At 39.3% G+C, this 144,179-nt stretch overlaps 2 protein-coding genes across 7 annotated transcripts; one reads left to right on the top strand and one right to left on the bottom strand.

The window, feature by feature from the left end:
• The first annotated feature begins 69,626 nt into the window (after window positions 1–69,626).
• Window positions 69,627–79,280, top strand: S1PR3 (sphingosine-1-phosphate receptor 3). 6 transcript variants are annotated; one of them, XM_066181667.1, is made up of 2 exons: window positions 69,627–69,723; window positions 74,892–79,280. In XM_066181667.1, the coding sequence occupies exon 2, from the start codon at window positions 75,073–75,075 to the stop codon at window positions 76,216–76,218; it is 1,146 nt and encodes a 381-aa protein (XP_066037764.1). In that variant the 5' UTR covers window positions 69,627–69,723; window positions 74,892–75,072; the 3' UTR covers window positions 76,219–79,280. The 6 variants fall into 6 exon arrangements, with proteins under 6 accessions (XP_066037764.1, XP_066037763.1, XP_066037760.1 ...); XM_066181666.1 differs by lacking the exon at window positions 69,627–69,723 and adding an exon at window positions 69,805–70,126; XM_066181663.1 differs by lacking the exon at window positions 69,627–69,723 and adding an exon at window positions 69,805–70,126 and having other exon boundaries at window positions 74,633–79,280.
• A 3,447-nt stretch (window positions 79,281–82,727) lies between these two features.
• On the bottom strand, window positions 82,728–140,421 carry SHC3 (SHC adaptor protein 3). Its single transcript, XM_066181661.1, has 12 exons — window positions 139,439–140,421; window positions 123,963–124,033; window positions 111,821–111,884; window positions 109,051–109,170; window positions 105,896–105,949; window positions 101,632–101,683; window positions 97,597–97,723; window positions 96,408–96,561; window positions 95,332–95,428; window positions 94,253–94,447; window positions 91,767–92,062; window positions 82,728–88,636 (listed from the first exon to the last, which is right to left on the bottom strand). Exons 1-12 carry the CDS (start codon window positions 139,976–139,978, stop codon window positions 88,508–88,510), a joined length of 1,899 nt encoding a protein of 632 aa, XP_066037758.1. The 5' UTR covers window positions 139,979–140,421; the 3' UTR covers window positions 82,728–88,507.
• Window positions 140,422–144,179: the final 3,758 nt, after the last annotated feature.

Here is a 144,179-nt window from a genome sequence, read left to right as displayed (position 1 = left end):
GTAATTTAGCTGACCAAATGAATACCTAGACCTCAGCATAACTGGTGCCACCCTTAGTACCAGTTGCAGTCCTGCTACTTGAAGAAGAGTAGCTGTTACCTCTTCCCCTAGAAGAGTAGATTGTGCAAAAGGGATCCAAGGCAGCGGCTGGCAGCTGATGATATATAAAAAAGAACACACAGATTTTTTATTAATTTTTGAACTTCACTTCAAACCTGGAAATGAAAATTACAAACAAGAACATTACTCTTAATATTTAAAGTGGTCACCGTGCTAAAGTACTCTGCAATTTCAGGTGTTCTAGACTGGGTTATCACTTCATTCAGGAGAGTTTCTGTTACAGGAAAAACCGTGGTTAGTTTTTCCTAACATGCTATGACTGTTTAATTCAAGATTTTTATTCTGCTAAGCTCTTTGTTTCAGTATAACTTTTTTAAGTGAAATGCATGGATTCAGTTTGTCTTGTGAGTGTTAAAACCTTTCTCATGATTTTTCAGTTTGTTCAATTATGTTTATAAAGTAACTACCCTGCCTGCCCACATTGATATAACATGAAAACATGATGAGAACTTCTTTCTATGTCTTTATTAAGCTAGTCATTATTTCCTGTACTTGTATCTCTTTTCTCCTTCCCTAGCATTCCTCAAAAGCTGTTGTGTTTTGTCTCAGCTGACTTCATGAGAAACTGTGAGATTCTCATGGTGTTATTTGGAAATGTATATTGCAGAAGCTCATTTGAGTGATTTATGCAATTAGGAAAATGTGCAAGCAATGGCTCCAGGTCATGCTTCTAATGAAATCTAAATGCAGGTAATGAAGTTGTACTTGAAAATAAGGATTTTGCATAGCCACCAACATAACCTGAAGCAATTCCAAACTTGCTTGGGAAAAATACTATTAAAATTAAAGGCAGAGGAAATGTCAGAGGGATGCAGCTGCCTGTGCAGTTCCACAAAACTGTAACAGTTATCTCTAATCTGTCTCACCTGTCTCCATGAAGTGTTGTGTCACAAGCTTGGATCACCTACAGCCTAGTTGTTCCAGAACTGTCAGAGTAAAGTGATGAAGCAGAAAGCAGAGCCTATGTGTGTGTGTGTGTGCGTTTAAAAATCCCAGCTTGAGAACACTTATCAAAAAGTTTCTACTCAAACACAAAACCACAGATTATTTTCCCACAACACAAGATAAAAACATTCTGAGAAGCAACCAGTCAGAGTTTACTCAGGAGTTTATAAAGGTTGCAGGGGTTTTTTTTCTGACTGAGTGAAAGAGAGAGTATTAAAAAATAAATGAAAACTAATCATTGTTGAATTATTTCTTCATTCAGGACTCAGCTCTGCTCTCTACAGATGTGGTTTAGACCTAGGCAATTGTCTGGGGGGGGTGGTTTATGCAATTAGTCTGTTGGACTGAATAAGTGCGTTCACATTAAAGATTCCTGAACCAGAAAATTTTACTGTCATTGGCAAAGTATTGCTGTCAGAAAAGAAAGATTAGCAGTAGCATGCCCAAGCTTGTCAATAAATACTGCCGATTTAGAAAGAAGGTAAAAGCTTGAGCAAAAACTTTGGCCATAGGAACCTTACACATAGATGAATACTGAAAGAGCAACAATATTAACAGCAGTCTAACAGCATGTTCAAATGCAGTAAGATAATAGAGAAAAATGTGAAGTAAAAGGAGTAAAAGAGAAAAAAAAATAACCATTGTTGCTGACAAGTTTTCAGGGAGAATCTCCATTATAAAATGCTGTAGTCTGTAGAGGGAGCTGAGTCGGTCATGTACTACTGACTGCAAAGGTAGCTGAAGCAGACTTGGTAGTATTTTAAGAAAACTAGCATCTTTTAATATTGTGCTCCATTACAGATTTCCAGGCCACCAGGAACCATTGGGCTCCTACTCTTTTTATCACAAGCTGTGATATTTCGTCCATTTTAAGATTCAGTTTGCATTCAATTAAATCTTGTATTTTGAATTCACTTTTGACTGTGAGTTTTCAGAAATTAAGAATGCATCACATCTCATAGTGTTTTGTTCCCATTATAAATCACCTTATTTGTCTAAAAGGTCTCCCTCTTACTTAAATTTTTGATATGCATGGCTGTTATGCAATTTGGTCTAACACCTTTCTAACTGGTGAAAGATGCATTTTTAAACAAGTATTTTGTCAGTTCCAAAAGCAGATCTTAGGTTGATTGTTTTGGTTGTTGGGTTTTAAGGGTTTTTTAAATGAGAGCATTATGCATTAAAAAAAAAAAATTAGACTCACATCTCACCAATGCCTGAATATATTTGAGCTAATTTTCTATTACTAGTATTTTGTCATCATTTCACTGTCAAACTCTTGGAAGACACAAGCATACTCTAAAGACTTGTAAGTCTTATCACCCAGGAAAAGATTCAGAAGGGTCCACATTGACATGGCATAATATCTAAGTGCTAAGATGAGTGAAAAGTCCCTAACAAAGAATCACCCCTAGGCAAAATCAGCAGAATGTATCTCCCAGTCTGTAAAGCTGCTGAACGACTGATGATTATATTCCCCTGAGGAAATTCAACCCAAGCAGAGAAAAGACCCATCTCTGCAGACCTAACAGGATAGTGCTCAATCCACCTCAAGACACTTACTGTTTCACACAGGGTTTGTGCATGAGAGAGATTAGGTTCAAGGTTAGTTTAGCCACCACTATTTAGAAGCAAGGAAATTGCTCTGGTTTACTCCAGCTCTGACCTTTTTAATTGATAGCAGACACATATCATTTGCAGAACTATTATTCATCACATAATCAAATGATTGTCTCTAACCCCTACCTTGTCTTCTGTTAGAATCTGTTTACCCCACTGTCAGTGTCAATACATTCTTTCTGTTTTCCTGTAATCTGTATGTCAGGAAAGCACAAAGTTTTTGGAAGAGAAGACAAGGCAGAGGAAGGAGTTTTTCATAAATTGTTTTGCCTTCCGTTGACCCAAGCATGGCCATGGCCTTTGCCTTACATGGCTGGTCTGCTGTTCCTTGATGCATCAGGAGCAGAGGGGCTGCAGGCTGCAGTCAGGAACTATAGCAAGGCAAAAGAAACCTCAGAAGAAACCAGGTCAGTGTCCCTGATACTTACCTTCACACCCCAGAGTCCAAACACAGCCTCATCTCCATCTCAGTTGTATAACATTTTCTTCACAACCTGCCACTGCCTCAATAGAACTCATTGTGACACTAAGTCAGCAGAGTCAAGCCATTAAACTTCTCTAGGGTTGACTGAGGAGCACAATCATTTCACTACATGCCAGATGGAAGACAGCAGCTTGTTTCTTTTTTAGACATCCCCAGCTGAAGATTCATTTCCTGTTTAAAATACAGAATTTTTTACTAACTTGCTCATTTCTTGAGGGCTGTGGCAGTGATGGGGTTGTGGAGCAGGTGACTACTTATAAGTGACTCACCCATTTCTCTGGGAATAGATGGCTAACAATTCCAGAAGATTTGAAGTCTGGAATGTCCCTATTTTTCCCAGTTTCTGTTTTTCTGACACTTTGCAGAAACTAAGCTTTTAGAAATTTGCAACTTTTGGAAATCAGTCCACTTGGCACTCTTTGGTTTTAACGGTGTGTCATTTTAGTCAGTGATTCAGTCGTAATTAACCCACTAATTCCTTGATTATCTGTGCTATAGCTGCTAAGTGGTGCTGCACAGAGACTCTTCATGTCACACTCCCATGACTTCCAGATTTTAGCTTATCAGTTCCCTTATCACTCTCTACCAGTAGCCAAGAGAATGTTGTAGGGGGGTGGAAGCTGGCCTCTTTCCCCAGGTAGCAAGAGATAGGACAACAAGAAATTACTTCAAGGAATTCACAATGGATATGGAGAAAACTGAGGCACTAAATTCTTTGCCTCAGTATTCACTGGCAATCAGGCTTCCTATGTCTCTTGAGTCCCTTATCCTTTGGGTGAGTGCAGGAGCATTGAAGTCCCACCCAACATAAGCAAAGAGTGGGTTCAGGACCACTGGATGAAGCTGAATAGCCCCAAGTCTATGGGACCTGATGAGATACATTCCAGAGTCCTGAGGAAACTGACTGATGCTGTTGCCAAGACAATCTCCATCATATTTGGAAAGCCAGGGCAAAGTCACTGGTAGTTGGAAAAGAAGAAACACCACTCCCATTTTTAAAAAGAGAAGAAAGGAAGATCTGAGAAACCACAGACCAGGGGAGCCCCATCTCTGTGGCTGGGAAGATTATGGATCCGATCCTACTAGAAGCTGTGCTATGGCACATAAAAGACAAGGAGGTGACTTGAGGCAGCCACTGTGGCAGCACTGGCTTTCTAAATGCAAATCATCCTTGACCAGCCTGGAGTCCTTCCAGGACAGAGTGACAGCAACAGTGACAGGAAAAGACCAAAAGACATCATCTATCTAGATTACTGCAAGACTTTTGATACAGTCCCATGTGATTTGGTGGATGGACTATTCAGGGAATAAGGAATTGGCTGGATGGACACAGCCAAAGATTTGTGGTAAATGACTCTGTCCACAGAACTCAGAGCTCTGTCTTGGGATAGTTGCTCTTCAATACATTTTTTTGGTGACACAGACAGTGGGATCAAGTACATTCTCAGCAAGTTTGGAGATGACATGAAGCTGAGTGGTGAAGTTAACAGGAGAGGATACCATCCAGAGGGACCTGGACAAGCTTGAGAAGTGGGCCCACAAGTACCTCATTTAGTTTAATAAGTCCAAGTAAAGGACTGCACCTCAGTCAGGGCAATCTTGGACAAGAGCACAAATTGGAAGAACTCATGGAGAACATCACTGCTGGAGAGAACTTGGGGGTTCTTGTCACTGAAAAGCTGTGCACAAGCCAACAGTGTGATCTCCCAGCCCAGCAGGCCAGTTGTGTCCTGGGTTACATCCAAAGCAGCATGGCAAACAGAACAAGTGGGGTGATTCTGCCCCACTACTCTGTCCTTGTGAGACCCCACCTGGAGTGCTGCATCCCTCCCTGGGGCTCTTAGCACAACAAAAGCATGGACCTGCTACAGTGGGTCCAGAGGAGGGCATGAAGATGAGGGATGGAACACTTCTGTTAGAGAAAGACAGGCTGGGAGAGCTAGAGTTGTTCAGCCTGGAGAAGAGAAGGCATCAGGGAGACTACATGAGTTCTGGGTACCTCAAGGGGAGACTTATAAAAAGGAGGGAGAGGGAATTTTTGTGTGGGTAGATAGTAACAGGACAAAGGCCAATAGTTTTAAACTAAAAGAGAGGAGTTTTAGGTTAGAAAAATGGAAGAAATTTTTACTCAGAGAGTGATGAAGCACTAGACAAGTTGCCCAGATATGCTGTGAATACCCTACCTGGAAGTGTTCAAAGACAGGTTGGATGGGGCCCTGAACAACATGATCTAGTGAATGATCATGATCCAAGGCAGGGGTATTGGAACTACATGATCTTCAATGTCCGTTCCAATCATAACCATTTATCATTCGGTAATTCACCAAGGAGATTTATATTGGCTATTAGGAAAATCCTTCACCAAAAATATTTTCAAGCACTGGAAAAGTCTGCCCAGTAAAGTGGTCAGAAGTACATATCACCATTGCTGTAGAAATTTAAAAGATGTTTAGATGTGGCTTTTAGGGACATGGTTTTGTAGTGGACATGATTGTGCTCAGTTAGTGGCTGGACTCAATGACCTTTAAGGTCTTTTTGAACCTGAATAATTCTATGATTCTGCAATTTTCTCCTAGAAAAAAAACCCTGCCTGCCTAGAGTTTTCAGCTGTCTGCTCTGTGCCAGCTTTGGGCATGACTGAAATATTTCTCTCAAGGCAAATGACATTCCATGATTCTTCCATGGCTGAGGTGATCAACAGGCCTGAGTGAATTGAGATTTCCTTAGTGTGGGACTCCTCTTAGCTCTGCTGTAGCAATGAACACACTTCTCCAAAGTGCAGAATACTTCAGTTGCTTTGAGTTTATGGAAAGACCTGATGGCAGTAAGTATCTTGTTAGGCTGCGCTTCTTCTGAGCATTGAAATTTGTGGACTTGAATTCATCAGCCTTAATAAAAAGGGAGGAAGATGAGAAAGCAATGGCGGGGAGAGTGGTCCAAAAATTCAACCAGTGATATTTTGGATAATCAGGATAAAAGTTTAAATATGACAAAGTTTTCAGAGAGATTTGCAGCTTTTTTTTTCATCCCTGTCCTTTGAAATGACAGTTTTAGGAAGCACACACTTGATTTACAGCCTAAATAGCTGATGTTTAAAAACCAAACCTTACAAACGCCCCTAGCCTGACACCCTCCCAGCTCTCTTGTGCTACAAATGCATTTACAATGGAACTTCAGTATTGCTATTTAAAATGGAACTTCGGTATTGCTATTACCCTCTAAGAAATTCTAAGTTTTTTATACACAAAGGAACCTGAAAAAAGAACAAAATTGTAAATAATCAGACCCAGTCCCTCCTCCTGTTTTTTTCTGTTTGGGTTCAAAATTGAAGTACTATATTTCTCTTTATTCAGAGAAAGTCAATTTTTTTTCTTCAAACCCTGAAAACACTGAACTAACATATAAGTAAATTTTCATTTTCTGCTCTGGAAGAGGTGAAAAAGGAAAATCTCTATGTTTTTACCATACCACATTTTAATCTCATTCCTTAGAATGAACTTCAAAACCACTTTCTGTAGCACAAGTTAGTCTGCATTTGTACAATGAAAGACATTAAATATCTGGACAGCAGAAACAAATAATTTTAATACTACTGAATTTAAAAATATATGGAGAAAATTATTTATTTGGAAAAGTAATACTTTCTTGTACAAACTGTAAGAACAGCCTATGTCAATCAGCCAATATATTCCTTTCATTTTTTCCCCCACATTTTACTTCCATCACTTTTGTCCTTAAATGAAGCAATCTCATTTTTAATTTTTTTCCCAATGAATTTGATTTCAAAACTATTTTTATGCTGAAATTAAATTCTGGGTAATTTTTCAGTCAATTTTATGACCTATGGAAAATAAACAGGGCTATGTGCTAAGTTTAAATACAATAATAGGCATGCAATTTCATGTAGTTGTTACCAAAATCATGAACAGTCTGGGAATGCAGGAGTTTAGTTTCTCAGCAACCTACTGCAATGCAGAAATAAGCCTGTGCTCATCAGGGAAATATTAGTGGGCAATTGGCTTGTGGGCTGTTAGTCTGTAAAATAAGCAAACCATTAATCACTGCTCCAGTGCTGAATCAGCTGAAAGGTTCAAACAAACTGGCAAGCCTGCATGGAAATATTTTAAAATTATATACCAGGCTTGAGGCCTTTAGCGACTGCTGCTGCAAAGTGCCAGCTGTTGGACAGGGGTCTGGACAACTTTCTATAGACAGATATCTCTAATAATAGGTGTGTATGCGTAAGAAAAGGTGACAGACTCAGTCAGGCTAGACAATGATCTTAAAGAGTAAGTCCCAAAGTCTCCTGGCTGTAATGAGAACATCTATAGTGTTATTTTCTCATATTCCTTCTTTTACAGCAAAGGGAGCCTGCACAAAGGCCAGCCTGTCATTTATATTCACTTGCTCAACACTCAGAGGGCAAAGAGATTGATGATGACTACAGGGAAATGTCATATCAAAGTGGGACCTAGAAGACAGGAAGAAAGGAAAGAAAAAGCAAAATGGAATTTGGAGGAAGTTCTAGTGAGTAAAGAAGGCAGCTGAATGTTTCTCTGGAGTATAGAAGGCAAACAGAGTATGCACAGTCCCGTTCATAGAGTAAGAGGGGATCCAGCAGCCCCTGGTGCACTCCACAGGCTCAAGCAGCATCTCAAGGAGTGCTCTTGGCCTAGAAACCTCTGACTGATGCTCATCAAGATGCATGTCCCCATATAAAAAATCCACAGTGAGCTCAAGGGGCTTGTATCCCTGTGTGGTAGCTCAATTTTCTTGTGTAGAAACGAATCATTACAGTCTAGCCAAAAAGAATTATGAACTTATGAGCATCTCTTTCTGTGATCAAATCTATAGATCATCAATAATTAATAAAGAACAAACTTTACATGACCATCTGGAAAAACAAAATGCTTCTCATTCCTAGTAGGTCCTGGGGGATCCCTGGAGAATTTAGTGTACTTTACAAACCAGAGCATAAAGAAAAATAGGTAAGTTTTTTGCTGAACATTATTACGATCTCCAAGATAAAAATCAGAACTTGCACGTACACAAAGAAATTGATATAAGAATTCCTGTGTCAGAATTTCCTGCCTGGAGAGCAGACATTAATAAAAATGAAGTTTTATTTTAGTATAGCTGCACTTATTAAGTGGGCTGCTATATAATACTAAACTGAACTTTTTTACACTCTACATATGTACACACAGATAAAAGTAACAGGAAATTCTTTCCCCCACATCATTTTGTGGTGTATTAAGACCCTGGACATAGGGATTGAGTAATATGTCTCTAGGAGTTTTTCCAAGTCTATACATAAAATGAGATTTTCTTCTTTTTTCTCTTTTTTAAGATGTAGTGTTATCATTTCTTCTTGAGATGGTACTTTAAGTTACTTACAAGTGGTCCAGAATTAGGCTTCATAGACGGACATGCAAAATTCTCATCATCAATGACACTTCTCAGTGAGAATTTTGCTCAGTCTGGTATTACATTTGGGAGAGAATGTTTTAACTCAGTGAACTCTAATGTGTCAGTCATTTTATTCCCCAAAGCTATCATGAAGGTGTAAGTCTTGAGGTCTGGTGTCAGAAGTCAGTGAAGTATGTCACTGGCTTGAGTCCTAGAAAGAAGTCAGGGGTGATATTTGCTGCTTGCCAGTGCCAATTATTCCCTGTGAAAACTTGCAGTCTGGTAAAAGTAATTAAATAACTTGTCTTAATATTTTCTTGGATAGGTAGGAGTTAATTGGGACTTCTTGTAACTTGTAGTACATAAGTCATATTAGAGACTTGTACTAGTTTGAAATCAAACCAGTGGGAGATCATAAGTCAGAATTACAATTTTATAGGGAAAAAATTAAAAGAAATAAATAAATGCAGTAGTACAAGAACACTGACAAAGACAGAATACAACCTGACACCCTATGGTGGTAGCAGTCCAAGCAGAGTGGTTCTGTTGAAGTGGTGATCCTGTAGAAATAATGGGTCTGAAGATCCAGCAGTAGCTCTTGTTCTCTGGGAGTCCAGTAAGTAAACACTGCTCTGGTGTTCAGAGTCTCAGCTTCTATCCAGGCTGGAATGCTTGGTTCCTCCCTCTGGGTGGAGCATCTCACAATGGGACGGTGAGTCATGTGATAAGGCCTGATGGGCCCATTAACAGGAGATAGTCCAGGAGAGAGTTATTTGTGAGTCAAGTGGCAAAGGTGTTGATGGTCCCATTAACAGAAGATAATCCAGACTGGGGGAGGCAGGGAGCACTGCCTCACCTGGTTTCAACAGTTCATGAAGATGGTGATAGAATATACTTCAACCCAGGACAAGACTCTTTGAAAGGTATGTGCATTGTAGTGCATTGTCAGCTATTCTTTCTACATTTAATGGACCACATTTTCTATTAGTTTATATGGTCATGGAAACTTTACATTTTAAGTGAAGATGCCTTAGTTTATATCAGATAGAATCTGAAGTCTGACAGGCTCACCAGCAGTGTTTCCTAATGCAGAAGTACCTAAGAAATCCACAATGAAAAATATGTTAATGATGTGTTAAAAACCAAAATAATCCTGAAATTTAGGAGTATATAATTTATTAGGGTTTTTTTTAAAATGCATTTTTGGTCCATGCATTTGCTTAAAAATCACTGTGCACATTCCAGCTTTTGACCAGGGAGGTCACAGGCAGCTGTGGATCTGCCAGCCTCAGACTCCACAGGCAGGGAACTGTTGGGGTAGTTGTATGCAGAGTCAGGGTTTTGACTCAGTGATCCTGGTGGGTCTTTTCCAATTCAGCTGTGATTCCATGGTTTCTCTGTGGGCTATGAACCTGTGGCTGGGTGTCTGTCACCCCACAGAGGGTCAGAGAGCAGCCCCACAGCAACGGGATGCAAAGCCCAGAGAATCCTCGGCTTTGCATGGACAGAGTTCAGACATGGAAGTGTCTTCTTCCAAACAGCAGTAGTGGAATTAGAGCTGTCTGCAAACTCATGCTTTGAGATTGTGTAGCTCAATCACCAGTATATGTGTGTCCCAAGAAATAGTTACTTGCATTTTTTTTTCCTACAGTTATTTCTATTTACTGATCATTTATTCTCTCTTCAGATGAGGAAGATGTCTCCGTAAAGCTAACCATTTTGAAGTACAGTTGACAGAGAGGTATAAAGCTGCAGATCATTCTGATCTCACTTCCACATTCCTGTGTTTTCAGATCATATATAAAGAGCCATATGGAAATAGTCATTGCTACAGAGCAGAACTGAAGCAATTCAAAATTCCTTTTCTAAAGACCCACACACTTACAGCCTCACACGGGTTAACCCTGTGCTTTATTTAATTTTGTTATTTAGAAATTCAGATGCTAAGCAGATGTACTCACAAAAAAACAAAACAAACACACAAAACAAAACCCAGCAATTTCCTATGAGAGCTGAGAAACTCGCATAACAAACATTATCTTCCTGAAGAATAACTGAAAGACTATTTTTGTACTATGTCCTATACTTCTCTCCCCATGACACATACTGTGACCTATGTCATGAAAACAGAGGCAGGCTGCTGTCAGATGTCTATGAGAACAATGAGAAGGAGGTGAATGTACTAAGACAAACTCAAGCTCACTGAACAATTTTGAGAAGAAGCTTGCATTGATCTTTAACTTAGTACATGCAGTGCCACCGTGGGAACAAAATGACAGTCCTTAGACTTCTGCATCCATTGTAAGCCTGTGAGACAGATCATCTGCCTAACCACCCCTCAGCACCACGTGCTTATCTGTCTCTGGAGTCCCCACCAGCTCCTGTGGGGAGAACATAGGCAAAGGATCTGCAATACCAGCTCTTCCCACCACTCCACCCACGATGCCCTTGGGGATGAGAAAATAACCACATGCTTTTGTAGTGAGGCTCTACCCCACAACTGCTTGCCCACAGACACCTCTGAGGGAATATTTGAACACTTATGGCAATCTGTGTTTGCTTACCATGTCAAGTCCTCACTCAAGTACACACCCTGAGCAAGCACCACTGAATATGGGCTGTGTACTTTGGGATTTCAGTAGTTTGGTATCCAGTTCTTCGTCAAAGACATAGATCTCCCATCCTCACATTGAGTGCTTCACTCTCCAAGTACATAAGTTTATCCACACAGGAGATGGAATGCAAGCACCAGAACAATGCAAAAGGAAACACTATGTAAAAAAATGGTTTGTGACTGCCATCATGGCTTCACTGACAGAAAATCATGTCTGGCCAAATTTGGTGGTCTTCAACAACAGGATTACAGCACTAATAGATGAGAGGAGGCCAACTGACTTGCAAATCATTTGGTACAGTCCCGCACAGCATCTTTAAACTGGAGAGTCATGGGTTTGATGGACACTTGGTGGATAAGATGATGTCTGGATGAATGCATTCAAAGAGCTGAACTCAGCAGCTTGATGTTGAAACGGAGACTATTGACCTGTGATATTTCTTGGGGGGTCAGTCCTGGGACCAATGCTTTACAGCTCTTTAACATCTTTGTTAGTGATGGGGACAAACTTCCGCAATGAAGACAGGCTGAGAGAACTGGGTTTGCTCAACTTAGAAAAGAGAAGTCTCCATGAAGACCTGGCAGTGACATTCCAGCACCTAAAGCGAGCCTACAGGAAAGCTGGAAAAGAACATTTTACACAGGCATGGAGTGATAGGAGAGGGTGTAATGGCCGGAAAATGAAAGTCAGTAGGTTAAATTAGATAATAGGAAGAAGTTCTTTACTGTGAGCCGGTGAGACACTGGAGCAGTTTTCCTGGAACAGTTGTGGATGCCTCATCCCTGGAAGTGTTTCAGGTCAGGTTGGATGGGGTTTTGAGCAACCTGATCTAGTGGAAGGTGACCCCAGCCATGGTGGGAGGTGTGGATTATCTTTCTTCCAACTTTAGCCAGTCTCTGATATGAATCTATGATGAAAAGTACTGCATAATGATGAATAAATATCTGACATCATCTTGAAATCCAGTCCTTGTCATTTCATTAGGCAACATAATTATAACTGTAAGTGTTCCAAGGGCACAAGGTTGCAAAATTAAGTCACTACTTTTGAAATATCATAGCCCTAAGCACAATGAGGATAAGCTGAGGAAAGTGTTGCTGGCATCAATTTCACATGGTAATCTCATACTATATAATTGGACTAAAAGTCAAAATCAGTATTTGGAAGTGTAGACAGAGACATTTGTAGCTAGCCAAATATTTGGTTATCTAAATTTTAAAATTAAAAATCCTAGTACATCATATTCACATCATATACATCATATTGGAAATTACTACATAATTTCAATTTATTTTTTGTCATTTTAGGGCAATAACCCTATGGAATTATGTCAATCAAATAGTAGTTAATCATATTCAGGTGTGTGATATTTTAGGAGAATGTGATGGTGTTCATGCATTCCATCATCCCCAAACAATTTTTTGACCTAAGGCATATTTTTGATGCCACTTCTTGACTCGAAGCAGCTGAAACTGCACATGCTTGGCCCTGAATAACAGAATTATTGATAACTAAGATGTCACTGATTGCTCTGATTGGCATGATGATAGATGTGCTATCTGAAGAAGCCAACATCTATCTAGAACTGTACATGCCACAATGGCGTGTGAGGGTGGCTGAAGAAGGCAGAGACGTTCTTCTCTAAACCCAGCCACCTTCAGATAACCTTTCTTTGACAAGAGGTTTTGCATTTTGTGTTGCTGCAGCGGCTGACAATCAGTTAAGCCCCCAAATAGATCTTGTCTAAATCTCTACATCCTTTTTCTGGTAAGATTATTTTCTAGTGCCGCTTTACACAAGAAAACACTCTCTGAAGAGGCATGGCATCAGTATTTTCAAGAGAGAGTAGGAGAGGACAAAGACATACTCTGAGCTTCAAAAATGTCTCATTTTCATAGAAATCAAGTTCCCAAAGAAAGAAAACCCATTGCATTTATTTGGAAGATTATGCAGTATAGTTATACTTCCAAACTAAATAGATTACATTTACAGCATAATAAAATACATTTAGAAAAAAACTGTGTCAAGTACCACATAGCTCTGAACTCAGAAGGTTTCCCAGGAGGAGCTCTCAGCCACATTGAATTAATGCCAAATTACTGCATTACTCTTCTGCCTCCATCTGATAGAGAGAGATGAGGTTTTTAGTCCTAGACCTCGAATTCCTGCAGCTACCCTCTATCCCTCTCATCCCTGTCTTCTGTCGGCACTTTCAGAGACAGCCCAACAAATTCCTGTGATGTTTCTGGACCAGCAGGCAAAAAAAGCACAGGTTCCAGTAGGTTATTGATGGCATTTAAGAGGAAGGTCTTCAGAAATAAATGGGAAAAGAACAGGAGGAGCAGCAAAATGACTTCTTTTTCCAACAAAATTGTAAACATTTTTTTTTGTTGTTTAGAAAATCTTGGAGACCAGCTGTTTGGTGCAACTCTCTTCTACAGCAAGTTTGGATCATCTTGTTCTCCAGACACACTCCAAGGGTCAAAGCCACAGAAGGCAATTATAAAACACTCATTTGTTTCAACAGTAACCAACTGTTTTACAGAACAAAATAGAAATTGTAAGAGCAGCTTAAATTTCTTAACTGTGAAACAGGAGTTACTGTCCCACTGAGTGTGCACAGAGCTTCTCTTCTGGCAGTGAGATAGGCCAGGAACTTTGTCTCTCAAGAAGTGCTGGGAAAAAAATCAGCCTCTTTCTTGATGCACACATATAGAATTCTAGACAGTAATGCTTCTGCTGAAGGTAGATACTATAGAAAATGTTTTAGAGTTTTCCTGGAGAGTCCACACTGTAATAACCCAGAATGATAACCGCAGTCATTTCACAGCCTCATATGTGCAGATGCAGCTTTGTTAAAAAAACCAAAAAAACCCCAACAAACCAAAACAACTTCAAGAAGGCCTGAGAACCAAATTTGTTGGGTTTTAAAATTTTAATCGGAAGGTGGCTAGACAGTGAAATGCATGTTTGAGAGAGGAAACCTTAGATTTCTGTCCTACCTGAATTTGAATGCAACCACTTCTGACTTAATGGATTAGCAGAATATTTAATTTTTAAATACTTGAAGTTTGTTTGCTATGTTACACAAATGAGGTTCTTCTTTTTGCGTTTGTTCTTCTAACACATTTTGTACATTTATTATTTATTTTTTCTCCCCCCTTTATCTTCTCCCATACTTTTTTTTCCCACAAATCAGTCTTTCGCCCCTCTCTTGCAGCTATAGATTTCTCTCAACATTTTTATCTGTATTATGTAGTCATATGTAGTCAAAAGTCATACTTCTTTCACTTTTTATTATTTTGTTAGCCATGATTTCTTTTGCTCCTCTTTTTATTCTTTCTCCATAACCTCGTTTTATCCCCTGTCCATTTTTTTTATAATCAGAAGGTGAAAGATAAGCATTATAGTCAGATATTTAAGACCTTAGCTCCTGGCACTTTAGATCAAACTTCTACTTTACATTCTTAAACTTTTACCACTGTCATTGTCAAAAATCTTGAATTGTTAACTATTGCTGCAATTAGTACAATAGTTTTAATGGATGCAACCAGCCTAATTTGTGTTACAATATTTGCCGGAACTTGTGGAAAGTCTGAAATACTGGTCTGGAAGATTTTCTTTTTTTTCCTTGTCTTGCCTCGCCATTGCCCTGCAGGAAGACGAGGAGAAATAATGCTGCTTTTTCTCATAGAGAATTTTGGAAAATGTTTGCTTTTACGTTAGTCTGTCTTGGTGAGAGATCAATACCATTGTCCTTGTATATGTGGGGCTGTTGTGTCTGATCAGACACCTATTGTGTTTAATGGAAGGTTGCCTCACTTCAGTCCTGTCCAGCTTCATTCCCTGCTGATCAAACAAATGCAGCTTGTCTCTTCCTTGCTTTCTCCGTGTCCTCTGTCAGAGGCACACATATATGTGCCTGATCTAAGAAGATGGCCATCCTTCCTACCAGAGACAAGACCTAGGAGGCAGGCAGAAAAGTCAGATCAGAGGAAGGTGGTCAGAGAGAGGTTTTGGTGTGAATGCAAAACAGGAGCTTAAACACATGTGTTAATTGATATTTACTAGACAGTAGATGGTGTTCCAGTATTAACTGCCACTGTTACTACATTTTGTAGAGGCAGCTTTTCTAGACCGTTACCTTTTATCTCTCAGTACAGGCCTTACACACGTCTATGAAAGAATAAAACAAGCAGTGAAACCATCTCTTTGGAGGCCACAGGCTGGGAGAGGATGGAAGTTTAGGTTTGGCTTGGAGATATAGCCACAGCAGCCACAGTCAAGATCAATGGGGACCATTTTCTCTGGTTTTCGCTTTTGCATATGGGAGAGACAATTGATGCCCTGTACTCCTTTACTCAGCAGTGGACTCTTGTGTCTCCTTACTCCTAGCTGCCTCAGTTCAGCAGATGATTATAAGGCTGGAGCTCAGGGACATCTCTGTGTATTGTAAGAGTAATTGGTGCTTCTGTAATTTACTTTATTCTAATGAATTAGGGAATTAGCAGATACATTTTTTCATAGTTGTGCTCTGTGTACTAATGGCAGTGTGGTGACATGTCAGGGAGGATGCTTCATCATGATGTAATTAGTGCAGACACTAGCCCTTCAGACCAGCAGCCAGCTGTGGCTCATTAGGATTTTGGCTAAAAGTTGCATTTCATTTATGGTCAACCCTTCATATCTGATCAGCTCATCCTCGTGAAAATAAACCTCAGTGGCCTGTCCAGGTAAAACATATGGGGTTTCTGGACCAGCCAGTAACAGCAGACAAATGTCCCTATATGGGTGCACAGTGCCTAATATCTGTGATGTGAGTTATCCCCTTAAACAGAAGCTTTCCACTGATGCTCCTGTAAGGGTTGCTGGGCTGTGTCTCCCACAGTTATTTTCAGTGAGGAGGAGAGCATAGACCCTTTTGTCCTAATATTTTTTCTGTGCCGGTGGCTGTTCTGGTGGATCTGGAAAATCTATGACCTGCTCTTTGCTCTCATCTGCTGAGGCAGCTACAGAGAGACAAAGTGCAGTTTACAATGATCACCTGCAGGCATCAAGACCCCAAAGAAGGCCAAGGAAAGGGCAAACCCCTGCTTTCTGGCTTTCTTATGTGCATGCTTACTCTGTGAGAGGTTGTGTGGGAATTGGAGGCTATGTGATCTTACACTCTGCCCTAAACTAAACTCTCTGATGAACAGCCACAGGCACAATCACTGGCAACCCTCAGACATGGGGCAAAGACTTCCCTAGGAAAGGGTATGCAAAAAAGTTCATTCCAAAACCACTCCAACTGCTGGGTGCCAGGTGTTTTCAGTGGGATCTGCATGCAAGGGGATTTCCTGCACAGTTGTGGCTTTGTAACTGGACTCTGAGGATTTGATTTTTTGCTGGAATTTCTCCAGCTGAGTTCAGTACTTGAGATATTCTTTTGGCTGCAGTGGGGCCCACTGTAGAGTATCATTAGTTTTATTCTTGAGTTGGAAATCTAGGAAAATGAGCTGTTTAGGCAAACAGCCAATGTAAAAAAATATCAGCATATGCAGCAGATAAAGCCAGACAATCGAATTACTACCTTCCAGGGAAATAGAAGACATATGTAGGAAACTACTCATATCCCTTTAACAGACTTTTAAAAATTATTCCCTCAAGCTGCATATGGACAACTTGGAATCCATTGTTAACATCTTTAGAGTGTATTTGGTTCCCTGGTACAGGAAGTAATAACCATAAAGCAAACAAACGCCTTAATTAAACCAGCACAAGAGAAGAGGCAAGGGTGATGTCATAATATTGCATTCAAGGGCACTAGAAATATTTATCAAGCAATAGTCACTAACAAGTAGTTTTAAGATGTGGCAAATACACACATGTAATCAGCCACTGTTCCTACTAAAAAAAAAACACATTAAAAGATAACACTGAAAAGTTCCCCAGGGTAAACAGTGTGCCAGATGTCTTAGTTGAATAGTATTGTGGCTAAGGGACAAGGTCATAAAAGGGACATGAAAGAAATTCTTGCTCTGCATGAGAAAGTGTAAAAGAAAAGGCATGAGGCATTTCCGGAGAAGTGAATTCCTGACTGCTGCACATAGCTGTGCTGCACTACTCCCTGTCCATAGGAGCATGAACAGGGGACCAGAGGATAACATATCTATTTGAGTGTGTTATATTGTATGCCATACCTTAATGCATACTGCATGGATAGTTTCAGATATACAGATCCTCTGACGTCAGCCCAAGGTAAGTGAGAAATATGTCCTTCTGATTCAACATATCCCAAGTCGTAGGCTGCCCACCAGTTTATGGCCACAGCTAAGAAACTGTCTGGGAAAAATCAAGAAAAATGAGAAGAAAAACAGGTTATGGAAGGAAGAGTCTGCCATGGCCTACAAGGCATTTGCTCAGGCTATGACATTTGGCAGACCATCTGGGTCCTGTGCTGGTCACGTTTCACAGGCTAACTCTGCTGTTGATGGACCTGTTTCTACGCAAGTGACTGAAACAACTTAAGACCACATTTCTTTTCCCCACACTGTGTGGAGATAAGGCACTTACTATGGTTATTCCACAGCTAATTGTGAGGGGGTTAAGAAAAACTGTGATTTGTTGGAACATAAACTGGAAGTACCTCAGTGGCTGGCATGTCCTCTCCCTCCCTTCGCATGTGGGAGGACATGAAGCCTCACTTCCTTGGGCAGCAACAGCTGTGGTTGCCTCACAGCCACCCTTCACCTTGCCCTGTTTCAAGGTTTCAAATCTGCATTAGCCTGAAAACATCACAAGGAAAACCTGGAGTTTTTATTGGCTAGGATGCTTGCTTCATTGTGCAAGAGCAGCAGAATTGTTTTAGTGAAGTCAAACTCTTCCTCTGTTATGAAGGGAAGTAGAAAATAATGCAAAAAAAGAGGATATTTTTAAAGGTGTGATGAATCTCTCTGTGGTTTTTGTATCAATGAGAAGCCTAACAAAAATGTTGAAGGAAAAGTTAGCACTCTATTTCTTCTTTTGGATACTGTTTTCTATTGCAACTAAGCTTCATGTGTCAAAAAGAAAGAATATTTATTGGTTTTTTTATTTTGCCTTTAGTGGAAACTGGGCCTGGAGAACCATGTCAGTAAATGAAAATTGTATCACACTATATTTACACATACAGTCTGTGTTTCTCCTATTGCAATCTGGGAAGTTCACAATTTTTTTTATTGTTGTCCATGCCTGTTGAAAGATCAAAAAGGTCTGATAATATGCATATGCAAGCAATTTCTTTTCAATTCAGACCACATCAGCCACTATCACACAGCAGATAACTATTTGGAAACGTATGATTTGTAAGCAGCTTTAGAGCTGCATATACCAGACTTTAGAGACAACATATACCAGACTGTAGTATATGACTGGCCATTTTCTTCTTGCTAAATGATACAGTTCTGAACTCATCCTCTCTACTTAAACTGGGAATTACAGTGTATACTTGAACTGTCTCTGTGGCTGGTGTAGTGTTGGAGGAAAAAGACCTGATCATTTGAATTACCCATTTAATTCTCTGTCTTCAATAGAGGTTTGCTCTAACTTTTTGTTGTCTGATTTGCTTTAAAATAATTTTGGTTTTACATAATATATTCCTCCTAAAAAGATAGTTGCAAATACTGAAGGAAAAAAAAAATCAGATTATGCAGGAAGTCTTATTTCAAAATATGAAATAAAAGCTTCAAGATTTTTACATACTCAGAGGTCTTACTATCACAAAAGTGTTCTCATCAAGAAAATCACAGTTCTGGGAAATGCCATAACTGTCGCCACTTCCAGTTTGATTTTTTCCTAAAAGAAGATCAGTCAGTGTTTTGATAACATTACTTTTTTATTTTGAAAGAAAATTTAGGCCATATTTTCAGAAGCAGCATAGAGCTTTTCAAGCCCTCATATAGGTCAGAAGTACCATCACAGGAATTTACTCCCTGCATATGTGTGTCCTTGTGCATAGGTGTGTCCTTTTGCATATGTGAATTGCTGGGAGATGTGTTGTACATCTTATCCTTGACTTCAGGGCTGTAATGCAAGGCTTTAATTTCTTCTGTGCTGAATAAATTGACTATCAAGCAGTACTCCATTGGACTAAATCGGAGCCAGTTACTGCTCCAAAGCAGTACTATATCATTTCGATCAGAGAAAACACTGTAGGATGTCTTTTGTGTTTCTGCATGCAGATGATACAGAAATTCAATAATAACTGTTAGAATATGATTTTGGGGGAAAAAAGCTGAAAAACAGACATCATGTCACAAGTAAGTTTTATTTTGATCAGCAGTCCAAGAGCTTCCCAGAGATGTCATATAGATATGAAAGAAAAGAAAACTGGAAGGGGAAATTCCTGGTCACATTTATACCATCCCAGACTTACCTTGACATCCATTTAAAAAAAATAGAGATACGTGTCTCTGTGTAGATAGGCAAGGCAAAACATTCCTGCTACAGCATTTGCTAGAGTGTAAGGTTTTTCATGTCATTGTAGAGGAAGAAATAAAAGGTCTTAAATATGAAGGTCCCTAGCAATGGTTCCTCATTCTCACCTCTAATTAGAGATCATTTAAAGTAATTTTCAGAAAAGAAGTAGATGCCAAAATGGCTTAAGGTTACCATACAGTGATGTGACAAACCAGATAACCACTTAGGACACTGGATACTAAGGTTGCTCTCCAGCTTATTGCTCTGTGTGTCTATCCCACATGATGTAGAAACTTTGAGATCATGTGATATGTCTTTACAACACAGTACAAGGTCTCATAGGAATGCACACACATCATCACAGGAAATAAGGAAGGATCTTGGTATCTGGTGGTATGCTGCAATCATTTGGATAGCTGGCATCACTGTGAGGAGTAGGAAACAAACTCTTGTGAAGAGCACAGCAAAGCTGAGACTGCTGGACTGACTGGGGTAAAGGATGAGGGCCTGCTCTGCATCATTTCTGTCCCCAAACCAAGACTGTTAGTCTCCTTCCCAGGAATATTCTGTCACTAGCCAGCCCCTACCCATGTGCTCAAATCCAATCCATACCTATGCCTAAAAGTTTGCGCTCAAACTGCTCTACTACAAAGGTCTGGCGGAACCCTCTGTGCTGAGGAGAGGCATGAAATGGGTTCTTGGGGTGCAACATCAGGCATTGTCATTGTTTCAAAAGAAGCTCTGCTTTAATTTTGACTGAAGCAAGATCTACCACAGAACAAATGATCTTTTCTTTACAGTTCCAGCAGAGCAAGACTGTGTGTGTTGTCTGGTGGGAAGTGTTAAGGAGCAGGGCGATTTTTGCTGTCTTGCAAGGCTGGTGTGTGTCCTTCTCCTTGGCACCCCCTCCATCTCGGATCACCCTTGCAGGAAGGCTGTATGAACTCCACCAACACAGGATGGGGGCTGCCAAAAAAAAAAGCCATGAACTTCTCACTTTGGGACAGAAACAGCATCTGCTGAGTATTTTCTTGATTCTGAGCACTGCAAGATCTGCAATTTTTCAACAACTGTTTTAGTAGAGGAGGGGAAAAGTCTTCAAATCTTTTGGGAAATCTCCGGACAACAATTTCCATTAATATTTTTTGAGGAAGTCTTGAACCTCTCATTGACTAGGATAACATTCCCATAGAGTGTTCCAACTTCTGCAAAAGCCATTAACACAGATTTCTTTGAGCAGCATAGCTCTATCAGCTAGAATAAAACATTTGCCATGCAGAGTATCTAATTGGCTCCATATAAATAGAATGTGTCACAGAAGAGTTGGAAGGGCACAGAAGTCTTTTGCCATACTTCACTTTACCTTTGACATAAATGTGGGATTTGTCAAAATATAAAATGCTGGATTTTTATCTCACCTTTCAGCAAGTACTTCATATACTTGGATCAATCTTTGTACAACTTTGAGCAAACAAAACTAAAACTCAGGAGAATATGTTGCATGTTCTACATTCCCTACAGCAAAAGGACACTAGTTAATTGAAGCTTCATCACAGGGCAGTAGGGGAGCTTTCAAGCACTGCAGCCAGGTATTCCAGAATGAGCTGTAATTTGGTGGTAAAGATTCTCAAAGTATCACAGATACCTGTGAAAAATGATGTAGGCACTGAGGTATCCAAAATGAAGGGCTACTTTTGGAAAGACTGAGTGTCCTTGTTTTATTTTTTGAGTTATAAAGCTCTCCAAAGTGAAAAATGAAAGGGATGACAGAGACTCTCTTATCACCTCCACGCCGTCACATATTAGTGAGACAGAAAAAAAGCAGTAGAGTGATACAAAAGGGAGCTTTGGCGAACTGCTATCTTTGGGCCTGACAGATGGAAGAGCATAAAAAAATTACATATCTCTATTTATATTATATGCTATGAATGCTGCAATTGTTAAGAACTTTTCCTTCTGACAACAAATCACAGCCTTTGTAAATACCTTGTGTTACCTTCAGTTACATCAGTTACACAACTTCAGAATAAATCAGTTTTTCCTGAAATTTATTGGATTCCTCAAAGCCTCTAACAAGAAGTAAGCCCAATATAAACCCACCAAGGAGTATTACAGAGATGTGTGCTCTGAAGCTTGTTGATGGCAGTGACCTTCACCTGTGATTCACTGTAGAGAGCTTAATGCTGCAATACACATTCTCAAGGTTCACCGTTGCAGTTCACCAAAAGACATCACTTAGCTGACCCCACTAGAACCTACTCATTATACCTTAGCTATTGAATCTATTATAGAGAGGCAACAACATATCCTTCAGTTTCCAGATATGGAGGTTGCTCACTATCTTTTTATGGAGATACAGTACCTCATAGGTACTAGTGCTTTTAATATTGTTCTTATATGTGTTAAAATCAGCAAACTGATGCTGAATGTGCTGTGGAATGCATGCAGCTACCTATGTTACTCCATTCCTTTCACTTGTGTATACCTATAATTGGGTATGTTCTACTTAAATCAATTAGTTTGATGAATCTCATTAAAAATAAATCAGACTGTTGTCACCTAGCTTGCTTATTAATACAAACATAATATGAGAAAAATTCAAATCAGAGAGTTTTGAAGGGATTACAGGCAAGATTTAAGACCAAAAGAAAATAAAAATATAAACAATAATGGCAAGTGTTAATTTTACTTGTTTCTTAATTATGAGGTCTGATTCAATATAGGTTTCACATGTTTAAATCCAGAGAAGCTTTATTAAAATCAAAATACCAGAAGCTTTTTAAAGTTCCTCTCTCAGTTACTTTGGAGTTGAGCTGTTTTCTTTATGCACAAGACAGCTTTCACTTTAGCAGTAAGTGCCTGCTTTGGTAAAGCAATTAGGATAACATCTAGAGGTGCTCTTGAAGGCCATGCTCATCTCTTGAAGAAATTAATTTGGTTTAATTAATTTAGTTTATTAATTTCAATGTGTTGAAATCCGCGAAACAATGAGCTGTATATCCCGTATTCTCCAGCAGTCTGCAAACAGATTGCATTCCCATTAAAGTATTGCCTGTGGCAATCAAAATTTCTACAAATTACACTTTCAGAAGAAGTAATTTTTCAATTTCAGAGTAATGTAGTATGTGACCAGCAGAGTATTCTCTTCACACAGCCTGATTGTTTCTATTGCCTGTCTCTGGTTAGTTTCCAGACAGGACTGCTGACAGTGTAATGACACATGCCCCCCCTACATTACCATTATGCTTGTGAAATCGCTTCTGCTCTCTGGGGACAGGGAGGTGCAAGCAGCAAACTACGAAATCTTCCAACCGTTTCATGGAACATTCCTCTGAAAGGCTGTAAAACCAGAAAACTGCCAGTCCCTGTGAAGAATATGGGTCTATGCAAATACAGTCTGATTAGTCAGTCACAATTTTAATTAAATCTTACTGTCTCTTCTTTGAACTGTTTCTCTGATAGGTGATTTCTAAACTTCTACAAATGAGCTTTGTCAGTCTTGCCACAGACACGTGGTAACACAAGACCAAGGGACACAAGCGGGTGTGAGACCACCTGAGTATATGAGCAACTCACCAAGAAAGAAACAGATAGGAGGTAAAACTGTGGCAAAGTTCCCCCAAGAATACAGTTAAGAACATTGATTTGCCCTGTGAGCCATCATTTATGAGTTCTAAGAGATATTTTGTGAACTGTTCACACTGCTCTTTTCTCTGGCCTTTCTTTCTTTTCCTATTTTGATAAGGGCAAAATACAGGATTTCAACACCTACATCCTCATTGCCTCTTGGAGTAGCCTCTCTCTACATTCTAGGCTCTGATATCAATGAAGGCATACCCAAAAAACCCCCCAAACCTGTAATGTTTCCTGCAAAGATAACTTTGTTGCTGTACTTACAGAGAAAACAAATTAAAAGTACGGGATGAAAGAATGCGGAATGATAGGGCTCTGGTTGAGACTTACAGGTCTACTGTCTAAAAGGCAAGATGAGAACTTTAAAAATAAATATGGACAAAAGCAGTTTAGATATGAATGATCAGGGAGATAAAATGATCCACAGGTCCAGCATTAGGAAAATTATCTTAATATCAAATCTCATAATCCGTGGGAGGAAGCAAAACCTCAGGGAAATATCTGTTTTAACCAAACCATTCAAAGTACAATCTGATATTTGTGTATCATGTCAGACAGAGACACCAAATGCAGGAATGATGTCAAGGGCTACAAACTAAGGAAAAAGAGAACACTTGGGAACCTCTTGTGATTGATACTTACTAGTTAATTATAAAAGTGGACCAACCGATTCAAAGAAAAAGGAAAAGGGAAAGGCATGGGTGTCAATGGGGAAAATATTGAAGGACAGTCTAGAACACAGAAACAGGGATCCCTTATATTTAATTTACAGCAGAACTAAGAAGAGCCAGAAGAATATGTGTGCTTTGAGTGAAAATTGTGTTGAAAGTTGTCCCATCACACCAGACAGATCATATTAAAAATTCTACAAAAAACCCACAAATCTTCCTGCCTCATTTCTCTTATGATTTTCCCCCCAAAATAATGGAGGTTTTGTTTACTGGCACCCTTAAAGTGTTTGGCAGAAGTAGATATTTTCAACATACTGGCTGGTAGCTGAAAACTCCGGGGATTTGCTTTTATCTGTGTAAAAAATTCTTTTTAATGGAGTGAGGACAAACTTATGTATTGATAGGCTGGAGGAGTGTCCAAGTCCCAGCTCATGCATGTCTGTCTCATTATCAGAGAAACACCAAACTGAAATATATTAGTGAATTTTTAAAATTGATCTGGCATAAAGAATGCAAAGCAATAAAACTCTACTGTCGTAGCTTGACTAAGAGAATCATAAAGTTTCTTAGTGTGAGGTTTTCAGTGATAAATGATACATTTATGTGGCTGGTGGGTCTTTGTATGCTCCTAACACAGACCCATGGTCTCAAGAAGAATCATTCAAAGCCTGCAGAAATCAAGATGAGTGTTTTTACTGTCTCAAACTCTGGCCTTGTTTTTGTTGATATAAATGCAGCAGCTGGAAAGCATATGTAAACTGCTGTAAATTGTCAAGATTTGCAAGCTAACTCAGAAAACCAGGGGATTTATATTTTACATTGAAATACCCTGTGCAGATTGGTAAACACTAATCAATCATGCTGCATACATGCCATTGCTTACCAGGGAAATAATTAAAAACAGGTTCCATCATTTTCTGGACTCTGTTATCAAAGAGTTTTTGCTTGAGTTCTCAGCACTTCCTGCATTCATGGGAAGAAGTTATTCAAAACAGGAAAGTATTCTTTCTCACTTAATTATGGTGGCAGTGAAGTACATTTGTTTAGTTTCCTTCTGAAAGTAGTTCTACATACTTTTATATCAATGTTCTAAATATTGCCATTTCCCAGCCTTGCAAAGGTGTTAGTAAAACATGCATTCCTAAGTCACAAGTCATATCAGCTGATACCTAAATCTTGACAAATTAGTTTTCAGCTCAAGCCGTACAAGAAACTGTATGTTCCAGTTCTTGCCAATACAGAAATAAACTGTGTGGTTAGTAGAGGACAAAAAGTCCTCTGCCTCTTAGGCAATTCTCTTCTTCATAATGGTGAACTCTCCAATGTGTTGCCTTCTGGGAAAATTTTTGTTTGTCACACAATATATATATTTTGTACTTGCAGTGACATCTGACTAAAAAATTAAATATTGCCTCAATGGACCTACAGGGCTTCAAACACTGTGCTTTTGTTATGTTGATCTTATGTTGATCTTTGTTTCAGTGGTGATGCATTTCCCATAGAAAATAAAGGCCTTTATTGGGTCTGAATGGCCTTGGATACACACAGTTTCTGGAAAATCAAGGTAATGAGAAGTGAGCAGCCTTCATAACCTACATGCACAATACCAACCAGTATCAGGTAGTCCCTAGTGGTTTGCACAGGATGTGTATTTTTGTGCTGAAATATCCCTGCAACACTTGCAAGATCCATTGTCCTGAGAAGCTCTTACCAAAAAGTGCCATTGCAAAAGGTTGTTGTCAAAGTGTGGAGCCTTTCTTCACCTCAGCAGAAATACATTTGAAGCATAAGTGATTTAACTGGTCCTTACCCCAACTCCTCCTGGTACTTAACCCAACTGTACTCTGATATTCTTCAGACTTCCAGATGCTTTCTCTTAGTCTTCCTTAAGCCACCATATCAACTTCTTAGTGCTCATTCCTTTTCCTGGACCTTAACATTGAAAACCTTTTTCTCATAGCCCTTCCCTGCCAAGCCCCTTCCTTTCCTTTCATTATCTAAAGCACTTCAGAATGCCTTCAGGTTCTGGCACCTATAAGGATAACTTGACAGAAAACAGAATTTTCATTTCACTTCAAGCTCATTCCTCCAAAATAATAAGGAAGTAAAGCAAAGTACAAAATGAGTTAAATGTTGATTTTTGATTAACAGACTCACAGTGGCAAGATACTGAATGATCAGAGCTGCAAAAGTAAAATTGAATCTTAAATTGTAAGGTATTAACAATTTCCAAAATATTTAGACAAGGTGCTTTTTGTCCTTTTGAGAACTGACAACTGATGACTGAAAAAACCGAAATATTTTTGCTGGGAAGTAGGACACTGAGACTCTATTTCTAAATGCTAGGTAATTATACTTCACCTAGAATACAATTATATCTTATAATGAGCTTGCTTAAAACAAAATAATCACCATTTCATGAAATAGAAGACAGGAACCCAAGCCCATGGTTTTCCTGTGATTTTCAGAGTCTTGTATTTGTGCTGATTATCTGAAAACATGGAAGTTATCTGTTCAAATGTTTTGAAGAAGGTGCACAGTCTACACACACATTACAGAGGATCAAGACCAGTTGTCAGTATTAATACTCCAACTTAATAACTAAGCTAGCTTTGTACTAAACACTTAAAATGTGTTTTCAATGATTGCAAAAATCTTTCCAGAATAAGATCAATTTTTGGACATCTAGAGTCAGTTTATATTTATATTTAAGTTTATATAGTGTAGCACAAATGTATATTCATGCAAGGATTCTGATAAATAATTAGAAGCAGTTCTTAAATTTTATACTACATCTACTGTTTAAATCTCATATATCTTCTTAACAGCTAGCATTACAGAATCTACATTCTTAATCACTGTTCAAAATGCAATCTACTAATCACTGGATGTCAAATATACCTTCTGACAGTGTACAGTGTCTTTCAAATTCTGCTTGACATGAGAGACTTACTCATCAGCTTCAGCTTAAATCTTGCAAAGATCCCCCAAAGAGTCTGATTCTGTCCTCAATGAAGGTAGCAAAAATGCCACAAACACAAAAAAACCAGAAGAAACAGCTGGCCTTGCATTAAAAGACTGCTTAGCTAGAAGGGATGCCATCTTGGATCAAAACATTTGAGGCATAACAACATGATTTATTTAGAAAAAATCCAAGAGGAAAAAAATAGGAAGTCCTATGATAGGGGAGTTTGCCATCCCAACTCCTGTCAAATTCAAAACATTATTTCGTAGTTGCCCATTCATCCACTTTGCTGGTTTTGAAAACACAAAATTATATTGCAAATTATTATTTACTGTATTTCCTTAAATTTCAAAAAAATGTGAAAATCCTTCTAGCCATTCTACTTAATGGGTGATCTGCAAGACTCGTGATATAAGCATGCTTTTCTACAAAACCTCAAAAGTGTGCTGCAAACATGAGGCATAGGCAGTTATTTAGAATGATAAAACTCCTTCCTACACCCCAAAATATGCCAGAAGGCTCTGGAGTCATTCTCTGGCTGATGAGCTGTGGGGGAAAACCTCTCATGATACTGCATCTCAGTATGTGTGAATGGTGCCAGAGATTTTCTGGCTTCCTTGGCCGTTTCTGGTCCCTCCTTTCTGTGAAGGAGGCATGGTCAGCAACAGCTTTGGTAGTGCTGAGGCTGCTTTCCTGTATCCACCACTCAGTGTAAACCTTAAATCTTAGTTAAACCACCTTTGTAAAGCTGCCAACTTCATTAGAGAGGGAAATATTGCACCAAACATCTCCCATCTCCAGATGCCCTTACAGGAAGAAGAGGAAACAGCTCCACTGTAGGGAAAATCAGACTGTTGCTCAAGTGCCCTGGATAGACCATCCACCTCTCAGGGGACTTGATAGCCATGGTCTTGCAGTTCTTCTCACACATACACAACATCAGTTTTCTAATTAATCTACAGCAATTGTAACAATAAGTTCTCTGTGCTTCAGTATTCATTGTGCCAGTTTTTCATCCCAAAATCTCTCTCTTTGAGGGCTGCACAGTTTTTCTGCTTATGCTTGCCTGTTTGATTTGATGGAATTTTCTCTCCATCTTGGGAAACGACAGGAACTAATTTTACCAAGTACCTCACACAAATCTTCTGTCTTGCTTTGAAAGTCTGCAAATATATTTTTTCTCAGACAGAAAAAAAAGAGTAGTGGGTGGTTTCTGCAAACAAAAGCTGTTAATTTTCCAAAGTCATATTAAACACTGTGTCTGAAATTTCAATTATATATGTTATATAGTATATAAAAGTAAAGAAAAAAATGCAGTCATCTAGGCTTTTGGAAAGAACATTTTATTTTGTTTGATGCAATCAGATATCTTTTAAAGTTAGGCTGTGATTATAGGTTATGCATGGACAGAAAGAAACCCAGCTGCCCAGAGCAGCACAGGCTACAGAGATTGTGGATCTACACACAAGTAAGTAATCAGGTCTAACCACTGGCTTTATTCCTGCTTCTTCCATAGATGCTTAGAAAACAAACAGGGAACAAGAGCTACCTTTTTCTAAAGGTTTAAAGCTGGAAAAAACATAAAACTTCAAGAAGAAACAGTGGAAAATGTTCTTTTTAGAATCTACTGCTGCAATCGAAGCATAACTTCAGTGCCCTATCTGAGAGATGTGCAAGTATGCATACAATGTGAAAAATTATACTCTGTAAAAGAAAAATATAATTCCTTTCCCTATCTTTTCTGTAGCTTCTCCTAGAGAAGTCATACTTCTTTAAGGTGAAAAAGAAGATTATTTCACCTTTTTCACAGGAGGATTATTTCCAGCTCTATAGAGAAATCAGAGAGAAGATACAGAAACACAGACATTTTAAAGATTGCAAAGACAGACTTCTAAAACAGATGTTAAAATTGTGTAAGAACCAATTCTGTTGCAAAAGTTTTACAAACTTCATGAAGCTGAGTGTTTTCCTGAAGATTTAGTGACACCCATCAGTAAGTTATACTATTTAAGGCCAAATCATTGCAGTAGATAAGTAGACTAGTTGCTATCAACAGCAGCTGTTACAAAGGTTGGTTAAATTCAGTGCTTATTTGGGCATTTATCTACATGGTGTACTGTATCTATAAATCCTTGTAAATTTTTGATCTGAAATTATGCTTACATAGACTTACAATACGTGCCTGGATCTGAGATCTTGTGAGACACATTTGTGAGACACATTTGTGTTAGAGACACAAATTCAATAGCGTGGAAATGGCTGAATAGTTTCACCTTTACTGTGTGGAAAAAAAAGCCCTGGGAAGCTGGGCTCTTTCAGTAAATTTTAGTAGCTCATCTCACCACTGTCCTACCAGTCAGCAATCATTGATTGCCATTATGATGGCAACCATATATCCCTTGCTTTAAACCAGCACTTAAGGAAATCTTCAAGAATCTTTATGGAAGAAACTGTCTCTTTAGGCTAATGATTTTTTTTTTTCTAAATGACGTGATAAGACTGATAAAGAGCTCACCATAAGAAGTTGTGGAGCTTTTATATAGCAGATGGTCCCACATGATTTGTTATTGACTAAGTGCACCCATGAATTCTAAAATACATATAAAAGCACATCGCCCTTTGGTTAAAGTACAAATATAACCCATGAACTTATCTCACTGCTCAAGCAGCATTTAATGTCTACTAAACAACAGATGTTGAAACATATGGAGATATGGCTAAAGGCCATGAAAATATAAATAATCCTCATACTTTTCTGTTATTCTTTAACTATGTTGGTTCCATCTGACACCCTGAAAATGTCTGCTTGGGCATCGTAGGGAAACCTGACTCCCTACTAAGTGTCAGCTGTGTGAAGAGATCACAGTACAAGTTGTCGACACCACGAAGAAGTAAAGCAAGGACTTAGGAAAGAAAAGAGAATAGGAATCACTTGTTTGGGAAGAAAAGATATGGCTTGGTTCTTGAGAGCAATGAAGAAACAGACTGAATGGAAAAACTGATCTAAAAAGGATTAGTGAGTGCACAGATTTAAAGACATAGACTGTCCTTCGAGCACCACACTTGCAAGGAGAAATCTAGAGCAAAGCATCTGTTCTGTGTGTCTCTGCTTCCAGCTAAATTTGTTTATTTGCTGCTGTTGCTGGGGAATGGAAAGGGAATAGGGCTTTGTTGCTGCAAATATTTCAGTTTAACTTGGTTCAATTTCACTTATTTTTTGGCTTGGGATCTTCTCTTTCTAGATGTCCTCTCTCTTTCCCCAGTCAGCAGGAGAGAGCTTGTTTCTCAGTTACCACACTTCTCCTCCTTCCCTTTTGCTGGCTGCACTCTATTCCTTACAAAGACAGAAAAGGTGATTTAGCCCAGGTCTGCACATGTGACTGACTACTTTGTAACTTCTGCACCATGACAGTTAGTGGTTGGCTGCAGGGTACTGGGTTCCTCAAAGTATTTGGCTGCTTTTGACTCCCTGAAGGAAGACTAAGATGTGAGGTAGGATCACAGCACTATCTGCATATGTGAAATTACTTCATTTACATTAAATAGCGGGAGCTGAGACAATCCCAGAAAGGTCTGGGCACCATCTGACTGCTGTTTTTGATGTTTCAGCCTTGCCCATACAAGTTCTTGCTGGTTAGTGTTTTTTATAGCACGTGTATTCTTTATGGGCCACAGACACAAAAATTAAAGACTATTTTCTTGCATTGAATTTTGGTGCCATATGCTGCACTAGTCCACAGAATGAACTAGTGCAGTGACAGCTAAAAAACAAGACTAGTTTTGGATTGGCAAAGAGCACTTATGAGAAAACACTAAAAATAAACTACCAAAAAAATTACCCACTCTCAATTTAAAGAAATAGGCCCTCGTTTTAAAATAAAGTGAAGAATTATTCATAATTCAGGAAATTTTTGCAGAAATTAATACATGCTTTTCTCCCCTTTGCAGCCACACACAGAAAAGTGGGAAAGTAATGCATAGCACAGGGGTCACCCTTCTGTCTGTCTGCATATCTAAAGCATATTCAGAGCCTTGTTCCATTAAAATCAACAGCATGGCTATGCAGAACAGTAGAGCAAAATAACGCTGTCCCATAGCTGGATTTTTTTTCAGGGATTTTCTGGTTAGTATGTGTTCTCAGAAGGTTTTGGTTTTTTTAGGAGGCATGATCCAGCAACATCTATTTTTACTGTGGTCCACAGTTTTCTGCTCCATCTGAGTACTATGAGCACCCACATACATTTTTCATTTACGGAAACTGAAACTGCTTACTGCTTCTCTTTCTCCTACAGCTCCCTGTGTCTTCATACCACTAGTATTAAATCTATGTGTATTCATTAATTAAGAACTAGAAAAATCACAGATGCACAGGGAGTAGAAGTTTCTCACAGAGATCTAATGGTTGAAATGTAAATCTGTCTACTGCTGAGATGTAAATTCAGACCCAAGTGCAGCCAGATCCCTGGAAGGCATCTGGAGTCACTGAGGCTAATCTTATTTTTCCTCCTCTTTGCTGGTTGGTAGTGTCAGCACTGCAACTCTGCCAAACACTGGAAAGAATAACTGAGTTTTTCAGTTTGTCTTCATGTTTGAAGTTTGGTATGAACATGGATTCATGAGGAAAGACCAGAGATACATATATCTCAAAATCTATTATGGGACTCAATATTCATAAAGACACAATATTTACAGTATGAGAATAAAAGGAGATAACTGAATTACAGGCTATGGTGTGAACAACAGGAGCTATTACTTAGCTTGTGTTATTGAGTCATTACAAAAAATATTAAATGTTGAAGGCAAGCTGGAGAAAGTCCAGTCAAAACAGTGGAAGTGATAAGAAATGAAGAAAGATGTCCTGCAAGGAAATGTGGAGGAGAAAAAACCCATTTATTTCATGTAGAAGACACAGGGACATGACAACAGTTTCTGGTACATAAAGCTTTGCTGTTGAGAATCTGGTGACCTACTGCTCTCTTATGGCCATTGGGGAAGGCAAGAAGTAAGTTTGAATAGTTATAGTAGAGATTTATATTAGATGTTACATTTCTTTTTGGTGTCAGGAAAACAGAATGGGCTAACTACTTCAGCAGAGAAACCTGGGGGTATCTGGAGCATAATTCATGTAATATGGGTTTGAATAACTTCTTTAGAATAAGGCAAATCACGCCCTTGGAAGTACCCATTTCTCCCTGTGGTCTGTGAAGCAAGTCTGGGATGACTAACTCTGATGTAGTCATCCTCATTCCATCAGATGAATCCCCACACCAGATGTTCAGCTTGGCTTGATAGTCCCAGAGTACAGGGGCCATCTTGGCACTGTGACAAAAAATCAGGATGTTATTTTTTTCCTAAAGTTTTGTAAGGATACCAGATTTTCCCTTTCTCTTCCTGTCAAGCTGCAACCCTGAGAACAAATTCATTCCCAGCACCACAGCAAAAGAGATGTCAGGACCTCTCCCATTCATGTTCTTGACCCCGCCACACAGGCCATTACAGGATGGGAGTGTTACCACCCACCTTACGCCCCTTAAAAAATAAAAAGAAACAGCACTGAGTATTTTTCAGAGATGATCAGAGAAGCATTACTTGGTATGATTCATCCTACTTCTGTGCTGGAACTAAAACTAAGCTCATCAATGGAGATCCCACTTTTTCTGCTGTTGTAGTTAGTAAGATGAATTTAATGGAAAAGATGAGAGAATACTGAGTTTCAAAATCACAAAAGGGTTACCAATAGTAAGAGCTGATCAGACTGGAGCAGAAAATGATCCCATGGATCAAGGAGAAACATCAACAAAATGGATTGAAATCATCATGAAATAAAAACTGCAAGTAATAATCTCAGGAGGACCTTGAGAGCCGGGACCAGAAGTGATTTTCTGACATTTAGAATCAACAAGTTTTGGATTACACGGATATAAAATATATTTTCTTCACAGATCAGTAAGAGGAAAAAGACCCCCTTTAAAATGATAGTTTTCAGCTGAGTAAAATTCCTGTTCATAAGAGAGTGTTACTGTCTCTTTGGTAGTTAATATGACAAATTCTCATTGTCTGACTTGGTGTAATGTTACAGAATACTATGACTCACCTGCAGATATATATACTCCCCACAGGTACCAGCTTTTTATTTAAAGCAGTTTTCCTCAGCATTTTAAAAGCTGTTTTCCAAGACACAGGTTTTTCTTTTCCAGTTTTTCAGAGCTCCAGGTAAAAACTGAATTGCTTTTGTTCTACAGCCTTCCAGAATATGGCTAAGCACTTGAAGACTAAATCATTTCAAGTCAAGGGGGGCTCTGATTATCTTCCTGGGTTTCCACACTTCCTTCGCCCTCATTTGCTGCCCATTCTCCAGAGACTGTTGCTTACATGGAAACACTTAGGTGGAGCTCCTTCCCAAAACTAATTTTGATAAATGGTCCTTGTTAGCACAGGTGCTCTAGGAACAAGACAGAGCCATGAGTGGTTACAGGGACGTTGGAGGTGGCAGCTTTTTGATGCTGCTCAGTCGAAGCCAGGACACAATTAATTCAGCATAACAAAATGCACATTTGTTAACCGAGCATGGAGGAAATGGGACTGAGCAAAAAGAAGAAGAGTATGACAGTGTTCTTCCCCTCCTCATGGCAGAGCCCTTGCTACACCTACCAAGAGCTTGCTCCTGAGCTTCACACTCCCTGTGGAGAAAGCTAGCCTCAGACTCATGGCAGTTTTGTTTGAATGAGGGTTTTGGGATAAGGTACACTACAGACAGTGATGCTGGTTGATGGGGCTTTTTCTCCGAGGCAGAGCCCAATGCAGCTGGCTCAAGGAGCTGTGATGGTCCTTTCGGTGTAGGGTGTATTTGTGACCATTTACACTGACACCAACAGCTTCCACTCAGTAATGAACATTTAATTCCTTCCCATTCCTAACTGTTTGGGGTGCTGGGCTGCCCTGGAACAACTTCCTGAAATCCTGCTGGCTTCAGCAGGAGCTAATGAGATAAGTTCTTCAGTACTGAGTATTGAAGTAACAAGGCAAAACATTACTTTTAATTGTTTTTCCAGAACTGGTCCTGTGTTCACCTCTTGAGGGTTTCAGGACTGGTGGTTCCAAAGAGCAACGCTCCCTTGTTATTCAGCTGTCTCAGTGGAAAGATTCACGTGTCCCAAAATGAGCATGACCTTAAGTGGTTTGGTGGATGAAAGCCAGTTTGCTCAGCAGCAAAACCTTATCCCTCTTGGATAAGGTGCCCACAAAATAGACAGAGAAGGTAGGTTAAAAATCCATCCATCACACAGAGCACATTTTACCTATCCAGGATCCTGCTCAGATGCATTAAGGATATATTTTAATTTCTCAGATGCAGAGTCATTCTGCTCTTAGTAATTTCAAGTTCACAGAGGAAGATATGCTTTCAGGGAAACTCTTAGTGGGCACAAGAAAGCAATCGGTGCTCATAAAGGTATACATCAGGAAGAGATATAGAAGTATTAAGCACATTGGGCTTGAGTCAGAACTCACAGAAGGGTTGTAAAGAGGCATAAGGCTTTGGTCCGGCCTCACAGAAATTAATGTTAGATGAGAACTGCAGTGTTTGTATTTGGAGTACAAAGAGGCAGCTAATTTAGTCATGACAATGAAACAAAAAGGCCACAAAGGAAACATTAGCAGCACTTTGTACTAAGATGGATGCACTTCTACTCATCACTAAAGTCCTGGGTTAAACTTTGCGTTGGTTTTCCCTTGTGTTGACCTTGGATTTTTAATCCCTTTTTTGCAACCTTTTTTAGATGTCCTAATTACAGCTGTGTTCACATATGGGGGGTATTTGTAAAGAGGCATTCATTATCAGGATTTTCATAGCATTTCCATGCAACAGGAAAAGTGTAGGTCTGATTGAAAAAATTATTTCATTGGGATTCTGCTTCCATGGTCTCATGCTTATTTAAATAGTCACTTGAGTGACTTCATTAAAAAGTCAATCTTTCAAAATGTGATGCCATGAGTTTTGGAGATATTTCACAAATATTCATGAATTAAGTTGTGTAAGTCATGTAAGTTACAGTTAGATAAACATAACTGTGCTTCTTTTGGAGCAGGTTTTTGCATCAGGGGAAGTGGAAGTAGAAATGTATGCAATACAAAAACAAAACAATTCTGGAGTAAATTAAATAACACTGATTGAAAAGCACCAAATTGAACCAAGGTGAATTTCTTTAATTTCACGAAAGACAACTGAACTGAAAACCTGGGAAACTGCATCCCATTCTTTAACCACTAAATAAAATCCTTCAAATCATTTTTAACTGGGATATTTTTATTAAAGTTAGTCTATGGAAACTATAGACCCCCACAAGCAAATGGGAACCGCCAGTCCCTGAAAATTTGTCAGAATAAAGGCAAATGAAAAAGTAGTAGCAAGCATTTAAAGCCTGGGGCGGGGGGGGGGGGGGGGGATGACACCATAAGAAGATTAAAAGAATTAGACTTTTATTTTTTGCCTAATGGTGGGCAATGAAAAGATTAAGTGGACAGTGGACTAGTCAAGAGGCATTGTTTCCTATGTACCTAGTAGTGGGCCACAGAAAAAGGCAGAGCAGGGGCCTGTGATATATCCCTAATACACAGGTCACACAGGAGAAATAATTTGATGAGACATTTGGTGTAAGAGTGTACAGAAACAGCAGTATATTATTCCCTTGTCCTATTTCTCATGTATCACTTTGAGCTGGAGGAGGTGCTGGGATGGGTAAGTAACTGAGAAAGCAAACAGGCATAAAACAGAGTGTTTCCATGGATGGATAGGAATGCTTGGGGGTTCCCCTTTCTTTAAGAGGGATAATAAACTTTTGTTCTACTTTCTTTCTTTTATAAATGAAGCTATTATCCCTAAACCCATGAAAACTGGATCCCAGACTTTTGCAGCACCTAAATTTTAAAAAACAGCTGCACAATCAGAGATGAGATAAAAAGGATGGTGTAGTTGTAAGCATTTACAGTCTCCTTACAGCTGGTGATCATCCCTGATGACAGCTAAGGACTTAATCTTCTTAGGCAATCTGAGTTGCAGCAATCCCAGATTTCTAGGAATCTCTTCTAAAATTTCCTAGAACTGCCAAATATGAACTATGAACTGGTATCGGATCACCACACCTTTAAGCAAGCCCCAGATCCTGTGGGGCTGTTCTGCTAAGTATATTAAATTTGAGGGAAAGGGTGGCATTCAAATATGTATGCACATAGGGATTTTTGTGCCTAAAAATAGAACAGAAAATCATAGTCCTTACTTGTTCTGGACCAATATGACCAGTGATGCTGTACAGTATAAATCAAATACCAACCTTCATTATGTGAATATTTCACAGTCCATAAGTAGGGCCTTATCAAGAAAATAATGTTGTTATACATCTCCCTTTTCAGCCTTGCAGAAACAGTGATGCTGATTGGAAACATAATTTATAGAGACTCCAAACTTCAGTGTCTGCACATGGAAGTGCTAACTTATATATGTTGTAAAAACAGTTACTGCTCTTTTATGGAATGATAAGATTCGGAACCTCCCGAATCCAACAAAGAGCCTCATAAAGTTAATGATGATAATGATGATAATGATGACAGATAAAACCTAAGTTATCTCATTAACAGCCAGATTTTTTTTTTTTTAAATCAGCTATAAGAAGACAAAAATCCTTGCAAAAGCAGCTGTGACTGGTTACAGCCACTCAGGACATGGGGCGGGTCTGGCCATGCAATGGCCACTGAGGGAGGGGAATATCCCTTCCAGCTACACCTGCATCTGATGAGCTGCAAGTCTCAGCCTCTTCCCACAAAGATGGAAGCCACAAAGCAGGGATTTGGACCAGTCACTTATCACCATAATGTCAAGATTTTAAAACATGGGACAGAAAATTGTGATGCTGGAGGTGGTGGGAGAGAAGAGTATCGGACTGAAGTACACTGAGTGATAAGGATATGGGGTCAATTGTTTTTGGAGGGAAACAGTAGGACACAAGTATACAGAATGGAGAATTTCATACACATCTACCCATAAAGGAGCCCCAAGAATACCTCTCTGCAGGAGACCAGAACAAAGCATGTCATGTTAACAGCTAAAATCATGATGTATTTATTGACTGAGACAAAGGCAGGGTATTTTCAGCCACTGAATATCTGCATGAAAGCATTGTGTGCAAAGGTCCAGCTGTCTCCAGATTGACCAGATCAGGAGAAACAAAGAACTTCATCCCCACTATTTAGAGTAAAAGAGCAACACAAAGGAGGAAAAAAAAAAAAGGCAGAAGGGGAATTAGCATTCTTCATGTATTAAGGATGAATGATAGAAATGCTTTTATATGCATAGCAGAGGTGCCAGTTACAAGTATGCCAGTCCTACAGAAGGAGCTAGAGGCCTTTGAGTAGATAAATAATATCTTTGAAAAAAGGAGAATAAGATGGTAAGAAAATGGGGAATCTGCCAAAATTGTGTTTGAAGAAAAAATTCTCTTAGTAAGGTTAAATTTAACAAGATATTTGGAGTCATCATCACTCATTAGCTACAAAAACAATGATGAATGTTAAACTAATTATACAGAACATTTCACACATCTCAAAGTAATGCTCCCACTCCATGTATATTCCAGCCTGAGAATGTTTGTGTCTCCAGTGCTACTCAATTATTGGACAAAATATTGAAGAATGCCCTTTCCCTTTTAATTTCAAAGAGTCTGTTTATGTCTACCACTCAAACAAGTAATTTGCACAGAATTTACTTATGGGTTTTATAGAAATTTTCCAAGCAGCAGCTTGTAAAAAAACCTTACAATCATTAAGTTAGATCAAGTACTACTCTGCACTGTTTACTTCTTTAAATGGCATTGATGATTCCAAAGGTTTATATCACTGGTTTTTGCATCTGAACTTTCAGGTCATAAGTAAAATTGGTTTGTCCCATTTTATATTGGAAGTTCATCTCATATTGCTTTGTCAGTGTTAAAAATACGAGCTTTGTTAAAAACATGAGCTTTTCTCATGTTCAGCAAGTAAATGAAAGTAAACTCAGCATCATCACAGAGTACTTTTACTGCTTCAGATCCCTGTGTGTATAAACCAGAGGAAAAGGATAAAGTCCAGAGAACTTGCTTGTGAATACTGTCTCTGCCTCCTAGACTGAGGAAACATATTCATTTACCCTTCAGTGCTTTTCATTTTCTGGTGATACTCTGGGATGCAAAAATATCTTTAGACATCCATGTTACAACAAAGATCAGAGTGGGTGGGTTTCAATCTCTGTCAGACTGGGAAACTTTGATGGCTACACATGACCCATGCCTCAGTTTGAGACTTCTTTACTGCTCTACAACCTGAATTAGCCTAGCCACGAAATCAGCTAGGAAACTTCAGCTTTTATACAATACAAAAATCTGTTGGGTTTTTTTCTATTTTAATGGGATTTATCAATCTATTGTGAGTTAGCTCTCTGGATTCTTTCACCTTATAAGAGCAACAAAACAGTTGCAGGTTTGACTTGATGTTTATCTGAAGAACTGAAAATCCATTCTGGACACTTTGGGAACCCTCAAATGTGTATAACAATTTGGATCGGATATTTGTTGCAGATTTAATGCAATAGAGGCCTTTTAACTGTGATGTTAAAATATTGATTTACATTATGGAGTGCAGCAGTTTCAGAAACCATACTCCCTGAGGCCAATTAGACTGACTGACCCTAACATCAGCAATAAACCAGACCTTTATTGTTTGGCAAACTCTCACCTGGTTTTCTTTTTCTTGTTCCTCTGTCTGCATTCAAAAAGTGGTCTTATACTTAGCACTACAGCTTTCTGGGTTTTCCAGAGCAATCTGCTAATAGGATGAAGTTCCTTGCAATGAGACACTTAGTCCTTGGTTCAAGAGCAATCATTATCCTAAACCCTGCAAAAATTTTTTAGGCCACAGTAATTTTTCAGACAGAAAACAGAGCGAGCAGAAGCTTTTGCTAAAATTCTACTAAATGCTCATCATCAAAGAGCTGCAATTTGGCAGGAACACAGAGAGACAAAGTCTGTGATGTGGTAGCCACAGCTCCTCATCCTACAGCATATCCAAGACATCAGTCTCAGGAAAATCCTGGGACAGTCATACTCCTCTCTTCTTCATATAGCATTTACTAGGAAAGTCTGAGAAACAACATTCTGTAGCCTAGCAGATAGGATGCTTTCGCTAAAAGAGAGTTTCCGGCTTTTTGTGAATGAATAAAATTACTGACTATAAAATTATTTGGTTTTAAACACACACAGGTCTTCTGACTCTTACACACAAAAGAAACATTATTTGCTAGGGCTGACAATAGGCAGGTATTCTACAAGCTCCCTGAAGCAGAAGCTCTTTTCTTAGGGGTGAGAAATAAAGAGATAGGTGTGCCAAAGAAAAATCCAGAAGGTTTCTTAGGCTCTTGGCCACCCCTCTTCCACCGGTGTGATGCTGCTTATCAGCTGTATGTGGCACAGCTGACAGGCTTTGTGACTAAGGCTGATTTAACCTTGCAACTACTTGGTATAGCTGGCAGCAACCATATTACAAGCAGATGCTATCAGAAGTATGTGAGCCACCAGCAGCAGTGCCCATGTGGGTGTTATACTGACATCTGAAAGAAAATACAGGAAAAAACCAACCCAAACCAACCAACAATAATTTCTGTGTACGTTCCTCTTCTCTCTTCACATGAGCAGTAAACAACAGCATTTTCCTCAACTATTTAGCAGTGGTTTTCCACTTGGAGAGTCACACATAGGGCTGTTCTGTGGTGTCAGGGAACCTACAATAGCCATAGTAGAGAGTCCAGTGTTTAATTGCTCTGTGTTAGAAACAGAGGATATTGCCTTGCTCCTTCTGCCTTGAGACAAGGCAGGGGCACAGTTAACGCCTACATGGTGGCAAGAAGGCATAACAAAAGTTGCGTTCAACTAGGTCAAGCCCAATAAAAGCCAGATTCAAGTACCTAGCAGAAGTATGAATTTATACCTTGGAACATGTTTTGTGAAACTCTGACCCACTGAATTAAGTCTTACCTAGAAGCAGCATTTTATTTACGTGATAGGAAGCCAGTGCACAACCTTTTTTTTTTTTTTTTTTTCCTTTTCTTTTTTTTTTTTTTTTTTAAACATTATTACTACAAGGCTATGGTTTAGTCCATCATTTTTTATCTGCCAGGTTGGCTCCTGAGCAGGGAAACAAGCATCTCAAAAACCCTAAACCATACCATCAGGGCAAAGCAGGCAGTCAACATATGGGAATCTAATGCAAGACTCTATTTTATGGGGTATTGATGTTGAAGTAAAACTCTTTGATCCCTTACTTCCACAGCACATGAGCTGCAATGGACTAAGCAGACAGCAGATGTGCTTACTAATTACTGCTAATTGCTGCTGTCTAGACACCATGTGAAGACTAAACTACCAGCCTTGTTTACAAACCAGCAAATACCTGCATACTCCTCTCATATTACTCTGGATGACTGCATGCTAAGTTCACCAGTGCTGAGCTTGCATACTTCAGTGCCAGTAAGAACAACGGTACATCATTTCTGCAGCAGTCTGGACAACTGCAGAAAGTGAAGAGAACTGGAGAGTCAAGCCCACTGTTGCTAAAAACATACATTTTCATTTGTCAAGTCCTTACTGTGTATTTAGTAGTGTGTATCATAGGAGGAAGCAATTTTCTGCATTAAACTCTCTGTCAAAGATCCAAGATTGAGAAATTATCACAAAGGCTTCCAGCAGGGAAAAACCTCACATGGATTTTGCAGCACAAAACATTCAACATCTTTAAAAAGTGAATCATTCACTTTTGTTTGGTTTCTTTTAAACTAATGCCAGTTTAAGTAGTAGATATCAGTACCTGCCATCACAGGTACTGATAGGATGATCACCATCATCCTGTTGCAAAAACACCTCCTTTTGATGACTTTCACAAAAAATACAGTGTAGCACAGGCTTCCACAGACTTCCACAAGCTGACATTTTTTGCTATGCCTTTCTGAAAAAAGTTTGCAATTGTTTCAAAGTCATAAGACTGTATTTCTTCTACCTTTCCCCATCCTTCCTACAGAGACCAATACACAGGCTCAAGCATTAAGAATCAGCAATATCAAACACTTTATGTATCTTATCTCTGCTATGTGTTAGTGCATCTACCATTGTTCTGCCTCATGATGTTTTCTTCCTTCCTGTCATGAAAACTAAATGCAGTATTTCATGCTTCAGATGGAGAAAATTTTAAAATATACATTAATGGAACCTGAACAAGAATTTTCTACCTGCATCACACCAGTCTTGCACAAGAAAACTCCCAAATGAGACTGCATGACAGAGAAAGTCAAAGTGAGTAAAGGAAATAGCAAATGAAATAGAATGACATGGAGGTACGTGGATATGAAGGAAGTAGAGTTCTGGAATTTATCCACAGGGGCCAAGTTAATGCATTGTTCTTTATGTGGAACTAGAGAGTTTTTACAAAATATCACTTACCTAAAAGAGAGAAGAACTGCCATCAAGAAATGGCACCAGATGCTAAAGTGAGCCTGAATTTAAAATGAAATAATTAAAATTGAAGTCTTTCTTAAAGTGTTAGATTGTTGAGGCTAACAGGGAAATAATAAGGTCTGGAAAAAGGTATGTAACATTACTGTTTGAACATGGTTATGAACTGATTTGCCTGACCCAAGGCGAGAATTATCTAAGCCAGCAATGATTGAGGCAAACCATTGCCAGCAGCCAGCCAGGCATGCACAGATAAACCCTGCCTTTGGAAATAGTGCAATTTGAGCAGTAAGGGTTCTGGTAGCTGCTTTTCAAACTTTTCAGGAGAACAGGGAGAAGTGGCAAACTGGTGGAACCAGTGACTGCCTCGTCTGTCACTATCACTCTGCCAAAATAACCCCACTGACGTTGATGTTAACCGTGCCTTGTCACAGCAAAACTGGCAGCCTGGCTCAAGACATGGCTGGAGGCAGGATCTGCACCCCACATTGGCACAGGGCATCTGAATCCAAATATGCAGAGAAGGAGAGGAGGTGCCCAAGGCATCACTTGACCTACACATGCTTTTTTCCCCTACTGTCATCCATTCAATAATTTTTGGGGTTTTTTCCCTCTTAACTGCAGTATGAAAACTGTGAAACATCAATGCTACTTTTCTTGACTTTTCTGACTAGCTCAGCATTTGGAGGTTTGGAACTTACTTGAATTAGAAAGAATAATTGGTGAAAGGACACGGGATTTTTTGGGCAGTAAAAAAAATCCCTCTATTTACATCAATAAACAAAGTCATGTTTTCCAGGACACACAGGGGACCTAACATCCAGGAACAACTTTCTGGTGGATGGCTTTCTGCCCCCTTCAGAGAAATATGACCCGAAAGCCTTTTGTTATTTAGTACCAAACTTACGTTTTTCCAGAAGCCTTGAAAAATTGCCTGTCTTTGAAACTTTGTACATTTTTCACTCCTTCTCTCTTCTTCAAAATGCCTTGTTCAATCCTTTCTGCCCAGACCATCTGAATTTGTGAACAACTTTTCATTCAGCTTTTGTTTTAGTTGAAATTACATATTTTGTTCTTTCTTATAGCTCCCTGAAATACAGTAAACAAAAAGAAGCTTAGCACTTCATAATATATTCAACCTACTCAGTTGTTCTCAAGACCCTTCTACTTCAGAACAAAGTGCATCTTCTGTTGTAGTTTGAAGCCTCAGCCATACTTCCTTAAAAATAACCAAAGAAAGAAAAGAAATAAAATGAGAATGTGGCTTGATGTTCAAGTTCACATAGTTGTTCTGTCCACAACTGGCTTCTCTCCAGCTCTCACAAGTCCCTAGACACATCTTACTTTTATTCTTGATATTTCCACTGATGCCAGGTGGCTGATCTTCTGTGTGTCTTCTTGGGACAACTGGGCTTTGAAATACACAATTACATGCCTCCAAAGCAAAAACTTTCCTCAGCAGGAATCATAAGGAACATTAGAGAAAAAAACCCACCTAGTCATAATCTGTATTCAGAGTCAGAAAATAAAAAGTGATTCTTTATGAAGGACAGAAAGACGACATTGAATGCTGAGGGACTTGTAGAAGGTAAATTAAACATACCTTGTTAATGTCTGTACTAGACTGAGTCAGTCAGTAACCTGCCTGGAGCAGAAAATGCTGGGTGCTGAAGACACTGGGGCTCTGTCACCAACTATTTTGTTGAACCCACCCAGAGGCTGCTGTTGCAGGCACGAGGGAACCCGTTCTCTCCTCACTCAGCCTTGATTCAAAGGGGTGACAGCTCTTCATATCTCCTCTTGATCTTAACATATACTAGAGGTCTTCAGAGCTCTATGCCTCTCTCCATTGCCTGTCTTGTGAAATTACAGCTTTATTTCAGAAGCCCCCACCAAAGCATCCCCAAATCACATGACTATCTGTTAAAGTACTCAATCATCAAGAGAAACCTTTCTCTTTAATAACTGGCTAGAGTTGAACCTAGCCTTTCAATACTTTATTTCAAGAGAACTTTTTTTGTTTAATTATTAGCTAGAGGTGAACCTAGCCTTTCAATACTTTATTGACACACCTACATAGTACTCTCATTCCCTCTAAAAAAAACACAGTTTGCAGCGCTAAGCTATTTTCTTCTCCAGTCCCAGAAAGCCACAGACATTTTGCCCTGCTGTGGCTTCTATACCTGGGTCTGGTGTCACCCAAAGATCCAGGAGCTACCTCTGCTTTTATCAGTGTTACATAGCCCAAGGCCATGCCCACTCCATGTTTTCACAGCCAGAAGGAGCAGAAGCCAAGGCAGGCTGCTGCGTGAAACATGGGACAGGGCATGGAGCTATATTTTTGCCTTGCTTCCTCTTGGAACATCAGGCATTTCAATGGAAGAGCCCATCCCCAGCGCAGTGTGGGACAGTGTGGTGTGCTCCTCACACCCAGGTGCTGGGGGCTCATCCCTCTGTTCTTGGGATTGTGGGCAGTATCTACTCTTAGGATGGACCTGACTCCTGGGATCACCAGATGCTAGTGTTTATATAGGAACTTCTTTTGTTTTCCAGAAACAAGCTTCCAGGAGACTACAGCTAATGTATAAGCAGTGACTTTTTACCCAGGGAAAACCAAAATGCTTTCAGTCTACATAGGAGAAGAATAGAGTAGCACCACAACAATGTGCCGGCAGGACAAAGTTAGTGCTTGATTCCCATCTTCAGCTGCCTTCCTGAAGCAGCTGCCCCAGAAGGAGTGACTGTGTTTTTACAGACATGCTAGCTACCCAAATGTCAGCCAAGTTTACCTGCCTCATGAACTACTGTGGAGCGGAGGAGAAAGCCACCAGAGAGGCAGAGCTCTAGCCCCAAGAAAGATATTTGAGCCTGGGTCAGCACAGACCAGGGGAGAATACTGACAGGCAAGGAAATTAGAGTATCCCTGATGCCATGCAGATTTTGAAAAAATGGCTCCTGGGCTGCACAAGTGCAACAACGTGCACACAAATCCATTCTATCTCAGATGCTCACTGCAAGAGAATGAATTAATGGGAAGTATCTTAGTCCTTATTTTTATTTTGGCCCTTGGGAGGTGCTCTGGATGTCCGTGCAAAATGCTGAGCTCGTAGAGTCTAGGGGGCACACTGAGGAACACAGCACAGACCCACAAAATTATATAGCCGTGGGCTCTTTTCCCACCATGATGTTAGCCAGATGGCCTAGATGCAGCCTAGTGCAGATACACAGATTAGAAAAAGCAGTAAATCAAGATGTCCTATAGCTAACCAGACATACAAAAATCATGAGTCATGCCAGGAATAACCCAGAGATCAACTTTAAAACTGTGGGGTTGGAAAGGCATTCGACTGCTTTTATTTTCCTGCCATTTTTTAACATTTCACATGGACTTTGATTGAATTCCAAAAACTGATTTTTTTATAAAAAGCTAGATCTGCAAAGACCCTATTAGAGACTTACAGATTGGACTAAGACTTTTACCAAAAAAAGCAATATTTGCAGGGGAAACATCAGTACAATTGCAGAGGCTGGTAGCATTGAAATGCCCTCAAGCTCATATTTAATGGAGACTACAACAGTAACAGCCTCACTGACTTGAAGTCAGACTAAATATCCATGGAGGATATTTAGTCTGTCCCAATTCTCTTGATAGTTTCAGTGACATAAATAAATCACATGCTTTTAACTCATGACTGTACTGCTTGGGGGTTTTTTGGGTTTTTTTTTTTTGTGTATGTGTGTGTCAGTTCTACAGCTAAGCTATTGCTAAGAAAGCTAAAACTTAAATAAATATCTATATAGTCACTTTTTATCACTTTATTACCTATTGCTGCTCCACAGATGAAATCTGAATACAAGGAAAGTTCGATAGCCCTCGATCTGTTGTGGCACCACTATACTTAGCATAGATAGAGCAAAGTTAGATACAGCAACTGATTTGCCTCGGGCAGCCATAAAATAACTGGCATCCCAGCCATTTGTGGTCTAGCATAATGGGGCTTCAGGTTTAGCCACTCTAACCAAAAAAACTCGTTTTTTAAATTTCATGATTTTAAACAAAGTCCAGCTCTCCCAGGCTCTGTGAAAAATAGCAATCCTAGAGGTCTTGATTTTCTGTTTTCTTTTAAAAGTGGGGACATGCCTCTGTATTTCTACCCCTACCACCTCTGCATTCCTTGCACTTACTTTGCAGTAATGCCTCGTCTGTTGGTCCCAGGGAAACTTCCTCTGCTAATGCTCCCGGGAATATAAGAGATTTGTAGCCAAACTGGTAGTAAGGCTGCGGTTGCATGCATGTTTGCAAAGTTTGTTTTGTAAAGATTTAATCAGAGGCAAAGCAACTGGATAGAAGTTTCTGCTACTCTAGGCTGTGCACAGATGCTTTGAGGTCTCCTTATCTTTGTCTGAAAATCCCAGCTCACATGACTTTGCATTCTGAACTAACATGATATACATAAGCTGAATGATCAAAAAAAAAAAAAGGAAGAGTTAAAAAATTTCCGCACTTCTAAAGTACTTCAGACTCTGTAAATATCTGTAAATGTGCAGCCAAAAAAAGACCTGTGCGGGGCTAAAACAGAAAAGAGCTCATTCTCTCACACCCTCCTCCTCTCCCCACCAGCTCTCCCTGTAGGAGAGGACCTCTGCCCACATCTGGCAGAGAGAAAGACACAGCTGAAAGGAACCAAAAGCCAGACCCAAAGCTTGTTTATTTTTCAGAAGCTGCTGAACTGGGCCAGGATACACTTCTAAGAAAGAAAAAGCATGGAGGTACATCAGGAGCAGTGGCAAGTTTACAGCAGCTACAGCTAGAAACCAGGGTCACCAGCAGTTGTGCACATGTGCCCTGCATTAGTTGTTCCCTGTCTGGGGAAAAGCTCCTTGCCCTGAGGCCTGAAAAGAAAAAGAAAACCAGCCAAACAAAATACATTTAGAAGTCTTCAGAGGACTTAATAGAGAAAAGGATTTGTTGCTGTAGGAAGTTTTAAGAAAGAAATTAAATAGTTGGAGAAAAAAGACACTGCTAAAGTAACTGAGAAGTTTGTAAATGGGTAAAATTAATTACCTAGGCAGAAAGTAGTTTAGTTTAATTTTCTTAAACCTCTGGGTGAGAGTTTGAGCTAATCCTTTATTAGTGATACCTCAAATTTGATCCTCTTTCAAATCTGGCATCTGAGTCACGACACAGGATTATTATATCTGTGAAGGTACAGCTAGTGTGCATGAACTGCAAATAGAGTTTCCAGCTGAGCACTGTTTTGTTCTCTAGCATGTCTTTCTCTATTTTTATACATTTTGATATGTAACAATATGTGATAAACTTTGGATTACTGTAACCAGTAATAAAACCCTTGGGTTTTTCACACTCAAATCTTTTTCTCGCTTGTTTAAGTAAGTCTTCCTCTGCCATCTTGCAATATCTATTAAAGGGAGTTCTGCTGCTTTCCAACAAGCTGTAAGCTGAAGGAAGCTATCAATTTCTGGTTTGGGTCAGGGTCCACTCAAAAAATAACTTCCTCTCATCTTTAATTTGATACATTATGATGGTGCTTTCCACTGGTGCAGCTGCAAGGCTGTTTTAACCTCTCATGTAGCAGCACTGGTTATGTGTAAACATCCATTTGTATGCTTCTTAAGGACTGAGATGGCATGGCCATTACCATCAGTTAAAGTGAGACTAAGATCATGGTGATTTTCAGACATAGCTCATCTTTCTCACGTAGTACTCCATTTACAGAGATTTCTTCCTTTGCCTGTCAACCACATCCTGCTGTTTTGGAACAGCACAATTCCTTTGACTTCAGCCTTATTGTAAAATAGAGTCCAATTTCACAGTTTTCATGGAAAAAAACCCCTGAACAATAACATGCATTTAAATACCTCTCTCATTTTATCTCTCCTTCTAGGTATGTGCTCATTACATACCTATTACAATATCTGAGCACCTATATTGGCCATAGATCTTTAGGAAGTTCTAGTTATACTTGTATTCTGGCCTTCCTTGACTGTCCCATGGCTGAGGCACAATGCACCTCTGTGCACAAACCATCTGCCCTGCTGTATTTGTCATGTGAGTTCCCAAACCCCTATTTTTCTATAAGATGGAAAAATCTGGTTCACCAATCTTTCAGGCCAAAGGCTGGGTCCCTTTTTTTTTCCTGTTGCAATGCCATCCTCAGTTTGCATGGAGAGTATGGGCATTACTGCACGATAAACATAAGCATCAAGTGATGATAAGGATACAATGGAGAATAGAAAACCAATCACACATACTAAGTTCATCCCTCCACAACAAATATTTTTGAAACACTGTGAGAAAGACATTTTCCCACTGAAAGATTCCACAGGAAATAAGAAAACGATCAGCAGTTTGACATGATGGTCTAACTGAACTCTTTTCTTTTTGTATGGGAGTTTAACGAGTATTTAAACAATTTGGTTTGTTAGTCTGCAACAGATGACCAAGGACCTTCATGACCAGCCCTCAGAGCAAACACTTGCAAATATTAAGGCAGCACAAATGGTGTTACTTAAATGAAGGCACTCTAAATAATCTCTTAAACCTAGTTTTAACCACCCAACTTTCCAAACCCACAATCCAGTGATTCATCACACATGTTTTTATTTTCTTTCTTGCAGGGATTTCTGTGAACACTGCGGTCTCACATTCATTCCCACTAACTCTAAACTCTGATTGGCCCTGTGCTCACTGGCAATCAGACACAATACTGCAGATTTGCTCTCAGTCCATGAAATCTTAGGAGAGCAGACAGAGAGAGTAGAGTTTTATTATCAGAACTGTGGAGCCCTTAGTCTTTGGCCACACTGCCCAGTATCCTGTTGTAGGTCATGGTACTTCCAGATAACAGTAGTTACCTTAAAAAGCTTGCAGCACAGACATCAGTACATTGACAGCTTCTGTATAGCTAATGAAGAAATGCTGTAGTTCGTTTTAGGGGCAAATAGAGAAATATAGGAGCACTGGAAAGCAGACAGGTTGCCATGTCACTTAGAAGCCAGCATTAACATAGATGAAGTGAAAAATACACAGTCACTATATAGACAACAGTTACAAAAGTGTTAAAGATCAGGAAGAAGCAATAAAACCATAATTATATGTATCTACAGTTCATATCAGCTTCAGGAGATTTCAACTGTCCGCCTATGAAGCACTTACCTGAATTCAGAACTTTTTTTTGCACACTCTTTTTCTCTGTGCTTTTAAAGAGACAAATCAGATACAGCGAACATTTAACTGTTATGCTAACTGGTCTTCTATTCTTCTTCAAATCTGTCCTGCCTATCCCTCAATGATACATATTTCAGTAAAGGTATTAATTTTAACTTTTTGCTTCTGGCTGAAAACCTTTCTTTATCCATGACGTTTATTCAAAAACCTTGGACACGTCTGGGGAAAGCAACCTCCTGCCCAAATGATGGCCTTCTGATTCAGAGGGAAACTGTGAAGCACAAAGGAGGTCTCTGGGCACAGTTTCTGAAAAACATTTGCATTAAAAATAACTCTTTGTCACCTTTTTTTTTTTTTGTTACTCAGCTGATTTCCACAGTGGTGTTAATGCCCTCAGCCACCCAAACACCAGTTGGGAGCTGCTTGATACAGCCCTGCGGCCTGAGAAAAGACCACAGGTGTGGCCTTTGGATACAAATGATTGAAACAGCACCACTCAAAGGATCAAGCTTTGCAAATCACTGTTGCTCTTGACAGGGAGCCCACAACAGTGCTCTGACATTCTGAGTTACTTTTCTTTGTGTCCCCTGCTCCTAGCAATGAGGGCACTGGGACATTATGCTTCTCCCCAGCAGAGACCTCAATGCCATGGGTGGTGTGCATGGAGCTCAGTCCTGCAGTGAAACTGCAGAACGGCCTCTTGCAGAGGCCTTTACATGGCCTCTTCATACTGACATAGTATGATGTGTCAGTATTTATTCATCAAAGTATCGATATTCAAGGCAAGACGTTGATAGAAGTAGTTTTGGTTAAAGGTAGAGGATGTCTTTAGCAAAGCTATTTATCATTTTAGAGTCCCACTGCTTCATCAATAAGGTTTTATTAACAGAACAAACTTTCAGCAATTACTGAAGACAAAAGCCAGCTCACATCCAAGTACCACACCCAAATATCCCACCAGCAGTACAGTTACAAGCTCCTACATATGTATAATAATTTATGGCTATATACAAAATAGTTAGCAAGAAAAGTATTATATTGAAAGCAAAGAGATGGATAGATGTAAGGAAAGATGAAAGTGTGGAGCCAGCAGTTAGTTGAGCTGTTCCCTGACCCTTCTCATGCAGCAGAATAACCACACTTACACAGAAATAGTGTGAGTAGCATTGCACTGGCTTGGATGCACAGATTTTTGTGGCTGACTTACTTCACTGTCACCCAGTTACAGCTTCAGTAAAGCATTAAATGAATTGCATTTTGAAAATAAGCATAAACATTGTCGCAAACTGAAACCTCAGAAAATACTGCCAGAAAGGATGTGGTAAACATCTGTCAGCCTGCATCCTTTTAAAAAAATACCCAGGGGAAGTACATTACTGACTATGCATAATTACTGCAAGCTTAACCTTTTCATTGAAATATTGATTATCCTTCATGTTCTGAACCAGATGAATGTGAGAGCTGTTAGGGAGATTAGACTGCTTGTAAATAACCCTCACATCCATCTATTCTATTCTCCTCTCCAGAAAAAAGAACTCCATCAATGAAGGAAAATCACTCCAGAGGGACCAGTTTCAGAGCAGTGGTTTATGTAGTCACAGTTCTTCTGGGGAGGTTGAATCACTCAAGAAAAAGATAAGTTGCTAATGACTAAGACAGATGCCTTAAATTTATTCCAGAATATTTTGGAGTAACCTTGCCTTTTCTCTCTTCCAATAGGACTCAGTGCACTTAAAAAAAAAACAAATCTGAAAACTTCCTGTTTATACAGTACATTATTATTTGAACGGCAACATTTCCATAATATACTTTACCTGAAATGATATATGTGTATTCTCTCCATCTTGACACAATTTTAACTTTGTCTTTGAAAACTGAATGAGGCTATATGCCAAGAGGACAGAGGTACATGTAACTATATGTTTGTAAATGTCAGAAGTATAGCTGTGTCCAGGCAACCTGTATTTGCTTTGCAACCAACCTATTTCTAAAAATCTCCTGCTCTATTGCCAGATGAAAGAGTCATTAGTGAGAAGCAGGAGAGGAAGACATTGCCCAGCACCTCAACTAGAGATTGTATTTTGTGTAATTTAGGTTAGGATTTTCAATACCTCAGAAAAACACATTTTGCAGTTTTTAGACCAAAGGAAAAAAAGAAGAGGTATTCTGATCCACCTAACTTTTTTTGCAGTTAACTGAGGTACCTAAGGTAGATGCATCTTCAACTGAGATTGGCCTACCATAACTGATATAGAAAAAAGCCCTACAGGGAAGCTTGCGGACCAGGTCTTGGGACAGGCGTGTGTGCATACATCTGTATGTGTGCATGTGTCCCTTCAAAAGGCTGCCCTCCCAGAACAAACACCTCAGCTAAGTGCCTATTGTGGCAGGGCACAAATTCCCCGATGAGTTATGAGGGTCTTTCCTGACACAAGGGCTAAGAATTACATGAAGAGAAGTACTGGATTTATGTTTATGTACTTGGCAGTCCATTGGAGTCTGCAGAAGGATGCAGACGTAATTTACAGATGTATATTGATCCCTCTACAAGACAAAAATGTTGGGACCTCTTTTCATACCAGATGACTCTTCACAGCCCTGACATATGGTTGCAAATTGCATGAGCTCAAAGAGTCTTGACATGAAAATTCGCCCAAATGACTGGATGTGTATTGCAAGTAGCCGAAGTCTTATACTTCAGTCTTGCTCTTAGAAACAGCAGCACAACAAAAAATGAGCCTCGTTTCTCTAATCAGACATTCCGGCCTAACCTGTTTAGCATTTCTGTGAAATTATGGCCAGATGTACATGATTTGATTCTTCACAAAATCAGCAATAAAAATCTAATCATTAGTTTACATCTGTGTGTGCTATTCCCCATAAGCATTTGACTAACACAGTAGCTCAAGGAGAATTAGAAGTGACTGGATGCTGTGCCCAACCAGTTAGACAAAATACAACAACTAGAAGTAGGAGCTAGATTAGATATGGTAGTGTTAGATACAGCTTCTATAGTTTTGCTTCTGCAAGATGCTGCTAGAATGTGCTAGATAACTCCACTCTATCAAGTGTACTACCTCCATGTCAAGTGACCATGAACAGTTGTTTGCAACAGGACAATTGCTGTTTTATTACCTATTCATTGTATTTTCTTAAAACATCCTTCTACTTTCTACAAAATAAGTAGGAGAATAACAGATGTCCTATGCTAACAATTGAATTATTCTGTTTGGAGGTTTTGTTTGGTTGGTCGGTTGGTTTGTTTGGTTTGGTTTTTGTTCCACAAGAGCAATATACCTCTATCTTTCTAAGTCTCAAAAGCTGCCCTTCTTCCTGGAAAACTGTCCACTAGAGACCAGTGCAGAAACTTTCCTGGATAGAAACCCATTTGTTGATGTTTTTCCCTGCAATTCCTGTACCTGTGCATCTAGGATCAAGGTCAGTTCTCCATCCGACTTCCTCACATCCTCTCTGTGGTGCCACAGGTAAAGCTGCAGGGTACCCTGTGGTGTCCCCCTTCTATAGCCACTCTCTTTAGCAAAAGGACACTGTCAGTTGTTGAAATATTGGCCTGTAGAGATGGGGAGCAGGACATATTCTCTCTGAACTGCTGGAACTCATGAGTCAGTTTATCTGTCAGTTTATCTATCAGTTTCTCCACAGCTGCAATGATGGAGGAAGAAATAATGTCTTCATATTCTCAGTAACCAAATCACATCACCAACTGTTGGTGGTGCATCATCTTTCCAAAAAATTGTTGCCAAGAGGTCAGCATATATTTTTGGCACTCTGTATTAATTTCCTGCACTAAGTTCTGTCACAGTTTGTTCCTCTGAGAAGAAAATAACTAAGATATGATTATTGATCATTCACAGTAGATGACTCCCAAAATATAGAGTTGCCTGCAATACTGAATACAGACACCTGATTGGTTTCCTGAGGAGAGACATTGTCACAGAATAAGCCCATCCTATGAGATGCCTCAGAGAATACAAACTGCAAGTCAGGTATCACTGGTATAAGAGAGATTAAACAAATATGAGAGAAAATACGTCTGCATTGTAACTACCAACTGCTAAACCAATATGATGAATGTTTGTAACAATTTTCTTTTAATATGCTCTGGTCAGATCTGTTGTTACCTCAACATTTTGTGTTTAACATTGGGCATCCAAAATGGTTGTTGTGGTTTAATCCCAAATGGAAAAGAAAGCACTACACAGCCACCCACTCAAACCCCCTCTCTATTCACCCCCCACCACAGCTGAAGGGAAGGAGAATCAAAGTAAAACTTACAGGTTGAGATAAGAAAAGATTAATGACAAAAAATAAAGTAAAACACAATACCAATGGTAAAGTATGACAATAGTGACAATAAAAAGGAAACAAGTGGTGCAAAATACAATTTCTCATCAGCATATTACCAATGCCAAGCCCCCCCACCCTGAACCCAGACAGATATCCCCTTTGCCCATAAGTCCCCCCAGTTTATATATTGGCATGACTTTCTGTGATGTAGAACATCTCTTTGGTCAGTTCAGGTCACCTGTCCCAGCTGTGCTCCCTCAAAGGTTTCTTTGCATCCCGACTCACTGGCAGAGCATAAGAGAGAAGAAAAAAGTCCTTGATTCAGGATAAACAACACTTGGCAAAACCAAAACATCAGTGTGTTATCAACACTATTCCCATTCTGAATACAAAACACAGCAGTGTAACAGCTGCTGAGAGAAATTAACTCTATCCTAGCTGAAAACAGGACAATGAAATAGGAGTGACTTTGGAATGGCATGGCCTCGTGCTAGTGCAAACATATCCCAGAGATGTGCCTGGACATCACAGCTCCACTGCACTCCCAGGGCTGGAAGGCTTCACTTGCTTGTATGGCTGCTTTAGATCACATTAATTGCAATTTTTCCCAGTGGAAATCCCAAAACAGAAGGAAGGAAGCCTCCTGGGGGCTTCATTTATGTGTGAGCTAGGCCAGCGTACAAGAATATGAAAGGAAATTCCTCTTGCCATGACACCATGAACAGAGCTATTAGGGTTTCCTGAGACCTTTTGAGAGCTACTCCAACCTATCTGTGTCAGGTGTTGAGTATAGGACAACAGGTGAGTCTGTAACAACTGTGGTTCATGCTGAAATCAAATCCCTTAAATATTCATTTCAAGAAGCTTACCAGGAATCAAGAGACTCAGTTTTAATTGCATTCTGCCTGAAATTTATTATCAGCCGGCACCTCAGACTCTTTTAAAAGTCTGGCTTCTAAGTAAACATATTCTGAACACCAACTGCAAGATAAAAATTTATTTCTCAAAAATATAACAAAGGTATTTCACAACCTGAAAACTTGCATGTCAAAGAAACTGCCAAAATCTGTTGTACTTTTTCCTCACAGCCTCATGACTGCTGTTTTTTATCTTCTTTTTTGCTTTAAGCTGTTTAAAATTGCTGATCAAACAGCTCCCGATAAAGAAAAACGAACATAAATTCTTTTTCAGACAACATTCCTTCCTGTGCCAATGATCACAGCAACGAGCAACATAGTAATATTGCATGCCCACACAGGCTTCTTTGACAGGCTGCCTTTGGTCTTCGCCAGTTGTAGTCAGAATTAAAGAGAGATTAGTACAAAGCAGAGAACCTGAAAGTGAGCCTTAACACAGATTTGCTTGGCTGATTGCTTTTTGCCTATCACACCCTTAACATGGGGCTATGCTGTCACATTTGATACCTGTTGGACAGTGTCTGAAGATGCCTCTGGCTCTCCCAGCACAAGGAGGCATGGAGGGCTGGGCTGCCAGTCCCTTCAGGGCCAGTCCTGACTATATCCTTACAAGGTGGCCAAGAAAGGTGCCCCAGCAACATTGCTGGTATGTTATTCCACACCAGAAATCTCAGGGTTACCCTTTAGCACTTCCCTCCCACAATCCCAACAGGATGCAATGAACCCAAGAATCAAAAATCTTCCCTCTCCCAGAGGAGTATGCACGGATCCCTGCAAGGGCACTATGCCAGGCCACCAATTGTGCTGTGCTTAATCCTGGTTATTTTTACAGCATTTCTTGTAATTGTCAAGAATGTATTAGATGTTTAACCTTGATTGTGGAAGTTTGATGTTGTTTGTTCAAAAACTATGGTATGAGAGCTGAGGTAAATCAATTTTTTGCATCACATTGTAATGAAAACTTCTGCCATACCACCTCAGTCAACTTGCACACTAACACATTCGTAATTTTTTTAAATAAAACTAAACAGGCTCCGTGGAATTGCCTGTGCTTTTATTTTAGACACAATAGGAACCTAACCTTCATGTAGGAAATCACAAAAAGAAAATAAAATATGTTGCAAATACAAACACCTTGGCACCTTTCCATTGTTCAACACAATTTACAAAATACTTGGAGTGAATAAAGCATTAGTTTGTAAAACATCAGCTAATTTTGTTCTCATATTAACAATTAAACAGGAACCAGCTCTGATTCTCTGTAGACAAGTAGTAATTTAAACAAACTTTATAGTTAATACTTATTTAGATTTTGTTGCCCGGTCAGCCTGAGATGTACTGCACAAAAATGTGTTTTGCAGACTATGGCAAGCAGCAATCTCAGTAGGCAGATATTTCTGAACAGCACAGAACCCAAGCAGGGTCATCTGTCCATCTTCTAAAATCACATTTGTTTCTGGATTACTCAGATCAGAATTACTAGCTCCTTTCCCTCACTTGAGTGCTCAGTAAAATAACTCATAAGCTGCAGAGAGAAAATACAAGTCCACTGCCCTAGAAGGAATGAAAGAATTTCAATGCCATAGAAGTTTCTGGGCACAAGTCTTCTACTTGCAACCAAAAATGCAGTTCAGACCTTTCAAAGTTCCTGGTGTCATAGACCATTTAGGATGTCCTAACACTAGTACATAAACACAACATAAACATAACCATAACATAAACATTAGGACATTTTTCAAGGCAATAAAACACACCTGAAAATAGGAAGAGGTAATAATCTTCTTGGTATATAAAGAAGTGTTTCCCAGCCAAGAGTATCCATAGGTTTTGTATCAATATGCTGGGATGCACTACTCAGTAATTCCCACTGTAAAAATATCTCTTAAGGCCCTGGAGTTTCTATTACACATAAAAGGAGCAACACATACGCCAAGTCCCAGAGAACTATGGTGCTGACTACTCACACCAATCTAGTTCATAACTGATTTTAAACAGAGATGTTGAATTTCCAGACAATGGGCTCCTGTGAAGGTGTCTGTTGTGGCAATGCTGGAAGAAGTTCTGCGCATCACCAGTACATGGCCTTTGACACCCAGAACTCAACCTGTTCCTGCTCACTGTCTTTGGCCTCATTCTGCCACAGATGCTATTTCTTTTCAGTCAAGCACAGAAGCATTTCTTCAGAATGTGCAACAACTGTGAAAAGCCTGGGATAATTTTCTCTTTGGTTTCAAGCTCCTTTATCAGGCAACTCATGTCAGACTAGTACTGAAGGAGCCTAAAGAATCCATTTGCCTTTGTGCTGCTTTCTTAATGGAAAACACAAAAGATTAATGAATGACAGTGATAAAGAAGATACTCCACAGATAGTGGAAAAGGTAAGCAAGGCGCAAGTCAAGGAAAAGCAGAACACAAGAGTTAAGAATATATGCTACAGAAAAAGTGGCAAAAACCCCAACACCCTTCAAGAGACATTTTCTGCCAATAAGTCCTTCTGAATTTATCTCTGAGACAATACGCTCATGCAAACTCTTGTTGCTTTGCCACACGCACGTCCCTCTCCTGCAATTCTCCAGTTCATCTATTAAAGAAGCCACTCTCACTCGTCATCCGCCCCCTGTATATTTATAGCACTTCTGCTATTAATTCACTCCTTTTGTGGGTGATCTCTTGAGAAATGCTTCCCCCTGCATCCTGTGATTATTCATGACAGCTAAAAATAGTCAGCTGAGTGGGTCAGCACATCCCTTCCCCTTCTCTGAAACACAAATACTCTGGTCCTCATTTTCTGACTGGGGACATATTCACTGCTGTAAGACACTTGAAGGGGATATTGCTGAGACTATGGTATTTGGTGAAATAAAATTAGTGAGGTATTTCTCCAGCTCTCTTGGGCAAGACAAAGAGAAGGAATAGAGTCTTGTATAAATACAGGCAGATGCTTTATCTTTGCAGCCTCATGTGACCCAGAGAACAGAATTTGGGAGAAAAGCTTCTCAACCCTGTTATCTCTAACAAATGGCCACATGGTCATACCTGGAATCGTGTCACATTCCACAACAACTATTAAGACATTGTGTAATTTTTTTTCCTTCTGTGCCAGGGAATCATGCCCAATTCTCCAATCTTGTAACAGGAAGAATTCATATCAAACAAACTATTTTAAGCCACACTATTTTTATGCTGGCCATATAATAAAGGACCTTAACTGATAGGACAATAACCAATGTTCAACAGAAATATCACCAAACAAGCCTGGAAAAACATCAGCCATTGTCAGCGCAACCATTCGTTAGTGCAGGACAGCAAATACAGATCACAGAAATTCTCAAAAATTAAATCACGGGTGTCTTCAGAGCTTATAGTGATAGGTAGCTGTCTCACCTCATACACCTCTGGTATCTGTTATTATAGTCCACATTCTTATCACATGCATATCTCTTGAAGACTGCAAAAATACGCTCAAAAACTTCTTAGTGCAAGAGACGTAAGATCCATCACATTCAGTTCCAAAACAAGCAACATATTTTTTCATTTCTTTCTCTTTAAATGGCTGAGGAAAATAAATTCAGCAAAACCCCCCACACAAATAATTTCAAGTGGACAAATTTATACAAAGATCCAGTTCTGTCTGGAACCTTAAAAGAAGAATTACAAATTGCTCACAAAGAAAACTTCTGCTTACGGAGATCTTAAAAAACTATGCTAAGGGGACATGTAAACTACTTTCTAGTGACACAACAGTTCATGTTTTCAGATTCATCTGAAGGCAACTTACTGAAAAAACACAGTGAAAGGAAATCAAGAGAAGAATGCAAAAGGTATGAGATGTACACACAGAAATTCTGTAACATTTCACTAAGGCTACAAAATCAACATTTGCAAACACATAAATACAAAGCAGATTTTGAAATCACCCAACAGTACTCAAAATAATGCAAATTTTGTTTCCAAAGCTCTTCTATAAACTGTTGTATACATACATTTTGGATGAGATTTCTTAGGACAAAATACCCTTCCAATGGTTTTTCTACTTGCCTAGAGTTCTTGGAAATTTGATATATGTTGAAGGAAGATATCACAAAAGTGTAATATCGTTCTCAGTTTTCCCTACATCTTTCTCTGCCCCTCAAAATCCCAATTCATAGGACATCCAGGTAATGCCACTAACAAAATATAATTTCTGCATAAGTAGGTTTCAAAGCATTAGCTGCTGAAGACAGTTATTGTGGGCCTCAGTCAAAAGGAAAATGTCTATCAGTTTCAGTGTCTTCAGGCTGAAGTTTTGACCAGAAATTCAGAGCTGGAAGGCACAATTTCTGGCCCATAATCAAATTAATAGTTGAGAATAAGAATATTTCATTTGCTGTTTCATAAAGTGACTGAGGAAATTACATGAAAATTGTACATTGTTTTAAAAGTGCAAACCCCACAGAATTAATTTTTATACAAATCTCCGAAGTCTGAAAATAAGCAGGAATGCTGCAAATTATTTTGCGCCACAGCCACTATCCTGTGTTACTTCTTTGTCTTCCAGCACAAAGATAGCTCTGTCTGGAGGCAGCATGAGATAATGACCTATAAGAAATGGATAAAACCCAGCATATACAAAGAAAAGGTGATTGATATAGACACGGGGATTAGCCACACAGCCACTGTCCCCTATGCACAGCGTAAGTGAGCATGGGCACGTACAGGTTCCATCAGAATTAATAGTGGTAAGGTGCTTTAAATGAGAACAGAATAGAGTCATTCACTTACTGATCTCTCTCTTAGTGCCTGGCACAGAGAGTCTGTGCCAATGTAGGCCAAAAGACCATGTTGCTGCCAGATAAAATATCATGTCGCAGATCTCCTGATATGTGGCTAGTAGAACAACATTTTTGATGTGCCCACAGGCCAAATTACAACTCTGCATGTTGACACCCACTCATAGACACACCTGTCTTTGACTGAAAATTTGCACTGGTCCAGGCCCCACAGGCCTTGGGAGTACTGTAACATCAAACTCCCCATTTTTTTGTAATGACAGCTTAGCTATTAGCTATTGAAAATTAATACTAAAACATAAAGATACACAGAAAAGTGATATAGTAGTAGTAACTCAGTGCAGAAACTGATTTTTGTCATTGAAATAGTAACATAAGAGCTTCTTAAAAGTGTTTATTGTACTTTTTAAAAAATGAATACCACAAACATCAAACAGTGCACAAAATAGGATGAAAATAGCTTCTTACATCTTTAAAATTTATACAAAATTTTCTCCTACGTACAACTTACTCAATTTTCTTTAGAAGGCTACTCTTTGTAGGAAAAGAAAGCATCAGCAAGATTTACAGACCTTTAAATAATTCCAGGGAAAACAAAAAGAGCATTGAAGAAAATACAGAGAAATATGACAGATTTTGAACTTAATTTCATGTTTAGCTATGGATTCTGCTTTCTGGTCTTCCCTGCCTAACCTGAGCTCCTGAGGCTTTCAGCTGCTTGGGGCTGAGGTATAAATTGTGCAAGCAGTCCTGTACCTTGGTCTCATTCTGTTTCCTATGTCATTCTGCTTCCTGTGTTGCCTAACCCAGCGGGGTAGGTGGGGAAGGTGTCTAAACAAGGAAGAGACCTGAAACTGCATGCAGTCAAAAGCCATGAATGCTGAGACATACACTTGCCTCTTTTGCATTAACGTATTACAGCAACTTACAGCAATGATCCTGCTGCAGTGAGGGTGTTTAGCTCTCCTTTTCATTGCCCTCCCCAGTGCTGCACAGTTACCCAGTAACAACTGGAATGGTGCCACTGGTAACTATTCTGTGTGTATACATGCTACATGACCATCAGCACAGATGCAAATGAAGGATTTGTGTTCCAGAACCAGAGAGCTCTGTATTTAAGCTAAATAAGGCTTTGATTATGCCTTTTCTTCCCAGGCTTGCCAATGGGTAGGACATAAATAACACTATTCCAAAAACATCCCAGAAAATAACATGCCCTGGAGACACACATTCCTACTCTTCTCTGGAGGTGGGAAAAATTCTTATGAGCAGTGTTTCTCCTCCGGTGATAGATCCACCACCTCAGATATCAGGTGACCCATGAACTTCGTCTAGTTCCACATCTATTTACTTTCAGTTCTGCCAAAGACTCCAGAGACAAGGTTTGATAGACACCATCACACAAACTGTTCCTGCTCCAGCAGACACCTGGGAGCATGTGAGCTGTGGCACTAAACCAAGAAGAAGCTAATTTTTGGTACCACTGATGTTTTAAATACTGCTGTCTTTAGAGGACTTTTAAAAGAGTAGCAATGAGCAAAAAGGACATGAAAGAAGCAGGCAGAAGGCACGGAGAGTTTGAATATTGGCAAAAGAAGATTGGTGTCAGAGCTTTCAAGCGTAAGAGAAGAAATTATAGAAATATGTAGGAATATAGGAAAACTTAGTATGGGAAATTGAATAGTAAAAAAAACATTCAGTAACTGGAGAACCTGACTTTCTGAAAAATGTAAGGCATATAAAAAGGTAAAGTGTAAGAAAGAACACAAATCAGAAGATATGGATAAAGAGAAGTCTTTAGAAATAGTAGGACCTTTAATATCAGTGGGGATCTTTGTGTTGTGTTGGCATAAAAAGGCCAATATTTCATCTTATTTGTACACTGCCATGCAGAAAATGGCTTAGTGTAAAAAAAGTTAATAAAGTAAGTAAGTGTATAGCACACAGCAAGGACAAGAACCTGAGTTACAACCCTGAGAATACCACAGACAGGATTAGGTGGTTGGTATGGTACTAGTATCAGGTATTACAGAGGTAGTAGGGTGTCACCAATAATGTCATCAAGAATATGCATTACTTAGCAGAGCCAGTGACAGAGCAGTGTCCCCTGCCAGAGGAGCAATAAAGCTGCCAGTATCTGAGTGACAGTGTGGGTGGGTGTTACCACACAGCACTACCTCACATCACACAGACACTCTCAAGAGGAACAGTGAAAAACACATTCCAAACTTCAAAACAACTTGCCACTATATTATGTGCAGGTATGGATGGCACCATGTGGATATGTGTGAAAGGCTCATTCGCCTCCAGGTCTCATTCCACCAGCAGTCCTACTCCACTCAGAGACACAATCCTCAGTCTCACCTGCAGTCCATATTGCCATGGGGGCACTATTTACACAGACCCTTACTGGGACGCTTCAGCCATCCTGTTCCATGAAACAGCTGCAAACACGCCACCCATCAGCTACTAAAGAGCTCTTAAAGTCTGACTGACAGCAGTGGCACGAAGTGCTTCTGGGGAACTACTTGTTTCAGCAAGTAATAACACTTCTTAAGGAATGCAGTGTGGTATGTGAGGAATTTATCTCCTGTGTAAAGGGAAACAGATGTCAAAGAGAGCAGGACATAAGAACATTAAGGGGCTGCTGTGTCTGGTCTAGGGTTCTTTTCTGAACAGTGCTTGTTTTCTACTTTTCTAATAATATTGAGTCATTATTGTGAAGTCAATACATATGCCGGATTTTTAACATTTCTGAGTACTCTCAGCCCCTCTTAGCCCTAGTAATTTCTCAGAATTTCTCAATGGCTTTCAAAATCAGGTCTATTACCTCTTGTTAAATGTTAATTCTTTTCCTATCCACCTCCACTTCTCTTTTCTTTCCTCATAATCATTCTCAGCATATCAATTTCTCATGGTAGAGACAGCTAGAATTCCAGTGCCAAGAATGAAATGCCTTTACACTCAGAGTAGCTACAGATTTTAGCCTAGTCTGCTACTAATACAAACTGTGTCTTCTGTTTGCAGTGTTTTCCTGCTATGGCTGTGTCGCATGGCCACCGTGGAAAAGGTAAACTGGCTTCTGAGGGAACACATGTTTCCTAGGAGTTTCTGGTCGTCCCAAGCAAGTTTTAGGGGTGGTGTAAGTAGCCTTAACCCAGGCTGCCCAGATATGCTACAATGTTCTGCAGACATAGAGACACTTAAAGGTCTCTTTCTTTCCATCCCTCTATAGCCTGGATAATTTAGGTCTAGTCTAGGTATCTATTTACTTGCACCGTTAAAGGAATATGCATTAGGTTTCCACAACTTACTTCCATATGTCCCACTATGAGTCTCCTCCTTGGCTCTTGATGTGTCTTGTCAGCAGTGAGTCGTCCAACCTGGTGGTAGCCAAGATGTAATTTGCCATACAGTCCCTGCACACTGCTAGTGAGCCTCAAACACAACTTAAATTGCATTTTCCAGAATAGGCTTTGAGGGAATTTGGAGACAGTGAAAAGAAAGGAAACTCAGTAACTGAATAAACTTGATATGGGCACAGCCACACCATTTTAAAGCACGGCACATCTCAGAATTCTGACTCACAACCCCCCATGGATGCAGCAGAGATGCTTCATTTTCAGGGACCTGGGGCCACTACTCACTGTAGGGGCATATCTCCAGCCCCATCTCCTGCTGTTCCCAGGTCTGTACCAAGGGCGACCATGACCCCACAACCAGCTCCTGTATTGCCCCTTTCTCATACTCATAGGTGAGGGCCAGGCCATGTGAGGTGTCCCCTCTCCAGACTCCAAGACACTAAAGATCTTATAATCACAGCCTACCATACCTGTCTGACGTAAGGCGTGCCTTTCCATGGAGACAGCAAGGCTGATGTTAAACCCACTTGAACCCACAGCACTTTGCAGCCTGGAGTACAACATGGTGGCCAGTGGTTTAAAGAAACAAGACCAAGCTATAGACTGTCTTTACAGAGATGGTAACAGCTTACAGCAATATGGTTGATAAGATAATGGTTGATAAGGGCAGCAAGTAAGTTCAATTTATCTCAGCAGGGCAAGAAAATCATGCCTCATTGTTACAAGACTTAAATGCAGCACATCAAGCATCACAATGAAAAGTGCAATCTTCCAGCATTACAAAGCCATTGTGTAGTACACACTCAGGGGGAAACCTTCTTGTTTTGTGCTTTTTTTGCTGTCCCAAAAGAGGTCCATCTTCAGCAAGATGTCCCAAGAACTCAGCTGCTGTAATTTTTTTTTCTGGCTTTTTTCTTTTTTCTCTGTCCCAGGCCTTCAAGACTCCTAAACAATTGCATTCTTCCAAGAAGGACTTGAGTGTGTAGGTGAAAAAGAAGCTCAATATTCCTCAGCACTGCATGCTTGCATCCCAGAAAGCCAAACGTGTTCTGGGCTGCATCCAAAGCACCGTGGGCAGCAGGGGAGGGAGGGGATTCTGCCCCTCTGCTCTGCTCTGGTGAGACCCCAGCTGGAGCCTTGCATCCAGCACTGGGGTCTCCAACAAAAGAAAGATGTAGACCTGTTGGACAGATTCCAGAAGAGGGCCACAAAGATGATCTGAGGCCTGAATCAAGCCCTTTCCTACAAGGGCAGGCTGCAACGTTTGGGATTGTTCAGCTTGGAAAAAACTTCAGGGTGACCTAATTGTGGCCTTCCATTACTTGCAGGGGATCAACAGAAAAGCTGTAGAGGGACTTTTTACAAGGGTATGAAGTGATAGGACAAGGGGGAATGACTTTAAACTGAAAGACAGTAGATTTACAGTGCATATCTGGAAGAAATTCTTTACTTGGAGGTGAGGGACTGGCATAAGTTGCCCAGAGAAGTTGTGGATGCCCCATCTCCAGAAGTGCTCAAGGCCAGGCTGGATGCAGCTTTGAGTAACCTGTCTCCTGGAAGATGTGCCTACCTATGGCAGTGGAGGTGTAACTAGGTGATATTTAGAAGGTCCCTTCTAACCCAAACCATCACATGATTCTATCTCCATCTTTCTTTGATATGGGTAGCCTCTACTTACTTAACTTTTCTATTAACTAAAATTTGCTTCTTTACTGTAAATTCTATTCAAAACCCTCAAATTTATTTTGAGATTTAGTCATACTGCAGTTCTTGGCTAGTTTAGAAGGAGTTCAATCAGATTACCTATGGTTTGTTATTTTTCCCTTCACACTTTTCTGCCCCTTTTTTGAGTTTACCATTCTTTCATCCCATCCTTTTGCTTTCACTAAGAGATTAAAAAAAAAAAAAAAAAGAAAAAAAAAGAAAAAAAAAAAAGGGTCATTGTGCTTCAAAGGGCATGTGCACATTCCCATCATGTGATACTGTGTTAGGAAAGGGTAGCACTCCTCCAGGGATTGTGTGAGTACAGCTATGCCCATGGATTTGGCAGCAGCCACCATGCCTCAGCCATGCTCTGCCTACCCTTTGCAGGAGTGCAGGAATGCCCATCACCACAACTGGATCTCTCGGAGGCAGCCTAGGCAGCAGGGGCTCTGCAGGACCTCTGTGTGATGGGTGATGCTGCAGCAGTGGCATTCACATGAACTGGTCCAGGTCACTCTGGACATCTCCCTCTGGTACCCTGAGGCTCAGTGCACAGGAGGAGATGGCAATTACTGGGGAAGGATGGACTGAAACTGCTGGGGAAAGATGGGAATAATGTGCAGAAAAGAAAGAAGGGACAAGCCTTCAGACAGTGGTGTAGGCATCTACATGTCTTCATGACTGAAGTGCTGAGCTGCAGAAGACAGATGGGGAAATCCAAGGAACTGTTTGACTGAACTCATTTCCCCTTCTCCTTTTTATGCATTTCACTTTTTACATCATGTCTGGCTGGAAGTGCTATGATAACAGCTATCTTTCCTTTAACATGTGCAGTCTGCACAGTGCTGGACGTGGCGCTGAGTCAGCCTCAAAGTTAACAATACCAATAAATATCTGGCCATGCTCTGAGCATCTGACCCTTTATCCCTAGAGGAAGGTGTCAGTTGCAGAGGCAGGGAGAGTGCATCTTAGCTAAGTGCGTGATCCCAGTAGTTAATATAAAACTTGCAACTGACGTATGTTCTATGAGCATATATTTATTTATGCATGTGCCATGGTATACAAGGGCAAGGGGAGATGAGAAAAGTTATAGTTTTTGAAGTTCCCAAAATATCTTCTCCTTATACTTTATAATTATTGACAGATTTCTTCTTTGATGTAGTACCCAAATGTATTTCAATCACTGCAGATTATGATTTAAAAGCACTCCAAATAAATGCTCTCCCATTTTGGTTTCCTTTTTCATATTGAATTAATTGAAACACTAATTAATATTACTTATCTTTAAATGGTTTCTAATTTAAACAGTACTACATTAAATATTGACTTAACACTGAGTTGGAGTCACAGAAATAAGAATAAAAATGGTGTTACACAAAAAAAATGTTGCACCATTTCATCTTCTAGATAGAATAATGCATAATACCTCTGTTAATAGAAAGATGATACTTCAGCAGCAATGGAAAAGTAAAGAGCTAAAATTTGCTATCACAGAATCAGACAAATATCATACTGCTTTGAATTGTAATTTTAAAATTGCCTTGCTGCTGTTTAGCTTTCATACTAAACCAGTCAAAATAAGTTATTGATTTTCCAAATGACAAAGCATTATTGCAAGACCTCCAGGCAAGTAAATCAGTGACAGACCTGTAAAGCGTTGGATGAATGTCAGTATGAAGAAATTACACCTAATGCATTAATAAAGCATTGCATGATTTGACAAACAGATATTACAAAGATTTTATCATGCCCTAAAAAGAAAAAGGAGATTCTTAAGGACTTGATTGTAACTACCACATGAGAAAGACAATATTAATCTTGAAACACTATCTGTTTCATCTGTAGAGAAACCACAATCTTTTTCATCTGAGAGTAACTTCAGCTCTTATTGCATGTTTATACATTTTATCTATCTGCAAGTAGAAGTGACTTTAACCACTTTTCTGACTTTAAATCGTGTACTGAAAAACTGTCCATATCAATGGCACTCATCATGCACTGCATTTTCATTGGACAAAATGGTGCATTTGGAAAAAAAAAATAGCCCTTTTAAAATCAGTTATTCTCCATGTAAAACACACAACAGAAAAGCAAATCCATTGGCTGTCGCAGGGTGCTGGGAGGCCCAGGACCATTCAGATAATTTCACTAGGACATTTGCTGAGCCCATGGCATTAGCTGAGCCTGCTCTCTCTGATCCCTCTGCTGACTCCTCTGCTATGCTACAGAAACATCTTTTTCCAATACTTGCTAAAGTGGGCAACAGATACGCTTTTAAATGTGCTGTGGCTTGCCCCTTAGTCAAGACCACACTTAATTGCAACATAGAATGTTATAAATCATAAGCCGAATCCCTGGATTAAAAATATTAATAACAAAATTTATTGAAACAAACCAAAAATCAAGAATTTTAGAAATAGAAAAACCCCAATAAAACCACAACCAAAGAGCAGTTCCGATCCCGGAAATCGGCACTGGGTGAACCGCAGATCCTGCCCCCTGTGGCACAGAATTCCCTCTGGTACACCAATTCAGAGTGTGCAGCACCCATTTTTATACAGTTCCCGGGCTTGTCCGACCGATTACTTCATCAGTTCTTTTGTTTGTATGATCTTGGATTCATATTCATCTGGTTTCTTTTCTAGATGTGATTTTGGTGAATAGTTTTTCGGGGAGACATAAATCCATGTCTGGGTTTGCAGGAGCCAGGTATTGAGATGTATGTTCTTGATGAGATTGGGATGATGGGCATTGGGTGCTGAGCACTGGGCCGATGGCCGGTGATGGCAGTGCTCAGCCCCATCTCCCATGGGTGGCACCCTCCTTTCTTTCAGTGATGGGTGATTCTCTGTTTCTTGGGCAGAGGAATGTCTTCCCGGAACCCTGAATTCCTTACGCTTAAGAACATTATACAGTAACATACAAACTAACTCTCAGACTACAGTAATATAGGTTTTCTAAAATGTTATAAAAAAGAAAACACGAATTAATCCTACAATATTTATCATACAGAACAAAAGAGCACAGACAGGCTTCAGGCCATGCCAACTTTGGAGCTAGAATAGTGCAGGGTAAATACCACCCCTGCTTGTGACTCCTAGCCATTGTGCCCTGCACTGCCTTTTCATTGTACTGAACAGCTACTGGCAGCCCTTTATTCCAAGTGGTTTCATCAGTTTGTTCAACCACTTTTTCTCTCACATTCATTGGTTTCCACAGCTCAACAGTACTTTGTTAGAAATTTGTGTTCTTGTCTTTTAAAGTATTCCATCTTTTGTTTTTCCATTTATTTTTTTTTACCATTGATTAGTCCTAGCCAACCTGAATTTTCCCTGCAGAAATAACTTCTCTAACTACTCCATTGCTTTTCTTGCTTTTTTTCATCTTCTAAAACAGAAGATGAAGTAACCACAGACACTTGTGGTACTTAAGGTGCCAAGCTCACAGAAGAGCTCAACCATGTTTTCCATTTTGTTATTCTTTCCTTTCCTACTCATTCCTAGAATTCAGTTTCCCTTTGACAGTTAATGAATGTCAGTTGTTTTTTAAGGACTATCCGCAAAGACCTCTCTTCTGAGTATTAACACCCCACGCAAATTTATGTGTCTATTACTACATTTGGTTTTCTATGTTTCACATAGCAGCATGGAAATTAACATTTCATTTTATCAGCAGGTCACTCAGGACCTCCAGATCTTGGAAATGTCTTGTTCTCAGTTTTAGTTTCACTGTCAAATAACTCCAATAACACCAGCAAATAGTGCTTTTCCATTATTCCTCCTGTTTGCCCAATCACTCAGGAATTTCCAGGGCAGAAAGGGCTTCTCATCCTCAGAAAACTGAGCTGTTAACCTCATATTGCTATGAAAATTCATCACTGCTCCTGGCCCTCTCTTCCTATGTCTTTCTTAGTCATTAATCTCTCTACCCCACAAAAATGTAATTTCTTTTAAGGTTGAGATCTTTGTGGAAAGCTCTCCATAGGTGCCTCGCTGGCTGTTGCATGACATTTGGAATTGAACCAGTGCGTTGTATCAGCTATTTCCAAAGAGGCTGAGCTCTCGGGAGGTTTCTGCCAACAGTTGCTTTGGCCACACCAGGCAAATCCCCTGCAGCCTCTGAACAAGGACTTGCTACCGCCCTTTTTTTCTAGGTTGCTTCTCTTGCTTGCCCTTCAGTATCCTGCCACCTACCTCCTTCAATGACATCAGCAGCCACTGCAGCCACAGGGGTCAAGAGGCATCTGCAAGAAACCACTGCCTCCTGATGAACCAGACACCCCTGCAGCACAGCTGTGTGTGAAGTCAGTTTCCCATGATGGATAGGAAAGCTGAGGCATGAGATCACTGTGCTCACTTGGTGGGACTGCGTTGCTCACAGTGCTCTGCAGCCAAGGTGCTTTCAGACACCACCATGTCAGACAACATCAGAAGTCTCACTCAGAAATAACATCTGATCCTCCTGATAAACCACTTCCCCTGTACTGTAGTGAGGCCTTGTTGTTAGCTGCTCCTGTGGGTTGCTGATGGTGGTAAGCCCAACTGAAGGGAATTTAAAACCATTACAGGCAACAGGACACAGTTTGCCACCTCTTGGAACGATTACCAAAAAATCTTTGTAGTGGCAGTATCTTGTCCCCTTATCCATGACAGGTTGGTAAGAGTGCCTACTTCTGGCTCTCCTCTTCAAGTAAACAAAAGGTAGTAAAGGAGAAACATGGAGAAAGGGAAAAATAAGGAATAACAGCAGAACACAGAGCCAGGATAGGTGCTACTTACATCTACTATACATGAACTGCATCTTGTGGTGTGTAGCAAGTGGCTGCCAAGAGGACCACAGAGCTTCCTGGGGTGGTTTTCAGGAAATCTGTAGAACAAGGACTTTCTGAGCAATGGGAGAGTAGTAATTCACTGGCCTGAGCCTCCCTTTGACAAAAAGTGGTGTGTACTTGTATGTGACGTGGAAGGAGTTTTCCACTCCTGTTCTGCAGAAGACAGCAGCTTTCACTCAGCACACAAATCGGGAGGACAGGACATAAGGCTAAGACCACTAGAGATTGTAGTATTGTCCTATCCATAGCTAAGTGGGCCATATCCATTGGGTCCATCAGCTTGGAAGCAATTTTACCACCATTTTGCCCAGTGTAGTCCTTATTTCCTACCAAAGTCCTAAACCAGAAAAGTTCTATTACTCCTCTTCAGGAGATAAAAAGCAGTCACAGAAACAACCGTTTCCTCTGCTACACCAGTTTAAACTTCTGGCTACAAAATGCCTAGTTCTGCTTTCCTCCAGGACTTTTCATCCCTGCAGAACAACAGTGCAGGCAACCTGACAGCCAGGCCCTTGGCATGACTCCAAGTGTGATGATGCTCAGGTCCAGACAGGAGGCTCCTAAGAAAAACACTGATTGCTGTGAGACAATAGCCAACCCTACACGTCTGCCCGTGCTTAACAAGGTTGCTGTAGTGCTTCTGTTTGCCAGCTTATCATATGCACTTGATAGAAAGATTTGCTGTACCCACAAGACCTTACAAGTGCATTTAAATAAGACACTTGTGGGATCCATGTTCCAACTTCATTTTCAAAGTGCTGCTCCCATCACTGGCACAATCCACGCACCTATCGCCGTCCTTGGGTTGCTATCATGCGCTCAATAACTCTGTCAAGAGGTACCTTTCCAGGAGCATGCTGTAATCAGCAGTTCTGGGTCAAACCAGAAGTACTTTTACCAAGAATTTCTGAATGTTTTACCCTGTACCTCTCGATTCAAGCCCTCTGAAGGTTGCATTACTGGACACAGTGAAACACAGGAGCAGAGGTAGCACACGTACAACCTCACTTGAACATTCTAATCACTCGACCCGAGTAACCCTCCACCTCGCATTCTTCTGGACGTTATAAATACTCGGCGGTGGGCTCTGCCGTCTCACATTTTCGCGCCGGCTGGCCAAAATGCCGTTTAAGCATTAAAGCCACCGGTACCCCCACGGCCTTGCCCTGCCGGCAGCATCCAGCCCCGGGCGCCGCTCCCCCCGGGCATGGGGCACGGTGAGCAGCCAAGGGGCGGGGTGAGGCGCGGTGGGACGGGACGGGGGCAGGCAGGGGCCGCCGGAGCGGGGAGCGGAGCCTGTCCGGCGGCGACGGCGGCGCGGGAGCAGCGTGCGGGAGGCAGGAACCGAGGGCAGGCGGACGCGGGGACCGAGAAGAGGCCGGAGGGGCGGTGGGGACGGAGAGCGAGGGGTATCCGGGCGAGGCGACTACGGGCAGCGACGAGGAGCGCGGAGCCGCGGGGATTGGCGGCGGCGGCGGGGCAGGGCCGGGGCCATCCCGGCCCCGCCCGGCCCGGCCCGGTCCTGCCCAGCGCAGCCCCGGGGCCCGGCGGCGTCGCGCAGGCGGCGAGGTCGGATGCGGCGGCCCCGGAGCGCCGTGGGACGCGGCACGGACGCAGCAGGTACCCGAGCTCCCGGCCCTGCCCGCCCGGGCCCCTCTCCCGCCGCCCGGGACGCGCCGGCCGCTGCCCGCCCGGCCGCCCGTCGGCGCGATGCCGGTCGGGCTGTCGGAGCGGGAAGGCACTGCTCGGGGTGTGGCGCATAGTGGTGGCTGGCACGGAGCGGCTTCGAGCCGCGTGGGAACCCCGGGTCTAGACGTCTTCACGCCCCGTGGGTAGAACGGTGTTCTCTCTGTGAGACCCAGCACGGCGCGGACACGTCGGGTAACTTAAACAAGATGTTTGTCCCTCCAGAAGGCTCGGGCGCTAATGGAAATTTGAGAACAGTTACTGAAGTTTGAAGTGGGGGGAAAAGGAGCGCTGGGAGAGGGGGAAGAAGTCGAAATGCCTTCCCTTTAACGACCACGAATTAAACCATGCGGGAGCTCCCCTGTGAGGTGTACATGTGTACTACTCAGTATTACAAAATTCAAACCGATGTCTAAAAGATGCCAAGAAAAGTAGGTATTTGTTTTCCCGAGGCTGTAAACTGCCACTACATTCACTTAAGAAAAAATCTTTTTCAAGTTTATTTGAGTTCTCTAAGACATTTTTCTGCAGCAGATGTTCATTGTCTAAACTTCATTTGCGTCTAGCAAATTAATTTCAGTGGGAATGTGTATTGAAATGCGCAGCTCTTCTCAAAAGCCCTTTCTGTTAATGAGACTACCAGGGTGTGCCTGATAATTTCATATGTTTACCTTTCGTTTGGAGAGGCTTTGCAGATACATAAAATATAAAAAGGTTTTGCTTCAGATTTGCATTCTTGTCTTTCCCTTTGTTTTGAAAAGTCTTTTTTTTTTTTTTTTTTTTTTTTTTTTTTGCCAAAGTGTATTGTTGTATGTGGAAGGAGAGGGAGAACGGCAGTGCATGTGGTGATGGTGGTGGTGGAGAAGGGGCATCAGGTTTCTTTGGTCAAGTCTGTTTGTGGCTATTTAAAAAACTGGAAAATACAGTTCCATATTATAAGTGTACTGAATGTGTGGTATGTTCTGCAGGCAAAAGTACGTAGCGGAAGGCCAAGTCCTATGCTCACTTTACTCTCGTTGCTTTCACTTCAGGAAAATTGAGAGCACATTGGCTTGCTTTTTGAATACAGAGATTTCCTATTTCTTTTAGATATAAAGTGCCAGTGACTCGTGAGAGGGTAAAAGCCCTCAGTTCCCTGTGGGACTCATAACCAGAGAGCCCACTGGGAACAGAGAGTCGATATGTACGGGAGGGAGATGGCTGCTGAAGGGGTTTTGCATCCCCATTATCAGAGGTTCCCTAGTGCCTCCTGGCACTGGGAAGTACGTGTTACCAGAGCAAAGTTGCAGGCCAGGGGAGCCATTGAGAGCTATGACCCTGAGTTTCTACCTGTACCTCTTTGTGGTTCAGCTGGAGAAGACAGAGGAGCTGTGCCTTGCCAAAGAGCAGGTCAAGGGGCTGTGGCCTTCCACACAGCATTGCTTCTTTAATGGTGTGTGTGGCAGAGGGACCATACAGATAGTGGTGGACCCTCTCCACCAGTGATGTGACCCTGCCATCATCCTTGACCTCTGTAGGAGACCACATTAACCTCTATCCAGTGGTTAAACCCCAAAGCATGCTGGTGGGTGAGGAAGGTGCTCACAGCTGACCCCAGCTGCTCTCTCCATCCTTGGAGCTGGGACAACAAAAGTCAGCAAAATAGCTGGAGAAGGCAACTGAATTGTTCTGAATATGGCTGTGGTTCTTGACATTGTACCACTGCCTTAATTTGGTAGTTTAGCAATCACTGTTTTAGCCAGCACATCCATGAGGAAGTGCCACCAGATTTCCCCTCCTCTGCAAAGAAGTTTAACCTTCTAATGGTACATGATGCTGCAGAAGTAGGGGTCCTCTGCTTTGCTTTAGAGGAAATAAAAATAATTTCCAGTGGTTTCAAGAGTCTGGCATGCTGAGGTACCTAACCATGGCAGTGCTGGGCAAGCAACATGCCACAGACAGGTTCTTCAGGTTGTTTTTTAAATATTTTGAAACGACATCCATAATTTGCAGCTAGTGTGTGACTGGGGCAAACTTGTTTTGAGGAGTAAATAATTGAGCTGTCACAAAGCAGTGACACATTGTCCTGAACCTGACTTGTTGCTTTCTCGTTATTATAATGCATAACCAACATTAATTTTTCTAATTGTTAAAGAAAAAAAAATGTGCTTTCTGAAATACTGGCTCCAAATCAGGAGATAAACAAAAGACTATGGCTGAACGATATTACTTGGAAATAGATTCCAATTTATTGCATTATTTATATTAACTTTCAAATGCCTTGTGTGTGATACTCAGTCAGTGAGAATCCTGGTAAATAATAATGTTACAACTTTCATTGTCTTCTTACTAGCTTGGCAGAGGCAAAGATTTACTTTTGTGATACCAAGTTTGCTATAACAATTTTAAGAGAGGTAATTACTAACAGTGGCAGAGGCTGTAGGATTTCTGCTGATTGAGTGCATCATGCCTGCTTTCAGCCGGGGGAACTGGTATAGTACCATTACCTTTAGCAGAGTCATGACACTTTACATCTGCTGAGTTGTGGCTGATAAACTCCTGTGTCTGGCATAAAATTTTCTTCACAGAAAGAAATGTATTTGCCCTTTGATAGACAAGGGTGATAACTCACTTGAAAATGACTTAAAGAAATATTTATTTCATTGCATGTGGTGCTCTTAAATGATAGGAATATTATTCTCTCAGACAGTCATCAGCCAGTCTGGTGGGTATTGCTGGTTGAACTATTATTAACAAATACTTTTCTAGTCAAATGTAATTGTTTATTTTACAGTGGAAAGCACTTGCAATTCATATGGACACAGTGGGATTTTGTTATAAGCCAATACAATGAAAGACTGTGACAGTTAATGTGATAACAGTGCGCAGATTGTAACTGAACCTTAGCTGAGGTGAAGTTTTTCTGTTGAGAGCTTCACTGTTACCATGCTTCACAAAAGAATTTTAACAGCTCAAGGGCCCAGTTCAGCACCTGGGAAAGGAACGAGGTGTTTGCTGTCATCTTCTGAATAAAAAAGGACCAAGAACACCAAGCAGCAACTGTGTTTCTTGTCTGTCTTTCCCAGTGGCCCTCTTCAGCCATAGTAATTTGGACCTATGAACTAGACTGGGGAAAGAACAGTGGGCAAACAGCAAATTATTTTCTCAGAAAGTAATTACAGAACATCCTGAATGTACTAAAGAATTCAAGTCAGTTCACTGTAAGGTTTTATCAGATAACTTTTTTTCTGGAGGGAATCAAGGAAGAGGAAGAGTGGGAAAATAGGGTGTGGGTCACCATTTAAATCCCTTTACTTTCATCTGGGATGTGGTTTGCTCCTCCCCTCATCCTGCAAAGGCACTTGAAAATGCATCTCTGACTTCTCAAGTGTCCAAAACAGTCTGTTGTGTCAGCGGTGACTCACACATTTTTCTGATCTTAAGAAACCTGTATACAGAACCATAAAATCAGGGAATGGATTGTGTTGGAAGAGACCTTAAGGATCATCTTGTTCCATCCCTTCTTACCTTGATGCCTTTCCTTTGAAACTGTCTTTAATGTGTTTGGAAAATGTTTATGACCCTTGAGTAAATAAATGCTATGGTTAATCTCCATCCTTGTTTTCTTAGAAAAGTGAAAAATTGGCCATTTGCTCATCCTCAGTGCATACATTTGGGGCATGAGCACTGATTGTCATTAGAGTATGCAACAACTAAACTGCAACATTTTTGATAAAACAGTAAGTGCTTCTGACATCTTCTGATATTTTTACTGTACAAATCTCTTCTGATATTTTGAAAAAAAAAATATGTATTGAAACATCTGTGAAAATGGAACCTCAAAGTCCATGGGAAGATGTTGCAATAAATCTAAGTTGTAACTTAAAGAAAATCAGAATTTCTGAGAAAGACAAATTTGATGTAAATATTTTTTATTTTTACAAAAACCTAAGAACATTAAATATATGTCTTGTATACTTACATGAAGAGGAGGGAAAAGTAAAGTTCACTATAAAGAAAAATAATACTTATTAAAATATGACTTGCCATATTTAGTTTACAAAAGGTAACAGAAATCCAACTAATTTGAGTGGGAGGTAGGATTGACTTTATGATGACTGGCTTTCAGTGCAGCTTCTCAATTGTAAATAGCAGAAATCTATACCATTAACTGGGGGAAGTTATTTTAGGTACTGGCAACATGCATACTGGCATCAAGACTTGACACCAACTTTCTCAGGATCTTTTCTACCTTGAGTCTGCATGACAAACTAGAACAAGCTTAGAAAGCATAGAGTTTGCCCTACTGCTGAGGAGGCAGTGATGGTTTGATGGTGCTTTGGTAATGAAGTGTACACTAAGGTCCTTTTGAGAGGAAGTAAAGCTGCTTGCTGTGCACACACTATGGCTTGCTGGGTCTGTTTGCCAGCCCTTCTTATGGCTCTTCTGTGTGTTTTTCAGCATGGAAGTTTTGCACGGGGGAAACACCTTGGAGCAGTTGCCTTTGAAACACCAGGAGCATTGCCCTTGTATTTCTGCATCCAGGCTGTGTCTGAGCTTACCTACAGCTACCGTGAGAGGCATGCAGCAGTGCTGGACCTCAGTGCTCCATCAGTCACAGTCCCTCACCCCTGGCTCCTGGGTGTATGTTGCAGATTAAGCACTGGGTGATGTGGGAAGACAGTGATATTTATGTTGCATTTGTCAATTTTATTTCCAGAGCCTGGTTTGAGAGCCACTCTCCCGAATTAATATGCAAGGCTTGCTGGAGGTGGGGATATACAACGCCTACCCAGAGGAGCATTGGGAAGAACGTGGCTTGATCTCCCTCTTGTGGAAAATTATTGGAACTATATTCTTGAGATACTGAAGAAAAGAATCCAGCATCCATCAGGAAACAAATGATGGCAGCAGTTACCATGCCACCTGATGCTCTTGTGAGCCCTCAAGGAAATGAAGAGGTGGACTCTCTGATTGTACTGCATTATAATTACACAGGAAAGCTTATTTTAAGGGAAAAGGCAACTGATAAAATAGACCTGCCCACTATTTCATTTCTGATCCTATGTAGTTTCATAGTCCTGGAAAACTTGATGGTGTTGATTGCCATATGGAAAAACAATAAATTTCACAACCGCATGTACTTTTTTATTGGCAATCTAGCTCTCTGTGATCTTTTAGCTGGGATTGTTTACAAGGTAAACATTCTTATGTCTGGGAAGAAAACTCTGAGTTTGTCCTCCACAATCTGGTTCATTAGGGAAGGTAGCATGTTTGTTGCCCTGGGAGCTTCCACTTTCAGCTTGCTAGCGATAGCTATTGAGCGGCACTTGACCATGATTAAAATGAGGCCTTATGATGCAAATAAAAAATACAGAGTGTTCCTTCTCATTGGTACATGCTGGCTTATTTCAATTTCCTTGGGTGCCCTCCCCATCCTCGGCTGGAACTGCATAAACAACTTACCAGATTGCTCAACAATTTTGCCTCTGTACTCCAAAAAGTATGTTGTGTTCTGCATTAGCATCTTCATAGCCATTTTGGTTGCCATTGTCATCCTTTATGCCCGTATCTACATACTGGTTAAGTCCAGCAGTCGTAATGTCACCAACCACAATAACTCAGAGCGGTCCATGGCACTCCTTAGGACTGTTGTGATCGTTGTCAGTGTCTTCATTGCATGCTGGTCTCCACTGTTCATCCTGTTCCTCATCGATGTGGCCTGCAGAGTCAAGGAGTGCTCTATCTTGTACAAAGCCCACTGGTTTATTGCTCTGGCAGTCATCAATTCTGCCATGAACCCCATCATCTACACCCTGGCCAGTAAGGAAATGCGTCGGGCTTTCTTTCGTCTTGTTTGTGGCTGCCTGGTGAAATCCAAGGTGGCCAGATCTTTGCCTATTCAACCCACTCCAGATCACAGTCGAAGTAAATCCAGCAGCAGCAATACCCAGAAGCCAAAGGAAGATTTTCCACCAATAAATGTTCCCTCATGTATTGCTGAGAAAAATGAATCTTCATTTCACAATGGAAACTTCTGTAAGTAAAGGACTCCTCGAGATAAGTACTTTTCTCTTGATTTTAGGTTTAAGCTACAAGTATAGTTTAAATATTCATGCACTTCAGTCACAGGGGAAAACACTAACCTTTTATTTAACTTCGAGAACTTACTTATCAACAATCATTTGCTTGGGGTGTTCATTCAGTAACACACCTGATTGAGAAAAAGCCTTTCATGCTACCCAGCGGCCAGGATGGAGTCCCTGCACAGCTAAGGACATAGTGTGCCACAATGGCGTTGCATGCTAAGGCTTCATCTGGCACCTCCTGATCTTGCAAGACATCACTAAAACCTGATAGAAATTCAGCATTCATTAAAGACTGCTGGCGATTGTAAGATGAACCCAGTTATTGCCAACTGGGAGAAGAATTCATTGCATAAGTTGGTGATTATAGTTCTCTACATGTATCTTGCTGTTGTGCTAATAGCCTTATAAGTATGTGGTATAAATAGCTGTATATTTGTACAATTTCTCATTAAAAAGTCATCTATTGGTAGAAGTTTACAACGTGCTAAACATTGTATTGTAGTATACAGTGTGACTAATTGTACAAATAGATGTGTTTCAATGGGGATATTTAAAATGAAGTAGTAGCTTTTAACTTTCAGAAACTTTTACAAGTCATATCAATGCAGTATTTTTATTTTTTCCATTGTTATTCAAACTTTTCGTGTTTAGTGAAAGACAACATGACAGTTGTCACTGTGGCATTTCACAACATATTTTAAGTAAGCAGTAGTAAACCGTTGAGAGAGGATATATATTTGCTATTTAAAGTAGTTAAAATGTGACCCCTCAATACATGTGTAACAAGTGTATGTGCTGTTTCAATGAATATATTTTTGCTTACTATTTTCGATATATTTAAAACTGTATGTCCAGCCTATGTAAACCTGTGTACATTGTGAATGCACTACCTAAGCTGAGATCCTTCAGTTCTGAAAGAGTGACGTATCATTTCAGAAAGCAGTGAACCACAGTGGGTTCCTGTGAAGCTCCTTCTTTCCTCTCCAGGCCCTACCACAGTGTGGGATTGTGTTAGAAATTCTCCCTGGGAAGTTCAGTGAGTGGCACAATGTCCCATTTTCTGTCAGTGAGATCCTGTCTTCTACCATTTCTGGACACTTCTGCAGATACAGGAGGGAAGATGCGGTACAACAGGGTCATGCTGAAGGGCAAATCTCCAAATATACCCGGCCCTGCCTTGGATCTGGAAGGAAGGTTTGTTTAATTTGGAAGACCTGGAACCCCAGCCATGACCTTTTGAGAGTCTGTTCCAGAGAAGCCTGAAAACAACTTTATAGTTCATCACTGCCTTATCAGCCTAAGTACAGGTTGGTGTTGTGTGTCAAAGTGGTTCCCTGAGTCCTGGAGCAGTAAAGATTTCACAGGCATCTGGTTTCAGGTCCCCATGGAAGTGGCCTGTGGTACTTCCATCAATTGTACTTTATGGCTGGAGGCTTCAGTGGAGATTAAAGGAAAATTCCAGGACAAGTTTCCATTGTCTCAGTAAGAATGTGTACATCTAACTTAAATGGGCTCTTTCAAAGATCTATGTTTAATGTCTCAAGATACACTTTGCCTTATGCACAATCAGAAGTAGTTGAGAACTTTTTAAATACACAGCCTGAAAGAGCTCATCTTTAGCTTTACTCTGGTCTTAATCATTTAAAGCAGCAGCATTAGACTCTTCTCAAGTATGTATAATATATAAGTTGTGTATTGTATGTAGCAAAAACCTTTAAAATGTAGATGTTTGCATTGTGGTGGTCTTTTACAAATTAACAGTCTGTAAATGTTTTGTGCTGTTAGAAAAGTGTATAAGAACAAAGAACTCTATATGAATGAAATAACTGTGAAAGAGACTAGTAAATATGAAATAGTTTCTACCAAAAAGTTGAAAAGCAGGGCACTTAGAGAAGAAGAAAAAGCTAAACCAAGCTAAGCATGATGTAACTATATGGTTTGTAGGCAGGGGCTGCAGGCTATGTAGCTTTGTGAGAAATAGACTTGGTGGCATTGCCTTGCCATGGCTTGATTAGGTTTTAGATTTTACATTGCTATTGGGCTGTATTGTGGAATTTCTCCCCTGAAGTTGTGGCTTTTAAAACTGCAAACTAAAATATTTGTATATTTGTGTTAGTTCCCAAAGTGGTGGCACATGGCAGCTTCCTTGCTATTGTAGAGCAGATAGGCCTTAGGAACACAATGGTTTGAGAAAGCATGGTGGCTGTACCCACACCAACCCTCATTTCAAGGATGTTACATGATTCTTGCTATATAGGTGAAAAATAAAATTTTTGACGGCCGAAGTCCAAGAAAACGTACATAAAAGTGACTTTCAACATCTGTGTTCTAGTCTTAGCTCTTGTCAGTACTGGTGCAAGGTGCAAGTGATGCAAAGAACTCTACTGCCAAAGGTCATGTGATTGCTTGTTGGTACAAAACCCTTTCATTCTTTGATTTCCTTCTCTTATTTTGGAGCTGTGGGGATACTTCGTTAGTTCACTACCCTGCTGTATTTGAAGCAGGTTTCTAAGATTCATGGCTTCACATGTAACACTGCTAATACAATATACAAAGCACTTATGACTGGAGAAAAAAAACTGTTGTCAATACAATCTTCAGTGAGTCCATCCCATTGGAAACTATTAGGTGAGGCATAGATTGTGGAAGATTTCAGAGCAGAATTTTAAATTGGAACAAATCAAGGGTTTAACACCAGTAGACCTTAAAAGGCCAGGAAGATGACATACCATTGAAGCTGGAAAAAGATGGAGAATATCTTCTTTCACCCTCAAATAATAGAAAGTTCCTCCAAACACATCCCAGAATCTAAACCTTTTGTCATCTAGGCTGATTTGAGCATACAGGAAACCAAATTAGGTTTTCCTTTCCAATTGATTTTACATGGAGCAAAGGCTACAAAGGAGACTAACATTTCATTCATCTTATTTCATGAAATCGAATATTTGTTTTGATTATGGATTATGAAATAAATGCAAATCCAGCCACCTATGGAGAAAATAAAGGTTTTCACAATCTGCTTTCCAAGAATCTTTTATTGCCAACAGTCTTAGAGAGTGTTTTCAACTCATTAGGTACCAGAAACATTTTGAAAAATTCTAATAAAAAAATCTCAAACCTTTAAACTAAAGGTGTTAAGTAGCAGTCATTTTTCAAAGAATTGTGAAAAGGTTTTAGCCTTCTACGGAAAACATTTATTTAAACTCTGAGTGTTGTGCCTGAAGGCAGTACTCTAGGTGCAGAAGGCTGTCTTGGTTGATCTTCTCTTGGAAACAGGACTAAAATGGAAGGTGTGTGCCTAGTGGAAGCAAGGTCAGGTGACATGGGAAGAATACTGAGATGCTGTTTGCCAGTGTAGGGAGAAAATTCTTGTGGTCAAAGCTCATTTGGAGATGAAGCTGCTAGAAATGTGGGGAACAGTAAAAAGAGTTATTTCAATATCAGTGGCAAAATGCAGTTTAGAAATTGAATCCGCCCATTAAGGGTGAGGATGGTCACCTCAGACGGGCATGGACACGGCAGAGGTGTTTAATGCATTAGTTGCCTCTATCTTCAACACAAATGACAGACCAAGGGAAGCTCAGTACCTTGACCTTCAAGGACTGTGACTGCGAGAGTGATCAATTCCCACCTGACTCTGAAATTGTGTGGGACCTGGTGCTCCAGCCAGATTCCTACAAATGTATGGGGCCTGACAGGGATTTATCCAAGAATCCTTGAAGAGCTGTTGTTGTCATTGCAAAATCTCTCTCAATGATTTTCATGGGGTTTTGGGAGTCCAGAGATGTCTCAGCTGACTGAAAGCTGAAGAATGTTGTCTCAAGTTTCAAAAATGGCAGGAAGGAGGACCCTGGAAACTACAGGCTTGTCAGTGTCGTTTCAGTGCCCAGTAAAATCATGGTCAAGACTGTTCTGGGAGGTGTTGAAAACCTGGAAGACAATGCAGCCATCAGTCAGAGCCGGCACAGCTTCATGAGTGGGAAGAGTCTTGCTTGTCAAACATGATTTCCTTCTTTGACAGGGTAGCCCATTTTGTTGATTAAAGGAAAACAGTTGATGTGATCTTTTGGGGTTTCAGCAAAGTTTTTCATTATGCCTCAGAATCCTTCTGGACAAAATGTCCAGCCCACAGCTGGATAAACACATCATGTGATGGGTGAGCAGCTGGCTCATGTGTCAGGCACAAAGGGTTGCAGTGAATGGGGGGTGACATCAGACTGGGAATCTGTCGCTGGAGGGGTTCCACAGGGCCCTGTCCTCAGCCCTGTGCTCTTCAACATCTTCATAATTACTTGGATGGAGTACTCGATGAAATACTAAGTTTGCTAATGATACTACATTGGGGGAAGCTGCCAGCTCCCTCAAAGTCAGAGTGGCCCTGCAGAGACCTCAATAAATCTGAGGTCGATCACCAACCATATGACGTTTAACAAGGGCGAGTGCTGGATTCTGCAGCTCTGATGGTGGAGCCCTGGTTGTGTGTGTAGGCTGGGGAACAGGAGGCTGAGGAATAAGATTCTGGAGAGGTGCAGCGTGGAAAGGGTCTTGAGGATCCTGCTCAATGGCAAGCTGAACATGAGTCAGCAGTGCCCTGGCAGCTAGGAGGGCCAACTGTGTCTTGGGGTGCATCAGGCACAGCATCACCAGCTGAGCAAGAGAGGGGATTGTTCTGCTCTACACTGGAGCAGCCTCACCAGAACTGCAGTCCTGAGGGCAGTTTTGGGTGTCACAATATAAAAAAAGACATTGTCCAATAGAAGGCCATGAGGATGGTGAAGGGTTTGGAGGGGAGGCTGTATGAGGAGCAGCTGAGTCTTTTCAGCTTGGAGGAGACTGAGGGAAGACCTCATTGTGGTCTATAACATCTTCATGAGGGGAGGGGTCCTCTTCACTCCCATGATCAGTGACAGACCTTCAGGAAATGGCATGAAGCTGAGTCCAGGGAAGTTTCAATTGGATATCAGGGTGAGGCTTTTCACCCAGAGGGTGGCTGGGCACTGGAACAGGCTCCCTAAGGAAGTGGTCACAGCACCAAGCCTGACAGAAGTTGAAGAAACATTTGGACTCTTTGGCACATAGTGTGAGTCTTGGGATGTATAGCACAGGGCCGGGAGTTGAATGTGATGATCCTGATGGATCCCTTCCAGCTCAGGATATTACATGATTCTGCAAATGCTGTGCAGCTGAGGGTGGCAGGATCTGCATCTGCCATCCCCAGGGCTGGAGGAAGGCTTTGTTCCTGCTTTCTGGGAGTAGGGTCAGTCCCTTGGCCTGTCTGCTTGGAGGGCTGTCTGCTCCAATTATGCCAGGCATGGCTGCTCCTTGGAAAGAGACATTTTGCAAGGACCAACTGTAGTGAAGCTTTGTGTTGCCTTCAAGGCTTGTTTCCAACTGCCTAGTCAGGAAATGGAAAACACACCTGTGTGTAAAGTGCCAGTCACCAAAAAGCCTGTGTCCTAAAGGTGGGCAGTTGCCTGCTTCCAAGCGGAATTGTGCTGGTGTTCACCTGCAGGTGCCATTTTACCTGCCAGCACAACTGAGGACACTCACAGCAGGAGCTGGGAACCTGCCCCATGCTAGGCCTGGAGACACTCCCTTCTCGTGGCCAGACTCACAGGGGCCAGGTGCAGCAGCACTGACTGGGGGTTTCTGCTACTGCCCTGTGGCCCCCCAGCACCTGAAGAGGGCTGGAGGCATTGTGCAGAGGCATGCAGAGTTTGCAGGTGCCCCTGATGCATTCAGAGCTGCGTTTCTCCTCCCCAAGAGCAGGATAACTTCCCAGGGCCTGCTCAGGCTCAGCTTTTGTCCAAGTAGTCAAAAGGGAAGGAAGGGCCTTTTGCAACAAGACATGTGGTCAGTGGAGGAAGAGGACTAGGATTATAGCTCAGCACAGCTACTCTTCCTGCTCACATGGAGACATTGTGCTCCCCACAGTACACAAAGTGGCTGCTCTTGTCCTTGCAGTTACTCCCCACAGAAACATCATGGAGTGGACTACCCTTTTCTATTCTCACCTATTCAGTGTGCCAAGCAGGAAAGCTGCCTTTTCAGGACAGGGCATCATCTGGCTCAGAAGGGGGGGCCTGTATTAATTAATGCTTACATGCTTTCACTAAAATAATATTTGTTGAAAACAAACACATGTGTTGTCTCTGTCAAAGTATGTGGAGCTCCTGTGGTGGTGTAAGGTCAGTGTAGCTGAGGTCCAGGTCTCCTCATGTGCCAGTTGTTCCTCTGATATTTTTCATCCCTGATTCAACTGCGTTGAACAATTGATTGACTTACTAATATTCAGTATCCAGGTGAACATTTTGGAATGGTACACATTCTGCTACAAAATATGCCTCCCTTCAGGTCAATTAAAAAACCCAAGCCCAACCCCAAACACAGCAAATAAACTTCATTAAGGAACCGGAGCATAAGAGAATAGACTCAAGCCCACTTTACAATCTAGTAATAGTGCTCACTGTTTTATTACTTTGGTTAAACATATACAAACTGAATAATCAGAAAACAGTTGCATGACACTTATATTCCAAACTACATTTTTCAAGGACTTCCCCAGAGACAAAATTTGTCTCTATAGCTAAAATATCACAGTCAGCAGAGAGGCAAAGACTTGAGATTCACAAAAGTGGTTAGGAATATAAATTATCACAATATTTCCACATACATTATTTTTCCTGCAATTCTCAGTTAAAAATGTTTCTAAAAGTAATAAATATTATTAAATAACAATTGTACAATAAAACTTCCTTTTACAGCAAAATAGTCACTTTTTAGTTTTGTTGTTGCTGCCCACACAATGCAAAGGAAAACATTTACCTCAAAAGAAGAAACCTGGCTTCTTTCAAGTTTTAGCTCTGCAGGACTTTACTAACAAGCAGTTATCACAGCAATCCAGACAAAAAGGACACAAATATATACTAATTATAATCTTCACATTCTTTATTTTTTTAGAAAATTTCACCTAATTTTGAATTAATGTATGTCTGGGTGTGTTTGGTGTCTTTTTCCTCATGGAAGAAAAAGGAAGATGACTGGAAAAAGCTTTCATTTGAACCTGGATTTTATTTGATCTTCATGATAGTTACATGAAGTGTACATCTGCATCCTTATCTCAAATTCTGAGGTTACCGTTTGTTTTCTGAGTCATTTGCACTGTCTCTTACACAGTGGGGTAGCAGAATGAGTCACCTAGTTCTAGCTTCTTCCTTTGGTTTCCATGACCTGTTATGTTGTCAAACAAAGTTTAAACAGTCTTTGTATGGTGCTTTTGCTAGAAATGTGTAGCTCCAGAATCTTATCCCCTTTACTTGGAGTGTGGGGAGCGTGCAGAGGAATAGATCAGGGCTTGTGAGCATAAATGTCTCAATAAGAGATGAGCAGTAGGCTTTGTATCCCCAGAGGTCCTGCTTAAACTCTATCAACCAATTAGCATGTTTATAACTTGGGAACAACTCTATTCTCATTAGTGACTTAAATGCCTACTGGCTCACGTTTCCAGGCTTCACATTTCTTATCCCTGAAGTTTTGTCTCCCAAGACAGCTTTTCACTCTCTATCCAAGCCTTTGGTTGACTGCAGGCAAATTGTATGTCCATGTTATCTTTTCCATGGGCCTGCCCTCATTCCAGCTGCATCCAGTGCATATATGACCAAGGCCCACAGACACTGTATGCGAGTGAGTAGAGTAAGTCCAGCCGACCACAGAGCATGAAGTGGAAATTCACCCACATCTTGACAGCTTTGAACACACATGAATTTGTGAAGAATGCATACCTCAGCTTGGGCAAAAAAGACCATGTAAGTCGAAGTGGTTTTGACAGTACACTTAGGTATGTCTGAATTTAGACTTTATGCAGACATATTTTGAAACTGTCAGGCAGATAAAAAGGGAAGTATGTCTCTCAGTTCAGTTTAGACTTCATTTATGCAAATATGGATTATGTTTTACTTAATATAAATTATTGGTTCTATCACTTACTTTGGATAAACATTGGAAGCTAAAGAACAGTTTTCCATGCAGGATTTGTAAACTTTTTTCAGAATATTCACAAGTTCCAAATATCCCTTTGATAACTGCAAATTTCCTAGAAGGTGCAAAACTTTTCTGGTTATCAAATCTACTGACAAATGCCTAAATATGCATCAATTCTATTATTAATGCATTATAATTGGCATCTGGCATTGATGTGCCAGCAGCAATCATACTACAGTAGAACTTTTTTTTTAATTCTCCTCATCTTAGTGCACATGTTGCCTGGGGACCATGGTGATAAGAAATGTTGAGTATACTATTCCGCAGTGTGGAAAATGTATGAATACAGGCTATAGAACATTTATAAACATTCCTGCTGGCAGGAATGTTTACCAGACTGTTAAACATTTTGTTCCAGTGACAGTGCACACTTTCCACTGAAGTCTTGGTCCCAGGACCTTTGTTCAAGCTTTTATTGAATATCTGGCAGACAGGTTTTGGCAGAAACAGTGTTACCTCCCATTGTGAACCCTGTAGGAAATGAAGTGAAACAACTGTATAATGGGGCAAAAAGGCAGGCATTAAGCCATGGAAATTGCATCTTCTCATATGGTGATCAGCCAGGCATGGTTAGTTTGAACATTCTCCTCTTGCATTAAGGAAAGCTGCAAGCTTCCTCACTCTGAGAAAACTCCCATTTGTCAGAAAGTAATTCAGTTTTCAAACCATATTTTTAGGTTTCCTTGCTTCTGAAGCATCTGAAATAATTGAAAGTATGAGAACATATTTTCTAGTATGTACCTAGATGTCCAGCCTATCACTGCCAGCAACACTGAATGAATTTTATTAACTTAATAATTAGTCTAGATCTAAAATAAAATGTAATCAAAATCATCTGGTTCACATAATAATGTTCTTTTTTTAAAGGCATTGAATATGTTTTCATAGTTAGTAGTTCCTATAGCTGCAACGCAACTGAAATCAAAACCATTAATCAGATAGGACTCAAAACCAATGCAGACACTCTTGCAGGGTATTTAGAGTCCCAGTTCTGAGTTCTCAGGTCTTGATTGGAAAAACATCAAAAGATACTATCATATCACCTAATCTCAGTGATTTCTATTGAGTCTAGATTTTTTTTTCTTTCAGTAAAACCCCACTTCTTGAAATCATGGTACTGAATTACCACAAGTGTCTTGTCCTTGAGACGGCGTAAAAAAGACAATAAAAAAGATCAGGGACTCCGAACCAAAGGTGAACATTAAAAGACTCTCATTATTATGCTGTCAGTTGTTAGGCATTCAGCTAACTTCTCAGCATTTAAATCTACCTTATTACTTTTACATCTCTTAACTTGGTGGCAATGTTGGCTCCTCACAGAAGTGAGCCCAGCCGCTCTAGCAGGTTCAATTAGTTCTTGTTGAAATCAATTTAAAATTTGCCTAATGACAACTGGTTTGGAACTGCTATCCAAACAGCTTTACAGTTTATTTTTCCTTTTCATAAAGGGAAAGCCGAATCTACCACAGTAACTGGGACAAAAATTGTGGCAGGATCCACAAATGGAGTACTGAGTGGCACGCATGCTCTTCCTTTCTGTCCAGTTTTGAGGCTGCGTGGCTCCCAGTGATGTAGAAAAGCTTTTGTGTCCTCATGGATCTGCTGGCCCATCGTGTCAGCAGGGCACTGTCACAGTGCAATGGCACTATTGCCCTCTCGGACCACATTGCATCTAGATAAGATGTACGCAACCTTTGCATCATCAATGAATATGCTGAACTGAGCAAGCTGGCTGTGCTGACAGAGCAGCTCAAAAATGGCCGCATTCCCCTGGAGGCACAGTTTGGGAAATATAGTCTGGGAAATTTAGTATTTCTGTCAAGCAGTTTCCTTTTGTGTCTCCTTGACACCAGCTTTAATTTCCAAAACATGCAGCTAAGTGGCTGCTAAGTTATTAAAGCTACTGCTAAGACAGTGGTAAAAAAAAATAAGATATTTCAGTATATGTTTAGTGCCTTTAATTCATACACCCAACTTTTGTCACATTTTTCCAGGATATTTAGGAATCCAAAACAGACATAGGAAGCATGTGGGCTTTTTGAAGACACCTAAGGGGGTTATGCAGAGAACTTTTACTGAAATGATATGCAATATTCAAAGGAAAAAAGACACCTTCTCTTATAGTTATTGATATCACAATGAAAACTTTCCAGAACATGGCTACAGGAAAGTTAGAGCATGGAATAACAAGCATTATATATGAAAAAAAGTGACAGCTGAGATAATTTAAACTGGAATATGGTGAGACATAGATAAATAAAGTCATTTTTTGAGATTCTCAAATAAACTAATTTTGGTGGATACTACTTTGGGATATCCGTTCCTATTTCCTTGCCACTCCCAATCTAGTAAAACAAAATTTTAAAAATTCCACATCAGTGCCATACTGATTTGGGTTGAATTCAACATTTAATTGCTCTCCTTTGCTCTCATCTCCCATTCAGACCTAGAAATACCAAATAATAACTACCTTTAGTAAAATTAATCACAAGCATTTGGTTCACTAATGTCTTAATTTGGCTTCTGGATGTCCTAATTACAGAATGACATATATTTTAACATAGGCACAGGTTACATGATTAGTCTTAGGTGTCTCAATTTTCAGTTTTGAGATTACTCAAAGTCAAACTTTCAACTTCACCACATTTAAAAGCAGAATGTACAAGAAAGTTATTTCAGAATTTTAACGTGAGGTCCTGCCTGAATATATTCTAAGTGAATTCTTCAGTCAGTTTGATTATGGTTTGACAGACTGTTAAACTTAGCAAATTCTTAGAACCAAATGTAACTTTAAGTAAACTGTGGGGTAGGCAGGTACTTAACCTACACTTACCCTGCTGAGTTTTTATGAATCAAGTCTGAAGATTTGATTTGAGAGACTGGTGCTAGAGAAGACCTTGGATTGCTGAAGGCTAAATCTTGACTCTGGCACAAGCATTGCATTTACAGGAAATGTGTCTATTGAATTTTACTCATAATAAGATTCATAGAATGGGAAAATAACTTTATATAACACTTAAATGTGAACAGTACAAACATCCCTTAAAGCATTTCCCAGTACCAAAAGTCAAGGGCATTTCTGCCAGAAATATGTCTTTATTGTATGTGTATTTTTTAAGGTTGGTATTTAGAGAAAAACAGTAGATTTCCAATGCCTATCACTTGCTGAAGGCCAAAATGAAGTTTTGCTTTGGCAAGTAAATGCAAGTGACATCATTTGCAAAACTGACCACTGAGTTCAGATAGTTTTCACTGCTTATGAGAAGAAAAGATTTTTCAGATATGTCTTCAAACAGTCATGTACATCTTGTATTAGGCCTATTAAACATAAGTTATTTGAACTTGTCTAATCAGTATGCAACATCTCACTTGAGACTGTCAGTTCAAGGACACCTAGATCTTCACCATAAGCAGAGAACTACTTATAAATAACCTTAGCACTGAAATTAATAAATTGAAGTTACAGTACACTGTTACAATATCATTAGAAAAATCAAAGCACACACCTCATACACATAGAGATCACATCAAATTTTTGCTGAAGACACAAATGTTTTGAATAGCATCATATAAGAATTCAAACTGACGTCAGAAAGATAAAATCCTTTTGATATCAGTGACACTGAATAACGTTTTTAAAAAACATTTTATGCTAAATTGCTGAGTTGAAATACTAGTTACTGAATTCAGATTCCTTCCATGGTTAACTAGCATAATCCATCTGTAATCCCCATAGTTGTGCTTCTTAGGTAAAAGCAGAAATAAGATTTGTAGTATTAAATTTCTCAAGAAATTGAGAGTTCTGAATTTTATTTTTTTTTTATCTGAACAATCACACTTATCATTTTTCTTTTGGTAAAAACACATGGCACAGAAGATAGTTTTATACTGTCAACAGACTGACTTGAAAAATATAAATATATACTGTATTTTTTATATATAATGTGTATATACACTATCAACATTCACATTAGAGAATCTGAACAATTTTGTTGAAATTACTTTTAAGAAAGCCTTCTGCTGTGATTTCATGTCACATAAAGCATTGAAAATGTTCAAGTGTACCATATGAAATAGGATTTCTTAAACATATTTGTGAAATGTATGTGAACATGAGGGGGTTTTTAAATGTACATTTTCTTTTCAGATCTGCAATTTCTACCAGTTATAGCTTGCAAGTTGCAATAACTAAAAGAGTTATCTGGAGTCAGTGTTTTCTTTCAGCAGGCTGTTGCAGGCAGAGTTCACTCACTGAAGAAACTATAGGCAAATTATTCTCAAGGTGATAGTTGATGAGATGACTTATGCTGTCAAAGACACGATCTTTTGTACGAACCTTCAAAAAAAGGATGCAAGAAGATACATTAAAGAGTAATGTACTTTCCCCCTTAACTTCACACTAAAATTGTCTAAGAATAAAATGACACAATCATATTTTAGAAACTGATCCCTTTTCCATCAAAATTGGTGGAAATTTGGCACTTATCAGTGTGGCTTCTGTTTTCTCTCTCACTCCCCTTTATTTTTCACCAAATAGATATTTTGGATGCAATTCCAGGGACCAGCCCACTCTTATTACTCTTTCTGAATAGGTCTGCTTGAAAACTTCTGTTCATGATTTTGTTTCACTCTAAGTCAGATTGTTAGATCAATTTTTCTTCTTCAAAGGACCACCTACTTCTGTGAGGTGTTTGCACCTTTTTAATTAGAAAGAGCTCTTGTGTCAGATATATCAGAAACCAGGTTCTTTGTGCACCTCAGCATTTTTTGTGCTTTTCTTAAGACCTTTTTCTTAAGACCTTTTTCTTCTGCTACTCGAAAATTCCTTCCTAGAAAGAGATCCAGCCACCATATGTGTTTAGCTTGGGTTTGCCCTATGCCGCAGAATGTATCCCTGTGCCTTTGGAACTGAAGCACTTTAGGGCAGGAAAAATAATTTTTCTAGCCCACATACCAGCCCTCTGTAATAGCATCCTGCTGGTATACAATCTTCCACCCATGACAGGAGAAAATGGATATTGCAGGATAAAACAGTCAAAATTATCAGAAGCCAAAACCTAATCTATATTACAATGCAATATTTGATTATTTAGCCATATGTTCACAAAACATTTCCTTCCTATATTTCAAATAAGTTAAGCATACAGCTGCTAAAGGCAAAGCACAGATCCACTTCAAGCTAACACCATGTTGCACGAAAACTTTTATTGGCCTGGTTGTACACTGCCTTAAGCAAACGCCTGTGAGCACTGTTCTGAGTAAGAAATGTCATCTGCTCTCCTTGAACTATTCTCAGGAAGAAAGAACTTGTGTTAAAACTTTCAAAAATCATCTTATGCTGTGGTGGACACCTCTCCTGAAATAATTCAGTTTCAACATTAAGTTCTGTAAAATTTGCGAGAAGCTTAACACAGTATGGCATAGGGTAAAAAAGAAAAAAAAGGAAAAAAAAAAAAAAAAGAAAAGGAAACAAATATGGCATATGATGCTTTGATGCTTTCTGGTCAGTCTACATGTAGCTATGTCACTGAAGGAAACCAAAAGGCTCTCCCAATTTCTGAAGCATTCTGCTTTGAAATGTCACTTTCTCTAAAATAAAACTATATTTTCAAAATGAAAAGATATCTTTAAAAGAGAACTAACTTTACTTATCTGTATTCTGACGTGTTCTTACCATAAGTTAGACACTCTACCATCAACAGAGGTCTAATTCTAAATCTAGCAAAATCATGCAGTCCTCCATTTTAAGCATCCATTATCTGAACAAAGGATCTCTTTTTCCTTTTTTAACTTTTTTGTTAGCTGGATGAGAGCAGAAGCAACTGGACAGTTAACTCTGCTCTGCGAACACACCCTTAAGAGCTGTTACAAGTCATTGGGTACTGTATGCAAAATTAATTTTCAGGCAACATTTGTGTGAATCAGTCTTCAAGAACCATCCTGCTGAGACCATGCAGGATGAAATGCAAGCCACTGGCATGCGGTGGTGGCTAGCCATGCACTGGCATTTTATTGATGATTCTCCACTTTGACAAGTTGCAAATAGGGCTGCTCAGAAGCTGTGTCAGGATCCCACAAATCGTACAGACAGCACAGCTCTCTGTAACTAAGAAGAGTTGCAGAAAATCATTGTTCTGGAACAGCGCCTTCTGAGCAAGGCACTTCAGTGCCACTGGGGCCATGACCACACAAGCAGGCTGAGGGAAAGGATGGGTGCAGATAACAAGCAGATCCCTTACCAAGGAGGTCAGCAAATTAGAGATGCACTAAAGGCAGCACAGCAAAGATGGGGGGAGGGCCCTCCAACCCGTACAGGAAGAAAATACCCTGGAAGTCATCTGGTCACAGGACCTGAGTATTCCATGCTAGTCAGCACTGCAGCCGTGCTCCTGGTGGGACACAGCACTCCTGCACTTGCCAGGTCACACAACGGTGTTTCCTTTGAAGTAGCCTGTAACAGTTATTTGTGGGTTTATGTGGAAAAGAGAATTAGCCTACCTTGTTGCAGGAAACTTGTCACAAAACTGTTGGCAAATTTTAGTGAAGGAGGCTGCCCATCAAGAGGTGTAGAGCCACTCCGCTGGGCTAGTGTACCCATCAAACCCAGAACTAGGCAGCTGGCATCTCAAAAGTGCAAAAACCATTCTTTCACTGGCCTCACGTGGCAAATGTAATTAATTGCAACAAGTACCATTGGTGCTCCGCACTGCTGCAATACAGACTCTGCAGGACTGACATAATTCTGCCACAGCTTTCTCAGCTCAGATGCCAACAGGGCAACTCCTTTATGGGAGTCTCTCACTTACCTTGGTGCTGGTTATCTAAAGTTGTCTTTTATAGAGGAAAAGGAGTTGCCTACTTGCAGCATCCAGGAGCCAAAAGTAAAACTCATGACAATGATGTCAATCTCTCTGAAGAGTTTATGCCTCCACAGAAGCAGGACAGGACAGCTACAGAAAACTAAAGCTCCCTTGTCCCCTCCATCCTGCTGTGGGGAAGGTGCCTTCATCAGCTGCAGGAGTCTTTGTGTAGAGTTAAGAGATGGAACAGGCTTAACCCAATGCTCTCCTGGACAGACATGCAGGAAAACACAGAGGGCCTGCTACAAATCCCAGGTAACAAAGATGCCAAGTGGAAATTGCCAGCCTGCAGGCTAGCCAAACCTCCTTCCTTTAGCAAGAATACTGAAGTGGCTTGGCTGCACTTTTGACCAAGACTGCACAGCACTGATCAAAGCATGAACTTGCTTGAGAATCAGGTCCCTAAGGCTCCCTGCAATGTGTGCAGAAATCATGTGCTAAGTCTTCTTCTAGGCAATCAGGGAGAGAATTAGAGATGTGATGGCACATCAGAGATATGAGGGGCTGCTTATGATAAGGTGTGAATAAGCTAAAGAAGATTAAAGGCATTTAGAAAAAATTAGTAGAGTCAGAAACCCCATCTATTAGTGAGGAGTCAGTGCTTACAGTTCCTTCTGGGTCCACCAAAAGAAGATGCTTGGCTTGTCCTTTGTGCATGCCTGTCAGCACATAGGAACCAGGATTTGTGGTACTCTTCCTCACAAGGAAATCTCCACATTTCTTTAATAGCTGTTCTGCTTCTTTCCTGCTCATCTCTCCTTGGTACCATGGCTCTGTACTTAGCTCCTCAGCTTCAGTCCGGACAGCTACTCTGGATAAAGGCGGACTGATGCATCCCATGGAGGTGGATTTCTTCAACACAGCCTCAGATGTTTGATTCTTGAGAGCATCTTCAAATGGTTCTGGTTATGGAAATATGAAACAAGAGCAGGATCAGTCACAGGTAAATCATGTAGCAAAATTGTGATATTCTGGTTATTTTAAACTGGATTTATTTTGCATTACAGCCACTTCTCTTTATCTTTATGAAAAAATGAGGGAATATATACTAATAGACTTGCTGATTTATACAATATATTAAGACTGAGGAGTGCAATGTGTTTAAAATGTATGTTATGCACAAAAGGATACTGATAAAAATCAGACTGAACCTTGGCAGGATCTTTTGAAAGGTACTGGTTTATTTCAGTTGTGGCTATTGTCAACAGCTGTGTTTATACTATCTGGTACCAGGCAAATCTCTCCTTCAGTCTTTCTAGGTATGTCAGACAGTTTAATTTCAAATAAATTGCATAATAGGGGCACCTAATGTCATTATACTCATATCTGGTCTCTGTTCAAACTACTTATTCATTTAAAAATTATCCATTACTGAGTCTCCAGCCCAAGGCTATGTCTAGTAGGGAACATTCACCCTCACCACTCAGCCTACTCCTAGCCTCCATCTAGGAAGAGAACCTTGCAAAACAGACACAGGTTAACACTTTTAACATCTTTTGCCTAGCTAAAATCAGCCTTGGGGAAGCATCTTTTAAACCTCAACCAAGTCCTGAACTCAGTGCAGTTGTAGAGGTGAGTGGAAAGAAGTGTCGTTATGGATCCCAACGGTCTTACAGAAATAGCAAATATGTCATAGGGTGCTTCACTACATCTTGTACTGACCTCTTGGAAGCTATTTACTCTTGCAAGACCTTCATCTGGCCCACCAGTACATGTCAAACAGAAGTATTGTTCTGTGCCCTTGGGCTTACAGAAGGACATCTGGAGAGTGGCACAGTGAACCAATACACCAGCTCTAAATAGATTGTTCAGATGCAAGGAGTACAAAGCCCTGTTTGCGTGGGGCCACAGAGAGGCTAGTTTAGGTCAAAGAAAAAGGAAAAATACTGTGCTGCTGCAACTCATTGATATCTCAGCCAGTTATAAAAAGTAGTTTATAAATATCTTCACTATACTGCAGTCTGCACAAAGTCCATACATTTAGCTCAACAAACCACTAACTTAGGGATAATTGGCATGTTTTCTAACACTGTTTTACTCTGATGTTCCAGTGGCTGATAAAAGTTAACATCCCTTATTTCAGATTTTCAGCAGATATTCAGCATATTTTTCTCATTTGAGAACTATATTCACAAATAGATATTCTCCCAACCTTCTTCCCTGCTCCTTTCTTTCAACTGAACATCTCACTAAGCTGTGGAAACAGAGCCATATCTCAACAAAAACATGCCAGGAAAATGGGTTTTTTTCTATACTAAGATAGCAGAAATGTAGATACTTTATTTTACAAATAATTTGTAGGCACCAACTGCTTTGTCTCACTGCCTTCTAATTACGTGAACTGAATTAAATGAAGCACACACAAGCAATTTATTTGAGGTAGAAAGAGTAAAAAATCTCAAGAAAATTTTCTGTGCAGCAAATACTTTCACTATTTCTTCACTTTATGTATCTTCTCAAGGCTGAAAACAATATATTTTAGTAGCACCAATACCAAACTATGGCTGATGCTTAAGCCATGGTTTTGCAGCTATGGTGATGATTCTGATCTAGGAAAAGCTGCCTCCAAAGTTGGATCAGATAGGACAGGAGGCCTACCCAGAGTAAGTGGTAACTCAGTACTTTAATTTCCATGCTAGATTCCTTGTGGCACAAAACTTTTCATGCACGCATTGACTTCCTCAAAACATACTCACAGGAGAGGCTGAATAAAATTCTCCACTCTTCCATACCTTCACCCTCCTTCACTTTCCTGTATGGCAAGCTTCCTGATTAATTTTTCTTCTGACATAATTGCCTGTGATGTTAAGGATAACATGGACTGCAACTAACCTTTACTCAGGTATACAGACTAGCTCCAAGTCTTCAGCCACCGTTATTTTAATTTAGTCCAATATGAAACCTTGATGGATTCTAAAATTCACCACAATTACACCAGGAACACTAAATTTGTTGATATATCTATAGATAGATAGATATAGATATAGATAGATATAGATATATATAGATTTTTTTATTTTTTAAATACAGAACTAAGGCATAAGCATATTTGGTCAGTTGTCAGAAAGGAAGTGAATAGGAAGGGAACTCACTCATGTCAAACAGATCCTTTCCTGGGCTGGTTGCTTCAGCATCCTCTGCTGTTCCACTGATGGTACTTTCAGCATTTGCCTGAAGTGCCAGTAGATCTTCTCTATTTATATGCTGGGTGTTTACATATATTGGCAGCTCTGCTGTTGGTGCTACTTCTGATTTCTCTTCTGACATACTACAAATATCCAGAGATCCTAGAAAATTCAAGACTTTTTTTTTTTTTTTTTTTTTTTTTTTTTTTTTTTTTTTTTGTAATCAACAGAACAGTGTTGGCCAATTATCATCACACCACATCATGACAGGTTTAAAATTTCCTGGACTGGGAGATGTAAAGTCAGTATTGAATGGCAGAAAAAGTGTTGATTAATGGATTCAGAACTGTGTTCCAACGACGGTATGGTAGGGTTATTTCCCAGGAAGAAAGGAAATCTTTGTAAATAAAGATTATAAATTTCAAAAAATACATTCTGTTGAGGAGTCATGAGAGGAGGAGAAGGTATAAAATCCTTAAATGTGTGCAGATTAACAATAGAGAATATATTCTGGCATTTGAACAAAAGTGTCCCTAGAAACACAGTGAAGTTATCACATGAAGCTGAGTGGGGTAAAATTTTATATGTGTTTTGAAATTACTTGAAATTCAAAGACAACAAAAGGAACATAATGAACTCTTCTCTATTTTATGAGTAGAGAGCATTGCTACACATTTAAAATTAAACTTCTCACTTTAGGCTTTTCATTTGAGAATTCTATTTTGCATATCCTAATGGGCATGCAGAAGACCCTTAAATATCATGAGGTTTTAAGATACAGAAAGTTAGAAAGCTGAAAGTCTGGGTAATTGTATTTATGAACTGCTCTGCAGAAGAAAATATTTCATGAAGGTGTGCATTTAATAATTTATCCAGAGGTAATTATCAAATGTTTTTCACTGGTATCAACTAAGCTAAAACTCAGACAAAGGGAACCTATCGACCAAGTTTAGTTCATTGTCTTAAGACTTTGAGGCATCAGACTTTTGCATGCTTTGCCCTTCAAGACCACCTGCACTATTACAGCTGAAAGTAGCAAAACTCACCTTGTTTAACAGGCCCGTGATGCCAATCTTCACTGAAGTTTTCTCCTACGTGATGGCTCTGATAATAAATTTGATCTCCTCCCACTCCTGATGCAGACTAGAATGGACACATGTGCAAGGAATTTTTCAATTGTCTTTAAAATTCTCAGACACATTACAAGTGGCTCTGCCAATTTCCTTGGATGTATTTTGTGTACCCTCACTCCACCTTTCCAAGTAACCATAATATCAGAATATATATATCCCAAATACATTTCTGTAAGAGCAAGTTATTACCAGTGACTTCCATGTGTTCTTCCCTGCCTTCTGCTTTTAGTGACCCCCATGACACCAAATGATGCATCACTTCTTCAGTTTGTATTCACACAGCAGGTCTTGACAACCTATTACTGGGAAAAGTGTTTCACAGAAACACACATGGGATGAGAAGACAGCCCCAGCACTCTTCACAGCATGAGCTGAGAGATTCACATTGGTACTACGGGGTGCATTGGGTACTGAGGGGAGGATGTTTGCTATAGACAGGACCCCTCTGGACTTAAGCAGAATTGTGATGGATCTGAAAATATCTCTTAGGGGGCTACATTGATACTGCAGTCAAACTTTTGACAGAAGTGCTGGTAGAAATATTCAAGCTGACCTTAGCTTGACATGAGGTGGAAAACCTACCTAGGAACCTGGCTGAATACTAATTACTGCCAAGACATTAACATAATGAACTGTTAGTAATTACAGCACTAGATTTTTTAAATGATCCTGCATTAAATCATTCCCAGTTAATGTGCACTAATTGATAATCTCTGAAGCACACATGGTTTCTGCAAATGTAGTAGCCCACAGAGGATTTCTGTTCCTCGAACCTGTTTAATCTTTTAATGCCATGAGGATTTCACCTCCTTTAATTTGTGCTGAACCTGCCTAATGTGTTGCCCCCTCGATCTGCAGTGGCCATTCAGACACTGACCACACAGGAAGGGCTGTGTGTTATAGACAATCCGAAGGTATCCACCGTAAAACCATGTCTTTTAAAAATTTTGGATCAATCAGCAGGAGAGTAGAAATGAAATTATACTGACCCCAGCTGTGTCTGCAGCAGTGGGAAGCCTTGTTTTGAGCCTGGCATCAAGGAATCCGCCAGGGGGAGGTATTTTATTTGGGATGTTGTTGTAATAGTGATGCTCAGTTGCCTCATTATCCTCCTCCGTCCATGGGTCCTCAAAACTGTGCATCCTGTAAGGAAGAGAGTGCTTTCTTTTGCCTCTTGGTTGTAAAGCACGTACAAATACTTCCAGCATGTTAAGGCTGCCTGTCAGGGGATCACCACTGCATATTGTATAGACACTTCAGCTACCACTGTAAGTCAGGAAGCAATGGTGGATCATGCAGCAGATCTGTTTACACAAACTGACACAAACCTCCTTTGTAATGGACCAAATTCTTTATGCTGGGTATGTTTAAACTTGGCTTTAAAGACCATTATAAGCTGCATTAACAAACAACTTTATTTAACCTTAAAATAGCACTTGTAATATTATTACTTGATTGACTGACTAGGCTCTAAATCTTTGTCTTTAGTTATGACTGCTCTATCATCAATGTAATTCTGCAAGAACTTCATGAAGTCAAGAGATGTGAATACAGCATGCTTCCAAATTAGGATAGTAGCATTTTATATTCCCTATATACCTGGTTTTGCTCTGATATAAGAGATTACAGGGGCTAAAAGTTCACTAGGGTTTCTAATGATGTTAGTAAGCACATTGCAATCCATGTATCTAAAGAAAACAGAATGCTATATCCCAGTCTTTTGAACATATACAAGCAGACAGAGTTTGTATTCTCCAGATATCAGTGCAGTCAAACCTCCCTGCAATACATCACATTCCTAGAAACATCACCCTAATATGAGAAATACTGAAACATCATTAGTCATTTTGGAAGCCCTGCACCATTTAAACTGACACAGCTGCAGTGGCAGTAACGAGGAAATGTCGCAAATAACAACCATTCTTGGCCATGCAATTCTGCCTACTAACTACAGCACAAAACACATGATCATTCTAACATCAATGTGAAATCCATATTTAGCCTATTCTTTTAAATGGACTGCTTTCATATTTGTTAGGCAAACACTGTTTTGCTAATACAGCAGAAACCCTTTTAAGTATTCAAGTCCTGTCTGTCTCCAGCAACATGGTCCACATTTTATCAAGTAAATTGAAAGCTAAAGAAGGTCCTTTAGCTGTCTTCTGCAATTGCACTCACCTATCAGGGAAAGTAGGTGTCTTAGAGGGGCATTGCAAGTACTGCTTGAATCGAAGCTCAAATGCTTGCCCTATGGTGCTGATGACATCCTGGGCCAGACCATCACAGCATTCCAGTATATGACAAGCTAAATGAAAAAGATTGACACATGCAAATCACTGTTTATGTCATGGTGGGATGCAATGACCTATGACAAAACACCTGCATGTCAAGCTTAGTTGCCCTATTAGTCATGTGCACGTTTCAATAAAACCCAATTCTGATACAGTGAATTTCAGTCAATCACAACTGTTTAAAGGTTACATAAAATTGCACTGATGTGTAACTGCAATAGACAAGGTCACAAATCTGTTCCACTATTTTAACAAGTCCACAAACAGAAAAACAAATTTCATTTGTTATTACCTGAATGCAATAGATTATGTAAAAATTCTAAGCCTTAAATTGAAATTTACAAAAATATTAATAGATGGTAATAATAACAAATGTTTTGTTTGTTTTCCTCATTTTAATTACTTCCCTTTTATGTCTAATCACCCCAATTTTACAAGCTGTTCTCTTTTCCCAAATAACAGTCTGAGGGAGGAGCAGTATTCACAGATATTTTCTAGATAATGAGCCCTGATCTTGTTCCAGGAATACAGAGGTTGGTACCTTTTCCTGTTTGTTTGCAGGGAGACACTCCCAGCAAACTGTAGGGTTGCAGAGGCAGCAGCCTGATTAACTCCAGCACTCCCCCATGTGCAACCTCTCTGAACCCACTGTGACAGAGGCAGTAAAGGGGGAGGCTAGCAGCACAAGCTCTCTTCCTATGGAAGACCAAGAAACCTTTACCAGCCATATGAGCAGCCAAATCTGTGCTGGTTTTAAATCAGAGAATGGCTTGGAAGTCTCCTCATATACAAAAACACAGAGGTGAACTTGTGAAGAGCTCCCTCAACATTGCAGGAGCACAGATGGGTACTAAGAGGTGGAAGCTAAAGATTTAAATTAACGACCTCTCAGTGACATCCAGAGAAGTGCAGGTGAGTCAATTTTCTGTACTCAGAATTGGACAAGCATATTATTTACTGGCTATAACCTGGATTGGATTTCAAACTGGTTCTTTTCCAAATCCTGCCACAGGAAAGTGGGTTCTTGTTTAAAGTTACTGATTTGTTCACCCCTGACTGCTTTAATAACCTGAATATAAACTCTTCAGCTGAAAAACTGCATTTTACTGCATGCCCAGTGTCCAACTCACTGGAACCAAGTGCATTGGATGTCAGTGTCCTACAAATAAGGGTTGGTCCTGACATTTAGTTGAAGTAATACAGGGAGAGTATAGAAGTAATACCTAAAGTAGGTTTAGATATGACTTTTTCAAAGGCTGAAATATTGGATAGACTTCTGAAGAGACCAGAATAAAGGGCCAAGAAACCTGCAGCTGGCAAGTATGGAATGTGTGCTATCTCTTCCTCAGCAGCAGCAGCAGCAGCAGCACCTCATTCAGCATGAGATGGCACCAGTCACAGTGCCAAACACATACAGTGGTGTTCTCACCACAGAGCATCCGCTGTGCCAACCAGCAAGCTGAAATGCCTCATCTAGGGAAAATATCCCTAGCTGCATGTTGAAGTGGATTCAGCAGACAAAAACAGACAAAACCTCCATGTGTCCAAAGATGGAGGCAGACATCCCTGACTAGCAGTAAGACGTTTGCTTTTTTACGTCCTCTGCAACACTGCTATTGGCACTGAACAATCAGCCCCCATGGAAGGTGCGCATTTTTCTCTGAAAATGTGGACCAAAAGTAGTTAGGCCAAACAAAGCTAAAATGTTTGCACTCTAGTTATAGAGTGTGAATTTAAAGAGGCGACATCGCTCACTGCTAAACCTTTCAGGAGCTAAAATGAAGTATGAGTCATTAAGTAGTTTCAGTAGGTGACATAATGAGTAACCTGTTTCCTTGGATACATGGATGGACTTTCAGCAGGTAGGAGATATGCTTCTTGTAAAAGGATGAGGAGGTTTGGCTCACACAGAGATGATTTCTTGTGAATGTTGCAGCAGAAAATAGACAGCCTTTAGCTTGCTAGATCCAGAATGCAAAGCACGAAGACAGCTTTTCCATCCTTGGGAAGAAATCAGTCTAATATGCAAGATATACTACAGCATTGGTGGTAGGGTAGCATTAGTAACAGCAGCAGTAGCGTTTTTGCTAGACACAGGTGTAAAGACAAATTCCCTTTTAAAGTCATTTGCAAGTGATGGTGAAAGAGGGCAATTCAGGTCCCTTGGTAAATTAGAATTCTTCGAAAGAATGTGTTTTAATACAGGTGACATACAAAGTCACTATTCTGCAAACCACTGATATATGCAAATGAGTGGGGAAAACACCCATGGAAAGTCATAATGCTGGAAGCTTAAAGATCACAGTGTGAAAGAATTTACATGAGGTAACAGTGCAGCAAAAAGGGCTTAGGAGGAACCAGCCAATGAAGAGGACAAAAGCAAGAAAAATTAGAAAGGTGCATTCCCTGCTATAGTGGCAGCCTTTGTTTTGCAGGTATCATGTACCTTTTTAAAACAGCTGCAGGAAGATGAAGGAAGGAGGTACAGAAATCATCTGAAGGATGAAGGATGTGGACTGCAGCTGGAATGCTTGACCTGAATACACCAAAGGAAGAAAACAATATCAGGTGCTCAGATGACTCCTCAGTCTAGGATAGCCTACCTCAACAAGGAACAATCACAGGATGTTAAGGATAAACATATTCAGTGTAAGATAGAAGGAACATAGTACAGGAAGAACATAGTGCAGAAGGAACATAGTGTATAAAAACCACACATATGGGGATGGAAAACAGAGCACATGGCTCTTCCAAATCCTACTGAGCAAATATTTGGTCTACAATGCTAGTCCCTACATTGACTGAGATCTCTCAGACCAACCAAATCAGTCTTGGATTAAGCAGAAGGGTTCTGCTGAAGCAGGTAGGCTGGACAGCAGCTCTGCGCCATGCATTCTGTAGTCTGACACTGGAGACTCTCTGACAGGGGACACAAGATGCTGTAATGTAACAAGCATTGCAAAGAAATGGACTATTCCCTACCTCCCATTAAATTTTCTAGGTATTTCACTTACATTTAGCGTATTCGTATGCTTAGTACAGATATTATTTTTAAGCTAATACTCTCAAGTCTGAACATGTCTTCACAGGGACATAGCAGATTCTTCAGGTATCATTAAAGATGACTACATATGGAAGCTACTGGAATAGTTGTGCTGATGGTAAGGTGGGCCACTGAAGGTTTGCAGGATTGGCATTTTGGAGTTCAAGTGTCTGAATTCTCCAGAAATTCTGTTGGAAGTACTTAATGTCATTTTTTTAGGAGCTAGTCTGTTCTTCTCTCTCTATGATCAGTGAAAAGTAAATAGATTCTCAGGTACATGACAAAATACTTCGTATGTAGCATTAAGACCTGGTGAACACAATCAAAAAGCAGATCCCTGTCCATGACTGATTGCTACTAAAGCAATACAACCTTGAATAAAACTTCATTGAGAAAGAGAATTACAGCAAGCTGGCGGGCAAGTTAGCTATTTGAAAAAGAATCTGATTCAGCCAGGAAGAGTTAGGCATATACTGGGAAGATCTAACAGATTCAGTTGCCTCATCAGATGACTTAATCAGAGATTCCTTAGCTCTTACACAGTGATGGGTGTAGGTAAGACTTGGCCGTTGCCCAGAAACTCACATAGCCAAGTAAGGCAAGTGTTTGATTTAAGAGATGAAAAGAATCAAAGTGATATTTGGGTATGAACTAGTGGCAAGACCTATTTATTTCAAGCTTGAGAAACAAACTGCTGCTTCTTACTGCTACACAATCCTTCCATGGCTCTGTCAAAGGTAATCCTTTGATTGGGCTACATTCTACATTTATATTTTTCAGAGGGGGAGGTGGGGGATGGGGGTGAAATCTGACCTAAACTATGAATAATTAGTGTTTCTCAAAGGAAAAACAGATATCAAATATATATTTCTAACTTACCCCTACGATTAACAGGGTCCTTAGCTACGTATGCAACATAGTCTGAAGTATCCTGTCAAAAAATAAAGATATCGACAATGAATGCAAAAACATATTTGCACTGATTACAGCAAAATATCATAGTCCACAGTATGTACAGTCCTGTGGGCAGAGCCCCAAATGACATATTTTCCTTTACAGTTGCATACTACTTAAACCCCATATAAAAGTCTATGGGTTTTGGTACTAATTGTACCACTTTCCTTTTTACAGAATGTGATCTAATCCAGCAGAATTTTAAAACCTCTTCCATCAGTTAAACAAACTCAGTAGGATTTGGCCCAGGCCTCATTTAGGAGGGAATAGAATTACAAGTCCTTATCTTCAAACTACCCAGAGATTTTAGTTCATAACATGAATAATCATCTGGTTCTGTGGCAGAAAGAGTGGGAGTAACAGCAGTGCTCTATAGAAATACTGAGCAATGGCATTTATTCGTGTGTGACAAGCAGGTGTTTATTTAACTGACTACCATGCCATATGGCACAGAGGTGCTCAGCCTCTGCTTGGCTCTGACAAGCAGTATCCCTGGAAGCCCTCCTCCAGCCCTTAGGCTGCTCCCTGCCACACCTGTTGCCAGATGCCTGGTGGATTTTCTGTCAAGAGCATACAAACGTCTTCTTGGGACATGTTTTTTCTTCCTCTCTTGTCACTCCTATGCTCCTGTGCACAAGTGGTGCAGACTTCTATCATTATATAGATAAAACAGAAAGGTCTAGGTTTCTGGGAAACACTCACGCCTGCTAATATATCTGGAAAATGCCTTATTGCCTTGATGCAATCAGGAAGTCCTGGTTAGATCTGGTATTTCCTGACATGCCTGGCTGGTCAGGTATAGCTAAATCCAATGGATATACAGGATACGGTACAGCTGGCTGTGTAAATCTACCCAAAGCCTTTTCAGGTGACTGATCCAAGATCGTTGCCAATACACCAAGATCTAATTTTATAATAAGTATCAATCTTCAGTTAAAAGATAGACTTCTTCAGCACAGCTTTTCTAGTGGAAGAACACACCACCACCACCAGCCACCCAGAACAAATCACTGTGCTGAATGCCTATACAATTTCCTTCCTAAGGAGAGAGCAAGGGAAATGATGAAGTACAGTCATGGGTTCTGGTGACAGATGTGTAACCATGTCACTTAACGCATCATTGGAAGGCACTCAGACACAGCAGCAGTGAGGTTGTTCTGTTAAAAAAAGCATAGCCCTACCATTTTGTCTCGTGATTTCTTACACATCCTGTGGCACAGTGTCTGGGCAGTGACTACAGTGGATGCATATCAACAGCTAAGGAGAATGCAAAGGTGACTATGTCTATAGTAATAAATAATACACAGGCCTTGTCTCAGTGTACTAGTTTTGCACAGCATGCCCTGAAACTCTCTGCAGGACCAGTACATGCTTGGCATCGATCCCGAGAGACCACTACAAGGGAAGAGAGTGAATGTGTGGGTGCAAATTGCACTGTATTATTTATTTCAGGGCCAGAGAAACTAGAAAATGGGCTGCAGATCAATTTATTTACTACTTCAGGCATAGCTAATGGATACATTTATGCTTGAGTAAATCATAGATCTATCTCATAGCTAGCATGGGTGTGACAGTCTGAAAACACCTACTGCTTATTTCATTTAAAGCTCTGAGATTCAAGCTGACTATGGCAAACTATTAAGGTCCTAGAAGTAGGCACATTTCAGTGTGGCTGAGTTAGAAGACCCCCATCCAAAAACTATGCAGGGATTGGCAGACTCAGCAAAGTCATCCTTGACATTCAAGGACTGAAAACAAGTAGGAACAAGCTATAATTTTCAGCCTAAAGACATTGCATTGTGGTGTTAAAATTTGGACGTATTGCTGAAACTGAAAAACTACTGCCTCAGGGACCTCTGAGAGACCTGCCCTATTAGACTTTATGAGATCCTCCACTTCAAAATTTCAGCAGATATCTCCAAAAACAGATGTCTTGTCTGGCAGTCTGGAAACAACCACCTGAAATTACTGTGGAGCAAAATGGTTTAATGTATCATAGGAGAGGCTGAACAGAACTAAAGTGGATTGAGAACACTGCCTTGGAAGTGAAATAAGAATGATTCTGAAATGGCGTGTAAAAGGATTTGGTAGGGAGATTTTTAAGCTCCCATATACTGATATAGCCAGAAACTGACTCAACTGCAAAGGGGAATATTGCAAAAGTATATGTGGTATTCAAGCCATTCTCCAGGACTGTGGAACACTTCTCCAAGGGTTATATTTTGAATAATAAAATTACTGGTAAGGGAGTAGGAGGAAGATTGTAAAGCTAATTGCTGTCACAAATGGGAGGCAGATATCCTGAGCAGAGCAGAAAGTTTGATGGGGTAGAGAAGTGAGATTATTCTCACCTTCTAATAAACCAAACTCCAAAATAACTTCCTGAAGAAACATGGGCACAGATCTAGCTTCCTAGGTCACTATGGTCTTTCTTCAACCAGTTTAAAACTCATATAAGAAGTTAAATTTATGGTCTGGAGCCCAGCTGTGATTGTGAGATGCAGTTTGGTGGTGGCAGTCCTCTACCAAGTGGAAATCATTAAGGCCAGATGAAAATTATGTCAAGATGGCTCTCTGATGTGTGAAAATGTGATGTAAATAAAGCTGTGACCTAAATCACATCCTTGCATTTTGTCATCTTCTATGTCCATCCAGGACAAAGGAACTAGCTGCTTTCTGTACAAGCTTTTGATTTAAAGTTGTTCCTTACTAGACCAGAGATAAGCTTGTAGAAAAATATTACTTATACCTATTTTTTTCCTCCCAACACCAGAATGAATTCATGCAGTAGTCTAATCAGGAACACAAATTCATAATTTCATTGTCTGTTGTAGGCTCCCTTGCACCATGCAATTTTATTTCTCTGGTAGCTTACTGACTCAGTAGTGAGATTTTTATCTCTGAAACATTTGGAAGAGCTTGTTTACTCCAAATCCAGAATGCTTCTGCTGTTCCTCTCGTCTTTCCTGGTAAATCATTGCATCAGTGGGCAGTGTGAAATGGTGTTTCTAGGACCTAGCATTTGGGATGGCAGATGGGCAGCAAAGAATCTTCTTATGGAGGCAGGGAACTGTGCTAATCACTCCTCTGCCCACTTCAGGAATTGTTCATTTACAGCATCCATTGCAATCTGTTGTGTTTCAAACCTGCTGTTGATCCATTTTTTGTTCCCCAAATTATTGTGATATTGTGTTCTTTTCCCTTCTGTAATAGTACTGAGCTCAGCAAAGCTATACTAAGACTTATATTTGTCTTTATGTTTTCTGACAATACCAAAATGAACAGAGAAAGCACCAAGCATCTTCACCTTAACAGAGTTACACTGAGAGAATTACTCACAAAGCGGGCTAGAAACTGCCTTACCTAGAGTACATGACTGATATAAGACAGATAATCACACGATGGAGAAAAAGGCACTCATTCAATTAATCTAAGTTTAAAAGCTTTCAAACCTCTAAGGTAAGAGGTGAGCACTGTCACTAATTTATAATTTCCCCCTTGCTTCCTGAGTGACAAATACTTTTCAAGCCCATTTATTAATGTATCTTTGGATGAACAGCTTATAAAAATAAGGAAAAGCAGAATAAGCTGGAATCTGCCCTTTGATCGAAACGAATAAAATTCGCAGGTGTATCTAAAAGCTTTGCAAAACAGGAGAGAAAGATTTGTGCTTTTCCAGAAAGCCTGTCTTCATGCTGCATGACTGCAGCAAATATACCTACAGGCAGAATTTAGCACAATCTTCTCAGGGCATACTTACTGTTGAGAAGAAAAAAAAAAAAAAAGGAAAAGTATGCATTAGTATAAATACTATAAATACTCTAAATATAGCTGCAACATGTTCTATTACTGTAAAAAGTGAAAGATAAAAAACAGGATAAAAATCCATACAAAGCCCATATGACTATTCTACATTAGTCTGAAAAACAAAGCCCAGCTCATCAGTTACTATGTGAATGCTTAAAGCCCCTTGTAACTTTTTGTATCAGTCATTCAAAGGAGAGGATCTACTAATGCTTATCAACCATTCCCCTCGAAGACAGCTTGATGGCAACTATCAAGAAAAATTTATGAAAGAAGAAGCAGGAGCTATTGTGGCTATATTTTTCTTTTATTAAGATATGCGTTAAATTTAGTCACACTCATAAAGCGGTATCTGTGTGGGAGAAGGCTTTAGAGAAATGCTTACCGGATCACCTCCAGACGCAAAGGAGATGGACTGCATATGGTGATTTGCTATGATCTGCATGGATCAGAAAGAATAAGTGTGAATCAGATGGGTTTCTTACAGTTTGCAATTTTGATTTCTTTTTTGCTTGTTTGCTGGTGAAAATCCAAAATCAAGATAAAAATTACCTACAAGGACTTCAAAGAGTAGCATGATAAATATAAACAAACTTAAGGATGAATGTATCTATTCTGGTGTTCTTTAAAATGTATCAGGACACTGCAAGATTGCTAAATGTACTCAGAACTCCAGTAAATCATACAGACCTGTCAGAGAGTATCTTTGGAGAAATTTTAATCTGCTAAAACTCACTTTCTTTATTAAAGATAATGATGAATGAAACAAAAGGTCCTATTCATCAAACCGTTTTTCTGCTGATGCCATTCTGGTGAAATCAATGAAACCATGCCAACCTGTACACCAGCTATGATTCCTAACATTGCATCCAACACCTACTGTGTAATTTTATGTTTCAAACATCAACATGTTTACAATATGCAAACAGAATTTTGAATCTAGCTGCAGTGTAGTATTGTGGACAAATTCACAGGCACACTCTAGGGCATTTGAAATTCAAACTGCTTATGTAAAATTTGAACTAATATGATATTTCTCTGGGAAGGGACAATTTGTCCTGAACCTCTAATAAATGCAGAACATCTCTGCTATTCTGAGAATTAACTTACAAAATCTTTTAATAATAAAATCACGTAACAACCAAGAAAGAATTGAAAGAATTTTTCACTTGATATTTGAGTCACAGAAGCCATGCCAAGGAATTCATCTGTGATGGGACAGGCCCCTGTTTAGTGCATCAGAGCATCTGACAATAGAATTAGGATCTTGATTCTTCACTTTGGACAGGGAACCACATGCAGAAAACCATTCTGGAAAAAACAAAACTGGCTGGAAAAATATTCTCTGTGCTGTTTCCTCTAACCTGCTTCTTAAAGACCTGAACTATCAACTACCTTCATCAGAAAGAAACCTGGATCTCACTGCTTCACTAAGTCAGAGAGAGGTGACTAGTATTTGTAGTGTTTCTTTTATATAAAGAGCACTTCATTTTCAATAGCCCTGCTTGTCCCACAGCATCCTCCAAAGATGTGGTTAGTTTTTAAGTGTACACTGATGAATCAGTGTTCTGTTATTCAGCAGAGAGGACTTCCTTATCTTTTTTTCCTTAAAGAACTAACAATAGAATATATAGAACATAGAATACGTATAGAATGTAGAACATCCTAACAATAGAACTGAACCAGTGAAGTTCTGTTAGACATTTCATATCATCACTATCTTGACTTGTGCAAATAACCTAATCTTTTATTTCAGCACATAAAAGAAAAAATATTTCAGATTGTTTCTAAACTAATTTTTTTCAAATTTTAAGGAAGCTAAAAAGTGCTTGAAACCATTAGTTCAAGTCAGGTGTTTTTTTAAAATTTCATAGCTAATTTAGTTTGAGGTAGGGGTATTCCCCACCTCACCTCCACCAACACAAAAATACTGAAAAGAGACAGCAAATTATCAATTAATTGCTTAAAACAGAGGAATTCACTAATGTTGGCATATAATTTAGAAGCCTTTCAATCTATGCCAACCTTCATTTCAAAGAAATAATCAAAACAAAATCATTTTCCACTCATCCCTGCCTAATGTGTTCACAGAACTGTTGTGCAGGGGTACATGCAATTGCTTTCCTTCTACCACAAGGGCCAACAACACTTGGCCCTTTTCTGGTCTTTTCTGTCCTTCCATATCTGTGGGGAAAAGGAGGCTATTACATAAGTTCACAGCCATTCTCCTGTGTGGAGCCTCAAACACAAAGCTGCTGGGCCATGCTTGTCTGCAAATCAAATCCTTGGCATAAACAAGAAATAGAGAAGGCCACAGCCAGATTAGGGATCTCTGAGAAACCAGACGTTTCCCAGGCCTGCAGCACCCAGAACAGTCTACCTCAAAAAGAATGACGTGAGAGAAAGATGAACTGTTTTGTCAATTCAGAGAAAAGGAAAACGTGGGGGATGGCTCTTCTCTGAAATAAATGAGTTTAACTACATTTCTGCCCTAGCATTGGCTGATGACAAGCTGACTTTCAGGGTCTGGCACTTCCTCAGTAGAGCTAATTAACATCAAGTTCTTATGCTTTTGATGGGGTGTACCTGTGCTTAGGAGAAGCACTGCTGTGTATATTCCATACTAAGGCTACAAACTACTGCAGCCAGTCATAGCACTGCTCCCACAGTCTCAGTGCTCATTGTAGAGGATTGTGATGTTTTCTAAATAAGGGTAAGAATGAAGATACATGAATGAAGACATAGTAATGAACAGCAAGCTTTCTAATAGACGGTGTATATATATTCTTTCTTATTTTTTAACCCCAAGGCCCCAAAGGACAGCAGGAATTTTACTTTTTCCTCTCTGTATCTGGGCAGAAAGTTTCATGCCCTAATGCAATATGTGGTTCACAGCAAATAGCACAGCACTGACTACGCATGTCTGTCTGCTTCCTCTTTATATACACCCTGAGCAAGGATTTTTCTCGTCTCATACATCATTCACAAACCACTGCAGTGATTCCCCATAGTCTGTCTGTACCTTCGGCACAGTGAAGAAGAAGAAATGAGCTACTTTAAAAAGGCTTCCTTGTCTCTCTAAAAGACTGGCCTTTCACAGCACTGCAAAATCCCTGAGGCTGTATTTTTAGCAGTGCCTCAGGAACAGTTTGCCCTTTAAGTCTCTAAATTGGAAGAAAACAACAAAACTGAGATGCACATTCAGTATTTTAGTTGTTGCTCCAAGCATAACCCTCTTACTACTCTGAAAGTTTGTATTTTTATTCAATAAATACTCCCATGACCAGAAAATGGTTTTTCACATCATAGGTCTTTTAAGAGCATCTATCTGTAACATGGCAAGAAAAAAAAAATCCATCAAAGTTGTGTTGAATAGTCAATATGCTGACTTCTACCACGATTGCATTTTGGGTTCATTCCTTTTATGACATTATTGAGGAATAATAATGTTGAGTAACTGAGTATTTGGCAGACAGCAAATAATTGTGCAGCAGGCTGTTCATCAAAAGCCTCACAAATTAATACAGAAGTTACACTCACCTGTTTTGTATCTGGATTCATTAGATTTAAGCTGCTGGTGGAGATATTCAACATTATGCTCATTCCTGCAAACTGAAGATTGCTCTTTCCCAAGATGCTAGAAAGGACTTTGCTTGGTGGCTGTGAGGAGGGGGGGAAAAAGCAGATTTTTGTTCTCTGATTTTTTTTTAATGACCTTCATTGTATGCAGGATTAGTGGTGATCTTAAAGGCTTCTAAAAAGTTTATGAATTTTCAAAGATCATTTAATTGCAACAGCTGTTTTCCTCTGGATATTATTTCTCATTTATACTACCACTACAACTACAACTACTACTACTACTACTATTATTATTATTGATAATAATAATAATAATAATAATAATAATAATAATGATAGTAATACTAGCCAAGGAGTTCTTCATCTACTCTTGACCAAAAAATAGGGGTTTTGTGAGATAGCACAGTCTCATCTTCACCAAGAGACCAAGTAATCAGACTAAGATGAATACCTTCAAGTCAGTATCTTAAAATGACAGTGTTCTTGTTCAGTAAAAATAGTTTCAACTCTTGAAAAGAAATATGTTGTTTTCTCTACATCTACTGGCTGTACTACCTCCATGCCACATGGAAAGTGGGACTCCAGTGATACCGATGGAATGCTCACAAAATGGGATACAGAGTGTTATGGACTAGATGACCTCTAAAGGTCCCTTCCAACCCAAACCATTCTATGACTTTGCTTGTAGACACAAGAGTAGGTAAAAGTCAGAGATGGACAAACAAAACCTCTTCATGCTGGAGTAAAACATGCATCTAAAGATTATCAGAGAAGAAGTCTTAGAATGTAATATATAGGATGTAACAGTATTGATAAGTCTTATAGGCATTTCACCAGCTCTTAGGAGGTTATGTAGCAATAGAAGTTACACTGTCAAAGAAAAATTCACAAACTTCTCACTTTTGACAGCTCTGCAGAATCACATAGCTGCATGAGAGCAGCCTCTTTCAAGTAACCACAGCCTGTAAAAAATCAGGCTGCCCAACAGTAACAGACCAAGTCCTTTCACTTACTCTACTTGCACTGGTGAACGTTCATGCTGGTCATTAGGATATAAAAGCAAAATAACTGGAAACAGTGTTCTTCTGCCACTATATTTGCATTTGTCCTAAGCTGCCTGCAAGCTTGGATAGCTTTGTTCCTAGCATGATGGACACACTTGAGCTTCTGTAGTCCTGAAAGTTTACATGCATTCAATTTTATCTTCTTTTCCTTCTGTTTAACTGATTAAAAATACACTATGTACATACTGCTCCTACGTAATCTGTGCTGCACTATTTCAACCCTTCCATGTTACAGAGCTAGTACTTCATGAACTTCTCTTTTGAACAAATTCTTTTGAATATTATTGTATCTCTTGCCTTAATCCCTCAGGATTCCTGGGCCATGCCTACGGATCACCTACTCACAGTGTAGGTAACATCTGAGAATTTGGCCTCAGGTGAAGTACATGACACCTTAACCAAATTGATATGCCACTAACAAATGTTAGAAGGAACGAATGTTCAGACTGGCAAAAGACATGTCTTTGACATGTATCTGAAATTCTGTTGCTCTTTTCAATAACTGATAAGCAACATTACTTTTAAAACCTGTAACACAGCAAGGTGTATCACTAGGCACTTGGAACTCTGATGAACTTACTTTTTCAACTACATTTTGTGTCATTTTACTTTCCAAGAAGAAAGATGCTTTCATCTTTACTTTCAGATTTAAAATGAAAAGCCAGAGAACCAAGAAATGCGTAAATTTGGTGGAAGTGAAACCATAGCTTTAATTTCTGAGAAAATTTCTAATTACACTGTGACACATGTTGGCACATATAGATTGCCTTTACCAGAATATGATTCTCCATTGCAAACAACTGACGTTTCCTCATGTTCTTTTCTGCTGAGGTTCTGCCTAGTGGTGGAGCAGCTGGGGAAGCAGACAGACCTTTTCCCTCACCTGCCCATTCTCCTCCTGTACAAGGGCTATAATTAACTACTTTCTATGCCTCTTTCCTTAAAGACAGCATTACATCCGAGCTTTGCTAGCAGGCCTCTGGAAGAGACTGTGGAGAGCCAGTGCAGGAGCTGAGCCAAGGCTTCCTCCTCTCCCTGTTTGAAGACTCTAACTCACAGCACAAAAATAAAAGCATAGTAATAGTGACATCAGGCACACACTGGACTCACCATCAGCACTGGGCACTGAGAAACAGCCACAAGTGTTTATGGAAAGAGCATAGGGAACAAAGGATCATCTCATATGCTCTTTCCATTTCCAGAAATCAGTGATCACCAGACTCATTAAATGTCATCAATAGATCTATCCTTCAAGAAAAGATCTAGTCACTTTCAAATCTATATATGTTTTGGGCTTCTGCAGTATCTTCCAGCAACTATTTTCATAATTTATTCATACATTTTATGAAAAGGCATCCCATTTGTTGGTTTCAACTCTTCCACCTGCAATCTAAAAAAAAAAAAGTAAAAGGAGGAGGTGTCTACAGAAGGAACATAAAGGCACCATCTTCATCCCAGATGTATTTATATTTCCAGATGCCTACAAAAGCAGATCCTGACCAAAAGGGCAAGCAACAACACAGAGTGTGTAAAAACAGCCAATACTTTAAATGATTAATCATCTGCAATTCTCAAAGCTGCCTTAAAGTAACCTGCCTGCTGTGCCTGGTCTCCACTGTGCTGAGCAGGGAAAATACAGTCAACTGCACCACAAGAAGAAAAAATACCTTTCGTTTCTTGAAGGCTCTTTTGGCACCAGGCATGGCTTCACAAACACGACTGATTGCTTCCCTGAAGAAACAGAAAAAAGCTTTATGGCAAAAGAATGTGTGGGTTTCTTCATTACTCTTGAAATGCACTGGAGAACAGTTTCAAGTGTATTTCTGATCACAAGTGAGGATAGTTAGCGGGTCAGTTAGCTTTCCTCTAAAAAAGAAAATGTTTCCTCACACTATCAAAAAGACCTTTTCTCACTGTAAATTAGAATATTCCTCTTAATACCATCTTTCCAGTCTCACTTTTGTACATTGCTTAATACCTTCTTAAAAAAAAAAAAAAAAAAAAAAAAAAAAAAAAAAAAGTTTTTTTTTTAATGGGAGAGTTAGAAATATCATTTTTCTTACTACTTTACAATGATTTTTCCAGTCAGAGCAAAACCACCAGGCTTTAGATAGTATCAGAATTCTAAAATATTCCTGGTAATATGTACATTCTATGCAGTACATGAGATGTACAACATTTTAATTTATACTAGTTCAATACAGTCTGAGTAGTTTATTAGTGGCCTAAGGTTTATATTATAGGGAAAAATATTGCCATCAATATTTTGCTTCAGTTTTTTAACATTTCTTCAATCTTCCCATTGCACTCAGGTTGCCTGAAAGTGATGTTCCCAAAACTGATTTGAATTTATACCCATTCATAAAAGAGTAACTGTACACCACAAAAACTCTTGAAATTATATTGCCTCAAACAAACCTTACAGTTCTTTTCAGTATTTAGCAATTTATAATCTGAATGGTCAATCTGTTCAGTGTTTAGAATTTGCTCCTGTACACACACAGGCCTTCCCTCTGACCACTAGGTACAAGGCTTTAATAGGCTGGTCCCACTGCAAGACAGAATGGTTTCACAGGAAAAAGCAAAGGTGACTCCAAACCTTGTTCAACTATTTTTAATAAGTATTGAGACTAACAGCACATTATATATAGAGGCAAACCCATGCAAATAATACATATTTAATGCAACCCCCCCTAAAACTCAAAACCAAACCAAACCAACCAACCAAAACAACCAAATCAGAAAACAACAAAATGGGAAACAATGAACTACAAGCTAAAGAACAGTAAAAATAATCAAAACCTTGAAACATGATCTGGATAAAGACACAAATTATATTAACTTTATGCCATATGCTGAATATTTTAACTTTGCACAGGTTCAACAAGTGAGTCAGAAGAATAGAAGAACAAAGTCATACAAGCGTACTCATACCAGCATTCAACTTTTAATGGCTCAGCAAATGTGACAGGTGGCAATCAGTAATTGCTGTATAGTTATGCCTTGTGTGCTTTTAGCTTGGACCCAATCCAAAGTGTGAATCACCTGGAAGAATCACATTTTATTGGTTTGGGGAGATGGGTGGTTGCGGGAATGGAACACACCTTGAGGTGGGTTTACAGTCCTGCTATTCTGAAGAAGTGTGAGATTTATAGCAAGAGATGGCTAAAAAACCTTTCAAGCACACTATTATTTCTTCAGGTCTAGAGGAGAGGTTGTTTGTTCAATAACTTATCTTATGCCTTTTTTTCCCCACTTACATCTGTTTATCTGATAAAATTGCCTCTCACTACAAACCCTGCCTTGCATATGCACTCAGGCCATTATACTACAACACCACCCCATTTCACAGTTCAGCACCTGTGTTTAGTTCCCACCTTCACCTTTTTTTTTACTCCAAACAAGTGTTTTAGTTAAAGTAATTACTAGATTTTCTTACAGAGTAAGTAAAAAGCAATTGGTTTAAAAGAACATGTCTGATGCATCTTAGAAATAAAGCACAGGAAGCAACACACAGTGATCAACCTGATACTGAGACAAGGGTTACTCCTGAAAATGTAACCAGGGAAAAGTAATAATACACCTCTCAAAAGAAAGATTCACCAAAAATGCTTCTCTTTGACTCAAGAAAAAAAAAAACAAAAAAACAGACTTTGTCTTTTACAGAGTCATCCTCTCTGGCTACTAAGCTAAAACTTGTGGTTCCCCATCTCTTTCTTCTGCTGAAGTAAATCCTTTGGAGAAAATAGAACGGGAAGTTTAGGCCAGTGGCACTCTCCAGCCCACTTCAGTCTTTCAGACCCATGCCTCTTGCTTCACCAGGTGTGTCTTAGTTTCCCAGGCATTTTGACTGCAAGTTGCTCTCACAGAGACATCACCAACATTTGTCACCTCGTTGTCTCTTCCAGTGGTCCATCTGGCGCATTGAGATACCTCCTAGGTTTTGCCTCTCATAGAAAGGACTTGGATTTCTGAGATATGTGCTTGAGGGATAAATTAGTCTATAATTTCCTTTTTCTTCCTATTTGCCCCCATCATCTTCTCTCTAGTGGCAGCATGGAACTTTGAGAAAGACAAGGGGGATTTTCAGGCCAATGCACCCAAAAAAAAAGTGTCCAATCTTGTCATTTTTCTAGTGCAGTGTTGGGTCTTACAGTTTTCTACCACTCCTATCTGCCAGCTCATGATAAGCAGACATTAAGTGTGTTACTCAATAGATTCATCTGACTCAAGGACCTTGTTGATACAAACTGCCACTTGAGCATAGGAGAGGAAATACACTAGCTGAAAAGGCTGAAGCCCAGGACAAGGCTTCGCAAGCCTTGACTACTCCTTGCATGGTCAGTCTTGGTAGAGCAGAGAAGACTTTTTCAAAGAAGAAGCTGGAAAACCCGGGCTACACGTCCTCTCAGTAAAGAAGCACTATACAATTTCCAGCTATCTGTCTTCCTTTTAGTAAAATATCTCGGTTTTACAGAACTCAGTGTTCCCAAAGGCTGTGGGAAGGCTGGGAGTCTCTGGATTTTGAACCTCTGTGAATATTAAATGTATTCAAGCAACTACAGAGTTCAAGGTAACAACACTTTCAGTGAAAATGCTGGGAACTTCAGAAAACATATTCATAGAGCAATTCTGTGTAATCAAGGTCAGGATGCCCTGGCAGCAACTCTTTGCATGCCTGCAACAGAAGGCACAGTACTTTTCCCGTGTGGGAGTTAAGGAGTCTAAAAGCAGTATTTCAAGAAAATAAGAAGAAAAAGGATGACTGTACATCTGTCACTGCAATGATATGCATTTTATTCAAGGGCCACCAAGATGATTAGAGGGATGGAGCACCTTTCCTGGGTGGAGAACTGGGATTGTACAGCCTTGAGAAGTGAAGGCTTTAGGGTGAACTAACATGGCCTTCCAGCCACGAAGGGAGCCTACAAGAAACGTGATGAGAGACTTTTTACAAGGGCATTTTACAAAGGCATAAGACAGGGGGAATGGCTTCAGACTGAAAGGGGAGGTTTAGACAAGATGTTAGGAAGAAATTCTCCATTGTGAGGAAAGTGAGGCACTGGAACAGGTTTTCCAGAGAAACTGTGAGTACCCCAACCCTGGAAGTGTACAGGGCCAGGTTGGATGAGGCCCTGAGCAACCTGGTCCAGTGATAGGTATCCCTGCCCATGGAAGGGGGATTGGAACTGAATGGTCTTTAAGGTCACTTCCAACCCAAACCATTCTATGACAATTCTCTTATCACTCTGCTCAGAATATTCTAGATCATTTTGGGGGTGAAGTTGTGCACAGACAGCCAGATAGCCTGGTGATGTGGAAAGGATGGCCTGAAGGCTTCTCTCCAGTTTGCATTGCCAGGCAGGGCAGGGCAGATGTAACAAATCTTTTTCAGCAAATCAAATTTGCAAATACCTCAGCAGCATGAACAACTGAGTCACAAATCAAGCCCAGGAACAGATATTGCCACTAGGCTGAGCATGCCATCACCTGACTGCATGGAAACACTTTCCTAAGGAAGGCAAAACCAAAAGTTTCGTACATACCTGCATGGCCAAATATTGAGCAGTTTGAAAAATGTTGGATATTACTACATTTGTTTCCTTTCTAATATGAAAATTATTTGACATAGACACACATTACACCTTTCTAAGCCACATCTTGCTTCATTAGCTGGGCTCAGACAAAAATCAGTGTAGAGTTATGCTGATCTCTTGCAAAATTAGTTACTGTGCTGTCTGCCCTAGGGACCACATGCTGAGTTCCAACTCTGCCCAAGAATATTTTCTGCTTTGCAGATGGTCATACTGTGGAGTCATTTTCTTGGCACAAAACATGTTGCGTATTTTGAATATAATTTCAGCGTTCAAGGACGTTCAGAAAAAAATCACCAATATTCATTTTCTGAGATTGACCTGTACTGCTTTAAAGTGGCTTGACATCTGAGACAGAAAAAAGGACATTTTACATTGCCATTTAGTTCCATTAAAAAGGCTAATGCCCTGGTATCATTCATAGCTTTAGTGATATTTATTCTGTTATACAAAGTAGTCCACTCAGGAAGCTCCAAAGTGCTCCTCTATGAAACATTATCACATAAAAATACTCTCCACTTTTTGATTGTGCTGTTCCTGTCCTTAATTAATATGATTTAATTGATTAAACCCCAGAATTCTGGAACTCATATTTCAGGGAAATTGCATACACATAGAAAAAACACAGACTTTCTCAGCTTATTTGGAAAAGTAAAACCATCTCAAATAATGAGATGAGAAAATGTGACAACGTTTTAGTCTGAAATGTTTTGTATCAAAATATTTCAAGCTTAGTAATACTCTCTTGTTTAGATATCCTAGTGTCCTGTAGTTCCTGAGTTTGCTTCTTCCCATCCCAAAAGCTTAGGACTTCACAGCTTGAAAAACTGACCTCAAAAGACCGACTTTCTAAAATGGAAGAACTGCTCAGAATGTTCACAGTTATTTCCTAACAATACTAAGTTCCTGTCAGTTTTAATCATTACCAAGTATTATACCAGTATTTGCTGAGGAGAAACAAAGTCTGTACTAAATTTAAAAATAACTTGTTTCTGAGAATATTTTAAAAAAAAAAAGAAAAAAAAAAAGAGACCAAAAATCCATTTTCAGAAGTCTGTTTAATAATGAATTTTTTTTTGTTCACTTGCAAAACAGGCAAAATGAGGATGGGCAGTCTGAAACAGCACAGGGGACATTCACAACCTCTGAAGACTGAACCAGTATTTGACGACAGATTGACCACGTCTGGAGGATGCAAGGCTGAAGAAGTAGCTAAGGAGAACAAATCAAGGGTATGGAGAGAAAAGGAAGACTAACTGTGCGGCGAAGATGCACCTACTGCCAGGAATCCAGAGTACCATGCAGCAGCACCCCTGAGGGGAAACCCCCACAGAAACTGGTGCAGAGACCAAGCGACGCCATTTGCCACCATCCTGACTGAAATGAAGTCTGTCTTGGTGGGAAGCCTGGAAGAAAACTTTTGTGGAATAAGGTGACATCAAGCGGATGTGTCACACAAGCCGATGTCACTTGTAGAGCAAGAAGATGACAACTCTTCTTTTTCTTTTTGGCAGCTCTCCATTCTGTTTCTTCAAATGGAGTTTTTCTCACATGTAGAAAATCTAAAAGCAGAAAATGAAAGGAAGCTGGCCAATTTAATTTTTGGTTTATTGAATAAACTTTCTACACTGAAGTGGTTGACTTTGGCAACTATTAGGCATAGCATACCCCATGTCATTAGATATGCAGTATGTAATCTATTTAATGATAATTATTCTCATGCTCCTGCATCTTTGGTGTGAGACTTCCGTTAACCCCCTAAGAAAAAACAGTGCAGTTCAAAGGACTCTTCTGCTTTTATTGGCAAAGAAACTTTTTATCCATTGGTATGCTCAATGCTCTCAGTAGTTATAGATGACCTAACTTTTTAAGGAATATTTGAGACAATTTCTGTACAATTTGTACCTTCTTTCATAACATGCAAGTAAGTTTCAGGAAACCCAGTTTCATTCATCAGTAACAGAGAAATCTACCTGATCGTAATGATTTCTTCCAATACAATAGTTCTGAACAATGGTCTTATTTTAAGAAATGTAGAGTGAAACTTGTTTATCCTACTGGCACACCTTAGATATATCTCTTAACTCTGCATGCATACACAGCTTTGATGAACGTAAAGTAAGGACACATGAAACCTTGATGTTAAATGTACAGCTATAAAACCTTCCTTATCAACAACTCCCCAACTGTAAAGAATATAGTCAGTGACACCAAAAACATAAAAGAAAATGTAAATCTTCTAGGTTTAGATCTGCTAAGTAACTCAATCCTTTAAGGTCTTTTATGACTTTCAGGCTTTTTTCCACTCAGCCTGGTCTCTTGCTACTTATTGTAGTTCTGGTCAGAGAAATGGAGAGAGAAATTAAAACTCTTTTCTGTTGCTCAATCAGGATCATAGTAATCTCCAAACTGGGTCCAGCCTCAGGTCATTTTACTAAAATATTTTCTCTCAAAGAGTAGATATTAGCAGGTATTTCAAAGGCAGACACAGGAAACTTCACAGAAGTAGACTGAAAACATTTAGTGCAACAAATATTTTTCTCTAATGCCTAACTGGCTTCATGTCTAAAGCAGGACCTTTGGAGAGAGGCATTTTACAAAAGCTCTGTATAAGACAGATGACACTTTATAAGTATCTGGGCTATGTTTGCCAAAAAGAACTGTTGAGTGTTGGTGAACTGTCTGGTGTGGACATGTCATGTGAACGACACACAAACTCCTTATGCCATTGATTCTTTGTGTAATCAATCTGCCAGGTGCTATTAGCAGAACTCAAGAGTGTCCTGGCTTCCAGGTTTCTGTCAGTAGTTAACTTTGCACTGCAATTTGCACTTAAAACATGTTAATACCATTCTGCTTCAGGTCCTGCTGCTGCAGACCCACGTGGAGTCATCATCTTTCTGAAAATCCAGGTTACAATGATATCTGTAACTGCTTCCCTGACTATTTGGCTTCCAATTTTCCAGCTTCCCTATCCTCCAAGAGGCTCTTTGTTTTCTTACAAAGCCACATGGACTGGGGGAGCTCACTTAATTGCTCTCACTCTGGCTTTGCATTACCATGTATTAGTAAAATTATTCCAAATACTCAGTAACAATTTCCACTCTAATACTGCATTGAAAGGAAAGATTCCAGTCTTAGGCACACAAAACCCTATTTACTCTACCCCATTTCTGTGCTAATAACAGCTTAACTAGCAAATGTAAATTATTCTCAAACTATCAGGCACTATAGCTACCATTGAACCATTGACCCAGTCAGAGGTGTGCTGTATGAATTATAAGGATGTCTCCAACCACTTTGAGACTCCTGCTTCCTGGTGAACCAAGCAGCAGCCAGCATCTCATGCTCCCCACAGCTTTGACTGTGAAGTAACTGTGCCCATCTTTTCCTGCAACTGCAAATGGTCTACGTGTTCTGCCATCTCCTAAGTGCCACCTCACACCCACAGTTCACCTGGATGAAGGCAGAGATAAAACACACTCACCTTTAAGCAAGACAGCATGTTAAGGAGGACACTGAATACAGAATTCACTGCAGACAACAGATTACCTATCTGCCTTCAAAAATCACAGGAGACACATTCTTGCATTTCAATGTCTTCACCCTTTTTTTCAGTGATGCTTGCTGACAATTTCTGCAAACCACACAGATACAGGTGAAATATTACATCAACTGAACTGCTTCATATTTTTAGCATTGGACTCAAATAAACTCTAAAATTTACACTTTCACCATCTCTCCTCCAGGGATATTGGCATAAATGGATTTGGTTTAAAAATTTTATTAGTAAAGTTCAGGCTTCAAATTTGGAGAGGAATATTTTTCAAGCTGTTCATCCCAATTGAGTTAATGTAGAGGACTGGGATAAGAGTTTGGATTTGGGTCCACTGCTGATATGAGGTATTTCAGTCCTCTGACCTATTCCTATTAAAACAGCATGCAACATAATATTTTACTCAGCATGGGGAGGTGTGACATTATGATGCTGCATGCAGTAAGCTGATGGCAATCTATTAGATGCCACTGAACATGCATCCTTGTAGTTCAGACTCAGATGTACAACAAACAGTGCATGCAACATCTAATTCAAACCAGTGCATAAGTCACTCATGCATGCAACACAAAAGTGAGGACTCATTATTCTACTGCAGCTTTAACAATAAGCGTACAAACATATTACATGAACCGCAAACACTGCACATGTTGCAAAAGAATTTTACCTGATTTTTAACTTATTTTTTTACAAAAAGCCTGAAGGAACAAAGGGCCTGGCCACAGAAGCTTAAGAGTGGCCTCTTTCAATGACGATGATGGTTGGTTTCAGATGAACTTTAACCACTTGCCACCCATGGTTAGCTCAGTAGTCTTGTCTGCTAGTCCTCCTGTTCCTCCTCTATGTTGAAAATTAAATGCTTTTGTTTGTCTTGCTGCCCAAGAAAGTCATCTTGACTTGACATGTGTTACAAGAATTATCATTGGGTAATTAAAGGTGCAACACGTGGATTCAGCTGGCTTTTATTTATCATTATGTGTAACGATTGACCATTGTCTGGCGCATCCTCTTATTTGCTCAAGAACTCACACGACATTACATTCATTACAGGAAAGAATGAATACAATACAACTGATTCATACTACTCTAGTTCTTCTGTTTCCCCTGTAGTGAGAGAATCTTGAGACTTCAAATGTATAATGATAAAGGCAAAAAACTGTTAGAAATTTTACATAACTGTTCATTTTTCCTCCAACTCAGAGTTAGGGCAGTAATACCATTGCAAGGCACCACCAAGGTTATTAAGATCTGATGAAGAGTAAAGTGAAAGTGTTTTCTCACTGCTCTCATATGAAGATAAATGTATCGCTGCAAGTTTTAACATTTTAGTGTACAAAAAGTGAAAAGGCAAAACAAATACAAGTTACAGGATAGGACAGGTAAGACAGCATTAGGTGGAACAAGTCCTATTTCACAGGACTGCAATAAGGAAATGCTGATCAAACTATTTACTCTGGGGCTTTGATGCAGTTCCTGAAATTGAAGACAAAATTCTTCATTTATCAGATACGTCCATGCATGCACGCTGATGTATATACTTGTCTAATGCATTATAACAGCTGTGATTTTCAAAGCCATTCAAATTATCTACACAATCTTTTCCCATTAATTTCTTATCTCTAACTCACCATGTAAGTGGAAATCTCAGTCCAATTTTTAAGTAATTTTTAAAGGCTCACTCAACAATTTAAGTACCATTTACAAGTACTAACTAATTCTTTTAATCAGAGTTGTCTGTGACTGGGAGTAACAGTTTGCCTAAAATAATACCAAGAGTTTTCAAGCAAAGCAAGAGACTACATGTCTCACCCTCCCATTTCTGAGCCCCACAAGTTTTTTCTGCTAGGAACTGATGCTGCTTATTTTACTTTGGGGATTTGTTCATCCTCAAAACTGACAGAGACATAAAGTGACATATGCAATAACTGGAAGGCAGAAAAATGGCAAATTTAGGATTCCTAATAACTCACTTCCTATGTTTAAGCTCTGCAACATGGAGAAAAAAGTAAGATTAAGAAAGGAGGCAGGGACAGGCATGTGAGGCAGTTCTAGAATGGGAGTAAGTGTATTGTATGTGTCAAACAAACTTATTAGGAAGAAATACATCCAGGCTTCCACACTAAATCAAGTAAATTGACTCATTTTTTCTGTTTTTAAATCATACTTAGTAGATACTGCATAATGCCAGAAGTCATATGAGTCCAAGACAGACCACTTTCTTCTATGACTGGTTTTGAAAGGTCTTGAAAAAAATAACAGATCAAACAGGTGTGATGCATGCAGTAGGATCAATTTATAAAGCTGTGGGTCAGAAAGGGATCACAACAGCTGCTGTGACATCTGTTTCTCTGGTTAGAGGAAACAGCACAGAGGCGTTTACACAGAGAAGCTTTTACTACAGCTATGGACCCAGGCTCCTTGGCTGATGCAGTCACAGCTAACACTACCGACCTAAACCTTGGCCACACCACAGCAGAAGCCATCAGGCTACCAGGACAGTTATTTTTACTGGTGGCAAGCTGCAGAGAAATCAGCAATGGACGTACCTAAAAATTCATGTACGATGTAGTAGACATAAATGTGACTTTTGGGTGCTTTTATTTTATTTGTAATCAAAGGGCTGCACAGACCATTTGGTACCAGGTGTCTTCTTAAGAGAGAATTGGTGCCTGTAATATCAGAACATCAGCCTTATTAATTCAGTACATACCTTGATGCCTATGTTATGTTTCTTAAAACACACCAGAAACTTAACTAGCATGTGTGAATTTTAGCAATTCCTTAATAATATTTTCTTAATAAACCATAGGCTTGTATATGAAATGCTACATAACAAAGCATGTGAGTACTGAAAACCTAGGACATGACAAGGGGATTTCTAGAGCTAGATGATTTAATGAAATGCAGATTTAGATGCCAGGTCCTTATTCGAAAGCAACCTAAAAACCTAAGAATTTTATATCAGGAACTACATTACGAAAATGATGAGATTTTTCTTGAAAGAATTCTATCCTCTAGATATAATTAGAGGAAGGTGGGATAAAAAAATGATCTCATGTAATGAAATATGCTATAACTTCAACAGAAAAAATACAATTCCAAGTTTGTTTTACAGTGAAAGTCAATAGACTTTTGTTTTTTTATTAGAGGCACTACAAGGCAAAGATATTTTGTGTGTGTAGACCATACTGCTTCAGATCACCAAATATGCTTATATATTCACGTCACAATGGTGCCTTTGAGCTAGATAATAAGAAAAGTAAAACACTACTGCAATGAAGACATACAGTGAAAGAAACTGTGCAGAAAAATTTAGATTAATTCACTTCCAGATATAGAAATCAAACAAAGTAATTATCACTGTTAAGAACTGCTTCGTAAGCCAGTATCACTGAATTTCCAAGGGCTAAACATAAATCTACCACTTGCATTGGAACTACAGATCTGCTTAGATAGGGAATAATTAACAAAGGTCACTGCTGAAATACATCAAAAATGTACATGACACATTTTTAAAAGTACAGTAGCAAAATTTTCAAATGCCTCCATAGTCTACATTTCCTGAAAAACCAGATTCTGTCATTTACCTGTCCCTTGGCTTCTATCCCTCTCATCAGCACAGTATCTTGACAAACTTATTAACTTTTTGTGAGGATTTACATGGCCCAATTCAAAGTTGCTGTATGTAAGTGCAACTCAAAGTCAATGTATATAGACCATATGATTAACAGCCAAGCCTAAAACCAAGTGATTATTCTCATTTAATAAAATAAATATTTAGCTGTTTATAGTATGATATATGGCTTATGACCAATTTATTGCCAGCTGTAAAATGCCTCAAAGAGGTGAAATTCAAGCACTGTATCCAGTCATAACTTCGTGTGTTTTTCTTTGAAAAGGATTTCTTTATCATTTTAATTCCAGAATTTGAAAAAGTGGTCTCCAGTTGCTCGAAGACATCAGTGCTACATTCCTCTGAAATCAATGACTCAGCTTTTCAAACGAAAATGCCTGCAAAACACCATTCCTGTAGTTCACAGAAGATATTCTTCATAGAATAAAATACTTCATGGACACTTCTTTAATGTTGTACTTACATGTTGCTCTTACAAAAATACCATGACACTTTTAAAGGAACTGTCATAAGAATCTAATACAAGCTTATTGTTCCTTACAAAAGAAATAATTCTCTCCTTTTTTGTCTCTGGTATCAATATGGTGATATATTTTCCTTTATATCCTTTGTGCAGACAGTTTATAATCAGACAACTTTTCATAAGAAATTACTATAAAAACCCATAAACATGGGGCTTCAAACCAGTTCCCTAGATTAATTTTGAGATCATAGATTTTAAGCATATTCTAATTCTCACTGGCTTATATGTCATTAAATTGGTACCAGAAAAGCGCATTACTTGGCATAACAAACCGGCAAAAAGTTTCTAAAGTAGCTCCTGGCATATCAAAAATAGACAGAGAAAATAGCCTGTAAGTCCTGCTGAAACTGTATTAATACCAGGCAAGGGGTTTACATGTAAAAGCAAAACTTAAAAGTGGACTTATTGTGTTCAAAAATCCTTTACCATGTGATTTTCCATATTTCTGGCTTTTTCACTCTGGGGACACAATTCAGAAGTTACTTAAAAAACAACATCTTACCTTGCAACCTGCATTCTAGTACTGAAGTCAAGAGATCGCATTGACCGTAAGACTTCTATACAGCCCAAGTACTGTAAGGAAAGAGAAACGGTTGGAAAATGTATTATAATTATGCTTGAGTTCTGGGAGAAAGTGCAACAAACCATTAAAAGGCAATGTGCAGTTCTTATTTTTACATTTGATTTATTCTATGTCTAAAGAAGGTTGTTGCAATTATGCTGTTCTATGTCACAGATTTGTTCCAAAACATTTTGTTTTATTTAAGTGTCACATTTCAATAAACATTGTTTTATTTTTAACCTGGTCACTGTAATACACTCAATTTATAATGCGTTGATGTGGGGTTTTTTATTATTATTTTCTTCTATCTTAGTTGATCCACTTTTGATAAAATCAAAGTAAAAAATAATCTTAATGAGAAAGGATGCATGGAAAAGGAAATTTATCTACTATTGGTCAATAGGACAAAGTTATTTAAAAGGGAGAGAACTAAGTCTCATTAGAACAAAAAAGGCAACTTACAACAGGGAAGCTGAAAAGAACATCAATAACCAAATTTCTTAATAAACAGCCCAGGGATAGATGTGATTTAGTATTTTCATTTATTATAGTAGTAAAAAGTTGGAAAATGCTAATACAATATACTAATAACTCATGCTGGGAAATGGCTTTAACAGGGTCATTCAAGAAAGGAATTACATGAAGCTTAGCTAATATTAGGACAAGACCAGACTTTTTGACCCAGATTTCTGCCCTGCATCTCTGTGGAAAAAACAGAGTACTGCTGGAACAGAGTACTGTACTTATGAAAGATGTTAAAATTCAACAGTATCTATCACTAGGAGTGAGAAAAATTTAGGTGAATCTTCTAGATTTGCTTCCAAAAGTGGGCATAACTTGCATATGCCAAAGTCTACTGGAGCTAAAGCTCTTGTCAGATATTTGGATGGTGTCTTTGCACAAACTGCCTCATGACTGGCATAACCCATGGCAGTATCCTTCCATGTAGGTTAAGTACTCAACCATACACTTGACTTTTGATAGTTCGGGGAACTGGGGAGAAGTCTTTACATCATGAGCCTGATAATGATGATCATTATGCTATTCTAGCACTGTGTTTTTATATCAGATCTTCCATCAGTTTTATATCAATCAGCTTTTCTATCTTCACAGCATGATACAACCTATTTGGGATAAAACTGGTGCAAAAATCAAGTGAGGCCACAATTTTTTCCTGTTTGGGATTTTTTTTTTCCTGAAAAAATAATCTTTTAAGTAGAGAATTATTGCATCAGTAACTACAATATCTAGAATTTCAGCAAAGATTTTCCATAGAAACACGTACGTCATAAAATGTCCCACAGGCTGAGGGAATATCTACTTTGCTTTCACATATCCACTATTATTTAATTTATTTCTATCAAATGCTAGAAGTCATCAAAATGCTGAATAAAATTAGCTAGAACAGCAACTGACTCTTAAACATGAAGTTTTTTGATCTTGCATTATTTATTATAGCAATTTCTGAGAAAGATTATCTCAAGATCCATTTTCTAGAATATTTTAGAAATCTGAAAATCTATATCATTTGAAAGTTTATAAAATATTCACGGAAAGTGCATTGTCTAAAGATATCCTGGCACATGGAGCTTTCAAGCTAAAGATCATACCCTCAAACTGTGATCTATCATTGCAAAATTAGACAATCCTTGTATCTTACTACAAATAAAATCCTTTCTTCACATATGCTTCTGCCTGAGTACTTAAAACATATACAACTACATTTTCATGCTCTGATGAAGGAAGTTGAGCCATTAACTCTGTTTTTAATTCTCTCAGAAAGTGATTTCATTTTCTTGAAGATTGAATTATTTAGCATCACTTGAGATAATCAGCTGAAATAATTTAACTTATGCCAATAAACAGTAATGATCAATATTTTCCTGTTTTCTTTCTGTGTCATTTCATTTTAGTCTAGGATGCTTTCATAGATTAATTTTGCCCATTATTTATTTCATATGAGATGCTCTTGTAATTAAATATGCTGTAAATGGCATGACTATTCAAAGGTATCCTTGTGATTTTTTTGTTAAAGAAATTTCATTATTTCATCAACCTGTTAGTTTACACCTCTCAATACTAAAACACTCTTGGATTGCATTTGTTCCTTCACTTACCTATATTTGCCACAAGTCTTTTAAAGCAAAGTAATTGCACGAGTTTGAGCATCGGGTCCAGCATTTTGGAAGCAAACTCTGGAAGGTATTTTGACAAGTACATGCAGGCGTGCAAATAAATACACAAAAACATGTGCACACAAGCCACTGTCAAAATAAACAAATGAATAAGTAGACAAAAAACCATAAACACACTTAGAAGACGTGCATTCAGACTCCTTTGAGTCATACTACCTGATCTGCATTAACAAAAATAAAGACAAGATCAGACTGAAGGAAAGTCAGATGGAAACATTACCCTGTACTTGTTTTACGTATATCACGGAGACAGTTGAACACAACATAGTAAGGCTTGCAGTATTCCTGACTGATCAATGCAAAGATGGCAACTGATTTGCTGGGATAAAAGATGTGAACACTTAATCACCACGGCATGTTTTCAAGTAACGAAATTACTATAAAAACTGACATTTAAAAGGTCCAAAGGCCAACTACAGGGACATATAACTCACCTACTGCTATGCTTCAATTATTCCCCAAGACCAACACTGCTGTCTAAAAATATCCATTTGAAGTACATCCTGACAAGGATCCACAGAAAGAAGACATACAACCAAGATAGCAAGGAAATAAATTATTAATTTATTTCAACAAATAAATACCCTGATTAAAAAGAAATGCTATCTTTTGCTTTAGGCATTCCATGAAACATTAAAAATATAGTTATAAAACAGTCTACTTCCAGAAAAAGCTCCTCTTCACCCAGCACTTAATGTATATTCTAACCAATCAGCTTTTGTGCACAGTGAAATTTATGAGCTCCTGCTATCATCCTCCCTCTCATTGCTCAGGAACCAAATATATCAAGATGCAGCCCACCTTGAAGTAGGAGGATTTGGGACTACCAGTTCCAGGCTTTTTCAGATAACATTCTGCCTTCTGTTGACTTTCTAATATTTGAATGAGTTTCCAGCTTGTGTACACTCAAAGGTACTATGTCCCAAGGAAAAAGTCTTTCATATGAATGAATACCTTCCCATTCAGATGTTTTAGATTCATAACTCGTACTTTGCATGCTAAACAGTACCTTGCAGGAAGCAGAGTGTCACATAGAGGTGGGACCATGTAGCTCTCATTCCACATGGTTCCAACATCCTTATTAGTTTAAATTTTGACAGGTTAGTGCAAGAGAAGACTATATGTCTCAGATTTCTGGTTCATCCCATTTGTGAAAATTTGTTCCATACTCCCTAAAGTACCTGTCTTCTTTATGACTCAGAAAATTCCTGTTCAGCAACTAAAACTTTTTACTGAAGCCTGTGTAAAAGAGGATATTGAGATCTCTCAGCACTTCTCAAAAACAGACGTATACTGGCTGAGTGCCTTTGTGTACTTGGAGCCAAGAGAAAAAAAATAAGGAAAAGAAAGTAGTCACTGTCAGAGAAGCCCTTTGCTCCAGAAATATGAACAACCCTGTTTGGTGCTTCCTAACAAGCTCTTCAAATACCAAGTTATTGGAAGAAATTTTCCACTGTTGGACTGAAAAGCTGGCAGTAACAACATCAAGAAATACTTTTATAAAAATGTAGCAAGAGTTATTCTATTTTTCCATCAGGATGTAGCTCCATACAGCACTGAAGCAGTCCAACCTACATACATGTCTAGCAGATTAGTGTCTGCCTTGTGCATATCTTATCTGCCCATCACCTACTCTCAAACGAAATAAGAATTCCTAACCTCTGAATCCAAACTACTGGAGTATCATTAGCTCATCAAAATTGCATGGTCATTCTTAGTAATTGAGATTTACTGGTTTTAATCTGTGTAACCAGATGACCATCTGAGTGGTTCACTACTTTGCAGCTTGTACCTGCCTCATACAAGTCACGTGAGAGATAACATGGTTACATCAGCAAACAGACATACACTTGTATTGTTAGACAAAGATTAGCCTGTGCCTTCAAATACTGATGCATCCAAAGTATGCTCTAACATTGCACAGCTGCAGATAACAGCCTGGGGGCTTGAAAATTAATTCTGATTCCTGGGGTTCTGGGTGTTGTATGGAGATCTAAGTTTTAAAAATAGCAATAAAATAAGCTGGGCAATTCACTGTAATTTTCTCAGCCATGAGCTTAAGCTGTGCTTTTACTTGGCATGTGCAAAAGTGAAAAAGTGAGTATCTTTTTACTTGCCACATCTGGTTCTCATGTGTATCGCAAGTCATACGCCTACATTTTCTTTTCTGTTGTTTTTAAAGGAATAGGGGAATTTGTTTGCTTGGATTTCAGGGTTTTATTGTTTTACATTTTATTCTCATTTGCCAAAGAGCTAGTCCAGAATTACATTATGCCATGGAAGTAAATGAGTAGTTAGTATGAATTGACTAGTGGTAGTTAACTTTGGTTGAGGACTCCCTTATTTAAAAATAAGAGCTTTTATTTCAGATTTTATTGCTACTAGTGAAATTCACATTTATTTATGCATCGAAATGACAGTTCCCTCTAATTTCAGGTATCACCATTAACAGCTAAAGGAACTTGTGAAATGTGCACTGGGAGTCCTACAATGTTCCACAATACTGAAAAATTACTTTCAGGTTTGCTATCCACCCTAAATCATATTAAGATTCAAATCCAGATGCCCTCTAACAAGCAGGCCATAATACAAAAATAGTAACAGCCCAGGACTTGATTTCAAGATAGCAAGTTTGTCCACATGTAACTGTGGATACAATCAAGATTTTTAAAAACAATATTGATGTGTGAAAAGCAGAAGAGGAAAAAAAAGAAAATTTAAAAAAAAAAACACAAAAGCAAGCCAAAATCAGCCCAAGCCATAGCCAGAGACTGCAAGATTGACAAGTATTTTATAAAATGAATTTTTCTCTTTACCAAATTAATATGAAACTCAACCCTTCAATCTCTATGATATCATATTAGATAAAATTCCCAGCTTAACTGCATTTACAATACCCACTTTCTAAACCACTGAGTAAGAAAAAACCCCCACAAAAAAACATTCTAAACAAATTTTTAAAGAAATTTAAAAAAATTACAAGTCAAAAAGGAACTGTAATCAGAAAGTTCTCTTTAATAAAATAAACTAAGTTAAAGAAAAATAGTGCCACAATGCTTCCTAGCTTTTTAATTGTACTTTACAAGAACATTTATTACCCTGAATACCTTACTAGTTTGACTGAGTCATGCACCACAAAATCATTTAACTCTCCTAATCAGCAAGACAAGGGCACAAAGCAAGAAGATAGATTATCAAAACATAAATTTGATACTTTACTTCATATGGAAACCATGGTGTAGTTGTATGTATTTCATTTATATGACTTGATTGAATAAACACTTGAAATCTTTTAACTATAGTGGTACTGCGTTCACACTGAAAAAAAAGTACATGTAAAGCCCTTTATAATATCATACTTGTCAGCAACCCAAGGATGTGGCTCAGCTACCCAATGGGAACATTGATCTGGGAATCTGGTAAATCTTTCTGGACTCAATGATTAGCAAGGCCTGCACTCTAATGTGCAAAAGCCTTTTTTCTTTGTTTTTGTGGTCTTTTTTGTTTGTTTATTGTTTTGTGGAGTTTTGTTTCTTTGTTTTGTGGGGTTTTGCTTCTTTTTTTTTTTTCTTTTTACCTTAAGAGCTGCCCATAGCTAAGAGGGTGTTGTCAAATGTTGTAGGTTGAGAACCACTGTCCTACCAATATCATGGCAAACATTTCACCTAAACTCTGGCATCACAAAAGTCTGCAGGATACCCTCCCACTTCAGGTGTTGTTGAAAATACAAAGCACTTGATGAGCAGAAGAGGTAGCCTTTGGAAATGATGGCTACGATCAGCTGAACAGATAGCAGTGTGGTTAAAAGGAAGTCCTGCATGCACAAAACCATTCAGATTTATGCTAGTTTACCTAGCCACTTTCAGTAGAAGAATGGAATAGAAAATTTGTTCTGTGACATTTCTAATGTAGAGTAAGTTATAATATTAGAAAAAGCTGTGGGCAGAACCAAGACTAGATATTCAGAGAGAAATAAATTTGTATAAGCAGTTCTCACAGAGTTTTAAGTAAGCTGCTAGAGATTTCAGTTTCTCTGAAGAGTTTGAATCATTTGGAATATAAATATATTTGCCTTTAAATTGTCTGCTTAACTATCACGTAACACCATATTAAAATCTTAGCTAACATGGGTGCTTAGCTAACATGCTCTCTCAGCCATGCCATAGCCTCCTGCCCTTCCTCCCCTTGGGGCAAGACATATCTTCAGATATATATGCATGTCTCTGGGGGCACCTGATGACTGTGCTCTACCAGTATAAGCCACAGCCCCCCGTCTCTACCTCTGCCCTGTGCTTTCCTGCTATATGCAGAACAGCACACCTGGTTATGGAAGCAGCAATCCTGCATGAAAGAAACACTGGCCACCTTGTTCTGAATGAGGAAAAGGCCCTATATTTAGACACTATCAGAATCTGGCACCAAAAATGTGTCATAAACATATGCTGTCATGAAAAACAGAAAGGCTGTCTTCCATGCTTTCATGCTTTTGCAGTTGGTAATTTTTATACCAACAAGTAATCACGTACAGAGCTTTACAGTGAATCAATATTTCCCCCAAAGGTTTTTTTCTCATTAAAGATTGCATGTTCCAATCTAGATGGAAAACTCTAAGTAAGGATTGATTGAGTGCAAACGGAAGAGAAAATCTTCTTTGGGGTTCAACTACAGATAAGCCTCAACCACTCAGTGTAAATTTATCATCACAAAATCCTCCATGAGACAAGTAAACCAACAGAGCTTTCATACTAGTAGAAATGATGATGGATATGACTGTCAGTTTCACCCCTCTTGAAAAGAGGTGGTTCATCTCTATAGCAATGGATGAGAGAACACATTTTTCCCAAGAATACCTCCAACTCTGGCGAACACCTTCGTATTTCCTCTTGTACAAGAACTTGTTTCTCTGGCAAAAAATAGATTATATGTCTCAATATATTCAGACAAAAAATTCTTAAGTGGCAAATGATAGCAAACCCTTCCTATGAATTGTCTTACCCTGTGAAAGCATTCTGGCAGCATCTCATAATCAATTCAACAGGAAAGACTCAGAACCTCTTAAAAAGGGCAAAAGATTCAGCTAGGAAAAGAAGGAGATACTTTATCTCATATTGAAAAGCAATTTCTTAAGTCAACTTGGAGGTCTCATTTCTTGCTAGAGAGGGGAAAGATATAACTGAAAAACAAATTATGCTTTTGACAATTTTCTAATCTCCATCTCAAATGGCATTGAAAACAAAACATCTTCAAATAAAATACCTTTTTCTTATTTCTTACTTGTAGGTGGATGAAACAAGGTTGCCAACACCATGATCAAAAATATTTATGTAGTAGAGATGCTAAATGAACAGGGATTTCACAAGATTTCAGAAAAATCCCATATCAGTAATTTTCCATGAACAAAATTTCTTATGTTCTTATCTTACAGGTAAATGTTCTTCTATGCAAAACCTCAGGAATGTTAGAATCTGAAGCTCACACTGGAGAGAGATTTATTCTATTACTTTAAATGTAAACACATTCTATATTAGGCCTCAATTTTTTGTATGGGCCAAAAATTTCCCTTAAAAAAAGCTAAATTTGAGGAAAAAACCCACAAGTTTTAGCTCTATCCTTTTTAGGTTCAATTTTAAAAATATTTAATAACAGTGAATGCAATTATTGCAGTCTGAACCACTTAGAATATGCACTGCAGTAGCACAGATGAATTGCCTCATTTTCACAGCTGCATACTTTAATTCAGTGAACTCTTTCCAGTCTGTTTTGCTGATACCTTGAATATCCACTAAGATAGATTTCCCTTTAAACTGCCATGCAGATTAGTTCCAGCAGCTTATGTTCTGCATCAGAATTCCTTTAACACAAACACACAAAAGTTTCTGCAGCCAAAACAATATGCTTCAATAGTTGGAATTCATAATTAGACATTTGAAACTGTAAATATGGACACTGTAAATATATCTAGCTATTAAAGAACTTGCTCTTCCTCAGACAATAGAGAGTAAGAGAGTCATTAGCAAGTGGAACTTCTTGATGATGAGTGTCATTAAAGCACAGACTCAGAAGAAAAAAGATCTAACAGGTCCTTTTCCACTATGCCAAATACAAACCCATGTTAAATATCTGAAATGCATATACTGTTCTGCTTTCTAAACTGTGCATTTGGAGGTGTGATGTAGGAAGGACCTGTCAGTGTTAAAACTGAAAATGCAAAACGTGCATGGAGGGAGAGGGAGTACTTTTTTATATGAATGCCATGTGTACTTCTGGTCTTCATCAAAAGAGTCCAGCAACTAAACCAGATCTTTTTTCTGAGTCTTTATCAATATTTAACTCTCCTACACCGAAGCTATATTTTCTTGTGGTCTCAGTAAGAGTGCCCAAAAGATGACCTCCACTGTGCAGAAAAAACGGATAAGGGCTTTCCAAGGCTGGATTTAAATAATGAAAAATCTCTGGAAGGTTTCCTTGCGGCACAAAGGCTATGAAGAGGCAGAGCAGCTCTGGGAGGCAGGGGTACCACCAGGCCCCCAATGTCCCCAAGCAGGCTCACCTGAGACCCCTTTTTACCACCACTCCCAAAACTCCCAAAGCCAGGGTCAGCTTAGAATTGGCACCTGCAGCTTCCAGTTTGTGCCAATATGAAGCAGACCTGCCTTTCCTTTTTTTCCATCTTTTCTTTCCGTGGCAGAAATGCATGTATTGTAAGAGAGAGTTCATACAATGTTTCCAGTTACTTAGTGCTTGCTGCTTACTTTTTCAACACAATCAAGTTACCAAAAAAAAAAAAAAAAAAAAAAAAAAGTTAGCAAAAGTGAATAATGCTGTAGCATTTTGCATTCAACATGTGGCAACAAAACATGGCCCCTACATTCGGTGGCAGTGAAAGGCAGTTTCTAAAACCTTCCAACTCTTTGGGAGGTTACAGCAGTTTCTAAAATGTCCTGTGGTTCATGACAGCAGCTTTTCTATTAAAAAAAAAAAGAGACAATTCTGTTTCTTATAATTATTTTATCACAGATAAGCAATGTCAAATGCCAAGCAGGAAAGATGTTTCTTGCCCCATGAGACATTCTCTCCCTTGTGTAATTCCTAAATTAGTAAGAGCTAAAAAGGGAAGTAAAGGCATCTTAGTACAACAATATATCCAAAGGATGGAAATGGTTCTGAGCAAGCTTAGACAACATCTTAAGATAAAATCTCCCTCTTTTGGTCATGTCCTTGTTCTTTAAGGAATTTCTTCAATTTATATCTCTAATTTCAATATTTATTCTGAGATTAAAAAAAAAAATAATAAAAATACCTCAGTATCAGTAAATCCAATGTGATGGTGCCATAGGAAAAAAAAGCCTAGACAGCTTTTTGTCTATCTCACATTTCTCTCTTTGTGTCACCCTACACCCTGTCTAATTTTTTTTTTTTGTTGCTGCAATTTCTGTCTAGTTTCAGATGTGTTTTTTTCAGTCTTTGAAGTTCTAGCTGTGACTTGGATTGCCTGATTCAACCTTTTGAGACTGAAATCTCACCTGGTCCTACAAAACCTTACTTGAAAAACCAAGGGGAATACCTAATGTATTAAATAAACATTCTAGATTATCCTTACTGAATTGTGCCTAATCCCTCCAGAAAACAGGGGATGACTGGAAATGTGCTTGCACTGAGTCCTGTCATTATTCCCATCATAACTCAAATGGACAGGCTCTGCCTCAGACCTGCCTGCTGCTGATAAAGGTAGAGCTGCATTACATTTTGTCATAAATATATAGGTTCAAAAGGAATTAATATTGCATGACTATGCAGAATTGCAGAGAGGCAATACTGAACCTCTCTTCCTCTACAAAATTTGTTTCATTGCATGGGGGAGTAAATCACCTTGAAAGATCATCAGTGGCTGGGAAGTATGGTTGTCTCTAACACTACACCAAAGCAGATCCAAGCTTTTTCTCATTGGAAACAAGAAAATTTAATATTGATACTTTGTGTATTCACTTGAACTTTCTGCTATAAAATGAAGCCAGGCTGCAGCACAAGTATAGCTGTTGTGTTAGTAGAGACAAGATTTCTCTTTGGCTAGGGGAGAAAAACACCCTGTCACTTGGACAAAGAAGAGCCTTGTCTCCAGTAGCACAGAAGTGCACGGGCTTTCCCTAAAGATCTTGATTGTGTGTTTTCTTTGTGTTTGTAGTGGCAGATATTTACATTGGGCACATGATATTACTGTAAACATTGCTAGAAGACAAATAAAGAAACCAACAATCCAATTTCCAAGGAAAAACAGAGAAGGAATTCTGCCTGAATACAATTTTACCTCCTACACTGACCAGCTAAATTCATCTGGGTATTTTAAAACTGTAGGACATACATAACTAGCAGGATAAATAACTGTGAAGAGTAAAATTTTTGCTTTAAACAAAAATACTCCATGCAAACATTTTAAATGTACTGGAGAACAGACATTCACATTGACAGCTGAATCTTTCAACTCTAAAATCAATACATGCTTTCCTTTCTACAGAACATGTGTGCAAATGTACAGTAATAGTACTTGATTCATGTAATTAGAATAATATTATAATTAAAGCCTCTATGGTATGATTTCTGCTTGTAGAATCTGATCTAATTTTTGTGAGAAATGCTCTTTTCCTATTATTGAGCTGTACAACAGACCCACAGTAGTTCAGGTCCATGAAGATCAAAAGAAAGGTATTTAACAGAGCAACAGGCATCAATATCATTCTTTCATAGTCCAAATAACAGTGAAGGAAAATGGAAAGGATACTAACAGATCTCTCAGGAATATGGTACAATAGGAGGGATTAATTACTTAAACCAATGCTGTCTTTGTCACTTATTTCTCTCTCCTCTAATCTGCATGCATGCAGTTTTAAAACCCACAGTGATAAGCCAGTTTCATTAGTCTTTGTTAACACTGTTTGTGTACCCAGGTTGAGGGTAGCTGACTCTGAAGTAAAAAGTCAGTATTCTATCCTATTATTACCATATGACTGAAACACACAACACATTTCTTAAACACGTAAACCTCATTACAAACACGATGCTCTGGGACTATGGGTTTTTTTATTAGAACTGTAAGGACAAAATCCTACTGATTATGTTTTTAGTCAGGCCATGCCAAATATCATGATTAAACAACAGCACTACCTCAATTTGACTGACAAAAGTTGAAATTTTATCTGATTAAAAGAAACCCAAACAAATTGTACAATTTTTTTTTTCTATAAAGAAGATAAATTTAATGCAAAAGCTTTGCTGTAATGTTATTTTTTTTTTCTAGTGAGAGCAAATCAATTCTGGCTAAAACAGGAAAAAAAAAAAACAAACCAGAAACATTTTTCCAAAGAACCCTGAAGTCTTCTAGAGGAAGGCAACATATGATGCAGTTTCCACTTTGTTAGCTCCATTTAAGGCTGTGCTTTGCAGTCTGGGTTAGCCACTAAAGAGACACAGCAATTCACTTCATCCATAAGCACACAACTTCCAGTGAACAAAGGTAGCCTCAATTATTTCAGTGAGAATGCTGCCGTAAACAGTGTCATGCAGGAATGTTTGCAGAACTGAAGCCTTTACTTGGTGATGTGTTTGAACAGCTTCACAATGATGTCTGTTTTCCACATCAGATATAAAGTGCTGTTATTCCCTCACAAGGAATGAAAATGCTAAAATGTTAAGGAAATAACTACAGTTAGGATTATATTCATTGCTAAGAATACTTTGCTAAATAAAAATAATTTTTTAATTTTTTATTGAAACATAATTTGTCTGACTTGCAGTGATTCTTTTGGATGAAACAGTTCTTCCTTCCTCTCTCTCAGATACTATATTTCTATCTGGTTTTTAACACTAGATTTACCCAGGTCTGTTCTCTACTATTGTGTTGGCTTTAAATCTTACCAGCTTTTTCAGATACACTTCATAAAGGTATATAAAATTATACAGTATTTTTGGTTTATTTACTTTCGAACTGCTGAACAACAGCATTTTAAACTCATTGACACTTGTTACAAAACCCAGCCATGAGTTACCAGAAGACAGAAATGCATTTGCCTCTCGACTGTTGTGCTTTTAGGTAAATAAAACAAACTCTAAAATGTCTATAACATTACCCAGTTATACTCATCAGTAGATATTAATCATTGGAAACAGCAGTTTACATTGAAACATTTCACTGTTGTTACATTACTCAGTTTTTTTACACTTTTTTATTCTATGCTTTATTTTTCTGACAACATGAGCTTTTATAATCTCTTCCTGTAGCAATCAGAACCACTATAAGGAAAGCACTGAGCTCCTCAAGGACTTCCAGCACAGAAAACTACTTCCCTCCCCCCCCATTAATTCATTATTTGTTAAACAGTCCAGTAGTATTAAGTAAGATATCACTACCTGACTACTTTATATCCCCAATACGGTTACGATCATTGTCTAATTTGCTACTAAAATGTATTTTGGGGTTGTTTTTGTGAAAATTTTTATGTTATAATATATAAAAACGCAACACAAAATCCACTGTGAGGAAAAAAATGCAGAAAGTGCCAGCACTTTTATGGTTGAAAACAATTCCTCTGCAGCAGACCATGGACATCAGAATATGGCTACAGTTTGCCATAAACCTACACCCTTTTTAAGTTTGAGCATTAGAATTACACTGCCTATTTTAAAAATAAGTAATATGTGAAAACGTGGGAAGAAGAGTAAAATTTCAGATTTTTCATACATTGCACATAGGAATTTTGGAATTTTTTGTCTCTTCAGAAGATTCCAATGTGAGCTATTAAACTGGCCAGTAATTACAGTTAACCCTGCCCCATGACAAATTTTCTGTTTTAAATGTGGATTAATGAGAAAATTGCAACCCAGTGTACATTTGCACAAAAAAAAAAAAAAAAAAAAAAAAGAAAAAAAAAAGCTTTGAGCTTTGCTGGTTAACAACAAATCCAATTCTTGTCTTATTTAAAAAACGACATATGGAATTTTCTGAAAGGCATATGGTATTAATTAAACATGGTATGAGTCTCCCAGACAGTCAGTATAGCCATGAGGTATCCAAGGAATGTTTTACCTCAGTATACATTATCTGTGTATTGATTTGATGGTTTGATTGGATAAAAGCCTTGGTAGCAAAAAATGTTTAAGGATTTGGGAACTGTACTTCTATTCTTATCCATATGAATGCTGCAGTTGTCAAGGAAAACTGAGATAGTTAATAAGCAAACAAATTAGGAACTAATCAGAACCAGTTTATTTTCATTCATCCATTAACCACTTATTTTGGTATTTATTTTCAATCTTTGTTTTACATTTAGAGCACTGTTCTATGATTCTTATGCCAGAAACCACAAAATTAAAGTCACCGTCCTATTTTTTTAACAGAAACAATAAACTAGATTTCATACATTTTAATGAATAACAAACGACAAACGCCTAAAAGTAAGTTGTTTGACTGATTTTGAAAATTCTGATATATACAACGTGTATAAATACACTTCCATGTACTCAACATAATTGCACAAATTAAATATTTGTTCTACTATCTCTGTGAGGTATGGGTAAATTACTAACTGTTAGTCCACTTCTAATAACTTTAATTCTCTTTTCAATTCAAAGATTTCAGCTTCCTCTAGCATGTAGTAGGTCAACTATTGAAAGGATTAAGAAATTGAATGCTATGTTTGCTCTGATTCATAGTGATCACTTCAGGTAAAACTAACAGCAGCAGTGTATTCCCACAGTCATCATTAGGCTTATAGTATCCTAAGCAAAATAAAAAGTAAAATGGTTGAGTCCCCTGAGCTAATGTGAAAATGGTAAACGGCCTTCTGTTAACCAGAGTAATTCTGCACAAAAGAACATCAGAGTCTCAGCACCACTATGTCTAGCATCAGTGAGTTATTTTTATTGAGACACTTCTTGAAGAGTAACAGAGCAGCAGTTTGTGGCTTGAAAGGTAGCACTGACTCCTTTGTAGTTCCAGTAAATTTCAGAGTAGTAAAAAAGACAGTACAATTTCAATAGTGCTCTGAATTGGCCAACTTACTCAATCTACCACCACCTGCTACATCTATTATCACCACTAACACAAAGAAATGAAAACTGCTTCCTGTCCCCCAACAGCTAAATATGCACTCTGCTTTTGATAATGGGACTTGAGAAAAAGCAGTGAGAGTTAAGTAACAAGGGTGCCACTCAGTTTTAAAGCATCCTGAAATAAAGTCACCTATGACTCTTACACCAAAAATAAGATGACACTAAAAATAGACCTGTAATATTAATAGCCTTCTGCAAAACAGTTTAACACTTAAGATACAAAAGCCTCTTTGCAAATGAAACATGGCAACTGAAGAATGAATTCTGGACAATAATCATGTTATTTTTAGACATTCTGCACACTGTGCTGAAAGGTGTAGCCAGACTCTTATCTAACTACAAAAAACATTGCACATACACAGAATCTTGAAGGTTCTACTTTAACAGGTGGTTTCAGAATATTTTCAAATCATATGGAAACGTTAAGTTTACCCTGTAAACTTAAGATCCTCTGCTCTTGACATGCTGTATCAATGAATTGAAAAGGGCAATAACATTTAAGGTGGCTGAATGCTCATTATGTAAAACAAGCTGCATTTTCCTGCTCTACCCACAATATTATTTCTTACTGTGAAACAGATTAAGAATTGCATTCTCTGCCTTACTGCTCTAAGATTTCAAATATCATTTCACTTTGAAAAAACACTTGCCCTTAGAGGTTTTTAAAACTGATAAATTCATGCATGGTTAACAGTTCTCACATCAAGGAGTCTTTCTATCCTCCTGTATATTGCACCAGACATATTGAAAGCCTACATATTCAAGATATATACAGTATGCTAGATGACACTGAAAACCTAAATTCAGAAGAAGGCTAAAAAAACCCAAATCAAATCAGCTTAGGAAGAAGATTTTTATACAGCTGTAGAACATTATTTGCAGGTTTGCTTTAATGTAACAAATTAACACAGCTTCCCAACCCTTCCTTCCTGCATTTACATTTCATGTAATATGCATCAAAAAAAAAAAAAAAAAAAAACCCAAAAAAACCCCCCAAAAAACCAAAACCACCAAAAACCAAACACAAATAGAGATCCTTTCAGCCTGACTATCCTGGCAGCAAAACCAGCAGAGAATTTTTCACTGATAAAAACAGAGAATGGAAGAAAACAGACCAACCTTCACAATGTACGTCACACCAGGTCCCAGGATCTTCTCACTCGAGTGCAGCCATCCTCGAGAGGATTTATTGACAAAACTGCTAGTTTGATCCCAATCTTCACTTCTCAGGTGCATTTCCTCTGGCCGTGCCTTTTTCCCCATACTCATCTTGCTCACGTCCTGCTGAGAACACGAAGTGGCAGAGACAAGGTTACATGTGTTTTCTGAAGCCCCTGCTGCTGAACTAGAAGCACACGAGCTTCCCTGCAATTTGGAGACAGTAAGCTCCTTTACTGCAGAGGAGAGGTTTTTGATACCCAAAAAGCTGCCCGTGCTAGAGAGTTTCAAGTGGGACACTTTATGGATGAGGGTACACAGGGTGGTGGGTCCATCTTCTTGATCCTTGCGGAGACCCTCTGGTGAGACCAGGTACGAAGGTGAAGCTGTAGTTGTAGAAACTGCTGAGACTTTGCTGTTCATGGGCAAATTGTGAATAAGATCATCAACAGATGTCACAGAATCATTCCTGAAGCGGTTATACTTGGTACGTTGAAGCATGCCCTTCTATCTGCTTTCCTGCATATGTCCTGGCAAATCTGATGCCAATGCAGGAGATGCCTGTACTAACATAGCAAGCAATTCATAACAACACGGGGGTTAATAAGAGTTTAGGGTAAAAAAGAAAAGACTATAAGGAAAAATTTCTTTTGGTTCCCTGTTAAGGTTGGGTGAAGTAACAGTTTTCTGTGACTGAGATCCCAGTCCTGCTTAGAGCTGCCAACTCGCTCACAGCAAAAGCATGACTCACACAAATGAGAAGGACCCTTTTCAACAAAAGGCTGTGAACACTGCAAATCACTTCCTGTAGCCAAAAAAAAAAGGAGAGAGAAGAAAAAAAACCCCCACATCCACCCACTTACAGCACACTAGCACCAATCAATTCTCAAATTCCCTTTTCCTATCTTCTCAAACAGATACTTCCTTCCAACCTTTAATTCCTATCCCCTCCCACCACCCTTTTAGTACCAAAGGCAATTACCTTTAAAACTGAATTAATAGCCTTTATGAAACACCACACTTTATTCATCTGTTAAAATGTTCTTCCACCTCACATATTTGTGAAACCATAAAGAAATCACAATTAGATAGCAAATATCTGGATAATATCTGCATAAATATAATCCCCCTCTTCTGCCCCTGCAGCACAACACAGACACCTTAAAGGTTTTCAGAACAGATGAACAGAATTAAAGAATGCATACATTTTTTCCACAAAAGCAGCCTAACTGCACTTTTTTGTCAGTGCTGTCCCTCACAGAAACTGTTATATTCAAATTTTGATAGAGAAAGAAATCCTTCTTCCCTGTTACTTTACAAGAACATTTTATTTTAATGCAGGAATTACATAAGTACCTATGTGTGAAGAAAAGTATTTTTCCGATGTCCGACAACTGGCTTAACAGATGTTTTTTCTTTCACAACTGATATTCACTCCGAAGAAAAACATGAAGAGGATCTTCAATTCAGTGGAATGTTTGGTTTAATTCTGAAAAACTGAAAAAGCCCTGAAAGAATATTAAAAAGTCCAGGTAGCAGCAAACTGACATCCTGCAGTGAAGAAAAAAAAAAAAAAAAAAGAAAAAAAAGAAAAAAAAAGCCTTTATTAAGCATAAATGTCAGTCACAAACACTTGATCTGGAGAACTAGCAAAACATGCAAAAAAAGAGTTATTTCATTTCTCCTGCAATTTCTTTAAAAGTCCAAGTGTGTACAGCATTGTGATACACAATGCCCATCACAAGCCATATGGCTTTTTCCCATAAATAAATCTGCTTTGCAAAACATTTTTTGGATGTAGGATAACATACTGCATTATAAACAAATTCAGACCAGAGAAGTTGCATAGTGCAAAGTAATTTTTGAAATAAATTACTAACTGCAGCACAACTTAAAGGAAAAAAGCCTGTGGAATTCCTTCCTTCTCCCACGACTAAAGGCTGCAGTATACAAACCGCAAATACAGTGAAACAGCCGGCTTAAATACAGGTATTTAATTAGTATATTCATGACACACTGAATTAAGTCAGCACCTCTAATCCTAGTAGTGATAAATAACGGCAATGTCGTAGTCAATGTAAAGCAGTTTTTTACTGATCTGCAGAACAGCCTTTCATCACCACACTGCAAACCTGCTACAGCATCCTCACAGCATTCTTTCCTCTCGTCATCCTCCTAGCACAGCAACAGCAGATATACACACCATAGCCTATTTTTACGTGTCTCTACTGCCCAGAAAACCCTACTGCTCCCGAACGGCTCTCCTCATTAGAAGCGGCCAGCAGGACTGCAAAATGTGAATGAGATGCTGCGCGTGTGAATGAAAGGGCTGGCTAGCATCCCCACATTTCTGTGAATGAAGCGAGGCCTCGCAGCCTCTGCCAGGCAATCCCTTGGGTGCTCACCAGCCCAGCCAATACCAGCCGGCTTTGATGACTCATTCACCAAAGCCTTGCTAAATAGTGGAAGATCCCATTTCCAGCACAGGCGGCACCTTTTTTGCTGCAACACCGGAAAATGAAGCCGGCACGTCGGCAGACGGGAGTGGGTCGCGAAACACCCCGTGGAAGACAAGGGTGCTGCCAGAGAAATGCCTGGGGTGTCCACAGGAGCAGCAGATGAGGAAAACCGTGGAGTCAGACCTGTGTTTCTCCCCGACTGTGTTCATTCAGCCAATTCATTTACATCCAGCATAGGAACATGAATGTGCACATTTCGTTTGATATTCGATTGCTCTCTGTGCGCCCGCAGATTCACAGATTTTGCAGGTTTGTCTTCAGAGACCTCTGACAAAAACAAAAACTATAAAAACAACCCCCCACAACAAACAAACAAACAAACAAACAAACAAACCCCAAAGAAAAAACCCACCCGACCCTCACAAAAATAACCACAAAAACAAACCCAAAAGCTCTCCTTGAAAAAAAATTGCATATACTTATTTCTCCCTTATTTACCCTGTTAGCACAGTAGATACTTAAAGGCAGTATGATCATCAGTCCAGGGAATGGTAGGCAAAGGGAAAGCTAGAGCATAAAAGCTTCCTAGAGCACCAGCAAAAGGTCTAATTTCTGAAACTTCCACTGGACAGCTTCCAAGGCATCTACTGGATGCAGAGCTCTCCTGCAAGTCTGACATTACAGTGCAGAGCAGAAGCCACTGAATTACCCAGTGCTTGAAATCCAGTGCCTATTTCAGTGTCTGATCAGGAATCTGTCTCCTTACAAATCCCGTCCTAGGGTAGGAGAACTGAACAGTTCCAAACCATGTCTTTTATAGCTCCTGGGACCAGAAACAGTACATAATTTTGCCCTGCAGGCAGCAGGTTCAAATCCAATTCCAGGAAATAATGAATGACTGTGTAATAGGCATAAACTGCAATTTAAATTAGGATCTAGCTCATTCTAGCTATTGCCAGAGCATTTATAATGTCTTCTGCATTTCCAGCACTGTGTCTGGAGTGTGCACACTGACTTTACCAAGCCTGGCTTAAACAAGCTTGTTGCTGCTATTATCATAGCAAGACAGCAAGACACTCAGAGCACAATTTCTTTCTTACTTCTTTGCATCCTATGCTAAGTCAGCATGTAAAGTGGATCCAAGCTGAAAATGAGCCTTTTCCTTTTCTTCTTTTTGCAGGCCTGTAAGCCAGAGACTACAACAGGATTAATAAATGGCCATGGAACAATTACTTATTTGTCGAGCCAGTAATAAAATGGCAGGTGGAAATTCAATGTTAGTAAGTGAAAAATAATATATAATCCTAGAAATATATACACAGTGAGGGGGTGTGCTGACAAAAGCAGCATTTCTTACAAACTACTGGTAATTTTGGAATCTTAGACCATTCTTTCTTTTTTGAATTTTTTTTTCTGTTGGGTTTTCTTTTAGCTCTGTTTTCTCATGGATACTCTTCTCACTCTAATTCAGTTCTTGTCTCATGTCACTGTTCCTCCTTTTCTTCCCCCAAGAACTCTAATTCAGTTCTTGTCTCATGTCACTGTTCCTTTTCTTCCTCCAAGCAGCTCTTGGGGCTTATTCTTAGCTGCCACCTTTTTCCTTCTGTCTCTACCTCTGCAGCCTGTATTTCAGAAGCTACTAATTTTTATTAACCACAAAGGGAAGAAAAAAAATTATGCTGGAGGCATGATTATAGGGAGAAACTACATTTTGCTGAGGCTTAAATAGTTAAAAAATGTGGTAAATGTAGGAGATATTGCCAATACACAAGCCAAATCAGGCTGGATGTTGTGACCACCAAAAACAGGAAACACACGGAATACCACCACTGTGTTCTCCAATCTATAGTAAGAAACTCTCCAGAATGCAAAAAAGGTGACTTTCAGTGATCACATTCAGAAAAATATTAATCATAAAATCAGACTTGGCAAAAATACCTCGTTCCAGTAACACACTGTGGTCAAGTATGTACTCTATACAAATAGTGCTAGAAATGTGAAATTCTGCTGAAATATTTGCATTTTCAGTTATTGCCTGGTAGCAGTAAAATTGCTTGCCGCCTAAACTGAATTTAAGACAAATGAGAAAGACCTTGACTTTGGACCAAAAAAACCCTCCAAACTGAATTTGGGTTAGCTAAGTTATAAGAAACATTGAATATGTCAGACAAACATAAATATAGATGTTGCTAAGAGTTTTAATACTACACAAAAAGTAGCCATAGGGAATCATAGTTAGCATT

This window comes from Chamaea fasciata, unplaced genomic scaffold, assembly GCF_029207755.1.
Source record: "Chamaea fasciata isolate MVZ Bird 193981 ecotype frontalis unplaced genomic scaffold, bChaFas1.0.hap1 SCAF_4, whole genome shotgun sequence".
Classification (NCBI taxonomy): Eukaryota; Metazoa; Chordata; class Aves; order Passeriformes; family Sylviidae; genus Chamaea; species Chamaea fasciata.
This window is presented reverse-complemented; position numbering and strand designations above follow the sequence as displayed.

Excerpts from the sequence above, each read along its gene's own strand:
- S1PR3 (XM_066181667.1), top strand. The coding sequence starts at position 75,073 with ATGATGGCAGCAGTTACCATGCCACCTGATGCTCTTGTGAGCCCTCAA.
- SHC3 (XM_066181661.1), bottom strand. The coding sequence starts at position 139,978 with ATGCTTCAACGTACCAAGTATAACCGCTTCAGGAATGATTCTGTGACA. Across the intron at positions 111,885-123,962 it reads ACTAGAATGCAGGTTGCAAG|GGAAGCAATCAGTCGTGTTT; the intron begins GTAAGATGTTGT and ends CTGTTTCTTCAG. Across the intron at positions 96,562-97,596 it reads ACACCTACTTTCCCTGATAG|GATGCACAGTTTTGAGGACC; the intron begins GTGAGTGCAATT and ends TCTTCCTTACAG.